Source organism: Malus sylvestris, chromosome 4 (assembly GCF_916048215.2).
Source record: "Malus sylvestris chromosome 4, drMalSylv7.2, whole genome shotgun sequence".
Classification (NCBI taxonomy): Eukaryota; Viridiplantae; Streptophyta; class Magnoliopsida; order Rosales; family Rosaceae; genus Malus; species Malus sylvestris.
Genome location: NC_062263.1, coordinates 22,772,368 through 22,910,746, shown reverse-complemented (window position 1 = coordinate 22,910,746; position 138,379 = coordinate 22,772,368). Strand labels below are relative to the sequence as shown.

The 138,379-nt window shown below is 39.2% G+C and overlaps 15 protein-coding genes, 2 long non-coding RNA genes, 1 other non-coding gene and 1 pseudogene across 26 annotated transcripts; 9 read left to right on the top strand and 10 right to left on the bottom strand.

Moving 5' to 3' along the window:
• Window positions 1-3,654: 3,654 nt before the first annotated feature.
• On the top strand, window positions 3,655-6,060 carry LOC126620114 (jasmonate-induced oxygenase 1-like). The gene is made up of 2 exons (XM_050288593.1): window positions 3,655-4,462; window positions 5,350-6,060. Exons 1-2 carry the CDS (start codon window positions 3,957-3,959, stop codon window positions 5,930-5,932), a joined length of 1,089 nt encoding a protein of 362 aa, XP_050144550.1. The 5' UTR covers window positions 3,655-3,956; the 3' UTR covers window positions 5,933-6,060.
• Window positions 6,061-11,435: 5,375 nt separating this feature from the next.
• On the bottom strand, window positions 11,436-13,669 carry LOC126619827 (myb family transcription factor PHL7-like). The gene is made up of 6 exons (XM_050288240.1): window positions 13,391-13,669; window positions 13,032-13,108; window positions 12,873-12,912; window positions 12,712-12,769; window positions 12,509-12,581; window positions 11,436-12,250 (listed from the first exon to the last, which is right to left on the bottom strand). The coding sequence occupies exons 1-6, from the start codon at window positions 13,500-13,502 to the stop codon at window positions 11,825-11,827; spliced, it is 786 nt and encodes a 261-aa protein (XP_050144197.1). The 5' UTR covers window positions 13,503-13,669; the 3' UTR covers window positions 11,436-11,824.
• A 1,478-nt stretch (window positions 13,670-15,147) lies between these two features.
• On the bottom strand, window positions 15,148-17,796 carry LOC126619702 (PHD finger protein ALFIN-LIKE 1-like). The gene is made up of 5 exons (XM_050288118.1): window positions 17,465-17,796; window positions 17,325-17,357; window positions 16,667-16,889; window positions 16,023-16,143; window positions 15,148-15,723 (listed from the first exon to the last, which is right to left on the bottom strand). Exons 1-5 carry the CDS (start codon window positions 17,553-17,555, stop codon window positions 15,472-15,474), a joined length of 720 nt encoding a protein of 239 aa, XP_050144075.1. The 5' UTR covers window positions 17,556-17,796; the 3' UTR covers window positions 15,148-15,471.
• Window positions 17,797-18,799: 1,003 nt separating this feature from the next.
• On the bottom strand, window positions 18,800-21,996 carry LOC126619616 (uncharacterized). The gene is made up of 2 exons (XM_050288029.1): window positions 21,718-21,996; window positions 18,800-19,458 (listed from the first exon to the last, which is right to left on the bottom strand). Exons 1-2 carry the CDS (start codon window positions 21,894-21,896, stop codon window positions 19,017-19,019), a joined length of 621 nt encoding a protein of 206 aa, XP_050143986.1. The 5' UTR covers window positions 21,897-21,996; the 3' UTR covers window positions 18,800-19,016.
• Window positions 21,997-23,026: 1,030 nt separating this feature from the next.
• LOC126619555 (uncharacterized) lies at window positions 23,027-26,513 on the bottom strand. Of its 2 annotated transcripts, XR_007622101.1 has the most exons (4): window positions 26,188-26,513; window positions 25,656-26,086; window positions 23,839-24,014; window positions 23,715-23,756 (listed from the first exon to the last, which is right to left on the bottom strand). XR_007622101.1 is itself a non-coding variant. In XM_050287963.1 (3 exons), the coding sequence occupies exons 1-3, from the start codon at window positions 26,350-26,352 to the stop codon at window positions 23,318-23,320; spliced, it is 1,035 nt and encodes a 344-aa protein (XP_050143920.1). In that variant the 5' UTR covers window positions 26,353-26,508; the 3' UTR covers window positions 23,027-23,317. The 2 variants fall into 2 exon arrangements, 1 of the variants encoding a protein (XP_050143920.1); XM_050287963.1 differs by lacking the exon at window positions 23,839-24,014 and having other exon boundaries at window positions 23,027-23,756; window positions 26,188-26,508.
• Window positions 26,514-27,738: 1,225 nt separating this feature from the next.
• On the top strand, window positions 27,739-30,144 carry LOC126620029 (uncharacterized). 2 transcript variants are annotated; one of them, XM_050288490.1, is made up of 7 exons: window positions 27,739-28,140; window positions 28,604-28,732; window positions 28,824-28,944; window positions 29,035-29,116; window positions 29,420-29,573; window positions 29,678-29,728; window positions 29,823-30,144. In XM_050288490.1, exons 1-7 carry the CDS (start codon window positions 27,859-27,861, stop codon window positions 29,829-29,831), a joined length of 828 nt encoding a protein of 275 aa, XP_050144447.1. In that variant the 5' UTR covers window positions 27,739-27,858; the 3' UTR covers window positions 29,832-30,144. The 2 variants fall into 2 exon arrangements, with proteins under 2 accessions (XP_050144447.1, XP_050144446.1); XM_050288489.1 differs by having other exon boundaries at window positions 27,740-28,140; window positions 29,678-30,144.
• A 744-nt stretch (window positions 30,145-30,888) lies between these two features.
• Window positions 30,889-36,604, bottom strand: LOC126618217 (uncharacterized; annotated as a pseudogene).
• Window positions 36,605-40,034: 3,430 nt separating this feature from the next.
• On the bottom strand, window positions 40,035-41,298 carry LOC126619810 (pyridoxal 5'-phosphate synthase subunit PDX1.3). The gene has a single exon (XM_050288224.1). The coding sequence runs from the start codon at window positions 41,186-41,188 to the stop codon at window positions 40,259-40,261; it is 930 nt and encodes a 309-aa protein (XP_050144181.1). The 5' UTR covers window positions 41,189-41,298; the 3' UTR covers window positions 40,035-40,258.
• A 3,993-nt stretch (window positions 41,299-45,291) lies between these two features.
• LOC126619815 (E3 ubiquitin-protein ligase APD2-like) lies at window positions 45,292-48,954 on the bottom strand. 3 transcript variants are annotated; one of them, XM_050288232.1, is made up of 11 exons: window positions 48,805-48,954; window positions 48,452-48,705; window positions 48,252-48,358; window positions 48,023-48,148; window positions 47,835-47,928; window positions 47,304-47,378; window positions 47,139-47,221; window positions 46,595-46,741; window positions 46,436-46,508; window positions 46,013-46,361; window positions 45,292-45,746 (listed from the first exon to the last, which is right to left on the bottom strand). In XM_050288232.1, exons 2-11 carry the CDS (start codon window positions 48,558-48,560, stop codon window positions 45,671-45,673), a joined length of 1,239 nt encoding a protein of 412 aa, XP_050144189.1. In that variant the 5' UTR covers window positions 48,561-48,705; window positions 48,805-48,954; the 3' UTR covers window positions 45,292-45,670. The 3 variants fall into 3 exon arrangements, with proteins under 3 accessions (XP_050144189.1, XP_050144187.1, XP_050144188.1); XM_050288230.1 differs by having other exon boundaries at window positions 48,452-48,930; XM_050288231.1 differs by having other exon boundaries at window positions 46,013-46,352; window positions 48,452-48,924.
• A 6,123-nt stretch (window positions 48,955-55,077) lies between these two features.
• Window positions 55,078-56,597, top strand: LOC126617974 (uncharacterized). The gene is made up of 2 exons (XR_007621605.1): window positions 55,078-56,040; window positions 56,216-56,597. It is a non-coding gene; the product is annotated as an uncharacterized LOC126617974 (long non-coding RNA).
• Window positions 56,598-57,957: 1,360 nt separating this feature from the next.
• Window positions 57,958-59,886, top strand: LOC126617972 (uncharacterized). The gene is made up of 4 exons (XM_050286057.1): window positions 57,958-58,161; window positions 58,240-58,395; window positions 58,482-58,957; window positions 59,038-59,886. Exons 1-4 carry the CDS (start codon window positions 57,972-57,974, stop codon window positions 59,689-59,691), a joined length of 1,476 nt encoding a protein of 491 aa, XP_050142014.1. The 5' UTR covers window positions 57,958-57,971; the 3' UTR covers window positions 59,692-59,886.
• A 17,699-nt stretch (window positions 59,887-77,585) lies between these two features.
• On the top strand, window positions 77,586-81,854 carry LOC126619165 (LIMR family protein At5g01460). The gene is made up of 14 exons (XM_050287448.1): window positions 77,586-78,198; window positions 78,320-78,405; window positions 78,598-78,710; window positions 78,813-78,923; window positions 79,312-79,410; window positions 79,500-79,622; window positions 79,750-79,812; window positions 79,892-79,956; window positions 80,400-80,509; window positions 80,611-80,725; window positions 80,834-80,899; window positions 81,021-81,131; window positions 81,236-81,302; window positions 81,403-81,854. Exons 1-14 carry the CDS (start codon window positions 77,849-77,851, stop codon window positions 81,448-81,450), a joined length of 1,527 nt encoding a protein of 508 aa, XP_050143405.1. The 5' UTR covers window positions 77,586-77,848; the 3' UTR covers window positions 81,451-81,854.
• Window positions 81,855-82,823: 969 nt separating this feature from the next.
• Window positions 82,824-86,665, bottom strand: LOC126619167 (GDSL esterase/lipase CPRD49-like). Of its 2 annotated transcripts, none has more exons than XM_050287449.1 (6): window positions 86,430-86,665; window positions 84,358-84,435; window positions 83,930-84,070; window positions 83,725-83,801; window positions 83,482-83,631; window positions 82,824-83,340 (listed from the first exon to the last, which is right to left on the bottom strand). In XM_050287449.1, exons 1-6 carry the CDS (start codon window positions 86,538-86,540, stop codon window positions 83,109-83,111), a joined length of 789 nt encoding a protein of 262 aa, XP_050143406.1. In that variant the 5' UTR covers window positions 86,541-86,665; the 3' UTR covers window positions 82,824-83,108. The 2 variants fall into 2 exon arrangements, with proteins under 2 accessions (XP_050143406.1, XP_050143407.1); XM_050287450.1 differs by lacking the exon at window positions 86,430-86,665 and adding an exon at window positions 85,034-86,411.
• Window positions 86,666-88,247: 1,582 nt separating this feature from the next.
• Window positions 88,248-90,446, bottom strand: LOC126619168 (GDSL esterase/lipase CPRD49-like). Of its 2 annotated transcripts, XM_050287451.1 has the most exons (5): window positions 90,275-90,446; window positions 89,803-89,880; window positions 89,354-89,494; window positions 89,009-89,232; window positions 88,248-88,790 (listed from the first exon to the last, which is right to left on the bottom strand). In XM_050287451.1, the coding sequence occupies exons 1-5, from the start codon at window positions 90,383-90,385 to the stop codon at window positions 88,559-88,561; spliced, it is 786 nt and encodes a 261-aa protein (XP_050143408.1). In that variant the 5' UTR covers window positions 90,386-90,446; the 3' UTR covers window positions 88,248-88,558. The 2 variants fall into 2 exon arrangements, with proteins under 2 accessions (XP_050143408.1, XP_050143410.1); XM_050287453.1 differs by lacking the exon at window positions 89,803-89,880.
• Window positions 90,447-97,576: 7,130 nt separating this feature from the next.
• Window positions 97,577-100,914, bottom strand: LOC126619949 (26S proteasome regulatory subunit S10B homolog B-like). 2 transcript variants are annotated; one of them, XM_050288385.1, is made up of 10 exons: window positions 100,487-100,913; window positions 100,136-100,255; window positions 99,895-100,031; window positions 99,653-99,814; window positions 99,438-99,524; window positions 99,196-99,282; window positions 98,974-99,111; window positions 98,622-98,813; window positions 98,447-98,545; window positions 97,577-97,961 (listed from the first exon to the last, which is right to left on the bottom strand). In XM_050288385.1, the coding sequence occupies exons 1-10, from the start codon at window positions 100,590-100,592 to the stop codon at window positions 97,887-97,889; spliced, it is 1,203 nt and encodes a 400-aa protein (XP_050144342.1). In that variant the 5' UTR covers window positions 100,593-100,913; the 3' UTR covers window positions 97,577-97,886. The 2 variants fall into 2 exon arrangements, with proteins under 2 accessions (XP_050144342.1, XP_050144343.1); XM_050288386.1 differs by lacking the exon at window positions 99,438-99,524 and having other exon boundaries at window positions 100,487-100,914.
• A 1,098-nt stretch (window positions 100,915-102,012) lies between these two features.
• Window positions 102,013-104,410, top strand: LOC126617629 (uncharacterized). The gene is made up of 7 exons (XM_050285650.1): window positions 102,013-102,180; window positions 102,247-102,308; window positions 102,783-102,916; window positions 103,124-103,269; window positions 103,464-103,535; window positions 103,685-103,792; window positions 103,872-104,410. Exons 1-7 carry the CDS (start codon window positions 102,120-102,122, stop codon window positions 104,060-104,062), a joined length of 774 nt encoding a protein of 257 aa, XP_050141607.1. The 5' UTR covers window positions 102,013-102,119; the 3' UTR covers window positions 104,063-104,410.
• Window positions 104,411-104,588: 178 nt separating this feature from the next.
• Window positions 104,589-109,114, top strand: LOC126617808 (vacuolar cation/proton exchanger 3-like). 2 transcript variants are annotated; one of them, XM_050285868.1, is made up of 12 exons: window positions 104,589-104,750; window positions 105,583-105,920; window positions 106,195-106,262; window positions 106,351-106,379; window positions 106,726-106,922; window positions 107,069-107,203; window positions 107,662-107,796; window positions 107,886-108,002; window positions 108,095-108,148; window positions 108,253-108,369; window positions 108,459-108,553; window positions 108,861-109,114. In XM_050285868.1, exons 2-12 carry the CDS (start codon window positions 105,639-105,641, stop codon window positions 108,871-108,873), a joined length of 1,242 nt encoding a protein of 413 aa, XP_050141825.1. In that variant the 5' UTR covers window positions 104,589-104,750; window positions 105,583-105,638; the 3' UTR covers window positions 108,874-109,114. The 2 variants fall into 2 exon arrangements, with proteins under 2 accessions (XP_050141825.1, XP_050141824.1); XM_050285867.1 differs by having other exon boundaries at window positions 104,591-104,750; window positions 107,069-107,278.
• Window positions 109,115-128,450: 19,336 nt separating this feature from the next.
• On the top strand, window positions 128,451-128,925 carry LOC126618041 (uncharacterized). Its single transcript, XR_007621635.1, has 2 exons — window positions 128,451-128,560; window positions 128,793-128,925. It is a non-coding gene; the product is annotated as an uncharacterized LOC126618041 (long non-coding RNA).
• Window positions 128,926-131,123: 2,198 nt separating this feature from the next.
• LOC126620544 (small nucleolar RNA R71) lies at window positions 131,124-131,228 on the top strand. The gene has a single exon (XR_007622562.1). It is a non-coding gene; the product is annotated as a small nucleolar RNA R71 (small nucleolar RNA).
• The last annotated feature ends 7,151 nt before the right edge of the window (window positions 131,229-138,379 follow it).

Genomic DNA, 138,379 nt, shown 5'->3' with positions numbered 1-138,379 from the left:
TTAATTAGGACATGTTTAATAATTGCTTCGGTATTTCTTTTTTTGTGTGCATGTTTTGTGGCTTAAGATATGATGAAAGTGTATACAGAAAGAAGGGTGATGCCGAACTCTTTTACCTTTACATCTTCATAAAAACAAAACAAAAAACAAAAAAAACAAAAAAACGACCAAAAATGAAATTGTTATCAAAGAAGCTCTCAACCTATATAATTGTAGTAAATGATGAGACAGTGTGGATAAATTATGAGTTAAGACCAAGACCAGGATTTAAGGATTTAAGGTTTGTTTTGAGTTGAAGACCAAGGCAACTATAAACGTCTTCCTTATAGTGTTGATGTGTTATGTGGAGGGATTTTAGTTAATTATTTGATCCAAAGTAGGCTAACATATCTATCTAAGAAAAAGGAATTGAGGACAAACTAAGAATTTTTTTTTTTGTTTCATTATGAATACATCACATCCCACATCCCACATCCCACATCCCACCATAAAATTTACGTTTCAGTATTAGGGGAGGTTTCTAGTATAAATCTTAAATTTTAGGGTGTATATCTTAAACTTTTATTATTTTCTTTCAACCTAAAACCAAATATTTAGATTTTACGCTTTAGATCTATGTTTTGAAGATATTCTTAATTAAAAATAAAAAGAATAAAGAATAAAGAGGAAGGAGATATCTCTTTTTTCGTTTGAGGGAAACCCCAATATTAATATTCATATATCTATGTATTTAATTTTGGAGAGCAGTGAAGTTTTGATGACATTTCTCATCTCATTTGTAACGAAATATAAATGCACACGAGTTGTATCACTTTCTATACACGTGCAAGACAGTCCGTGTAATCTAGCAAAAATAATCCAAGAAGGATGTATACGGTTTATGTACAGTGGCGGATTCAGAAAATATTATTATAGGGGTTCATAAGAATAACGAGCACAACGCGCAAAATTTTTTAAACAAATATAGCATGCATATCACCATTTCATCGAGTCTTGGTAAGCCTGAAGTCATTTGCAAAGGCATATTGCACACCTGTTAATGCCTCAATTGCATGGGTAACTAACATGTTTCAAGGCTGCTTTCATATGAATGCATAACAAAAGAACACAAGTATCTTGAACACACTAACAAATTGATTGATATCATTGCATCCCTTTAATATTTTTGTCCAAGAATGATGATGCTTTGTTCATTCTCTGAGATTACCATTTCATTTACTTTGCATTTTTGGATAGTCTTTTACTTGGTTCCTTTGTTTTTCCTACAATTGTAATCACAACCAAAAAATACACCAAAGATAAATTATATTAAGACTAGACTGTAAAAAGGCAACACCTCTCTAACGCATTTTATCAAGCAATTGGAGGCCATATATGAAGGGCAACTCCAACCTTCAAAATGGCAGTACCCAAATCATCCATGAAGATTCACAGGAGTACGGAGGGTCAGTTGACCCCCCCCTTCCCCCTATGTCGGTCCGCCTTTGTTTATGTATATATACTTTAGGATTACGTAGATAATATATTATACAAAAAGTTATTGGGAGATATAAAAAATTATATACATATATATCTTAGCAATGTGAGAGGAAGGAAAAAGGAAAAGGAATTTGGATAACTACATGCCTTGTCTACTTTTATCTAGGGCACCATATTGGTCCACAAATTAGTACCTATCAGTATATGGAGGATATTCATTTGATATTAGCTAAGATTAGCTAGTAGAATACAAGTAGTTGAGGTTTTGAATTGCTTTCAATTTTAGCCAAGAAAGGTGTGACAGAGAGAAGATGAGACTATCTTATAGTTAGAGATAAATGAGGTTTTGAATTAACCTAAACATAAAATATTACTAATACATCAGTTGGAACCTTGCGATTTGTTTCGATGATTTAGATTTTAGAGTGGACCTAAACAACTTAATAAAGCACAATAATAAACAAAAGATTTTACAGAGGTATCAACTTTCATAAAAAATAGTCTCATCAACTATAAAGCACAATAATAAATGAATTTTTACATAGGTTAATCGTTTTGTTTACAACTCAACCCATGTTCATTCATATTGCGTTATTCAAGCGGTATATTGCATATACAACTTAATGGATAATGTGCATGCACATACCAATTAAACTATTCAACTAACTAGTTGAACACATAGGAAAGAAAGAAATGTAGAATTTGCAGAGGGAAACAAAGGAAAGAAAGAAATGTAGAATTTGCAGAGGGAAATGATAATTACACGTCTGTTCTCTTTTTTTTACATTCATTTATATCTAGCCATTAAATTGAAGAAATCAACTAGAACAACATAGAAGATTAAACAGAACTGTGTAAAGACGAGAACAAATATTGGACCGGGAATAAAAAGGGGTAAAGTAAAGTCTAAGCGCATATGGCACGAAAAGGAAATCCGATTTCGGTAAGACCTGATCTTAATCATAGTTCAAATTCAAGATATAGTGTAGTTATAATTTTTTTAGAGGCATTTAGATATGGGTCAAAAAAATCTACATGCTATTAGATTAAGTCTAGTATTACCTTTTCTTCACTTTTATTTTTTTTTTACATTTTTTAATATTAGAGATAATTAAAATCCTCTAATTTCATGCATCTTTTTGTTTGTATTTTTGAATTTTGAATATTTGAAAATTAATTTATTTTTAATCTACTTATTAAAAAAATTATTTTTAATCTACTTATTAAAAAAATTATTTTTAATCTACTTATTATATTCTAACAAAAAAAAATAAGCAAGTGACCCTTTATTACAATAGTGGAAATGAGTTGAGCCGTTGCGCCTGTCGGTGACTAATCTAACATCTAATAATAAAATTTATCGTTTGACAAAAAGAAAAACAAATTTTTTTTAATATACTAACATATATAAACCCACTTGCAGAACATACCTAATTCAAGAAACAAATAAATAAATGGATAATATACCTATAAACGAGATACGAAACCTAACTAAAAGGTACAAAAATATAATATACCTACAAGTAAGACACATTAATATGTGTACAAATTGATTATCCAAAAAGAAGAAGAAGAAGAAATTACCTATATGAATGGTGTTTAGAAGAGGAGGAAGAAGAAGAAAAAGAAATAACAAGAAATAATTAAAAATAATAATTAGGAAGAGATTTAAATCCTATAGTAAATTAAATTATATCATTAAAAAATAATTATTGATAATAAAATAATAAACTAAAAAAATGGGACCTATTTTAATAAAATAGAATATTTCTAATATTATTTTATATCAAGTTTTCTCTCTTTTTTTTTAGGGGTGTGATATCCACACACCCCATTTTCCTTCTCACACCTTTTTAATTTTTAAGCCGTCAGATCGGATGAATTGAAGAAGATCAACGGACAGAAATTATCAAGGGGTGTGTGAGAAGTAAAATGGAATGTGTGGATAGTACATCTCTTTTTTTATTGGATAAAGACCTCTCAGCACAAATCAATAAATGTATTGTGATATATTTCAATCATAGTGGTACACAATAAAAGGCAGATGGAGCGACACAAGCTCAGCCACAAGTAGTCATGCAGTGTAGGCAGCCCATGTCAGCCAGCCCAAGCTAGGACATGCTGTCTTGCTAGCTGCCACTTCTCAAAAGTGAAAGTATGGTTTCAAGTTCAGGCACATAAGAAATGGACCCTCCAAGCAGCTTTAATTTGATTTCTCTCCTTTTCTTCTCCTCTTAATTGTATTTTTGTTGGAATTTTTTTTTTAATTGATATGTATGTCAAATTATTCATAAGTATTATTTTCTTTTATAATTATGGTGATGAGAAAATCAAGTTGCCCACGGCGCCGAAACTATAGCTAGTTCCCCCACCCTCACCCTCCTTCCACTACTTTATATAAACCTCCCATCTCCTCCTCTTACAGTCACACTCTTGCATTGCAGATTTAAACTTATCTCACTAGAAGCATAACCACAATGAGTTGCTTGCAGTCTTGGCCTGAACCTATCGTGAGAGTCCAGTCCTTAGCAGAAAGCGGCATAACCGCTATCCCTGACCTCTACATCAAACCACCATCCAAACGACCATCACCACCAAACACCAACAACCACCGTGATGCTGAGGTCAACATCCCGATCATTGACATCCAAAACCTTTTGAGCGACAACCGGAGCCTCCGCGAGGCAACGATGCGTTCAATCTCGAGCGCCTGCAGGGAGTGGGGTTTTTTTCAGGTGGTAAACCACGGGGTGAGCCACGAGCTGATGAAGCGGGCGAGGGACACATGGCGCGAGTTCTTCAGCCTGCCTCTGGAGGTGAAGCAGGAGTACTCCAACAAGCCGAGTACGTACGAAGGGTACGGAAGTCGGCTGGGAGTTGAGAAGGGGGCTATTCTGGATTGGAGTGATTATTACTTTCTTCATTACATGCCTCCTCAGATCAGAAACCACAACAAATGGCCAGCTGTCCCAACTTCTTGCAGGTACTTTTCATTTTTCATTTTCTGATATCAAAGTATTTCATCATTGAAAACGTGCTTGTTATGACTTTTCTTTTTTCTAATTATATAATGCCTAAATAGAATCGGTCTGTTTGCTTTTTAGACACGTAAATCATGTTATCATATTGTGAAAGAAGCATTGTATGCGATTGTTTTGTTAAGAGTATTTTTTTTGGTGTGTAAAAGTCTCATTAGTCGTGATTCGTGAAGACGTATTATTTATCTTCGTATTATTAAGCATGCTTGAATTAACATCATGTAAGTTGCGCTTTCTTTTTGTTAGGCTTATAAATTGTGTATAGCACAGCTCTTTTTATGTAACCATTAATCAAACGTAATATGTTACTGTACATATAAACAGAAATTGATCAAATTTTCCATAAAGCATATCTATGGTATTACCTTGTGGCATTTTCGCCTTTTCCATGAAGGTCATACCTAAGCACATGGTTCGAACAACAACACGCAAATTGCATTTATTTATTTATTTATAAGAATCCTTATTTAGTACACATGAAACAAGAAAAACACGTATCGATTGATTCTAACTAACTATGAGACATGCGTATACGTGGCGACTAACCTTTTGCATTCTTTATAAATTCATAAACGTATGCTAAAAAACTTAAACAATCTAAATATTTACAAATATATATATATATATATATATATAATAAGTATGTGATTGTTGTTGTACTAAAATAATTAGTAATGTAATTTGCCATAGACTTCGGCAATTAATAGAAGTATTTTGTACTTTTTAGAGAATTACTAGGAAAATTGCATGCGACAAGTCAAATTACTAATTTAACTTTCAATGTGATATTTGTAAATCCACTCCATCCTATAATATTTAGCTTCTGTTGTAGGAAATTGATTGAAGAATACAGCGAAGAAACGATTAAACTGTGTGGGATTCTGATGAAGGTGTTGTCTCTAAACCTTGGCCTTGGGGAAGACCAACTTCTCGATGCTTTCGGAGGAGAAGAAAATATTGGGGCATGTTTACGGGTCAATTTCTACCCAAAATGCCCTCAACCAGATCTAACCCTTGGTCTCTCAGAACACTCTGACCCAGGTGGCCTGACCCTTCTCTTACCTGATGAAAATGTTGCTGGACTTCAAGTTCGTAAAGGTGAAAATTGGGTGACTGTGAAGCCTGTTCCTAATGCCTTCATCGTGAACGTCGGAGATCAAACTCAGGTGCTGAGCAATGCAATTTACAAAAGTGTAGAACATAGAGTGATTGTGAATTCAGTTGAAGACAGAGTTTCACTGGCCTTGTTTTACAACCCAAAAAGTGATTTGATGATTGAACCTGCCAAAGCTCTTGTAACAAATGTTCGACCTGCCCTTTACTCGCCTATGACATTTGATGAGTATCGGCTTTATATTAGGATGAAGGGGCCTTGTGGAAAGGCACAAGTTGAATCTTTAAAATCCTATGAATAGTATTAGTCTCCATGATCTTTTATTAGAACACAATATATTATATATGGTGGTGTTGCTGCACTGAAATAATCTTGTAATTTGTTATAGACTCCACCAATTAATAAAGCTATTCTATATTTTCCAAAGAATTACGTGGAACTATTGCACGGGATAAGTCAAGTACTAGACTTTCAATGTGATATTTGTAAATTCACCTTATGTTTGTTGTAAAATATTAGTATTTTGGTTTATTTGAATGTTTGGTTTTATGGGCTTAGCCCGTTAGAATTAGGTTTTGTTAGAGATTAGGGTTAGTTTATTATAAATAGGGTGTTTTGTTATTCATTAGAGAATAAGTTAGCCACAATGTAGTCTCTTGGGTTTTGTAGCCGTTTTGTCATTCTCAGTTTGTTTAATAATATTCTTATTATTTGTTAGTCTTGTTCGTTGCGCACTCTGATATTCAACTATGTTCTGTGCATATTTATTAATGTTATACTTCCCTCAAGCATTAGCTTCTCACTAGAGATGCACAATCAGCTACTCCGGCATGAATCTGGCACAAATCCGGTCTGGTTAAAGTCGGCGCGGCAATGGCCTGACTCGCCACAAAATCCAAATTAAAATATAATTGACAGGTCGGAAGTTGATCAGTACAAGAATGGATTAACAAAACCACACCTTATTCCACAGCTGGAACTCTCTCTAAGTAGTTTTGTTTTCCTTTCTTCTAAATCCTAATCACCATCAAAGATCTTACTTCTGCTTTGAACTACTTTTCCCAACTGATCAGGAATTTCATCACTCAAAAACAGAAAATCTAATCCCTAAGTCGTTCAAGTACCCTTCACCTCCATTGTTGATCTAATTCTTGCTTTTTGGTATCTAATTGCGGATTTTAAGGAGAAACTCACATTTTTACGATTCCATGTGTTCTCTAAACACAGAGAATGTTAAAAATTGAAATGATTCATATCCGTGTTTTCAGGCGTTGCATAGAATTTGGTCATGGAAGCCTCTGTTTTCCTGTAGTGAACATATTTTAATGAAGATTGGACAATGCAATATTTAAAATCTAAAAATATATATCTTGTTTGAGTGAACATTACTGAAATTTTTAATAGATTAAATTTGAGTTGACTGTTATTGTATGCTATCGGTCCTGAAATTAGTATTTTTCATGCGACATCGTATGACACTGGCCTCACTTCAAGTTCTGCAATGAGTTCTCAAAATCTCAAGGCTGGCCCTAATTGTGCATTGTTACATCTCTAGTCACCGTGCATTATAATTTGTGTAAATTGATTGCACAATATGCTAGTTTGACGATGATAACCAAAAGCTTATCCAGTGAAGGAACAAAATTAATAAAAATTATGCATGATGTGGAAATATCCCATTGCAAATCACTTCTTTCTATTTGTAGTTATTTGCAATATTAGTTGAAAGGATGAAGATTACCCTTTCTCTTCAATATACCTAATCAAGTGTACGTTCTCTCTTTGCCGACTCAAACTCACGAGTCCGAAGACTTGGTAATTCGTATAGTGGTCCAATTCTTTTAATAAAATAAGCATAAGTTTCATGTTGTTTGAACTCTATCAGTCGGCCCCTATAATATACTTGTATACTTGAAACAAACAAGATATCATTATATATGAAATGTTCAATGAAGATGTGTCTGCATGCCTTTGGTGCCAAGGCTTAGTTGTGAAGTTTTAGTTCCGTACGCACTGATTGTAGAACTGTAAATGTGGGTTTTAGGTGGACACCACTTTAAAAAGTGGCCATGTATGTGCACATTGGAGAATGTCAAACAACACCTTTAAGAAAAAGAAAAAAATTAGAGTATTGATCTATATATAAGAGCATCTCTAACAGAAGTTCTAAAATTTTGTTATACTAGCTAGTTAACAGTTTAATTTTTCATCTCTAACAGCACTCTATATTTTAACAAATTCTAAATATTTTATTATTAACAATTCAAACCCACAACTCAATTTCTAAAGCACCCTTCTAAAATTATGTGGTTATTTAATCTTTAAATTGTAATAATGTCGAGCAATGATTTTTTGGGTAATTCCATCAAAATTTATTGTTTCTTATTTGGCCATTTAAACACTTTATTTTGGATGAAAGTTCTATCAGTGCTAATAAAAAGATAATGGCTTCACATTGTGACAAATTCAGAAGATTGGTAGTCAAAGATTTTTAGTTTAGAGATAAAAACTTCAATAAAGCCAAAGTCAATGGTCATTGCTCCAATTTTCTCCTGACAAATTTGCAATGAATCTACTCCAATATCGAGTGAACATATAATAATGGTAGGATGAAGAATCGAAATAGGACTTAAGGAAATTTAAATAAAGATAAGATCGAAATTAGTGTGATTGTAAATGAAGTGTAAAGTACAAACATTAACAAGAAAATTCTCAAAGAAGTCTGAAAGTAAGAGAGAAAATGAAGTGTAAGCAAGCACAAAAGCATTGACAAGACAATGCTCAAAGAAATCCAAACGTAAGAGAGAGTACAACTGTTTCATGCACGTTTATTTTATGTCAAATTGTAAAGTTTGATTTTTACAAAGGGGGTTTTGACTTGCTCACTAAATATCCCACTTTCAAAGGCACTATCATCGACCATCCACTCATCGATCATTCCAGGCATGCAGGTGTTGGCCAACAAAGTTATACACAACGGGAAACGCACTCATGCCCATTAAGGATCATGCATTATATATTTAAAAGTAGGAAAGATGATGTTCAAGTTTACTACTTACTAATAGAGTAAAGATACTTCCTCTATACGTTTATATATTGACTAGTCGACACACTCTTTGCATACTAGAAGTAGGTTTTCTTAGATTATGATTATATTCATTTCTTCCTTCTTTGAGTGGAGTCCACCAGGAATGAATTAACAAGATAGGGCTATCCTAATGACATCTTTACATGAATATGAGGAAGTCTGAAATTAGGAAGAGAAATATTGAGTATGAAATAAATTAGGGATCGGTAACAAATCAAAAAACCAACCAAATCAAATTGTTTGGGTTGATTTGATTTGATTTTTTTTCTTCTGTTGATTCGGTTTATAAACTCGATTAAACAGGAAGAATCAATTTAGTATGTGATTTTGATTTTTACAAACTGTGAGTTAACTGAACCAAACCATTGATGGCAAAAGATATAAAATAATACACACGCATATAGGGTTAAGACTTAAGACTAAGAGTTGAGGCTGGTGTGTTACGATCTAGATATTGGTCATTGCAACTTCTTTTTTAGCAATTATTATTGGTATAGAGTTTGCATATTAGCAAGGTTGGCATTGTCTTTAGTCGGAAAAATAACTCTTCTTGTGTTATTTTTGCTCTCCAATCGACTGTTTTTTAATCCTCCTTAGACTCTTCGTACGCAATGATCTATTTGTTTGGACTGCAATTGGAAGATGACTTTCTACGTCTCTCACATATATCACAAAGGAAACGTTGTTGCAAACAATTTTACTAACATGGAATTGTCTTCTCCAACGTTGGTATGGTATGATTCCCCTCATTTGGCGGTTCATGCTACTTTGCTTTTCGAACTATATGGCTTTCCTGACTTCTGCTTCTTCAATTAATGTGCATCTCAGCATACAGTTTTGTCTCACTTTCTTGTTTTCTTCTTTACCTTGTGATGTTGCTCGTTCTATTATGCCGGTTTAGACCTTTAGGTTCAACTTTAGAGGGGTTAGGGTTTCATGTCCCCCCTCCCCTCTTTCTCTTCTTTCTATCTTTGTTGTTTTCGTTTCTAGAAAGGTAAGTAGGGATGGGCACGAGCCGGGCCCAATTTGGAGGGACCGGACCGGACCCGTATGAAAATACAACGGGGCGGGTCAGGGCAAGTAATGAGATTTCAAATTTTGGAACCGAACCTAACCCGGCCCATTTGAAAAGGGCCGATTCGGGCCGGGTCCACGGGTCCAATTACAATTTTTTTAGGTCAGCACAAAAGGGACGAACTGAAGGTCGTGTTTCCTCGGCACAAAAAGGAAAATACCAAAGTCATCTTCCCCAATGACAAGACCGTCGCTGCAACCAAACAACCAGATTCAAAGACCAATTAATATGCTTAAAAAATAAGAAATTGCATACAGAATTTCAGAACATGGCATGCTATATAAGAACTCGTCCTCTAGCCATAATATGGCAGGCTGAGTAACCTTAGGATTCGCGACGCTGATGGACTTATTGTCGGCCATGGCAGTCCAGTCCTAAATCATGGCGATGAGGTCTTCGATCGAGTCAAGAGCGACGCGAAACCGGCCAAGTTGGACCATATTGGGTCCAATCTGGAGCTTCACAATCTTCGTCTTCTCCGATAGTGAGGTGATTTCGTGAGTCATGACTCATTTGGTGGGCCTAGTGGCTGCTATGATGTCAACGCAGTATAGGGGTGGGAGGGAGAAGAGAACAAGAATGGAGAAAGAAAGTGGGGTAATCTGGGAATAGGGGAAGCAGACTAAACAAGTAAAGCAATTATTATGGTATAACAGGTCGGTTCAGGGCCCCGGGATTCTAAAATTATGGAAACGCCCTGCCCAGTTTTATCTCTACCAAATTTGGCCCCGCCCCAAACCAGCCCCAATCCGTGGATCCTGTACCCATTTGCCCAGCCCTAAAGGTAAGGTTTATTTCCCCCTTCTTTTTCATGTATTTTATTTTATTAATTTTCTTGTATTATGAGGGGTTAAGTTTATGTCCTCCTAGTTAATTGTAACTTTTTTTTTTTTGTTATCAACAAAATTCCTCTTGTAGTTTCGAGATTTTCTATAAATATATATATATATATATATATATATATATATATAGTCGTCATCAAAATGTTAATTTATTATATATAGGAGCAATAGTTTTGTGAAGTCCAACTGCTTTTATGTTGGACCAACTTGACTGAATTAACCAATTTTACAAAACGGCCCAACTTGACCCAAAATTCCTCTCTCTTCTTTTTTGTAACCAATAGTACGCGGGAGGGGAGCATCTACATCGATTAGGAGCTTCTCCATGGCTCCAGAAGAAGTTTCCAGTGTCAAGCCTCAGAGCACGCCACCTGACATTCCCACCTCAATGCTTTTAGGAACCTCATCTTGTGCCACCAATGTTAATAATATATTTTGAAACATAAATTTTTAATTCACCCATATTATAACACGTGAATTAGTTAATTGTAAGTGTTTATTTACTTTTTTCGACCCAAAAAGTTAGACCCAGAAAACCAAATCCTAATTAGAAACTGTTATATGCCTCACAAGACTTGGAAGGATCTGGGCTAATTGAAGCCTGTTTCAAGCCTTTGTCCTGAACATTAGAGATCAAATCCAAGTAATCAGCAACATCATTACCATGAGTGTGGAGCATAGAGATAAGAGTGGTTGTAAACTCGTTCGTTGTATAAGCAGGTACTTCAAGTGTCATAAAATAAGTGGAGGGATACATAATAATATATCATTTTCTTTACTTATATTATAACATGTGGTGTTACGCTTAAATACTCGGTATTTAAAATCTCTCCTCACCACATACAAAAGAAGAATAAGTTCCTCTTGTATGGTCAATCCAAACAAAAGAACACAATAACAATGTAGTATAGTGTGAGTTTATTTCAGAAACAAACCCAGCCTAAACCCCATATCGAATATTTATATTTATACATGTATTCATCCATTTGGCAATAGAGAAAGTGGTGCCAATATCATGCCGATGATCTTATTAGGAAACATCTTCAACTACAAAACTATACTATGATGGTTATTTTGATTGCTTCCAAACTTCCCAGCAAAGCAAAATGGAAGCAACAAAATCAAAATATCCCCTTTATAGTAGCAAACTGTATATATATTAACATATGGCACTCATCAAAATTTAATTTATAGAAAGCAGCTGGGCACTGCTAAAGGAGATGAGCAGGCTGCAAAGTTCCAAGGAAAGCTGATATGGTCCTCCTCATGAGGGAGAAGCAAGCTGTGGCTTTGAGCAGTATACAACTCTGAGTTAAGTGCAAACTGGACATTAGGGTCATTTTGATGATGGTGCAGCCTGAGCTTCTTCAGAGTTTGGAATTGTTCTGCAGATGACTGTGTTTCGCTTCTGTCAGGCTCCGAGTCGGATGCAAAGTCCTTTGCATTTGATTCCGAGTGGTCACAGAGAGAAGGGAGCGATGTCTTCGACAAGGGTGCTTTTCTAGGTTTTGTGATCACGATAGGACGGTTCTTGTTTGTGTTTTGGCGTTCTGCTGAATATCTTTCAAGAAACCTTCCTTGGGATTCAAGTTTATGTTGCAGGTTCTTTTGCACCTTCAAAACAAAACCACGAAAAAGAGAACCATTTTAGTAACTTTTAGCGACCAATGACCATGCAAATTTTGGTATTCATGAGACAGAAATTCTCCGTGTAGGATATTAGTAGGTTCTTTTTGCGACAAAAGATATCGGCACAATAGTGGCATAACAGTATGGTTTTAATAAAGAACGGACATTTGTTCCATAGCCAAACTATTTATATGGACGTATAGGTTTTACATAATTATAATTAATTGGATATTATATATCTACCTCATGTTGATCACTGAGTCTCCTGTGTACCTGTATCTGCATAATTTTGAAGGCTTCATTGAGCTGAGCTGCACTAGAAGTTGTTTAAAAAAACACAGCAGTTACAAAGTAAATTAGTACTAAGCCAGTAATTAATTGATACAAACAGCATAATAATTATCATTTTAATTCAAAAACTAGGGAGAGTGGACATGATTACTCACGATGTTGTACCAAAATTAGGCAGCATTTCCGTAATGTTTTTTCTCTGAAGCTTGCCTTCTGTGCAAATTAAAAACAATGGTACCACAAGATAAGTAAGCATTAGGGTTTAGATGTCATCATATGTACCAAAATTTGTAAGGGAAATTAAAATTGAACTTACTGTTCGTCGACTCTGGAATAAACTTTGAGATTCTGTACTTCTGAAAATCATCACACAAAAAGAAAAATAAAACAATCAGATACTTTATCCTAGAAAAATTATTGAAAATTAAACACAGTATGTCAAGATCGGGGCGTGACAAAGGGAAAGAGAAAGAACCTGCAAATGGCTTTTGATGTGGTAGATGGTCAGTCCGGAAACACTCATAGCTTTCAAGATACCCTTTGGTGTTGCCCCTATAAAACCAAACAGATTACAAAACCTAAATAATACGCACCAGCTATAGGCTATAGCAATAGCACAAGCCAGGCACATCATATCAAATAACCGGGGAACTCTTGTAACCTCCCATGTATACGCATTTCATTATCTCCCACATCACATGACCTCTCGTACATGTGATAAAAAGAGAGGGGCTAAAACATAGGTTACACTCAAAGTGTTTCTCGAGTAACTAGGACAATATTCACGTCACGTTAAACTAATAAACTGCATGAACCAAGATTAATTAGACTTACGATCAGGGCCACCAAGCTTAGTAACTGCCTCCACAAACCTATCATGCAGCTCTTGCGTCCACCGCAGGCGATCCTTGTTTGCCGCAGAGCTCTCTGATCGTCTCGAACCCATCTCAAAATTCGACAAAGATCAGCAGCTGCTCCCAGAGCTCTGCGGAGAGGAGGAACACGATTATAATAGAAGGATCAACATGTACAAGAAGCAGCGGTTGGAGACAAAACAAATGACGATGTGAACTAAGTGGGGAGTGCTGGGTTTGGATATATGCCTTACGCTGTCTCCAACTGTCGGCTTAAACTAAGAAAACGCAGCAGAGTCCACAACATTTCATACTTCAATGTCTTATGTCTTAAAACTTTGTAAGTCAAATTTTACGACTTAGTTTCATTGGTTGCAGTGTTCTGCCCGAAGTCAAATTTTATGTCTTAAACCTTAATCACTACGAAAATAGTAGGGCAGCTTGATAGAAATTGTATATGCCCTGCTGTCATATTATATTTTTTTTAAATATAAATTTTTTAAATAGATTGGTTTTGTACGCGTAATAGAGTTGTGTAATGATTGATAAAAGTAAAATTGCGAATAAACATGTCGACATTCCCAAGCCAGTCAACCCCAACCGATCAGAAATACTATGTTGCAACTTTTATTGAACGGGTCCTGCACTTTACATGTCATAAGTATTTATTGGAAAAAAAATTGTTATTCAGATTATATATTGACAAGTGTTTATCAGGGAGTTTGGATGTTATTCTCATCTCTTCCTATTTATGTGGTCACAGTTAAACCACGTCTTTATATTCTTATTGTTTTTTGTCTTATTATTTCTATAAAAAAAAATTAATATAAAATGTTGAAGTGGCTTAACCGTGACCGCACAAAATAGGAGGGATGGAAAGGGCACCCAATCAAAAGGGCAGACAATTTGCCTCCATTCATTCGATAGATGGCCAAATATATCCAAAAATAGATTGAAACTCATAGGGTGTGTATGGTCGAGTTCGGCCCGGTTTCACCCTCAAATTGGAACCTAAACCGGAAATATCAACAGTTCAGTTTGGTGCAGTTTTGCTTAAATTTATTACTAAAACCGTACGGCTCAATTCATGCCTATTCTAGTTCAATTCATACAAGTTTACAATTCTAACCAAAAATAATAATATATATATATATATATATATATATATATATATATATATTAATCTTCTATTTCCAATACCAAATACATATTTTAACCACAAATTCAAGCAAATTTGATTTCTCACAACTAGATCTACATGATTTGTAACCGGAAGATAGAAAATGTACATATAAATATAAATCAAAAGATAGGAAGCCTCTTCTCAAATCAAAGTGTACATAATGCATAATATACTAGAAAATAATGAAGAGAAATAAAGGAGAGGAAGAGAAGTGAAGAAAAGTGGTCTGATCTGGTTCCAGCAGTTCTTAGTATTTTCAAACCAAAACAAGTACCGGTTTGCGACAGTCCGGTTCGGTTTTTATCACAGTTTTGACTTTTTAGGTCAACACGGTTTTTTATCTTTTTTTATCACGGTTCGACTTGATTTTCCAGTTCGGCGGTTTTTATGCCCACCCCTCAAAACTCAATAAAACAATACATATGACATCAAAGATCTAGGAATTAGATTGATTAGGAGACAGGTAGTCGATCCCTTCCTCATCTCGAACTCCCGACTTTCTCGATTCATGACTTACAATAAAAACTTGTACCCTGCTCCAAGAATACCACACGTACATGCGAATCTGAAGAGTAAATTTCAAATTTGCCAAACCTGGTTTACATAATTTTTTAAGGTTGAAAGATTGGAACAATAACACTAACAAGAAGCAAATATAATTCATACAATTTGTCATAATTAATAACTGGAAGGTGATATAAAAGCCGAAGCAACGTTTGATAGGGAAGAAGAAAAAAAGCATCTATTATGAACAAACATCACAACAACAAATGCAGTACATTAAACAGTGACATTTCCTATACTACTTTGTCAGTCACGGAGACGACGCTATCTGCCCTTTTCTCGTTCGACGGTTTGGGTTGACGGTTGAGTGTCCACTACTGCCTGCCCCTTTTCAAGCTGCAAGACGGGCATTTGTACTGCTTGATGTTCTCGGCCTTCGCAGGTGTTATCTTAACACATTTTCCATGGAACCATTTCTCGCAGATGTCACAGCCGATCCAAAATTCATCTGCATTGTAATTTCCGCCACAGCTACCGCAGAGAGTTTCGCTATGTTCATCCTCCTCCTCCTCGAAGCTCTCGTCAGGTAGCTTAGGAGTGCTTTTCACTAGTCCATCACCGGATCTCTATAGAGAAGACGAACAAGTTAATGGCCACTACGTAACAAACACATATTCCAAATTCCTGCATCAGCAGTACTGAAAAGCAAGCAATTATAAGACATGACATCTTTAAGTACACCAACATCAGCGATTAACTGTAACAAAAAGATTTTTTTTTCCTTTTCTTTTTTCTTGAAATAACAAAAGAATCTTACTGTACATCGTAGCAAAAAGCTTCTGAACTAGGTAAGAACCTTACACAAGAATGGGTATTCTAAGATTCTAAGAGGGAAAACAAAAGAACAAGAAGTGATTCATCTAACCTTTGTGCTGCCTCGAGATTTGCTTCCACTATCCACGCTGGGCTTTTCTTTGACAGGTTTCCGTTCCGTAACAACTTCAAAGACAGTAGGCAGATCATTGATCAAGCTAAATAGGCGTTTCCTGTCATACAGAACCAACTCATGATGAATGAACTCAAGCAAAGGGGCATGGTGCATAAGAACTTGCTACAATGGAATTCCTCTTTGCCAAACAATGGAAGATATTAAAAAGATGAGCCATATAAAAAATTTATCGTTGGTGCTTTGGTGCAAATTGCAGAAAAGGGGATCAAGTGCTAAAACTTCTTCAATGACCGTAAGGGGCTTTTTTAGGTTCATTTCATGTTGATATTATAATCAAGAGGGACATTGGAGAATTGACTGTTAAACTAAAGGATTTCTATCAATCAATGTATGATTTCAGATTATCACTATCATGATATCATCAATGGAGATAAATAACACCACACCAATTGCTCCACTCGTGTTGCTATTCTGCATCTGCTCAAAAACTACTTTTAACTCGGCAGCTAGAGTTTAGACATCTTACACACATGCATCAACAACACAAAACAAGGAACAGTACCAAATATCTATCTATACCACGTACACGGAGTAACTAAAAAAAAAAAAAGCTCACGCACCTCTCATTGCGGTTAAGACGTGCTCCAAAATAGAAGGCTACAGAGAGCAGCCACGAATCACTGTGAACAGCAACCAGAGAAAGCCAGTCCTTGCGGTTCATACCGTCTCGCGCAAAATTGATCCCAAGAGCTGGCTCAGGAAGCTCCGGCGGGACTTCTTCTGCTGGAAGCGTCACCTCCCAGGTTTCATTCGGGTGCCCATACAGACACAAGTTCTCCTTTTCTAAACCAAACAGGGTAATTAGAACACAAAAAAACATGAATTGGGTCAACAAAGAAATTGCAAGTTGGTTTCAGCTTAACTAAAGCGAATTTAAATACAGCTAAGGTCAAAAGGAGTTGCAGTTTTAACAACTCATCCAATTAATTACCACACAATTACAGTAAAATTAAGAGTTTGCAGAATCGAAATAACAGGCAAAGTATACAAATTACGGCAAAGTATACAAATTACTTTCCCTAGATTCTTCAATATTCTTAGTCTCTATGAAACATATACAAATCGATTTTACAAAATACATTAAGCATTTAATCAACATAAATTCACAAATTCATACAAAATTACAAAAGCTAGAGCCCTTAGGGTAAAAAAAATAATTAAAATTTCACAAGGCAAGCAAATTATAATTAGAAGTCTGATCTACAATTAGGCATTTACCTGGATCACAGAGTCCGTAAAATTCATCCACATCTGCGAGAAAACAAAACCACCGAAAAGGTCAGAGATTTACAAAACCGACTCAGAGATTTCCAAAACCAAAAGAAAATTAAGAGAGAGTGAGAGAGAGATTGGACTACCGTAAGTTAAAGCGCGGACGACGGCGGTTCTCCGAGCACTGTAATCCTTGAAGATCTCCTCCACCGTTCGCGGACTCGAGGCCATCTCCATGGGATCTAAAAACGCAGCGTTTTGGGAAAGAAATTGGGAATTTAGTGTTAGGGTTTGAGTGCAGGGGAAGAGTTCGATTTACAGAGAGGGAAGGGGGAGAGCATAAAGAGAGATCGGAGGAGGAGAGAGATGCATGGAAACGTGAGAGAGAGAGAGAGAGAGAGAGAGAGAGCGCAGGGGTGTGTTTAGGTCGCGGATACTTGATGAAATCCACTCCCCCCCCTTCGAGTACCATAGAAGAAACTAAATTACTGACAAATTTTAATTTAGCAAGGACATATATTGTGTCAATTTCACATGGACGCCTCTGTACTAGTTCTTATTTTCAATTTGACCCCAAGTTCTTTTGGTTTTTTTTGTATGGGTGCTTTAGGGGTATTTGTCAACCGGTTTGGTTCCGTTTAGATTTCAAACTAGTAAGCACAAACGAGCCAAACCAAATTATTAGGGACTGATTTGATTGGTTTTGTTCCTTGATAATTACATGTATCAACAGGAGCTTCTTTAGGTCAAATGAACGATTCTTGAAAATGCATTTTATTATTGAAAATGAAAATAATTTGGAGCAAAAGATAACGTAAAATTCAAATGGTCTGAATTTAATTTGTTGTATTACCCTATTAACTGCTTGATTTGGTTTAGTTTAAGAAGTTTTCAAATAAGGCAAATCGAAATGGACCAAATTAATTGCGGTCTGATTCGATTTGGTCTAAGATTACACTTCTTTACCTTAAAAATGAAACCAAAGTGATTGTGATTGGACTGGTTTGATTTGGTTGATTCACTTTGGTTTGATTTGAATGATTTGCGGCTAATCTGGTGAATCGACATCATATGTCAAAAATTGAACAAGAATTTATATGTAGTGCGAACATCCAGGTGACGATATTTCACACTAATCACATGACATTATATAGTAAAGTTAAGCACATGACGATAGATATTAAGTTCGTGACAATGTTACCTATCTAAAAAAAAGGTCAGCATCTCCACTTCTTTTGGACAAAGATATATTTACACTAAGTGATAGGAGGATAAATTCGTGTCAAACTCGTCATTCGTGAGATTATAACCTAAATCCACCACTAAACCATAGTATTAAATAGTTACCTCGTCCCTTAACGTTCTATATCTATTATTATTATTGAGTTAAGTGAGGAGGGCTAGTGCCATAGTGGAAATTAAGCACCATTGTGACCGTCCTCATCCGAATTCAAGGCTCAATTTCTTGTTCAAGCATCAAGTTTTCATCAGAACACAGATTTAGATTGATGACGAAATTAAACACGCTGAAAACATACATACAAAGGATTTATTGTCATTGCCGATAGAGCAGCAATCTACTTGTTGTTACACAAGCAAACACAACAAACACAACAAACACCTTACTTAGTATACACCTGGGAAAGCTTACACTACTTCGGAAGATAATACCGACTTCTACGAATCAACGACCGGCGTTCACAAAGATGTCAGCAACATTCTGATGCCGGTTTTCTGCTCTGAGGTGAGCTTCGGGATCTTGACGCTAAACTTGACAATCAAGTTCCCCTTCTTGGATTGTTCCTTCTGGATAGGCATCCCTTCCCCTCTAACCACTTCTTCATGGGCCTGGCTGATAACGGAATCGATAGAGACTCTCAGATTTCTCCCGTCTAGGGCTGTCAGCTGCGCGGTGTAACCCGCCAGAGCCTCCGCGAGAGAGACCTTCTGAGTGACAATCAGATTGTCCCCGTCCCTCTTGAAAACACTGTGAGGCTTCTCATCGACGATGAAGACAATGTCTGCTGGTATCACACCTCGCCGTGTGTCGGGCCCTTTCTCTTGGAAAGTGATCTTCGTGCCCTTTTTCCATCCCGGCTTGATCTCGATTGTTAGAACTTCCTCCCCTGTGCTTTTTCTTCTGCACCAAATAAAAAAGAACATCATCTTAATTTACTTCAAATTTTCTCGTGACTTAGAACCTTGCAACCAAGTTGATGATGCTAATTCATCGATTCGTATTTGATTATTAATTAAACTCATCTATGGTTTGAAAAAAAAAAAAGAAAAAAAAAAGGAAACTAGATATTAATCCTTGAAAAAGATTTAGAGGGGTGTATTCAATTAGGATTCTGAGAGAGTTTCAGGAAATTATTAATTCCAGGGGTATTCAATTAGGATTTTAAGTGATTCTCTGAAATTCTAGGTGTATTCAATTAGAATTTCAAAATAGTTTATTAAAATCCTTAGAAATCCAGGTGTATTCAATTAAGATTTTAAAGAAGTTTATAACATTCCAGGTGTATTCAATTAGAAATTGATTTTAAAGAATTTGAGAAAGTTAAAGAATTAGAGGGAATTTGAGAGATTTCGTAGTGTATTTTAAGTATCCACAAATCTCACCTCTTCCCATGAGATTTCGAGGGAATTGAATCAAAATTTTATATGGAATCTCTACAAATCAATTAAACTCCATAAAAATCCATGGATTTATAAATCCATTAAAATCTCTCACATTCTCAATTGAATACACCCCCCTTAGTTTAGAATAAACCGTATGCAAGATTAACAATTGAATTAATAAGTCTCTGACCATAATTCCACATTAGGTTGTCATTTATTTCTTTGTTGGTTTTTGTATTATTCTTCCAATTATACCCTTTTGTGAATGTTTGTAACGAAGACCTTTTTTTTTTTTTTTTTTGTTAACAATCGTAGAACGTCACTTATTATAGCTTTTTTTTTTAAGGATGTATAATGTATATGATACTTTGCAGTAGTTTTTTTAATTCTCATTCAAATTTCAAACTGATTTTAGGTCATATCTTAGAAATTAGTAATTCATTTTCTAAAATTAAGAGGGCTATGTATATAGTTTATTGTAATGCCCATCACTTTGTTTTTATCATGGAACCTAAGGTACGAATATTTAAGTGCATGTTCAACTAGATACTATGATTTAGGTGCATTCATCTAAGGACTATGATTTAGGTGCATTCGACTAGATACTGTGACTTTTTTTTTTTACAAGAAACGATAGTGTGGTATTTCATTAATCAACACAAACAAATACAAGAGTGTCATTGGGTACATAGCTCTATTGACCAATAAATTGATCTAGAGTGGATTTGCGCAAACAGACAAATAAGAGTAAACCCCCTAGTAGACTACCACAAGCACGAACACACAATCACCAAGCACACAAGTGCCACTAGTACAGATCTGTCACAATAAATAATAGCCACAACAGAGCAATACCGGCATTCGACTAAATACTGTGACTTAGGTGCATTGTAGTAGGTACCATAGTTTAGGTGCATCTGACTTGGTACTATGATTCACGTGCGTTCGACTACATACTATGATTTAAGCACATTAGGACATGGCACATTAGGACATGATTTAAGTGCATTAGATTAAGTATAATATATGATTTGGATATTTTAATTTCCTCCATGCTTTGGATGATGATAATGAATAATTTGAGTTAGGTATTTGTTTAATTCTTGTAACGTATCACTAATAGTTTTTTGGGCTTCTAGATGAGGTGTGTTTATCGTTTGAGAAAGTCAAACAATAATCAATGCCAAACAATATGGAGCAAAATAAAACCAAATATTTAATATGCGCATTATGGGAACAAAAAAAGGCATTAAATCTTTCAAGAAAATATGAATTTTAATATTTATGATGACATGGAAATATAGTTAATTGACTATAATGAATATATAGTATAACACAAGGTTTTAATTGAATTTCAATATTTATCGAGAATTAAAACGGAGAAACCCCAATAAAAAAACTACAATAGCAAAATTCGATGCAATTAAAAATACATAAACGAAAGTAAAACTTTGTCAAAATTATTTAAGATTCATTTTAAAGTGTTTTTAAAATAATTGAAAACGTTTTTAATGAAATTAAATTTGAGTTCCAAAAAAACATCACATATGTGTTTATTGCATGAAAAACTTAAAAGTGTTTTTTCTTGATACATTTGGATTTTTTATTGATTATTGATTTCAAAAATATTTTCACCTAAACGTTTTCAGTCATTTTAAAATAACTTCTAATCGAATTGTTAGGCTAATAACATGTTTTAGGCTTTTAGCACAAAATTAAACAAAACAAAATATTCATAAAAAAAAATTTTTAAAAAAAAGGGGTACAAGGGGCTTACCCGCTGGCACCAAGAACATCCCTGGAGATCTTCAGCTTCTTGGTGGCGCCATTGTACAGCTCCTCCAAAGTACAAGGCAACGTCCTCACAATGGCCGCTGCTTTCTTCGGCCCATTTCCAGGTCCCCAGTCCTCGAATCCGAAAAACTTCGAGAATATCTCTTCCGGTTGCACGGCCATTCCTCCCTCTCTGTTTTTCTCTGCTCACTCAAAACCGTAGGATCTTCTGTTGATGTAAACTCCCTGCGTTGTTGTGCGTTAAACTTCGGGTGCTACCACATTTATATAGCGAGCTCAATGATTGATCGCACCGAGGAAACAAAGCAGTCACAGTGATGGATGGAATCTGCAAAAGCAGTGGGGCAAAGGGTAATTTCGCAGGACTTCCGAGACAAGGTACTAGTACAGTAGCTTGACTTCTGTAGCAGAAGACTTTTGAACCGATAAAATTTTTAATATGTCGGAAACACAACTCGTTATATTGTGCGGTTGAAAATTTTGTTTTCATGTATCCAACTATTTGTGTACTCATGCTTGGTGTACATGGAACACGACTTGTTACACTGGTTGAAAATTTTCTTTTCATGTATTCAATTATTTGTATCATTATACTTGATGTACAGAGTTGTGTTCTGATACAGTGGAAAATCTCTCATTTAGTTGAGCAGCTGACACGTGGTGTAGCTTTCAGATAAGTTGGATTGTTTGTTCTTGTTTATGAACTTCCTCGAGGGGTTTCGGAGCATCGTCGAGGGTTCGCTTTTGTTTTGGATAAGAGAGGAAAAGTCAGCATATAATAAATATACCGTTTGCCTTTGCTTTGGTGATATTAGATCATGACAGAAAGTGTGATTAGCTTTTGTTTTAGGGAGTATTTTTGCTCTATAAATTATGGTGTATATTCATCATATCCCTCGTCATCTGTTACATATATCTTTATTTAATTCAAATTACTTTAATATGAACACTAACTAGAATTAAATGAAAAGATACGTCAAACATATAATGAGGTGTATGATAAGCATACATTATAATTTAAGCAAAAATATCTATTGTTTTTGGTTGTTTGGTTTGATTGAAGGATAATTGGAAATTTAGGCGAAAACTTTATTCTAGATTGCTTCAACCATGCGACATGTTCGACCATTCAATATCTAACAAGTTTCTCTGTAACACATACAACAAAAAACTTGGGTAATAAACCTCCACACATGATCAAGTTGCAAGTTGCCTGACCAAAATGAGACGCAAACATTTGGTTTGACAAAGCGAGGTTTTGCAATATTCCACAGTACAAGTGCACAACAAAGTTCCTGGAACACTTTAAAATCCACTGTGGTATTTATTAATGTTAAACAGAAGGGGGCAGATTCTATCCAGCATTTCTACATAACCAACAAAAAGATTGGACAACGAAAGAGGAATGTGGAAATCAACATAACCTCCTAGTCAAATGTTGTGATCAAACATCGAACCCCTCATTCGACGAGGCATCAATTTCCAAACCCAAAAACAAAAAGCGCTAAGAAAGCAAACAAATGCAAAACTTTCACAAGTTCGGCGGGATGGATGGGAGAAGGGAGAGCTACCATTGGCCTTTACTAAGATGTTAATAACCGTTTCATGTTGGTTTTTTGGTCCGAGGTAAGCTTGGTCGGGAACTTGATGTTGAACTTGATTCTCAAGTTTCCCTTTTTGGAAGGCTCCTTGGGAATAGGCATCCCCTCCCCTTTAACCACTTCTTCATAGGTGGGACTGATGATATTGGTGATGGAGACTGTAAGATTTCTGCCGTCGAGGGTTGTCAACTGTGCCGTGTAACCTGTCAGAGCTTCCGCAAGAGAGATCTTCTGAGTGATTGTAAGATCATTCCCGTCCCTCTTGAAAAGGGTGTGAGGCTTCTCATCAATGATAAATACAAGGTCTGCTGGTATGATTCCTCTCTGTTCATTCCCTTTCTCAGGGAAAGTGATTTTCGTGCCCTTTTTCCACCCTGGCTTGATCTCAATTGTTAGAATTTCCTCCACTGTGGTAGTTCTCCTGTAAACAAAGGAAACAAGAATAAATAGCATATGGATCCAACACAAACTTGTTAATGTACATCGTTTTTCAATACTTTTACCTCTAGTCGATTAAATTTATCCAAAAGGTGCCAATTTGACACCTGGATGATAAACAATAACATTACTAAGGACAAGAACAGCATGCCAAAGCCACAGGACCTCCCAAAGAGTCTCTTTCCGACGTCAACACGTATTAGATTAAGCAAATATTCATCCTTCCAATCCGCAAATTAATCTAACCAGAACCATAATTCACGTATCAATCACCAAAATTATGATTCCCACTAAACCAAAGAGATATTTCTGTCATCCCAATGCTAAAGTCTAAACATACTAGTACGCCTAGCTAGTAGACACGGATAGAATACATAATCATAGTACACGATATAGGGAACAATGCAAAACTTGACCACATAAGCAGACACAAGAATCCATCATTAATAAAGCAGGAATAAGCATGCACAGTACATGAAAGCATTATGATCAACAATATCTTATAGTTATTTGGACATCTTGAATTCCCTATCTGCTGCCAGATATCCAAATATAGAAAGTTTCATGTGGTACTCTGCGTCATTTTGGATGACTGTCTTGACTGTGAGACAATAAAAGACACCAAATACATAAATATGAGGAAATATACATCCTTAAGTGTTATGAGGTTTACTATTCCACAGTAAAAAATTCCCAAGACTAGTCGATATTGCTTTCCAACAGTTTTGCAATCTCAATTAACTGGAATTAAGTAACAACTAACAATTAAGAAATAATCATAAAATAACGTGATTTATTTGTTTGTATGCATGGCATTACGTCAAACTCGTAGGTTTCAAAAATGAGTTATAAGTGACAGGTAAAGTTGTCTGAGATGATTATCAAGGATATAGTGGAGATTAGATTATATAAACTTGAAACAGAAATAGTAAGGTTAAGGCTTTAGTCCAGTCAGTTCATCTTTAGTTTATTTCTTCATCAGCACTGGCTATCAGGTAAACCATTACTCAACAAGAAACATCTACACAAAGCTCCTATATATAGCCAGATTCCTAAGTAGATGTATCCAAATTTTCTAGTTATCATAGACCAAGAATCACCTTGGTCAAAATGACAGCTAAAGTCTGTGGAAAGAAGAGACTTCGTGGAGGAACTTATAAGGTTGGTACTGGAAATAACCATAATCTAGATTTAGTACATTACGTAGCACTATTAACTAAACTTTGTTAATGAGATCAATAAAAAAAGATGCACATCTGATGATATATCAAGCTCTTGCAACCACTAATACATACTGATGTTTCATGCAATTTGTCAACAAGAACTTTCCTGCTCCATTAATGATACTTTCAATAAAATGAGAAGTGATCTCGTGCGGGAAACAAAACAACAATATAAGTTAAAAACTTAAAACAACCCCAAGATCAAGATAAGACCCTCAAGCAAACAAGTACCCATATCAGTAGTCATATCATCGTCCTTGTATGCTTCAAAAATAAATGCTTTTATCCACGTCTTTCCTGCCTCTGGATAGTAAACAAAATATGATACTGCAATACTTTTCACAAGCAGGGATCATATGTTCGCAAGCAAGGATCGTACTTTTGCATCCAAAGGATAGTAAACAAAGTACGATGCAATACTTACATTAAGAATAACACAAACTAACAGAGATCTGACCTAGAATTCTAAATACCCGAACAAAAAAAAGCCACCTGAAAGATGTGAGAAGACATAGTAACAGGTACCAGTCACCTTACTATGAACAGTAAAGACGGTAATATGAAGCATATTAACAACTAACAATGGCATTGCTAAGACAGATATGTAGGGAGATGATTTGTACAATCAAACAATGCTCACAGAGAACGAAAAATCTTACCCACTAGCATCAGGAACATCCCTAGAAATCTTCATCTTTTTGGTGGTGCCCTTATACAAATCCTCCAAAGTACAAGGCAATGTCCTCTCTATTGGTGCAGCTTTCCGCGGGGCAGCTGCAGAAGGCTCTGCTCCGCCTCTAAACTGCGCAAATATGTCTTCCCCAAACATACTCCTCTGAAACGGGTTCCCGCCAGCCCTCGACCCGCCTGCCCTTGACCCACCCATGTCCGGCATCCCCCCAAAACCCGAAACCCCAAAAAACTCGGAGAAAATATCGTCAGGGCTCCGGGTGTTGAACCGGAACGTCGTCGGACCGCCCTCATGCCCTTGTCCGCCGGACCAGGACGAATCGGGCGGCGGCACCCCTCCCTTCAACCCCTCCTCCCCGTACTGATCGTACACTGCTCGCTTTTGGGGATCACTCAAAACCTAACCAATCAATTCAAAAATTGGGAACAAATCTCAGCCTAAAATTTGGGGAATTTTGGGAAAAATCGAAATCGAATTGAGAGAGATTAACATTAACGTACATCGTAGGCTTCGGAGATTTGCTTGAATTTGGCCTCGGCGGCTTTCTTGTTGTTAGGGTTTTTATCGGGGTGCCACTTCATGGCGAGCTTCCGATACGCTTTCTTCAAGTCATCGTCTTTGGCGCTTCGTTCTACCTGCAGAACCTTGTAGTAGTCGACCCCCATGCTTCTCTCTCCTCTGTTTCTCTCTCCTCCCTCTGTGCTTCTCTCTGGTACAAAAGCCTGGGAAGATTACTTCTAAAAAACGCTGCGTTTAGATGCTAAACCTGGCCTGTTGTGGCCGGAGTTCCGAAAAGGGACTGGGGTGTGACGTGAGTGACGAGTCATCTCGACAACCACCGTTTTACATAAAATGGGCTGATGTGGGCCGTCAGATAGCAGATCTTATTATCTTGGACTTTTTTATTTCTTAAACTATAAGGCCCAACTACCTTTTTTTAACCTCAAGTTAAGTTATATTTTAGTCGAGCGATAGAGTTAGTAAACTAAATAATTAGTTGTTAGATAGAAGAAAAAGCGGTAAAGATCGAACCCATAGTAAAGAGCATTAAGTTGTTTGATTGTATGAAAATATAACAACTAATTTATAAATTTGTTTTTATAAAACCTATGATTTGTTGGTTATTTTCATGCAAAACATTTTACAAAGTAGAAGTTGTGTTAAGACAAAACATTCAGAGTACCATGTTTAAGGATTTCAACATCTAATACTAAATTGTTTAGTGATTAGTTATGGGGTCATACTCCATCGAATTTTACTGATATGAACTGTTTATTTTTCAAGTTGCATCTCATATATCATCCTTGCAAAATATTAACCAAATCAAAAATATTTAAGACATCTAATTGAGTTCAAAGAAATGGACAAACACTTTCTTCTGAGAAAACATCGAAATTTCTTCATGGTAATTGAATAGGCAAACAATTTGGGATTGAATTGAATTTTTGCAAAAATGATCTATGAATTAAAACTTACAAAATCGATTGAATTTGACGTGAAATGAGTCTCACAACTAATCTCTATTTTTTAAATAAAAAAAAGTTTTCCTCCTTTAAATAATAGAGTGGCATATAACTCCCAAATATCTTTTGTTTGCTTTGATGGTAGATTTTCTCATGAGTCATTGACTCATGACCAAACTTCTTCACCAAACCCAAAACTCCTATAGGCTATAACCACGCAATTACCAGCCACAAATTTACGCTACGTCCAACCCACTCAATAGCTACCATTCACGGGATGGTTCAATGGTTGAAGATGAATTACATACCGTATTTCACACTACACGTCTTACGTTTGATTTCTAACGCTATGAACCGTACAATAGTATTAAAAAAAAAAGCTGAAATACTTATGTAAATATTATCGATTGCTGAAAAAATGAAATGACGAAGCCGCCTGCTAGTCTTTAAAAAAAAAAAAACCCCACCCAATAACTCTCTCCCATAAAAAATGGAAAAAATTATTAAAATTGGTCAAAATTTAGAAAAAATAATTAATAAATATACCAAGCACGAGCAGACATAGTTTCTCGAGTTAAAAAGAAAAGGTCCATCACCACCATCCCATATTTTAATTTTTCCCAAAAGTGACGAATCATACCACGTTACAATGATTGCCTCTCTGAGCTAGAATCGCGTCCAGTCACCGATCGGAGTTCGGCTGCTGCTATGGCGCCGATGGGACAGCCTGCCGCCGCCGCCGAAGTGTACGTGCCGATGACCCTTCAAGTGTGGCGAGGTGTCGTGAACTGGGTGGGCTTCTTCTTCCAGATTATTCTTCAGATCCTGAGAGGCGCGCCTTGCCTTCCTCACCTGCTGTCCTGCATTTCTTCCTCTTCTCCTCCTGCTTTCAGGCCTCTGCCCGTCGCCGAAGTCCCTCTCAACGACTTGTCGTCCTCCGCCCACGTCGAAAACGGCGTCGTTGATGGTCGCCCCGTCGAAAAGCTCACGGTGCGCTTCTTCTGTCTTCATCTCCTGGTTTGATTATCGCAGTTGTTAATTTTTACTGTTGGAAGTTAATTTCGTTGCATTATTATTTTCTGGGGTAATACAACTGAAATTTATGATCGGATGCAGTTAATTATGCGAAATAACAATCTGGGTTATTTGCTTAATCAATAAAACTATCTGGGTTAATTGCAAAAACTGGGATTTTTGTTTACTTCAAGTGAAATGAATCACCATGGTGTACTTAATTTTTTTCCTTTCGAAATTTTACGGATAGAATTTAATTCGATTTAGTTAATTAAGCTTAAAATGTTGGAACTTTTAGGATTGTTTAGTAGTTCTGTGAGTTGTTAAAGCTGAAGTTTATGCGTCGCGCAAAATTTTGATTACACTTTGTTCAAATGACATGAATATGCTAGTTTTTCGAGTGATGGGTTTTAATTACTAATTGGATTTTGTAATGTAGGTAGTTCTTGATTTGGATGAGACTCTAGTATGTGCTTATGAAACATGTAGCGTGCCTGCGATTGTTCGTGCTCAAGCAACGGAAGCTGGGCTGAAGTGGTTTGAAATAGAATGTATATCTTCAGGGAAGGTATGTAGACCGCTCTTTCTCTGCAACTTTCATGCTGAAATTTGATTGCCGTCTGATAGTGTGTTTAATATGATAATTCTTTGGGTTGAAGGAGTCTGATGGTAAACCAAAGGTCAATTATGTGACAGTGTTTGAACGTCCTGGTTTGCGAGAGTTCTTGAAGCGGGTTTGTGAGTTTGCTGATCTTGTGCTATTCACTGCTGGTCTTGAAGGTTTGTTGGTATCCCCGTCTTCACAATCTTTTTTTTATTCTATTTAGTTGTTTATTTATTTCGGATTTGTTTTTTGATGACTCCATACAGATTATGCTAGACCACTTGTTGACAGAATTGATGTGGAGAATCTGTTTAAGCTTCGTCTTTATCGGCCTTCTACGGTTAGCACGTAAGTTTGTGATTTCCTTTATGTAACACCTCTTCATGTAAAGCATGCCTGGTGCAAATTCAGAATAAGTGCTGACCATTGTGCGATATATCAACATACACACGCACACACACGCATATGAAAACATAAATATAGCCGAATTTTGTACTGAAAGCTGTCAACAATGTGAACTAGTGCCAGTCTGCAAAGGAAAAGCCTTTTTGATTTATTTTTAAGGACTTTCCAATTTTAGTCATAAGTCTAAGCAATGGAATTTGTTATCCTGTGTGCAAGGAATGATGTTTGAACTTGTGTAAACCATAGGGAATTTCGGGAGCATGTGAAAGATCTATCATGTTTGTCAAAAGATTTCTCTCGAATCGTCATTGTTGACAACAACCCATTCAGTTTTTTGCTGCAACCGTTGAATGGAATTCCATGCGTTCCATTTTCTGCTGGACAGCCATACGATGATCAGGTAATTCACTAATTCGCATTTTGAGTAAAGAGTTTATTGGTTATCTGAAGTATGCTCTGATTACAACCTTCTTTGCCTTTCATTCCGTCATGTCGATTGTATAGCTTTTGGAGGTCCTGCATCCTCTCCTCATGCAGCTCTCCTTGCAAAAAGATGTGAGACCTATGCTTCATGAGAAATTTCAAATGCCTGAATGGTTTCAAATGCATGGATTCCCCGTTTCTGATTGAGAACATGGATGGTAATTAGGTTACCTAATGGATAGCTGCAATTTGTCTCGGGGCAGCCGACCAGATTGTTGTCCGGTGGAAGCATTTCTCGAGGGGTTTTCTGCCCCCGTAAATTAGTATTCCACGGGTGCCGGCAAAATCCAATTCCTTATATTGCTTCCAAGGCCAACAATTTTGTTACGAAGGCTGTCTCATGGTAGGATTAACTCCAATTCTTTTGTAATTAGACGAGATTTCAAATAGGGTGTAATGCATTCGGAAACTTCTGGGAAATTTTTTGGTTTATTCTTTGACAGTGTAATGTTATCATGTCATCTCTGAATTTAATCGTTTTGTTTTCACGAGGCTTTAAGACATGCTGGACCATATACTGCGACTGAACGGAGTATATATGCTTCGATACAAACTTTTAGGGCCTGTTTTTGGACTGCTTCTAGAGTTCTACTGGTGAGTGAAACTTAAAAAGTGCTTCAAGGTCGTGGAACTGCTTTCTGGAGAAGCACTTGTACTTCTAGGAAAAGCACTTGTTAGCAAAAGTACTCATTATATAGCAAAAGCACTTGTTCGCCGAAGTGGAAAAAACAATCGCTAGAACGACGGAAGCAGCAAAGTTTTGATCATAATTGAATTGAATGTTGCCTACCATGCATCTCTCTTTATTGCAACTTTTCTAAGAATGTGGTGAATCGGTTATGCATGGCTCTGCGGTCCGTACTTATTACGGTATTCCCCATTTGATAATAACACGACGGCATCTAATAGATTGACTGATTCGTCCGCTGCACGTGAAACTACAAATAGCACTAGATGACTCCTTTGATTTCTCTGTGACCGCCTACTTTTCCGAGTTGCTTGCATCCCCGACCTGGGACTGACTTTTTTGTGCCTCGGCCTGAGGCTGACTTGTCTGTGTCTCGGCATGAGCGCTGAAGCTGACTTGTTTGTGCCTCGGCCTGAAACTGACTTGTTTGTGCCTCGGCCTGAGATTTACTTGTTTGTGCCTGGGCTTGAGACCAACTTGTTTGTGCCGGAGAATCTGAAACAATTCCCAAAACTACCAACCGTCCTTTCAGAGCTGCACTTTGATTCATCACTTTGACAGATTTCATTACGGAGTGACAGTAGTACAGAAGTTATAGTTTCTTATCCCCAAAAGCAAAATTTGCAGAGTACTACTCAAACTCTGATGACGACATTTCAGTGTCAAACCAATTAGATTTTACGAGGGCAAGATGAATAGGATTGAAAGAATTTCTCAGCAGCATATGCTTTCCCTAGAATTATTGTGATCCAACTTGCCTGGACACTCCTTGTGTCAAGAGTGATTCCTACCTAGCATCACACTAGCGTGATGCTGGTAATTTCTATTCATTTATTGTAATAATTCCAAGCTGTTCCTCGAATTTTCCTATTTTTCCTCAATTCTCAACAATTTACAGCATGCATCTCACATATTAAACAAACATCAGTAATCATAGTCCAGAAAAGTACCAAATGCATGTATTTTCCTTCTTGTCCTACATATGTTTAAAGATTTCTTCAGATCTTACCAGTGCAGGAAAGGCAACTATGGCTTGCAATACCGTACGCATGACCAGTAAAGGAAGACGAATCTGCTCAACCTGCAAATAAGAAGCTTGGTCATCTTTACGTTCCGCTTGAAAGCGGTGTAAAGGAAAGATAAGGAAGTATCCAATTGTACAAACCAACTGATTCAAAACTTTGGCAATAACTTGTTGGGTGAATATCTGCCTCTGCTCAAAGCAGGCTTTGCATGCATCTGTGACCTGCTCATAAAAAAACATTATCCAGCCACTCATTATTGCCACTCAAAGAGATTTTCCAACCAAGAAAAAAAAAGATGACATGCCTTCTTTAGTGGAATTCCATCTTTGTCGAGATCAATTCCGTGGATAGCAATCAAGATTTCAGCTGGAGCCACAAGAGGACCTGATTGGGATGATCCCTGTGCAAGGTGGATTAAAGATCAAGCAACGAATAAGAGAACTTCACAAGCATATTAATAGCAAAACTTCCTTATGAAATCATGTAAAGGTTTAAAAAATGTATGTAGAGAAACATGTGCAAAAAAATGAAAAGAAAGAAAGCATCATGAACACAGCAAAGAATAAAAAAAGGTTGTACCCAGTGCACAAGGCTCCCGCTTTACGTAGGGTCTGAGAGAGATGAATGTCGGCTAGCCTTACCCCCATTTATGGAGAGGCTGCTCATAAGTCTCGAACCTGAGACCTACCGCTCATGGGCGAAGGCACTTGCCATCGCACCAAGTGCGACCTCTGAACACAGCAAAGAATGATGAATAAAAATTGTAACAAAGGAACTTTGAAATATCTGATAGCATGCACATTCATGAGAGGAATTATTAACTGATAATAGGGTCTTACAAATAATTTATCACAAAGTTGGGCATGGGAAGCAATAGTAAAAGAGATCCAATTATTTAGAGGTCGCACTTGTATCCAAAAATGACAAGGATCTTTGAAAGATTATGGCATTATCTTCTCATATTTTCATGACCCATACAAAACAAACCAGTAGAGAAAAAATGCGAACAGTCTTACACTTAGAATGCTTATATTGCCAAGAACTAACAAGGAAACATAGATACCTGTAGTGTGCAAGCTAGTGCTGCTTGGAACTTATCCAGTTGAAGATTCACAAGGTGGGGAAATATAAGCATAACCTAACAAAAAGTAGCTAATTAAATCATTAACACCAAAATAAAAGAGCGCCAACTGAATTAAAATCAATATGTAACTTTTATAATCTAAAGAATCAACTGTAAGTAACTAAGAACTGGAAAGGATTCATCCATAATATACCAAGTACAAGATAGCAAATTAAGTTCAAAGTACTAAGATCTGCTATTATAGCAGTTATTTGGATTGTGGATGGAGAGAAATAAGGTTCTGCAGTGATGAGTAAGTTAATTTCCTACGGGAGAGAAGCATGTTAGTGGCATCTTTATGGGCATCAACGCCAAAGCATTTTATAGTATATTCCTTTAATTTAATGATCTTGATTGACAAGAGCTAAGATTTATGAATAAATTTGTAATCGCTTTCTTGTAGCTTCAGCATTATTTCTATCATAGACAGAAACCTTGTTCGTCTTGTCCACTACATCATTTATCTTTACCAATTAAATTAATTATATTTCTTATCAATATTAACCCAAGTAGAAAAAGCTACAGTATTTCAAAATAGCACAAAATGTTGTTGATGGAATAGTGTAGCACTCCCAATTATAACAGAAAGGCATGTAACAAGTAACACCAACACACACATCACATAGTAGTGCAATTATGAGAAGACATTGAAAGGGATGGAACCTCATCTTTCGGCAGAAAGGGTAATATTAGAATACGAATCTCTACATCCTGCAACCATTCATACCCACAATACATAAGCTAAATTTCCGAAGGAAAAAAACCATATATAAGCTAATAGTGTCATGTATTTTCAACTGTCATACATAAATGATAAATGTACCTTCAGTTTTGAATCATATAGCTTTCTAACAGTAAAAATCAGTTCTTGAGAGGGAACTATTCCATCTGTCAGGGTACGTAAAACCTGATTCCATTAAACAGAAGAGAGGATTACAGATGTTATCAGGGAACTATTCCATCTGTCAAGGTAAATAAGATAGAGTAACACCTTTGTACAAAGAGAAAAATACAATGACAGACACCACTGGGCCTCGGCAATTGAAGGGGATGACACGCTTTGTGAACTGCATGATTGATGATTATCAGAGGAGATATCTTTACTGTTACCACTCACTGATGGAGGTCCATTGGAATGTTTATCTGAATCAGAATCCTGAGGGAAAACGACTTAAATGTTAACTCTCTGATTCAAATCAATAATATAAAACATATTTGAGTTAAACCCCACATCGACAATGCAAAGATTAGAACCTTCTGTAATTCATTTTTCGATCCTTCAGCATCTATCTTTTCAGTTGCATCAACACTTTTTAGAGAAAGCAACATTTCAATAGCATCTATAAAATACAGTAGTTTATTACAGATGGTACTATCTCCAAGAACATGAGATATTTGCAATAACATCTGCTAAGGTTAACAGGTATGTAGTTCTTAAAATTTCTACATCGAAACACATAACTGAAATGGCCGCGCTCCAAATTCCAAAACATCTATTTAAAGTTTAGGTAAATTACATTTTACCACCTTGCGTTTGAGTGCAATTGCAACCTCATACAACATCTTTAAAACATTTCACTCCCATACACAAACTTTTATTCTGTTGCAATTTCATACATCCGTTAGTTAAACCGTTTGTTTGACCGTTAAGTGATGACGTGGCAAATGCATGACCCACATATTTGATGACGTAGCATATAAAAAATAATTGGTTATCAAAAAACAATTTAAACAAAAAATTAAATTAAAACAAAATAAAAAGAGGCCCACCCCTCTTCTCCCACTTGAGACTGTTAACTATTACCACTTATATGAAGATGACGGGGAAAAAGAAATAAAGGGAATTATTAACTCCACTCCTCAAACAATAAAAAAACTTCAAACTTCCATTAAACAGATCATCCTTTTCTACGCAGCAACTGTATGTGCTGCTCACATATAACCACCCATTGTGGTCCAAAGGACTCAAACAGAGTTTTCAATTCTAATAAACGAAAAGTGCATTCTTGTAAATATCAAATTTACACGATCAAATAAAAAAATTACAACTATATCATACAATCATCAAATCCCGTTCACATACCTCATTATTCGTATAATCTACCAAGATGTGCTTCTCCAGCAGTTTCTACTTTCCATGGGTCTAACTCCAAAGGGAACTACAAAGATAAATCAAATTTTTGTTCTGTAAAAAACTACAGCACTAAAATGGTTTTCATCGAAATTAAGAAAATGACATCATCAAGTTAGCCTCCACTAAGAATGCCCAGTTTCAGCCCCTAACCCTAACACCAAAAAGAAATAAAGAAAAAAACTAAAAGGAGCTTAAGAATAAAATAAATAAATATCTGAAAAACAATAACTAGAATTGAAACAAGGAACTACAATCACAGCCGGTGCAAATTACAGTTAGCCATTTAGAAGAAGCTTGAATTACAACCTCAACTCCTAGACTTATAAGGAGAGAACATTGTATTTGGGAAGCTCCAGCAACGGCTATTTGCTTATATGCCTCGATGATGCGAGTAAAAGCCAATTGCTGCAACCAATCCTTCTCTTCATTAGAAAGGATAACAACCAGCTCCGACATCTTGGGCAGGACAAGATGATAGTACAATCCAACTGAAGTTGCTGTCGAAGAAAGCAGGCTGATATCTGCAACAGCTGATCGTGGACTGAGCTCCTCAGACTTATCCGTTGACAGTGATGGAGGTATATTAAGTGGAGCCTTTCGATTCAAACTGGTAACTTGCTCTTGGCTTGCATTTTCTACCTTAAGACTGGTACATTGCTCTAGGCTTGCATCTTCTACATCCATTAAGGCTGATGAGGATGTAACGATAGGTTCTGATCCACTATTCCATATCATGATCAGATGGAATTGATGGGCAACTATGCTCGGTTTCAGATGAAGCTGGTAAACCCATAGGTAAGATAGCAGTATCATATCCAAAAACATAATCCATGCCGGTAGATGCAACACCGCTATCAACTACAGCTGCTACATGTTCTTTCTCCCTTTTAAATTTCTGCAATTACCATAAACATTTCAACTCTAGAATAAAAGAAAAGAAAAAAAAAAGGGGTGAAAACCAAAACGAGAATAGAAAGCTGTACCACTATATCATTGGACACTGACTCACGAGCATCTAGGAGTGCAGCTATCGGAGGGAAAGTACTTGTAAGTGAAAGAACATCAGCAATAAATGATGGTGGATATTTAACTTGAGAATCACCGCCGAATATACCCATGTTCATCAGAGATTCATCTCCTTCAGTTCCAATAAGATTGAGTGGAAGGTTGCACATATTAGCCATCACTACCTCTGCTGACAAGTCAGCAGAGATACTTGAGATAAGAATTTCCAAAGAACCAACAGCTTTTTCACCTTGAGCAACCAGCGCATCAAACATAGCAACAAGTTGCTGTACAGGTCCACTATCACCATCTCCTCTAGAAGTGGTAGTTCCACTTGAAGAAACGTCATCTTGAGACGCAGAAACATTCCTATCTAACTCTTTAGCCGAATCCCCAGAGACACTGGATGTCAATTTGGCACGCTTTCCTGATACATCTTCATCCACTGCAAGATCACTACTATCAAGTGCTCCTAACCGTTTCTTCCCGGAACTACTTTGCACAGCATTAGATATGTTAATAGTGGGCTTCTCTTCCTGCAAAACATAAAGCTCACGCTCAAGAAGCTTCAAGATACATGATGCCCATGGCCCAATGTGTACTTGTGCAAGAGCATCCTTTTTTTTTTTTTAGCCTCTACAGATCTAATATAATATGAAATAGGAAGAAAAGGTGAAGGAATACCTTAGTAACTAGAGAATCATCTAGCCCGTCTTCCACACTTCCATTAATCTTGCATTCTTGCTGGGTGGCTAGCTCTACCAGCCCTCCAGCTTGCATCTTTCTCATATCACCAACCAAACGATCCCGCCACTGCAGAATGCAAACTCCATTATTCAGATTCTTTATACTAAAGTAAATCACACAAAGTAGAAACAAGGTTACATCAATTAAAGAAAACAAACTGTATTGTATTGCAACAGATAATGAGAATGATGAACTATTCCTTTTACAAGAAATCAATGTTTCAAAGCTATTAATGCTTTCAAAGCTATCAGTATTTCCAAAGGTATCAATGTTTTCAAAGCTGAAGACAGGCAATGAAATTCGTGGAATTGTTCAAGCATAAAAAAATCCTCCAAGTGGGTTTCTAATTATATTCTTTGAACCTTTACTGAAAGAGTTTGTCTGACAATTCTTTTGGGTTGGAAATATTTTGGGTAATCACTAATCGACATACACTATCATTGATCCATTGATAGACTAAATAAGATGGTGATAGAAGTTTTCCCCACTTTTGTTATAAAATGTTGAACATACAAGTGCAAACTGTTCATAGAAATCTTTTGAGTAAGGCCCCGTTTGTTACACATCCTAAGAGGGGCAGGCTTAACTAGGATTACAGTCCTATGTTTGGTATGGTCAAGGACTACAATAATGAGACTAACATGGATTAAAAGAGGCTTTGCGCCTCACTAAACCCCATAATCTAATCATGAGCAAAGCCCGGTATTATAAAGTACGTGCTAGAAAGGAGGCCAATGACCTCACCCCCACCCTTCCCCGGGCGCATCTTCCTCCTCTCTCTCTCTCTCTCTCCCCGCCTTTCTCTCCATTCTCTCCCTTTGAACCGACAATAAACCTCTTGGCTCCAAACCTGAATCAACCTTGTGCAGGTCTCCAGCTGTAGACGGGTTGGACTGATCGGAGAGGGAATTTTGGAGAGGTGGAAATCTGGGTGGACGATTTGGAGAAGGTGATTTTAGTTTGGTGTTACCGTGTTACAATAGACTTTGGTTATGGTTGATTGAACAAAGGAAACAAATTAAACAGAAATTGTCGCAGATTGAGATGCTGCAGTGTGCCACGGTAGTTGTTCTGGTATATTTCTTATCTTCAGGAAGCTCTGCACTTCCACCCAAATACCATCAAGAATTTCAACTTGGCTGAAACTCGAGCACCCAGATCCTCTCTCTATCTCTCTCGCGGATATGGAATCTCCCAACCCAAATCAACCACCACCAACCCACCACCGCAAATACCTACAGAGGTCGATGGAGAAGACAAATGTCAAACCAAATCTACCAGATAGGTCATCACAATCTACTCTCGTTCCAAGATATTTTGTCCTCAAAACTTGCATAACCCTACTGGTGCCACTATTATCTCACCCTATATATGATCCTAAAATACAGTCCTCTAGTACATAACAATCAACCACCTAACTCCTTAATAAGTTGACATTTACCCAAAACATAGGTCATCATGCCACTCAAAGAACAATTCTTTATAAATTTAAACATCATCATTCGGGGTAACTGTTTGATATCAGGAGACATAGTTATCACTTATCAACACCCATGACCTAGGTTCATACATATGTTATGTTTAAACTTTTTTCTTACCAAACCCAGTGACTAAAGAGAGGAAACGAAAAGAAAATTCTCTTATAACATGCACTTCCTCCTATTATTGAGAGGCAGTGTTTGTAAAGTGAGAACAATTTTTACACCTTTTACTTTTCGGGTGATGTTAGAGAGAGACTATCTTTTTAGACCATATTTCGTAGATTACATGGTGTAGCAGTTGATGGTTGGTCTAAATCATTAAAAATGAAATCCAACCATCAACCACCACATCATGTGGTTTACAAAATAATGGTCTAAAACGATGGTCTCCCTAGCATTTCCCTTACTTTTCTCATGGAGAACAGCTCCTTTGGAGCTCCAGATATGGTTTACAAATGTTTAATCTTCAAAACTAGTTTTAAATTGCAGAGGGTCATCTACACCTTATCAGCATTAAAATTTAGGACACAAGGCCAGTATGGAGTAATGCATAACAGTGGTAGAAAATTGAATATGGCCCAAGAAAACCAAGATACCTGTTAATAAGCACAACGATCACTAAGCTACCAAGCGATTTCACAGTTGGGAACCTGAGTTGATCAAGCAATAAACCCAAACTTTTACTAGCCTCAATTGACAAATCTCCAACATTGAGTAGGGGATGACCACCACGAAGCCAGGATACATTAAAATCCACCAAGTCCCCTACAAAGCGGACAAGTATCCTTCATAAGCAAAAACAAGCCAGTTCAGTTCTGAGCCTAAATAACAGAGTCAATTTTAATTACCTTCATGAGCAGGGGACGCCGGGGAGCCATTAGGGTCAGGAGTATAAAGAAGAATGAAAGACGGGCGGGTGTGGCGGGGGGCGGGTTGGGAAGGGAAAAGGGTGGGAAGTATGAAAGACGGGAAAATTTTTGAATTTCATAATTAAGTGAAACACGAGTGGCAAATGTGGATTATGTCAGTTGGTTAGGTTAATATGCCACACTTTGTATTTGAGTTTGAATTCTTATTCTTGCAATTTAGAACTTGTTCGAATGTTCGTTAAAAATGATTGAAAAAGTTTTTGGTGAAAATGTTTTTAAAACTATTCTTTAATAAAAATGCAAGTGAATCCTAAAAAAACACTTAAATTACTTCTTGGAAGAAGCACATAACTGGTGCTTCTTTCAGAAAGCACTTTAAGTGCTTTTGGAACCCAAAAACATATTCTCTAAAAGCGATTTTAGTAATTTTAAAAACACATTTAAACGAGCCCTTAATAAAGTTACGTAGACCATATATGTACGGATTTTCCTATAATCATTCACTTACGTACCTAGTTAAACATTAATCCACAATATTTCATCCATATTTCCTTTTATGAGAGGAAAATGATTGTTTCTCTATCTTCTAGTTGATATTCTACACATTAAAATTATATTACGCTTGTGAAAAACATTTCAAACGCAATATTCTATAAAATCCTTCTTACTTTGCCATGGTTGAAGGGCTTTTTCCCCTTCTTCAATTGAATTCGTGAAGTGTCTATTTATAAATATCAATGATCTACAATTGCTAATGCTATTGACGTTGGGCCATAAGTGTGTTACCATGGTAACTAAACAACTCCTGACCCGATATTATGGTAGTGAAGAATTCTATGGGATAATGTCTAATAACTAATATTTTGATTTTCAATACTCTAATTTATGAGAAACCTTTTAATATGACAGTTAAACCGACATATAACATTATCCAACTAATTAGTAACACCACAACTATTGAAAACTTCTCATAACTCAAACTTGGATTGTTGACCCCAAACTCAAACGGACTAGGATTCTCTTCTCTCATCTTTCTATCCCCTCTTCTCAAACTCTTTATTTTATCTCTCTTTCTATAAAAAAAAATTAATATAAAAATCCTGACCGTTCAAATAGAAAAATAAAAAAAAGAAAAAAAAAACGACGAGAGAGGATCTCCAACTCAAACTTGGGCCGATGACCCAAACTCAAACCCGAATCTTACCGGGACTTTCTTGGGTACTTGGAGAGTACTGATACTAAAAAATGTTAAATCTTTGTTGAAAATGTAAAAATTAGAATCTAACAGTTAAAAAAAACATCCAAGTACCCCAAATGTCAAATTACGCTTAATTAATAAGCCAAAAGCGGAAAACATAACTTAATTAAGCAAACAAAATCAATACTACAACCAAGTTTCCAACAACAAAGAAACCCAAAACCCCGGTCACCCACCACATTATCTTAATTTTTTACATGTAAAAACCCCACTAAAACCATCCAAACAGTGCCTTAAACCCACCAATCCACCCAAACAGTCCCTTAACTCCATCACTCAGACCGATTCGCAAACCTCTCCACCTTCTCATCCTTCAGATTCAACCCCACCATCGCCTCCCCCAACCCGCAGCTCACCTCCGCCAGCACATCCGGGTCACGGTAGTGCGTCACCGCTTGCACAATCGCCCTCGCCCGCTTTGCCGGGTCACCGCTCTTGAACACGCCCGACCCGACAAACACCCCGTCGCACCCCAGCTGCATCATCAGCGCCGCGTCCGCCGGCGTCGCCACCCCTCCCGCCGCAAAGTGCACCACCGGAAGCCTCCCCAGCTGCTTCGTCTGCATCACCAGATCGTACGGCGCCGCGATCTTCTTCGCGAAGGTGAACACCTCGTCGTCGTCCATGTTCCGCAAAACCCTAATGTCCCCCATCACGGACCGCACGTGCCGCACCGCCTCGATGATGTTTCCGGTTCCGGCCTCGCCTTTTGTCCGGATCATCGCCGCGCCCTCCCGGACACGGCGGAGGGCCTCGCCAAGGTTCCTGCACCCGCAGACGAACGGCACCCGGAAATTGTGCTTGTTGATGTGGTGTTCCTCGTCGGCGAGGGTCAAAACCTCGCTCTCGTCGACGTAATCGACGCCGATAGCTTCGAGGATTTGGGCCTCGACGAAGTGCCCGATTCTGGCCTTTGCCATGACGGGGATTGTCACGGCCTGCTTGATTTCTTTGATGAGTTGGGGATCGGACATCCGGGCGACGCCGCCTTGGGCGCGGATGTCGGCGGGGACGCGCTCCAGGGCCATGACGGCGCACGCACCTGCCTCCTCAGCGACCCGAGCCTGCTCGGCGTTCACGACGTCCATAATCACGCCGCCGCGGAGCATTTGGGCGAGGCCGACTTTGACGGAGAAAGGCGACTGCTTGCTCTCGGAAATTGCGCCGTTTCCGTACACCGCGACCACCCCTGAACCTGCCATTTCTACAGAGAAAGAGTGAAGGTTCTAGGGAGAGAAAGAGTGAAGGTTGTAGAGAGAGAAACGGGAGTGAGGAAAGAGGGTGGCGACCGGCGAGGGTTTTGGGAGGGGAAAGGATTGGGGGGGTTTATATAGGGTTGCGTTTGAATGGTTCTAAGAAAAAGGGAGGTGGGTACCACGCGAAATGGAGTCGCGTGGGGTTACAAGGTGGGGTTGGGGAGTGTGATTAATTTTGAGCGTTGGATTTGTTTTTGTTTCGGAGTCGTCGGTTGAATGATGGGAAGTATGTTGATCGGACGGTTAGGATCATGGGAGCTGACACTTGATGTTGTGGAGAAGCCCGCATGGTAGTTTGTTTGAGTAGAGGCCACGCAATTTAATGAGTCGAATCCGTTTGCTACGTGGGAAGTGGGGGCTCCAGTCGTTGGTGATAAAAATGTAAAGACTCTGACTGTCCAGCCTCGAATCTTAGAATATGTTTATTTTTTCGAATTATTAATTCTCTTTATCAATTCATAAATAAATATGCAATTAACATTTTTAATCTCAACCGTTCAAGTTCCAAAGATTTCCTTACAATCGTAGAGCGTAAGGACTTGTAGTTTGAATAGTTACAAATGTTTATTTTATGAACTCGAGCCAAACATTCTTTATCTTTTGTATTTCTCATTCATTTGGTACGTAACTCATGTGTAAGATTTGCTTTATATAATGAGTAAATGCGAGATATTGGATTAGTATGTGACAATAATAGCATGTTTACTTGTTTGAAATAAGTTTGGATGATTTTCTCGTGTTTACCAACCTATAGAAGTAAAACTATAGATTTTTTTTGTTTTACAAAAAGTTTAGGGACCTCATCTCTCAGGGCCATGACATATCACAACTTTTTTTAAGGACTTATAGAAGAGGTTTTAGCCCTTTTTAGTTTTTACAAAACATCCACCAAAAAAGATTGATGGCAGTGGGACTCGAATATTAGGCTTATTGATACCTGATTTCAAACACATCCATAATAAATAAATAAAAAGATATATAGCTGTCACATTATAATTCATGGTTCAAACCTAAAGAACAAAATGATTAATTCACTATTTGTCTTATTTTCATGATTTTTGTTGCTTTGTTTCCAAGTAAGTAGATAAATATAAGACTAGTGAAAGAGCATAAATTGCAATTTTCTTTCTCAACCTCACTCTTTAACATATACCCCATTTCTCTTAAACAAGTCGAAAAAAGTGATGAAAATGGAACTAAACAATGGATTTATTGAAGAAATTAGCCATCAGTTTAAAGGCACCTTTTGACCAACACATGCTTTCACCATATTTTTTGTCGTCGTCGCAGACTCACAGACTCGCACTAGTAAGAGGATAAAGGCGTCTTCAACTTGGCCTTCTAAAATTTCTTTATTTAGTGTTATCTTTCAGTTGGGAATTTATTTTATTTTATTTTATTTTATTTTATTTATAACGAAACTATCTTTCATCACATTAAAAACTAGTAAAAGGTCCAAAAAGAACCAATTAAACAACTACACAGAAAGTACAAAACCCAAGCAAAATGAAAGAGGTAACCCAAGATACAACGGGAGACCCACACAAACTTAAGCCCCAAAGGCTGCAAAAAATAAACAATAAAGATCCTAATCTCCAACAAAGACCATCGATCCGAGCAAAATGCCGGATGTGATGGGGATCTAGCATGCTGGTTGGGGAAGGAAAGTGAAGGAGGGAAGTGGATTTGATATCCAATTTCTAATCGGAGCCCACCGATCCGAGCACATGGTGGGATGGGATGGTATCATAACTAGGGAGGGGGATGAAGGAAACTTTAAAGACAAAAAACAATAAAAGCAAGCGAAAAATGCCAGGCATGAAGTCCGGGTGTCACATCCCAAACCGGCTCTGCCATAACACAATATTGTCCGCTTTGGGCCACACCCTCACGGTTTTGTTTATGGAAACTCAAGCAAGAACTTCCCAGTGAGTCACCTATCCTAGGATTGCTCTCACCCAAACTCGCTTAACTTCGAAGTTCCAATGAAATTCGAAGCCAGTAAGTTCTCAAAATGTCTCGTGCTATAGGAGGTAGGCATGTACATATAAAGCACATCATCCCTTCTCCATTGGTCGATGTGGGATGTTACAATTCACCTTCCTTAGGGGCCCGACGTCCTTGTTGGTACACTCGCACCACACGGCAGAGTGACTCTGATACCATTCTGTCACATCCCAGTCTCGACTTTGTCGTAGCATGATATTGTTCACTTTGGGCCTTAGCCACGCCCTCACGGTTTTGTTTCTAGTAACTCACACAAGAACTTCCCAGTGGGTCACCCATCATGGGAATGCTCTTACCTGAACTCGCTTAGCTTCGGAGTTCCAATGGAATCCGAAGCCAGTGAGTCCCCAAAAGGCCTCGTGCTATAGGAGGTGGGCATGTACATATAAGGCACATCCCCCCTCTCCGTTGGTCGATGCGGGATGTTACACCGGGATAATTGAGATTTGGCTCAAGGAAAAATGAGATTCAACTCAAGGGAGAACTGAGAATTAAAAAGGAAGGGAGAAAACTGGTAGAGGTGAAGGAAGAGGAGGATGGAAGCTGGGAGGGGAAGGAAGATGAGAGGGGAGGAAAAAAGGGGGAGGGCAAAGGAGAAAGAAATTGAGAAAAACTCAAGAGGAAATAGAGAAGAGAGAGGAAAAGAAGAAAGGAAGGAAGGAAGGCGGGGTGGATGCCTCCGGCACCTAAGCCAAAGGCTAGGGCTGACGGCGAAAGTTTCTGAAATTGTGTTTCACAGAGAGCATTTTAGAGAGAGAAAATGGGAGATTTTTAGAGAGAGAGCCGAAACTACTTCATTTTGGATTTTTGGGAGGGGCAGCTTTGGAGGACTACGTTTATTGGACAGTCTCTTTCGCCATCACACAGACAAAGGACAAAACCAAATCTTTGTTCCACTTTTAAGCCTTTTAGGTCATCTCCAACCGAAATGGGTAAACATAACCCTGCAAAAAATATTTTTAATTTAACATTGTCATACCCATATTCATATACCATCTCTAACCGAATTGGCTAAACATAGCTGCCTCAATAATTTATTAGTTTTAAGTTTATACTTTACTTATTGGTTAATTTAATTAAACTACCGTTGAATATTTTCAAATCTAGTCGGTCAATTTGAATTAATTATTGCAACTGAAGAGTTGAGGGACTTGGATTGTCTGCCCTCCTAATTGTGGTGCCCTTCCATGCCCTCCTATTTTGTGCGGTCACGGTTAAGCCACGTCAATATTTTATATTAAAATATTGACGTGACTTAACCGTGACCGCACAAAATAGGAGGGCATGGAAGGGCACCACAACTAGGAGGGCAGACAATCCTTGTCCAGAGTTGAGCCCCAAAAAAGGGCTAAGAGAAAGGCTACATTTGGCCAACCTAATGCCCATTTGACCAAATAATAGTCTGGTGAGCTTTATAAAATTATAGTCTAGTCATCGGTTGGAAATGAATTTTTGGACAAATCATGTCATTTTTTGACCTTTAGACCTTTAGCTCTCCCCATTGAAGATGACCTGACTTTCATCAATGCAATTCATCTTAGATATTTCTAACTGTTTACCAATTCGCAATGAATATATTCCGTTACTAATGGGCCATTGTGCGTACGTTTTGCGAATGTATCCATCCAATATAATGATGATACACTATTTTTTTTTTGGTCAATAAGTGGAGATACATTGTCAATACACCGTGCACACAATCCAGGTGCACGGGTGAGCAAACCTCGAAAAGTAAGATGCCCGTGTTGCTTGTGATTTTGTTTGAGCAGGCTGCTCTAGTTCTAATTTATGAGAGAGGGTCTCACTCAGAAACGAAACATAAGCACATTATTCCGACCAACTGTCCAAACCCTACATATACACGTAGACAGGAAACGATCAAACTTGGGTACAAACAGACGAGCAACATTGTCCCGGCCAACACATCAGCCTTCTCAAACACCTAAACAGGAGGAGATTAAACTGGGGAACAAACATTCATGAACCCGGTTTTACAACCAGTTCTTTTTCCCTACCTTAACAAGGTCTAGTGACAAATTGAGTTCAATCACACAAAATAAGATGCATAAATTTGTAGAGCAGTCTGAAAAGGGGTTGAACAAACAATATACATCAACAACATTATTATCGTTGAAGATTACAGCTCAAAATCAAATAACTTAACCCAACCTACAACGTGGGAAAGAAAAGAATCGAGAAATTTGAATTCTTTATCCTATTTAGGCGTATCGAGGCTATCTATACCCGGAAATAATAATACATATGGGTAAGCCGTTGTAAAACGACAGGGCATGGCCTTTTTTAATCCGCACTCAGAAACTACCCAGGTAAGTAGGTAACCATCTAAATTTAGCTCTGATCAGTTATATTGACAAGTAGTAAAGAATGGCGCACACCAGCATTACAAGGAGGTTGAATTACTTAAACTGTAAAGATCTTCCTCACCTTCTTTATGTTCCTCCGACAAACTGGACAAGTAGCAGCTGCCTCCGCAATCCTGTGAAAAATTGAAAAATGTAATCAATCACTAAATTGGATCTGAAACAGATAAACAGGACAAATATGACGCGTGGAACACAGTTCACTAGCATTCTAGAAGCTTACTGGATGAACCTTGTATGAAATCAGAACCTTTGATAGCCTAATGGGCATTGGCCTCGCCAACTGACATAACTAGTTTGTGAAATTGTTGCAGGGTATAGCACAGAGCAACTTCGCAGTTAGATATGACTATAGAAAGTTATAAACGATTGAGAAAAATACCTTGTTGCACACTCAAAACAAGCCACACAATGCCCGCAGGGAAGGAAAAAGCAGTCCCTGGGAGCATCAAAGCAGATTGCGCAAAGACGACGAGTGTTATTACTTTCACCATCTCTTGACAACTTCCCTTCTCCAGCCAGAAAGTCTTCAAGATCCCCCTCATCGTTTGAGGCAGAATCATAAGATGAGCCCCAACTTGATTGATCATCATCTTTATAGGAAAGCAATGGGGCTCTCTCAGATCTGAACTCATCATGTTGTACTCTTATTCCATCTTCATTGGTAAATCGGTACTTGTTTAAGAAGTTGAAGGCCAACAACATGAGCACAGTCATCCCACCTACACAGGCTAAAATAATTAAATATGATACAGATTAATAGACAAAGGTTACATTATGAAAAGAAATAAGAAAATGAGCCTACCTATACCAACGATATATGTGGTCCATCTTGGCCCATATGATAGTTTGACATACTGGTTTGCCATAGGAGTATCCTGAGGAAACCAAAAAAACGTAAGAAGAAAGAGTACCAACTTCCAGCATGACCTATTTATTTGATAATCCGCTAGATTAGTTTTACCTGCTCTGTACCAGGAGTGGTCAACACAGCCACATTTCCCTCCGGAAACAAAATTTTCAAAGTACAGGATTCATCCATGAAAGTACATTTGGAATAAGCCGTAGTTGTATTATACACTAAAGCATTCATTGTGAAGTTTAATTGCACCTGTTCAACGTCAAGAGGAACACAAGTGAATAGCGTGAATGGGTAACAAATCAACATCAGACCAGCAACAATATTCTTTAATGTGAGCTATAACAGCATTAGGAAAAGGGGAAAATAGAGACCCTTGTGAGGGATACTCTCAAGACCAACAAATCAGGATCTATGTCTAGCGCAAAATAAGGTTTTGCATTCTTACTCTCACTCAACCTGTTACTCACTGTAGCAGTATGCTGCAGTTAATGCCAATAACCACTGTAACAGCCCATGGTTACAGCAACAAGGATTGTATTAATCTCATAAGTACCATTTCCCAATATTTTAATCGGATGAGTACAGACCATAATAACATCTGCATTAATTCCTAGGTTATAATTTATTCTACATGTTCCACAATTACCTCCACAACATCTGCGTTCATGTTACCCACAGAAACATAGTAGGTAGAAGACTTTGATAGGTCCTGCTCAATCATACCACTACCTGTGAGGAAGCAATTCCTGACATTAGTATAGTACAATTCTGTTGAGAAGACAATAAGATCATATTCCACACTTCGTCTCACCATGAATGAGGTTCCACGATAAAGTAGTATTAGGGTATGTCGGTTCTTCGAGCCACTGAGCAAGGCCTTCTTGACCTACAACGTTCTAGCTTCAGAATGCTATGGAGGTCGAATAAACTTTGCAATAAAGAAAAATGCATGGACAACTGCAGAAATTCTTATTTTTCAAATAATGCACAAAGACACCACAGAAAAAGAAATCGGAGAAATGTAGTAAGAATAATAGGTCCAGTAAGTGGCTAATTATGACTTCAGTTAAAAAGTTGGTCTGCAGTCTTCACTCACTAATGTGGCTTGCTATCTATAAAACAGTATTTCTAGGTATATACCCAGGAATTTGAGTGAAGGGTCGATGACTGCATAGCAGCCATCACGAAACTAATCAATTGGTATTCCACTTTCCTCAGCAGCCCGTTACACTAACCAAAACATACTCAAACTTACTATAAAGTATAGATACAAACAAGCATGAATATTTCTAAAATGAGGAGCATTTTGCATGGGAGAGAAAAGGAAATGTAGGTTATATACCTTGAGCAATAATAAGAAAAACAGATGAGCTCGGAGAGTTCACGCTGTATGATATACTTATTTGAGACCCTGCATTTAGGTAATATATCCAGTCCTGAAGAAGAAGCACAACGAATTATCATCCTAATCAACAACTAACACATGATCAAAAAGATTTTAAAAATTCTTGCGACAGAATGCAAACTTGCCGTATGAGAATCAGCTGGAACCGAGACAGTACGCATTTCGGACCAAATGGTGGCAGTATCAAGAGGTGGAGTACTGTAGAAACCATATAGTACAGGCCCGGGATTTGATGCATTCAGCTCTTGTACCTAAGAAAGACCAAACAAAAACCGACCCAGATTGCCAAACAGCACAAAAAAGCAGGCATTTCAGTAAAAAATGGAAAATGGTAAAGTTTGTGCAAAAATCTACCTTTATAGACTGCACAAAAAATGGGTTAGGTTGCAGAAGAATCGAAGTATTAGGGCCAAGTTCCAAACTCGAAGACCCGTAAACTCCCAAAATCAAAGTCATCGACACTGAAACATCCAATTACCATCAAATTATGGATAATCAAATAATTAATTAACCATAAAAACTTGAGACAGATAATTTGACAAATGGATACAAACCGAAGAACCAGAAGGTGAGGAGGACGATGATGCAGGACCACGTGTCATCCGTAATCACCATCGACACCTCATCTAACGCGGGCACATTTCCACCGTACAAAGTGCCCATTTCGTGGTTTTGCTCCAGCTCCGGATGCCGGAAATGGTTGTGTTGCTGGTACCGATTGTCATCGTCCTCCTCTTCCCGCACCTGTGAAGCGTTCGAAGACGACGTCGTAGCGACAGAAGCAGCAGCACCGCCCGAAGTGTCCCTACTGGTCGAAGCAGCAGCAGAAGAAGAAGATGAGGAGGCGGAGGAGGATGAAGACGACGGTTGGTCTTCCATTGCAAAGAGAGAGGGAAAGGTAACGCACCTGTGGAGGTCTGAGGAAGAAGGTCCATGGAGGGGAGGAGGCGCGGGTGAGTAACTGGTCCACTCACCAATCAGTCTTTCTTCTTCTCCGAAGGACTGGTAGCTGCGAAGGGTGACGGTTTTTTCTGGTGTTTTAGTGAATTGGATCCGCTACCGACCTTGTCCTAGCCAAGGGAAAATCCATCTGGACCATTGATTGATGTGCAAAAGAAATCAGAGCTGTTGGTTTATGTGTGGTAGGCTAAAAAAATGAATTAATATAGACCGCTGGATTCAATTTGTGTTGTCGAGATTAGTTTTTCCTTAGACTTTGGACACCAAGATCCAATTCGGTGTTTTAGAGCATTTCCAAAGTAATAAATAATTTTTTATTTGAAGTCAACTTTTACAGCAACCACTTTGCTGCTAATCCATGTCATGTCACATAAAAATTGACATTTCATTTGAAAATATTAATATTATCATTTGTATTGTTATTGCTGATATTGACTTCGTGATGTTTCTTTTGAAAATGCTCTTAAGCTTGTGTTTCTACCAGCCAATCACTTGGCGCCAAATAAGGTCAGTTCCCACCCTCACACACCTCCAACTCCAACTCCGACGACTACTACAATTTGACGTTAAAAGTTGAATTGTAGTAGTCGTCGAATGCTGAATTGGATAGTGCGCTCAAATGTAGATTTCTCTTTTGTTTTGAAAGTATGCTACACTTACAACCTATTTTTAGAGGTATAGGTCCGTCGACGCATCTGAGTCTTATCTCTATTAGAAGATGATACAATGCCGGTACAAATATATGGTAAAAGTAGTATTTATGTTATTTTTATAGAAAAGAGACATGTGAGAGTTGATTAGTCATAGTCAATGAAAGAGATGAGACCCACATGCAAGGATTATACAAATTATATTATTATATTTTCTTTATAAAATAAATGTGACAGACTTTGCGTATTAGTTTCTCTAAAATGAACTTTCATTGTAAGTGAAATGAGTTAGTGTTTTGTTGAATAAAGCAAAAGGTCCCATTTTGGCAATCTTACGAAATAACCCATAACTTATATTAAATGTTTTCATTTCTAATTGCATTGAGTCTTTTGCATAAAAATTACACACCTATTGATTGCACGGATGATTAAGTACTGACAATATCAATGCTATTAATAATGGAAACCCGTCTCTTCAAAACTTTAACAGTTTTACCATCAAAGTTAATTTTCTTTAAAATGACTAAACACATTTCGAAGTTAGTGTCTAGAAACACGCTAAATTACTTCGCCTAAAAAAGAGTACTGTAATTTGTATTAGTGGATAAAAAATGGTTTTACCTATTAAATCAATGAAACAAGTTGGAGCTATGATGCCCAACTAAATTGTTTGTTAAGGAATTTTCAGTAAAATAAGAGCCTCCATTCTCCAAGCCACCTAACCAAACGGAGAAAACGGCTCGAACCTTCTCCTCTAAATACTAAATGAGCAAACCAGTGAACGAGCTTCCAACAAAACTGAATCTACTAATTAGGGCAAGGAAAGTTCTACCATCCACATATATAGCCATAGGCAAATTAAAGCGAAATCATAAGTGAAGGGAGCAAAGAAATTCGCCATTTAAATCGATTCGATTCGAGAATTGTAGTTTTCAGTACGGAAGAACGACGTAAACAAATGAGGGAAAGGAGTCGAGATCTTCGGTCCTTCTTCGAGCAACAAGGATGGAAGGTCGTTGGCGTCTGGAAAAAAGGGTGGTACCGAGTCCGAACCAACCTCAAGATATAGCTTGGAGGACAAAGAAACCAGATTCGCGGATGCCGTCTTCTTTTTCAATTGGCTTATTCCATAACAACTTGTACTTTTAAGTTGCAATAATTCGAGTAACATGATTTTAGAATCTTAGTTTGTAGATGGTCCTAGGATCGAAAACCTCCCATCATTTCATTGTTCAGTATCTATCTCTGATTAATTTATAATGAGTGAGGTTGCAGTTGCAGTATACATTTATAATTTATCCAGCATTCTATTCACATCTTCATTTTGGAACCTCAAGTTTTCGGCGTCTACCAATTTTATGGGGTGTGTTTGAAACCATGGCTCTTGAATGATACAAAACATACTACGGGATGTGCTTAATTTGCGGCTGTCAGATTTACTGAATTAAAGAATATCAAATGACAAAAATTAACAAGGGGTATGAGAGAAGCAAAAAGAGGTGTGTAGATAACACACCTCAAATATTATTGTCATCTCTATTGATAATATGTACCATAAAAGTTTGTAACATATGAGGAGGAGTTAGATGAAGTCGTATACAACTATAGTGGCGTGCTGGTTTGATAACACAATATAATATGAAATGATATTGCACATACTATTGTGTTATTAGATTGAGGTGTTACTGTAAAAGTGTGTCCGGTCTATTTAAGTTGCTCACACATATAAAAATTTATCGTTAATGGATTTTAAAACGTCAACGTTGGGAGATAGAAATTTATTGAAGGAAGCATAAATCAGCAATAATGCTGCTGACAATCCTTGTCAAAATGTTCTGTGTTGCACATGGAAATGTTGTATTTCTGAATTATTGATCTTATTTTTTGTTGCTGTTTAGACTAAAGAAGTATCCTAACATTTTTACTTTTCCTCTTTTGGCCTACCATTTCAAAAGCAAGAGAACACACATAAGTTTCGTTATAGAAACACTTTTTAACATTTTTTTTTTAATACCGTTTTAGTTATAACTTATGTTGATGCACAAAATCAGGGAAGACTTTGGTACAACAGAAAGTGTCAGGACTTTGGGACCTTCGCTTGGTTGCTTGGTTGCTTCAGTCACTAGTGAGGATAAGTACGTAAATGAATAGAGACAGAGAAGCAAACACAGGATGTGCGTGGTTCACCCAGATTGGCTACGTCCACGGAGTAGAGGAGTTCTTATTAGTAGTGAAGGGCTTACACAAGTACAAAGGATCAAGCTCTCAATTTAGTGAGTTCTTGTGAATAATTTAACACAAAATGGCATTAGGCAATATTGTGGGGGAATGACCCCTATTTATAGAAAAACTTGTAGCTTTGTCACATTGACATGTGTCATGTTATGATTGGTTCTTGATGTCGACACGTGCTGCGCTCTGATTGGCTTCTAATCTTGACACGTGTCGAGTAGTGATTGGCCTCCTGGTCGGAGGGGAACTCTTCTGGGTCCTTGACAGTATAGCGTTGGCCGGTGCTCGGTAGTTTCGGGATTGGTCAAGTATGGTACAAACAGTGCTCCCCTAAGTTCCCGAGTGAGGGAAACTCCTCGGTTGGGGACTTGCAAGATCCAATCCCTTGAGTAATCACGAAACTTCTAAGTACCGAAGTGTGGTCTGATCTTCATCTGCCCTTCTCTGGAAGTACCTTTCCTCCATCCGGGAATGGTGTACTTAGCTGATGTTGACGCACAAGGTAATGTATCAATTTCACTTGAAGCTTAGTTGTAGTTTCGGGCTTAGTCAAGTGTGATACAAACCCTATAGTAGGAGTCCCCCAAGTCGCCGAGCTAGGAGATCTGCCGAAAGAGGTGACAGACAAGGTAAGCAGTCAAACTTCCAAGTAAGCAACCCAGGATCAGAGGTTTGACTTCGGCTTCCGGTTGATTGTTCTCCTTCTCCTTGTCTCTCATTCAACTGCCAGGATAAGGAGAAGCAAATGGATAAGAGATGATATGAGATACTTTTTCTTTTGAAGAAGTAACTTTCCACAGGCTTATTCTTGAACTGTGCTGGAGGGTTTTCTGGTGCCCTTCAGAGTATAAGGCCGACTCAAAAATTTGAGGGTCAAAACAAGTCCATCAAATCTAGAGTACGTTCGACCTTGATGATATGGGATACTTTTGTTGTTGACGGAATAATGAATGTGGTATGGAAAGGTGTCGTGCTGTAGTGATCTGTTTCAGCTCACCGTTGAACCTTCTGCTTCAATCTTTTGCATGGCAGAAGTGGTGTACAACATTTGCATTTAAATGGTCCTTCAGAACATTCCTTCATAGTGACTCATCCACGCTTGGCAGCTTCAGTGTAAAGAGCTAATATCTGATCAACTGTCATGAGGTATTTGCCGGTGGAATTCGTGACCTTGACAGCAGTTGAGGATGAGTACTCGAGAGCAATGCTAAGTAAGCAACCAGGCAAAGGCTCCAGGCAGTCAGTTCCAAATTGGAGGTTTGATTTCAGGTTCCGACTGACTGCTCTCTTTCTCCTTGTCCTGCAGGTGTGGACAATGACAAAGACAAAGACAGGGAGAAAGCATGATATGGGATACTCTTGCTTTCGACCCTGATGATATGAGATACTCTTGTTCTTGGTGTGGCTTATTTGCTGAGGTATTATCGGGGGGAAATAAAGCTGAGTATTTCGAGAGGTTATGTTGAGGGTGCCTTTTCGAACGCGAGAAAGGGTTGAGCATTTTTGCAGGTTTGCCTTTCCGTTGAGGAGGGAGGTCAATGTATATAGGGATTTCCCAATAACAAGTAGTAATGCTATTCCTTTACCCTTCTTGGTCACAGCAATGTAGTGGGAGCTGCCAGCTTCACGTGTTTTAATTTTGTCAGAGCACTTTGAAAAAGTGGTATGTGGTATCTGGAAAGCTGATGTTACGTGTGAAGATTACAGACAAGCTTTATCTAAGGAAATCTGGCTCTCGAAGTTCTGAGAGTTGTGCCTCTTCGGTTTTCGAACAAGCAATCCCGTCGAGGATCTGACTCTCGAGATTCGGAAAGCGGTGCTACTCCGGTTTTTTAGAAAGTAATTATGTTGGGAGTCTTTTCTCGAATGTGAGTAAAGGTTGGACGTTCTTGCCAACTTGTCTTGCCGCAAAACCCGGAGGTCGACACACATAGGGACTTTCCAGTTGTCAAGCAGTGGTGCTGTTCCTTTACCCTTATGGGTAATAGTAGGGTAGCTGGAACTTCGAAATTCTCGTGCCTAAACTTTGTCAGAGATCTTTGACAAAGTTATATGTGGTACCCGAGGAGTTGATGGTGCATATGGAGAGCGGTGATTGAACAGTAAGATTCACGTGCTTTCTACTTCACCAGAAATCTTCGACAGATTGCCCGTAATTTCCGCAAAGCTGAGTGTGCATGTGACAGGTGCTGACGAGGCTGAAAAAGCAGGTGCTTCTTCGATTTCTGAGATCGGCCCTCGTGGTCTCTGAGCAGCCCAGCTTTTGAGAAAGCAAACGCCTCTTCGATTTCTGAGATCGGCCCTCGTGGTCTCTGAGCAGCCCAGCTTTTGAGAAAGCAAACGCCTCTTCGATTTCTGAGATCGGCCCTCGTGGTCTCTGAGCAGCCCAGCTTTTGAGAAAGCAAACGCCTCTTCGATTTCTGAAGCTCCGTCGAGTGCAGATTTTTATAGAGGCTGGCATTAAGTTCCACAGCACACTTGAATCTCTACCAGTAGAAGCTCATTTCTTGCACTTCTAAGATCTTGATTTGTCTGACCTCTTCCTTCTTCAACACATTTGAAAATGTCTGGACCCTCCGACCGTCGTTTTGACTTGAACCTTGGAGAAGAGACAGCCACGCCTTCTCCAGACAACATATGGCGCCCATCCTTCATATCCCCTACTGGTCCTCTTACCGTTGGGGATTCTGTGATGAAGAATGATATGACCGCTGCAGTGGTGGCCAGGAACCTTCTCACTCCCAAAGATAATAGACTACTTTCCAAACGGTCTGATGAGTTGGCTGTTAAGGACTCTCTGGCTCTTAGTGTTCAGTGTGCAGGTTCTGTGTCTAATATGGCCCAACGCCTATTTGCTAGAACCCGCCAAGTTGAATCGTTGGCTGCTGAAGTGATGAGTCTCAAACAGGAGATTAGAGGGCTCAAGCATGAGAATAAGCAGTTGCACCGGCTCGCCCATGACTATGCTACAAACATGAAGAGGAAGCTTGACCAGATGAAGGAATCTGATGGTAAGGTTTTACTTGATCATCAGCGGTTTGTGGGTTTGTTCCAAAGGCATTTATTGCCTTCGTCCTCTAGGGTTGTACCTGGTAATGAAGCTTCAAATGATGAACCTCCAATGCCTCCTCCTTCTGGGGTTTTGTCAAGTACTGAGGCTCCGGATAACCACCCTCCGGTGCTTTCTCTTTCTGGGGCTCTACCGACTGCTGAGACTTCCCCTAAGCAACCTTTGTGAAGGCTCCCTTTTGTTTGTTTATTTTGACTCATGTATATGTACATATTTGTGGCTTATCGAAAATATTAATAAATAAGCTTTGCTTCATTTCAACATATTGTGTTAAATACACCAAAGCCTTCTTCATAAAGTTCTTTGAATTTTTGCTTTTGTTGAAACCTGTATTGTTGAAGCTTTGTGAGTGAAGCATGTAGTTTGAGGTAGTGTTCCCTTAATTTCCCGAGTGAGGAAAACTTCTCGGTTGGAGACTTGAAAAATCCAAGTCACTGAGTAGTCACGAACTTTTGAGTACCAAGGCGTAGTAGCATATGGTGGGAGTCCCCCAAATCTCTAGTCGAGGGAGTTGACGAATGAGGTGTCTTGCTAATAGTCCATGTCGTAAGTACCAAAACTTCATTCTTTTGTTTTCTAAGTGGTAGCCCCGGACTTTTTCTTCATATATTTTGTTTATGAAGGTTGCTAGGCCCGAATAAGTGGAATTGCAGAAGGTGTAACGGTTGGTAGCTGTTTTATGGAAAGCCATCTGACTACGATAGTCTTGCACAGGATGACTATAGGGAGATACACACACATACTGCTATGATAGAGGGTGTAACCGTTGGTGCATTACAATCATAATGGAAGCATCACAATGATGGAAGCATCACAATGATGAAAGCATCATAATGATGAAAACACCATAATGATGAAACATCATAATGATGTTTCTTTGGTGGAATTGTTTTTCATTTCCCCTAACACCCGGAATTGGTTTTCAATATAAGACCATCATCTGTAGCTCGAATCACAAAGTTGGCTGCATGAAAGTTGTTCTTTAATTCCTTAACTACAACATATCCAAATTTGAGAGCCATCAGATCAGTACAACTCTAGAAATTCAGGTACGACGAGTGATTGTTCATCATTTGTCTGTCAACACGTCAGACCTGTTGTGAGCTTCAAAAACTCCATTTTCTATTGCTTAGATCAACAAACTTTCTGCAGCGAAGTTGTTCCTTAACTTGTGAACTACAACATATCCAAAATTGAGATCCCTCGGAGCTGTATAACTCAAGAAATTCAGGTATGATGAATGACTGGTTATTATTTTTCTGTCAACCCGTCAGATTTGTTGTGAGCTTCGAAACTCCATTTTCTATTGTTCAGATCAGCATGCCTTCTTCATTGAAGTTGTTCCTCATCGTCTCTTTCATAACATATCAAAAATTCAGAATGAACTAATGGTTAAATATTTCCAGATCTTCGAAACATCACAGCAGCTTCGAAATCTGCAAGAATCCGACTGTCATGCTTGGAGCTTCAACACTTTAATTTCCGTGGCTCAAACAGAAATGGTTCCTTCTTGAAAGTTGTTCATCTGCTCAAGAACTAGAGGGTGTCCAAAATTCAGCTCCATTGGAGAGAAGCAGCAGCTGCAAAAATTTGATAGAGAAAAGGAGGCGAAGCTTTGTTGGATTTCTAGGCTGGGGAAGATTCCAGTTTTTGTAGCAACTTCAGTACTGGTGAATTGCTTGTATTTTTGTCCATAACTAAATTTTGGACTTTGAATTATTATTTGATCTATCATAATATGTTTGGGAACATATATAAGTGAATAAATAAGAAGGAAGATTTTGGGCCCTTGTGGGTGTAAAACAAAAAATGTTTAGGTTTTGTGAACAAAATTTGTTTATTTGGAGCAAGGTTTTGTGTTGAAGCTTTGTAGGTCAAGCTTTGGTGTTGAAGCTTTCTAGGTGAAGCTTTGATGGTGAAGCTTTGTAGATGAAGCTTTGTAGATGAAGCTTTCTAGGTGAAGCTTTGATGGTGAAGCTTTGATGGTGAAAGTATGTAGATGAAGCTTTCTAGGTGAAGCTTTTTTAGGTGAAGCTTTGTAGGTGAAGCTTTTTTAAGTGAAGCTTTGGGCCCTTGTGAAGCTTTGGAGGTGAAGCTTTTCGGGTGAAGCTTTTTTGGGTGAAGCTTTGTGGGTGAAGCTTTTTAGGGGAAGCTTTGTGGGTGAAGCTTTGGAGGTGAAGCTTTTCGGGTGAAGCTTTTTTTGGGTGAAGCTTTGTGGGTGAAGCTTTTTAGGGGAAGCTTGGTGGGTGAAGCTTTGGAGGTGAAGCTTTTCGGGTGAAGCTTTTTAGGGGAAGCTTTGTGGGTGAAGCTTTTTAGGTGAAGCTTTGTGGGTGAAGCTTTGGAGGTGAAGCTTTTCGGGTGAAGCTTTTCGGGTGAAGCTTTTTGGATGAAGCTTTTTTTTTTTTTTTTTTTTTTTTTTTTGGCGCTTGACACGGTCTTCATTTGCTTGTTTTGTAGTGACTGTGGAAGACTGATTGCTTTCTGATTGAGAAGGGTTCCGGCATCGCTTTGCACCATCTTCATGTGGGTAATATAGGAACTTCCTTATGTTTTGATCATGCATGTAGTGATAGAATTTGTTTCTTCTTATTGTAGATGTCAGAGCCTGGAAGTTCTAGTGATGAGGGCTCTTCTAGCTTTAGCTCTAAGTCTGAGTCTGCAATGTCGGAGTCTTCAGGGTCTTTGTTAGAGTCCGGTACTAGAGAAACATTGGATGATCTTCCCAACCGTCAAACTTTAGCTATTGCTAGTTCTTCCTCCATGGCGTTGGGTGAGGGGGTTGTTTTTGATGCCATACCCATAGTTCGCTCTGAGTTCACAGCAGACCATCTAAAGAATAACTTGTTAGATAATGAGAAGCAGGTTGAGGCGCTAAGGCAGTCATGTAATATCCCTCGTAGTGTAGGGATACGTTTGGTACATGATGAAGAATGGCCTTCTGAGCCTCCCCAGGGTCATGTTATGTTCTACACCCAGATATTACTGACTTTAGGGGTGAGACTACCTTTACATCCGTGGTTGCAAAAGATGTTATCTTTGATCGGATATGCACCTGGGCAACTCAATCCTGGTTTCTGGGATACTTTGATTGGATTTTATATCATTTGGATGGAGTGTGGGTTGTGTGAGCCTTCCTTCCATTAGTGGCGTTACTGTTACAAGATGCGCCCAGCAAAATCATGCACTGGTTATGCCGAGTGTGCATGTCGGAGTGAGAGAGAGCGTATTGTGTATGGTAAGAAAAAGGCATACTACACATGGAAAAACCGTTGGTGCTTTCTGTATAATGATTGGGAGTATGATAAGGGTGTCACGCCTGAGCGACGTGTGCTTACTCACTTCCAGACTGTAGGTTGTAACGTATCAACCGTTCGTACTATTTGCTATTTGTTGTGGTCTTTTCTTGCTTCTAACACTTTGCTTCATGTAGTGACGCGGGGCACCATCCAACTGTTTGGGCAGGAGCTATCTGACATAGAGAAGGTGTTGAGGGTGCCCAAAGAGGATAGACACTTAAGCAAGCTACGACCCTTATTTCGTCGGTACGGTTTCCAACCCTTAGTTTCCGAGAGCCAGGGACGATCGAGTAAGTTGTATCCTTCATGTAAACTTAGCTCAATTCCTTACTTTATTTGGAAAGTTGTATTTCTTATTTTGATTTTCCTTATGCAGTGGAGAAGGTAAGCAAGAAAACAGGGACTAGCACCCATAAAAGGAAAGCACCAGTGTTAGTTCCTTCGGAAGACATCCTACCGCATAAGAAAATTCATAAGTTCCGAGGGGAACCATCTGTTAAACCTAAGTCCCAAGATGGGGTCCTTAAGGGGCCTGCCTTTAGGAAGACTGGAGTCAAGGCCGTTGATAATGCTGCTGCCGTAGTTGCAGGAGAAGGGAGCCGACTGTTGCCTCATCCTCTTACTATGGAGCACACTGTCCAGGAAAGTGATCCTGGTTCCCGCCATGAGGGGAAAGGCAAGGAAAGAGCTGGCAGTGTCCCGTGGAAGGACTTGAGGGTTGCCACGCGGCCAAAGGATTTTGGGGATATCAACAATTGCTTGGCAGGGCGTCGATTCGCCTTCGATGAGCTCGGAGAGCCCTTAGCTAAGGATGAATCGGATTGCGACCGGATGTTGAAGCTGTCTTCATATGTGAGTGTTACTTTGTCATTTCCTTACTTTTTCCTCTTTATTATCATTATTTAGGTAGTGATGATCGTCTTGCCATGCAGGTCATGGCCGAGTATCACGACAGACTGCAAGAGGTTGAGCGGTACAAGGCAAAACTGAAGGAGAATAAACAGCTTGTGGACGAGGCCCGGAGGAATAAGGGACTTTTGACTCAGGCTCTCCAACTGAAGGACGAAACCATGGAGAGCTTGAAAAGGCAAAATGGTGAGAACCTAAGGCTTAAGAAATTGTTTGAGGCAACTAAAAAACAGTTGGAGGTGGCTACCGTGGAAGTATCCAAGGTTAGGGGAGAATTGGATGGTGCCTTAGTTGAGATTTCTGAACTGGAGAAGAGCATTCCAACTGAAAGGGAGGCTGCTGTGCAAGAATACTTAAGTTCTTCGACCTTTCATCTTGCTATTAAACCCTACTGTGCTCAAGAAGCTCGCTTTGAAAAAAGGAAATGGATGGCCGTCCTTGATCGTTATGATGATGGGAGCATTCTTCGAAAATACCACGAAGATATAGATGAGCATCATCGAAAGGGCGAGACATTTGTCCTTGCTGTTGATCCTAGCAGCGAAGATGAGTCTGATAATGAAGGTAGTGCTGATGCACAGACTCAGCATGGTGAAGAGGATCTTGGGGATGCAGAGGATGATGGTAGGACGCGGAGTGATACTGCCAGGGGTTCGGCTTCAGATGAGAATGAATAGCAGTGTCTTTACTATCTGCATGTATTCTGGATGTAGTAGTCTGATGTGTGTATAACATGTGCCCATGTTATAAGCTTGAGAGTTTTGGATTTTAGGTGTTTATGAGTGTTTGCACTATTATTAATGCATGTTTGGCTATGTATGAATAGATCTATTGTTTGGATATAAGCCATTGTTTGGTTGTTCCTTTCTTTGTATAGTCTTGTCGACACATACTTAGATTTTGCTTCGTGTTGGATATATCTGCTTTGAGGTTTCAACACTTGAGTGTTCCCTTGCTAGGAATGTAAAAGAGTGAGGGCTGAGTTGGCTAAATTACCTCTTTATTGAATTCATTGCCAAATGGCCTTCATTACATAGGATGCCGAACGGCTATAGCTCAACACTTGTACATCGTGAGTCTATTTGTAGTAGTATTTCAAGTGATCAGCGTTCCATGGATGGCCAAGGGTCTTGCCATCGGAGCTTTTAAGTGTGTAAGAGCCAGGGCGACTGATGCCAATGACTTCATACGGTCCATCCCAGTTTGGACTAAGTGTGCCTTCACTCGGGACTCTGTCGCAGAGTAATCTTTTCTTTAAGACCCAGTCTCCTATTTTGAAAGAACGAAGCTTGACCCTAGAGTCATAATAGTTGGAGATGCGCTGCTTGTAGGCGACATTCCTCAAGTGAGCTTGGTTTCTGTGTTCCTCGACTAAATCCAAGTTGAGGGTGAGTTGTTTGTCATTTTCACTTTGAATGTAGTTCTGGACTCGGAATGTTGCTTGCTCGAGCTCAACAGGGACAACCGCCTCTGTGCCAAAGGCAAGTGAGAATGGAGTTTCTCCTGTTGAAGTCCGATATGAAGTGCGATATGACCAAAGAACTTGGGGTACAAATTCTGGCCAACAACCTTTAGCTTTGTCCAAGCTGGTTTTCAAAGTGCGCTTGATTATTTTGTTGATGGCCTCAACTTGTCCATTAGACTGGGGATGAGCTGGAGAGGCAAAGCATAAGCTGATGTTGAACTTAGAGCAGAACAACCTGAACTTCTTGTTGTCAAACTGTCGCCCATTGTCAGTGACTATCGCATTGGGAATGCCGAATCTACAAAGGATGTTCTTCCACACGAAGTCTTCTATCTTTGCCTCAGTAATGGTTGCCAAGGGTTCTACTTCGGCCCACTTTGTGAAGTAGTCCACTGCAACGACTGCGTAACAGACTTTGCCCTTCCCTGCCGGCATTGGGCCGATCAAATCAAGTCCCTACTGGGCGAAGGGCCAAGGGCTGATCATAGGAGTAAGAGGCTCTGGAGGGGAATGAGGAATAGTTGCATATCGTTGACATTTGTCACATGAGCGGGATACTTTGATGGCATCCTGGTGGAGTGTTGGCCAGTAATATCCTTGGCGAAAAGTCTTGTGTGCTAGGGACCGAGATCCAGCATGATCTCCACAGACTCCCTCATGTATTTCCCGAAGGACGATTTCCGCCTCGGCAGGCGTAAGACACCTTAAGTATGGCAGGCTAAAACCTCGCTTATAGAGTTGATCATTGATGATCAGGTAGCGGGTAGACTTGTATCGAATTTGCTTAGCCTGGACTTTATCATTTGGGAGGGTGCCATGAGCAAGGAAATTATAGATCGGGGTGATCCAACTATCCCCCTGTTGTAAGTTGCATACTTCTGCGGCCATGGTGCTTGGTGTTGCCAACAGTTCGACATGAATTTTTCTTCCAATCTTGTCTTCCACAGCTGAGGCGAGGCGAGCCAGGGCGTCTGCATGACTGTTTGCCGCTCGAGGAACTTGGGTGATCTGGTAGTGGAAGTGCTTGAGCAAAAGTTGTGTTTGCGCAAGATATGCTGCCATGGAGCTGTCCTTAGCATCAAAGTTGTTGGTAACCTGGTTGACCACTAATTGGGAGTCACTGAAAATATCAATTTGTTTAACCCCGAGGTGTTTGGCCAAACGTAATCCTGCTAGAAGGGCTTCATACTCGGCCTCATTGTTTGATGCCTTGAATTTGAAACGAAGAGCATACTCCATTGCTACTTTGTCGGGCGTAGTCAAGACTAGTCCCGCTCCACAGCCCTGTTGGTTGGATGAGCCATCAACATACAGACTCCATGCTGAGGTCGTTGATTCTACCTTCTGAGCTTCCGGGGGTAATGAAGCCACTGCTTCAGGTGTAGAAGCAATGTCAACCGGATATGTGAAGTCGGCAATGAAATCTGCTACTGCTTGACATTTTTCGGCTGGTTTTGGTTGGTAGGAGATGTCAAACTCACCCAATGCTATCGCCCATTTGATCATTCGCCCAGACGTGTCAGGACTCTGGAGTATCTGTCGAAGAGGGTGATTGGTAAGCACGATGATGGCGTGTGCTTGGAAATAAGGGCGAAGTTTCCGAGCAGACATGACCAATGCTAGAGCTAATTTCTCAATGTTGGAGTATCGTGTCTCCGCATCTTGTAGGGCTTTGCTAGCGTAGTAGACAGGTCGCTCAATATTCCCATCATTTCGAATGAGAACGGAACTTACGGCTGAAGCTGATACCGATAGGTAGATAATGAGAATGTCTCCTACCTCGGGCTTGGAGAGTAGAGGGGCTTTACTCATGTACTCCTTGAGGTTTTTGAATGCCTCGGCACATTCATCAGTCCATGTAATGTACTTCCTACTTCCCTTAAGTGCTTTAAAAAAGGGAGCACATTTGTCTGTGGCCTTAGAAATGAACCTGGTTAAGGCTGCCACCTTGCCAGTAAGGCTCTGGATGTCCTTTGAAGTTACCGGTTCCTTCATGTCGAGGATTGCTTTGATCTTCTCGGGATTAGCTTCAATGCCTCGTTGGCTAATCATGAAACCTAAGAATTTGCCAGAGCCTACGCCGAAGGCACATTTGTTGGGGTTTAACCTCATTCGATACCTCTTCAAAATAGTGAAAGTTTCAGATAGGTTGGTGATGTGTTGGTCAGCATGTTTGCTCTTGACTAACATATCATCAACGTAAACTTCCATGCTCTTCCCAATCTGCTCGGCGAACATTGAGTTGACTAGTCTCTGATAAGTCGCTCCTGCATTCTTTAGGCCGAAAGGCATGACTTTATAGCAGTATAGTCCTCTGTCGGTAGTGAAGGCTGTGTGTTCTTGATCCGAAGGGTTCATGAGGATTTGGTTGTATCCTGAGTAAGCATCCATGAAGCTCAGGAGTTCACACCCGGCCGTAGAGTCTATAAGTCTGTCAATAAGAGGAAGAGGGAAGCTATCTTTCGGACACCCTTTGTTTAGGTCGGTGTAGTCAACACACATTCTCCACAAGACCTTTTGAAGCAAAAGACTTTCTTTGGTCGGATTTTTCTTAACAAGGACCACATTTGCTACCCATGTCGGGTAATTGACTTCGCGGACAAAGCCTATGCCTTTGAGTTTTTCAACTTCTGCTTTCATTGCCTCGTATCGTTCAGCGTCATAAGATCTTCGCTTCTGTCTCACCGGCTTGATCTTGGGGTCAATACTCAAACGATGACAGATGACATCGGGAGAGATGCCTGGCATGTCCTCGTATGACCAGGCGAAGACTTCAGTGTTCTCTTTCAAAAAAGATATCAATGCTAACCGAATGGGTGGTGACAATGTGGTGCCAATCTTCACCATGCGATCTGGATAATCTCTTGAGATAGGTACCTTCTCCAACTCTTCAGCAGGTTGGGCTTGCTGGGTGAAAGAGTCATCTCGAGGATCATCGGGTTGATTGTTGCTATCAGGAAGATCCAAGTTCGCTTCATCTAAGCTGGTCTTTGTGACTTGGTCATGTACAGACAGGGTTTCCTTGGGTCCGGGCAAGTGTTGTTGCTTAACTGAAGTGTTGTAACATGATCGTGCACTAAGCTGATCTCCTCTGATGTAGCCGTTGCCATGGGGGGTTGGAAATTTCATCAACAGCATATGCGTGGATACCATAGCCTTGAGATCATTGATGCCTGTGCGCCCAAAGATGACATTGTATGCCGTTGGGCAGTCAACCACTAGGAAGTTAGTGGTAATGGTAGCCGTGTAAGGGCCTGTACCAATAGTAAAGGGTAAATGTATGCTCCCTAAGGGTTGCACGATATCACCGGAGAAGCTTATCAGAGGAGAAATCGAGCGATCGAGCAAGTGTTCAGCTACACTGAGCGCCCTGAAAGCTTCGGCAAACATGATATTGACCGAAGCCCCTGTGTCTACGAGGATTCGTCGAACATCAAAGTTGGCTATGTGAGCCTCCACAATCAATGGGTCGTTATGAGGGTAGATGATGCCTCTTTCTTCCTCAGGGTAGAAACATATCGGATCCCAGTTAGGTTTTTGATACTTCCCTCCCCTGATGTCTTCCACGTGAAACACTTGGTGACCAGGCCTCAGACTTCGTTCACTGTTTTTCATGGCCCTATTGGAAGATTCAGATATGGGTGTGCCGCCGCTTATGGAATATATGACATTCACCTGGCGTTGGTTACGGTTATCCCTTTGAGGGTGAAGAAGGAATTGATCAATTTTTCCTTCTCGTGCCAAAGCTTCAATACGATCACGGAGGATGATACATTTCTCGCTATCATGGCCGTTATGCTCATGGTAGCAACAAAACGTGCCCGCGTTATTCGGGGGCGTGTAATCTGGGTGCCTCGGCTTTGGTTTTGGTATCAGGTGAGCTATGCTGGGGTAAATGGCCGCGCATGTGGCATTCAAGGGCGTGTATGTCTCATACCTTGGGGTAGGGGGTATCTTGACGCGGGTTTGACCCACTGCATTGACTGCCTGGGGGCGAGCGTTATTGTGGCGATACCCTTGGTTATCGGGATAGTGTCCCTTACTCTTTTTACTGAAAGGAGAGTGGTGAGGATGGAAATCCTTCCTCTTGCCTTGAAATTGATATGTCTGTTGATTCGGTGAAGCATTATGCAAGGCATGGGGAGGTGCCACTGTTGTTTGGGAAGTTGAGGTCTTCTCATTTAGGTGAGTCTGGCTTCCACCTCCCACTTGTTGATAAAGGATGGTTGTAGGGGGTTTCTCCTGATATGTCTTTGCCTCGGCGGAGGCATGGTTATAAGCCTGCGCCATCACCTCAGAGTAAGTCTTCCAAGTATTGGCATTGATCATGTATTTAAAGAAACAATCACGTAGGCCTGCCGTGAAGGCTTTGAGGGCAGTCTTGTCATCTGCTTCGGCACACCGGGAGTATTCATGGCTGAAGCGGCCAGCATACATACGTAATGACTCGTCTGGCTTCTGGCGGATAGTGTACAAGTCATCTGCAGAGTGCAAGCGATCGGTTTGGAAAATGTGTTGGGAAACAAATAGTTTCCTCAATTCCTCAAATGAGTCTACCGTCTCAGGTGTAAGACGACAATACCAATTTAGAGCTCCACCAGAGAGGGTGGAGGGGAAGAGAAGACATCGCTCTTCGTCGGTGTGCATCCGGTATGCCATGGTGGACTCAAAGAGGTTAAGGTGCTCAATCGGGTCCTCTTTTCCAGTATAAAGTTGCAAGCCAAGCTTTTGCTTTGTCTTTGCTTGAAGGGGGGTGTTGAGGATCCTCCTTGTAAGAGGGCCAGGCCTGGGTTGGTTCCAGTCAGGTATTTCAGCCTGACGTTCAGCCTTCAACTTGTTTACTTCCTCAAGAAGTTGTAGGACAAGGGGGTCCTGAGCGGAGTTATGTGTCACTGGAGCTTTCTTTCGTAAATCTCCATCTCCTCTTGGAATTAGGAAGGTTTGATCAAGGGCATGTGATTTTTCCCTGGACTCGCTGTACTGGCTTCCAGGGTATGTCTGTCGGAACACCTCTGAGTCCCCTGTACCCTCATGTCTCTCTGGGACTTGTTGCCCCTTCCCCAAATTGGTGGCCGGCTTGGGCCGTGGCAGGGGACCGAGTCTCTCAGAAATCCTTGGGTCATTAATCTTTGAGCTTATATGGATGGAATTCTCTCGACGTTGCTTCAGGAAATCCCGACAATCGCGAAAGACGGCTTTCGATCCTTCTGCCCCTTCAGTAAAGAGGTGTCTCCCTCCACTTCTCATGGTTCGGGTCGAAGCAACTGGGTTAAGAGAAGCCTCATGTTGATTATCAAGTCGAGGGGTAATCTGTTCCCTATCAGGGATATCTATGTCGAATGCATGTGACCCTCCATGTTGGAGGGCACCCAGTTGATGGTTGACTTCCACGGGGGCAACAAGCTCGCGTGTCTGAGCTTGCCTAGCTTCGTGGAGTGTCTCGAAGAGCTTCTCATATTGCTCCTGGAGGACCTCATTCCTTATTGCTATCTTGTTGTTCTGAGCTTCCAACTCATCGACTTTAGCTTGAAGAAGAACTCGTTTTCCTTCCTTCTTTCGTTGTTTCGCACTATGTGCAAGGGGGGTGTCATTCTGTGTGCTGTGGCTTCCTTCGCTTCCCATGTTGGAGAGGGATGCCTGGTCAAAAGAAAGTGTACGAATGATAGAAACCAGCTTGACACAGCTGAAGAGAGTAGGAATAAGTGTCGTTTCCCACAGACGGCGCCAAATGTTGATGCACAAAATCAGGGAAGACTTTGGTACAACAGAAAGTGTCAGGACTTTGGGACCTTCGCTTGGTTGCTTGGTTGCTTCAGTCACTAGTGAGGATAAGTACGTAAATGAATAGAGACAGAGAAGCAAACACAGGATGTACGTGGTTCACCCAGATTGGCTACGTCCACGGAGTAGAGGAGTTCTTATTAGTAGTGAAGGGCTTACACAAGTACAAAGGATCAAGCTCTCAATTTAGTGAGTTCTTGTGAATAATTTAACACAAAATGGCATTAGGCAATATTGTGGGGGAATGACCCCTATTTATAGAAAAACTTGTAGCTTTGTCACATTGACATGTGTCATGTTATGATTGGTTCTTGATGTCGACACGTGCTGCGCTCTGATTGGCTTCTAATCTTGACACGTGTCGAGTAGTGATTGGCCTCCTGGTCGGAGGGGAACTCTTCTGGGTCCTTGACAGTATAGCGTTGGCCGGTGCTCGGTAGTTTCGGGATTGGTCAAGTATGGTACAAACAACTTATATTAGCGTTTTGAAGCAATGACACTTATGCAAAGTAGTCAACCAAAAGTCAACACATATTGGTTTAGTTAGTAAGGTCCCTGCCTTGTGCGTCGCCCACTAAGGTTCGCATTTCGCTACCAGCAGTCTTGTGTTGGTAGGCAATTTGAAAAACCAACAAAGGGGGCACAAAACCCTCTGTAAGTCCTAAAAAAGGATTGTGGTATGCCTGGTCTTGGGATGTAGTAGCCTCCCCTCCCATTAAACTTTCTGGCATGTAAAAAACGTAGTCAACAAAAAAAAAAAAAACAACCCAACCGTCCAGGACATCAACTAATTTCCCATGTCAACTATTTTAAGAAAACTCGGTTTGCTAATTTAGAAAGGTTAAGGTGGCAAGTAGCAAGCTATATATGTTCTCAAAAAGCTGCGATTAATATCATATATTTTGGTAAAAAAAGATTGCCTACTTTCCCGTCGATCTCATTCAATACTTGTTTTGAATTAGATGGCAGAACTGACGGAGCAGGTTAAGCAAAAAACTAAGAAAATGAAGAAGGTGTTCATCACACAAGGAGGGAAGGTCGTCACAGTATGCAAGAAAGGATGGTACACTCTTCGAATCCGTGTCTTCGAATCCATCTCAAAATATAAGAAGTGATCGATATACCAAATGATGCCTTTGAGAATCTCAACGTAAAAATTTAGAATGTATGCAACATTGATACTTTGATATACAAAAACCAATTGTTCTTTAGACAGAAAAAATGGACGGGTTGAGAAAAAGTCATTTCTTGCTTGATCTCCATGGTCGATTTCATGGTGTAAGTGTTGGTGTATATCATTATAATTATATATACATGTCTAGATTATAGAGAATTATCAAATATGAAGGGTTCAATTATTTAATTAGGATTTCAAGAATTCAAGGCTTGACGCCTTGTATTTCTCACCTTCAATTATCTTTATTTTCTTGTACAACAAGTGAAATTAATTTGGTTATTTGAAAAATCAACAGCTTTTATCCAATATATTACAGCACTGTTAATTGAATCAGCACATTTCAACGCTTCAGCAAAACAGCGTTCTCCAAACATGAACTGATTATTTGTATAGTAAACACAAACAGAATCGAACATGCATATGCATGTTTACCAGGCCATTAATAATTTAATATCAAGCATGCATGGGGTAGGGTTTAATTTCTACAAGCTATAATTTAGGGTTTAGGGTTCAACCCATTACATATGCACTTTCTTGGTGCGCCCTATAGCTCTCAGTCACACAGCTGCAACTACTAGCACATTCGATGAAGGAGCTCTTGCCAGCATCAGGTCCTTCAGGTTCAACCTTGGAGATGACACATTTCTAGCCTTCGCCTGCTGATAGCGATTTTACCACTTGTAAAACAAAGGGTTAAACCATAGAAAATTCTTGCAAGAGAACAAGTGTTTGTAGTATAGAATGGCTCAAGCAAGGTCGATCTCCTCAGGGACTGATATAAACAATTTACGAGTTTTTGTGTATTTAACTTATTTAACTCTAAGAATTACACTAATTTGACGAAACTAAATATTACTGGATGTGACTTAAACAAATATCTAAAATGAGAATTGATTTATAAGAATAATGATTCAACTTAAACAAAACAAGTAAATAAGGAAATTCAAGATAAAATAAATGACTGAAGAAAAATAGATTGACAATAAGCTAGAGTTCAACCTTTACCAACAACAATCCTACGTAGCTATCCCAATTGCTTAAATAATTGAAAACACACATACTTCGAAGGTTGGATTTTCCTTGTGTATGTTTTACTTGTGACATTCAAGCTAAAACGCATACCACTACATGCAACTTATCCATGACATTTGGATTAAATATAAACATGAGTGATTCATTAATCTTGGTGAAAATCCTTTTGTTAAACCATATAATCCCTAAGAGCATGATATTTACCTTAGGAGAGTATAATTCTTAATCACAAGAAGCACAACCAATTTTAACGTGACATTCGTTCAAAATTGCATCCGATAACTTTTCTAAGCATCCTAATGGTGATCAAGCATCAAGGTACATAGATAGTTTAATTCAGTGATTGAAAATATCAAAGCAAGCATATAACAACACTTAAACAATTGAAAAATAAAACTACGTATTCATGTTGCGGCTCATGGCCTCACTCTAGCATAATAAATTAGTTACATATAATTATGTTCATACATAAGAAATTATCCATAAAAAATAACAAGAAAGAAAAACACCCGTTTTTGGTTCCTCTGCTTGCTGCGCAGTCTCCTCTGTGCGTTTATTTTCTGTTTTCTGCTCCTGACTTCTTCTTTGCAGTCTGTCAGTCCCGCTGTGCTCTTCCTCCTCTTCTCTGCGCCTCCTGCGCACTGCCTTTTCTGCTTCTGCTCTCCGACGCTCCCGCCTTCTCTCTCTCTCTTTATTTTTCTGTTTTTCTCTTCTGTTTCTGCGCAGTCCTGCGCTTATTCTTTTCTGCTTGCTGTCTGCCTCTCTCTATTTCTGCTCCCCCGTGCGCCCTCTCTGTCTGCCAGCGTCTTTCCCCTTTCTTCCTTTTAATTCTTTCTTTTCCGCCAGCCCATGTACCTTTTTCTTCTTTTATTCCTTCCGCACTGCCTCAGTGCTCTCTCCCTTCTGCCTATTTTATTTATTTTCTTTTCTTTCCGCCAGTCTCCCACTCCTCTCTGTCAGTGTTTCCACTTTTCTTCCTTTTAATTGAAATTGATCATAAAACACATTTAACTGCACAATAACACAAGGTAAGGTAAAATACCACAATTTTAACACAAAAACATCACAAAGACTTTAGAAATAGATGGTATAAATGCATGAAATATATGAGTGATCACCTGCACACTCGCAGTGCGCTTCGTTTGCACCAAAATTTTCTACCTCCTCCTTCACCGTCATGGCCTCCTCTGTCACCATCCCGTCTTCATAACTGTCAAAGAATTAGGCATTAATATATCGTCACGACCATAGATGAACTAATTTACGGACACTGCTTGGCTCCTTACATAGGAGTCATTCCTCTTTCAGTAACAACAGGACATCAGTATTTAAGGTCATAAAAAGAATGAAGAGTTCCGATTATAACGATTGTACAATAAATTGTTGTCATGTCGTCATTGAAAGGAATCCTGAGCCAAGTATTGTTCCTTGTACTTGTAAACTGTAAATAATTTAGATTAGTTTGGCCCTACGCTGATTGACATACATAACACAGGTGCAATTTACACCACAGCTGAAGAAGGCCTTGCCAGCATCCGGTCCTTCGGTCCTAGTGATGACACATTCCCACCCACACCGACAAAACGCTTTGCTGATGCCTGAGTTGCCTCCCGCTGCGACAGACGTGCACAAATTAGAGGCAGCTAATGACATGGTGCGTCTGACAAAACCCTTGAACTAGAAATACAATATAAACACAAATATTTTGCATCTTCTTATTCTCTTACTATAAATATGTAACAAATTCGTACATCCCATCCAAACAAGACGAACATCCCATCAAAAATATAAGTAGAAATAGTTGACCTTATAATCTGGTAATTAAAAACAAGTCCTAATTAAAGGGGAAAACAAACCAGGTAGAGATTTCAAATCATCGTCGGCCTCTTGAGCAGCTGTTGGCCCTTCCCCAATCCTCATAGGTAAGCTTCTTAAGGTTGTACAGCACAAAGCAGAAGCAACCCAGCAGTGGAGCGTGAGCGGTCAATTCATCATTCACGAGTCCATGGATGGCACTCGCTCTCTAAGGTTGGCTTGGCTATCAGAAAGCAACCAACCATTTGGGCAATGGAGGTACGGCAAGGCAATTCCATAGAGAAATCGTATTCAAAGATGCGAGACGCCAGGATGTCGACAGAGATACTACTAGTCGACCTCGAAACGGAAAAGTGAAATCTTATGACAAGAAAATGTTAGAATATGAGCATGAGTATGAATCCGTCGATTAAGTTATTTGATTCAAGTTTGGATAGGAAGTCTTATTGAGAACGGATTTGTAATCCATGTTATGTTGAAACACTATTTTGGTTGTCTATATGGATTTTAATAGGGGAATCCTTATAGAACTTGGCTAGGATTATGTTGTATATATAGTGGCCTCTGCTCTCACAGTATAAACGCTCTATTCTTCTGGACTAAGACCGATTATTAGTTAAGAGCAAATTGATTACTGAAGAGAGGAGAAGGTGCACTTCGGATCTGCTGCAGGAACAAGTCATGGCAGGTTCTTCGAATTCATCTGCAGGTAAGTAATCTTGCTATATGTTTGAAGGTTATGAACATGGTTTTGTGTTTGAGGTCTGTGGTTCATATTACATGTATATAGGAATATGTTCTTGCTAACAGAAAACGCATCTTGGAGCGCTGCCTTCTATACTTGTGCGATTCATAACTGCGAAATTGAAAAGGCAACTAATCAGGGGATCAGATTAGAGCCAAGGAGCTCAACAGATTCATTGTCTTCCATCATGTTGAAGTTGTCAAAGATTCTAGTTGATAGGTTTCCTTTATTCTAGGGCTTATACCCTGGACGTGCTAATAACCCTCATATACTTGAGGGACAAGTTTGTTATTTGTTTTTGAATTAGTCAATTACCACGATTCTAGGGTTGTTATCGTGGGTTGTTATTTCATTTTTCTTGTCGATGTAAGGCTATTTAATAGCTGATTGATGTCTTTCAGTTTAATAAGAATGCTTCTGAGTTATCCAGTGCAATATACTTTGTGTTCATATTCTCAAAACTTCACGTAAACCTAGTTCAGTTTCAACATCTGGTATCAGAGCCCCATCATAGGGGCCTGACCAAAAACCAGCAAACACAGTTGCTTGCGTGAAAGAACAAGAATATGACGTCCGAGAACAGTTTTGTGCAACCTGCCATCCCGAGGCTCGATGGGCACTACGATCACTGGAGCATGCTTATGGAAAACTTTCTGCGTTCCAAGGAGTATTGGAACCTGGTGGAGACGGGGATCACTGCAGTCACAGGAGGAGCGGACTCTAGTGATTCACAGAAGAAGGCACAGGAGGAGCTGAAGCTGAAAGACCTGAAAGCCAAGAACTACTTGTTTCAGGCCATTGATCGTTCAATCCTTGAAACGATCTTGAAGAAGGACACAGCGAAAGACATATGGGATTCCTTGAAGCAGAAGTACCAAGGAACTGCACGTGTGAAGCGTGCTAAGTTGTAAGCACTTCGAAATGAGTTCGAAGTATTGCATATGAAGGCTGGAGAAACTGTTAATGATTATTTTGGGAGGACACTCACCATAGCTAATAAGATGAGGGTGCATGGAGAAAGAATGGGGGATATAGTGATCATTGATAAAGTTTTGAGGTCTATGACGTCAAAATTTGACTATGTGGTCTGTTCGATTGAGGAGTCGAATGACTTGGATACTCTATCCATTGATGAACTTCAGAGCAGTCTGCTTGTGCATGAGCAAAGGATGGGTCAACATGTGATGGACGAACAAGCTCTTCAAGTTACCACTGGAGTCCAACAAGGAGGAAGAAGTGGTGGCTGAGGCTTCTATCGAGGAAGAGGTAGAGAAAGGGGTAGATTTGGGTTTGACAAATCTATCATAGAATGCTACAACTGTCACGAACTAGGGCACTTTCAGTGGGAATGTCCTAAGAAAACTAGGGACTCCAAGGCTAACTTTGCAGAAACAAATGAGGAGATGTTGCTAATGGCGCTGGTGGATGCCAAGGAAGCTGAGACGGAGGCGCTGGTGGATACAAAGGAAGCTGAGACGGAGCATATTTGGGTTCTTGACTCAGGATGTAGCAACCACATGTGTGGTAGAAAGGAAGCGTTTGTCGAAATAGATGCAAATTTCAGAAAGTCAGTCAAGCTGGGAAACAACTTCAGTCTCAGTGTGCAAGGCAAGGGCAAAGTACGAATGGAGGTGCATGGGATCGTACATGTGATTACAGACGTCTTCTTTGTACCTAAATTAAAGAATAACTTGTTGAGTATTGGTCAACTGCAAGAGAGGGGACTCGCAGTGCTCATGTAACATGGAAAGTGTAAGATCTTTCACCTTGAGAAAGGTCTCATTCTCGAAACTGAGATGACATACAACAGGATGTTTACCTTGTGTGCTCGCTGTCCGGTAAAGGAACAAAGTTGTGTCTCCATGACAACCACAGATCAAGCTGATCACTAGCATTGTCGATATGGACACTTAAGTTGGAGCGGTCTGAAGGTGCTACAACAAAAGAACATGGTTAAGGGGCTGCCAAAGCTCAAAGCTTCTTAGAACGTGTGTGAATGCTGCCTTGTGGGGAAGCAGCATCGTGACTCTTTTCCTAGGGAAAGTGTGTGGAGAGCGTCAAAGATCCTGCAGTTGATACACGTTGACATCTGTGGTCCCATAAATCCAATCTCAAACAGTAAGAAGAGATATTTTATCACTTTTACTGATGACTATAGTAGAAGAACTTGGGTTTACTTTTTGGTGGAGAAATCAGAAGCCTTCACCGTATTCAAAACATACAAAGCTAAAGTGGAGAAGGAAACTGGATCATTCATAAGGGGTTTGAGGACGGATCGAGGAGGTGAGTTCACATCACATGAATTCACAGATTTCTGCAATGAGAATGGCGTTCAAAGGCAGTTGACAGCTACCTATACGCCTCAACAGAACGGGGTTGCTGAACGGAAGAATCGAACTATCATGAATATGGTTCGATGTATGCTATCAGAGAAACGGATTCCAAAGACCTTCTGGCCTGAAGCAGTGAACTGGGCTGTCCACGTGCTGAATCGAAGTCCGACCCTTGCAGTAAAGAGCAAAACACCTGAGGAAGCATGGAGTGGGCGCAAACCCTCGGTAGAGCACTTTAGGGTTTTTGGTTGCATCTCTCATGTGCACGTACCAGATAGCAAAAGATTGAAGCTTGATGACAAAAGCCTCAAATGTATACTGTTGGGGGTAAGTGAGGAGTCCAAAGCTTATAGATTGTTTGATCCTATTTCAAATAAAATCATCATAAGTCGAGATGTAGTATTTGAAGAAGATCAACAGTGGAATTGGGATGACAGTCATGAGCAAAATATTTTAGCTGATCTTGATTCTGGAGATGAAGGAAATGAAGAAGAAGATGAAGAAGAAACTGACGTTCATGGGTCAGATGGCAATAATTCATTTGAATCAGAAGATGCCATAAATGAAGGCAGTGCACCTCAAGAGGGACGAGCTCGAAGGCCACCAATTTGGATGAGAGATTATGATGCTGGTGAAGGTCTCTCTGATGAAGAAGGTATGAACTTGGCTCATCTAGCTTTGTTTACGAATGGCGATCCTACTAGCTATTGTGAAGCTGTGAAAAGTGAAAAGTGGAAACAAGCAATAGATAGAGAGATAGAAGCAATAGAGAAGAACCATACGTGGGAATTGACTGACCGACCAACAGGGGGAAAAACCATTGGAGTCAAATGGGTTTTCAAGACAAAATTGAATGAAAATGGGGAGGTAGACAAGTATAAGGCTCGGCTTGTTGCGAAGGGATATTGCCAACGATATGGAGTGGATTTTTCTGAAGTATTTGCACCAGTGGCACGAATGGATACAATTCGGATGGTAATATCCATTGCTGCACAAAAGAGCTGGAAGATTTACCAACTCGACGTCAAAGCAGCTTTCTTGCATGGAGAGATCAATGAAGAGGTTTTCATTGAACAACCACCTGGATATGAACAGAAAGGAAGCGAAGGCAAGGTCTATCGTTTCAAGAAGGCACTATACGGGCTCAAGCAGGCTTCACGAGCATGGTACAGTCGAATAGAGGCTTATTTTATCAAAGAGGGATTCAGCAAATGTCCTTTTGAGCACCATTGTTTATCAAGACAGCCAATGAAGGTAAAATTTTGATCGTATGCTTATATGTTGATGATCTCATTTTTACTGGAAATGATAGGGTGTTGTTTGAGAAATTTAAGTGATCCATGATGACAGAATTCGATATGACTGATCTTGGAAGTATGAGATTCTTTCTTGGCATTGAAGTACTACAGAAACCAAATGGCATTTTTATAAGTCAGCGTAAGTATGCACAGGAAGTGTTAGACAGGTTCAACATGGGTCAGTGCAACTCAGTGCACAACCCTGTGGTTCCTGGATTCAAACTCACTCATGATGAAGGGGGAGCAAAAGTAGACAGCACGCACTATAAGCAAATGGTTGGGAGTCTTATGTATTTAACAGCTACACAACCTGATCTTATGTACGCTGTAAGTCTAATTAGCAGGTATATGTAGAATCCTACAGAGACTCATTTGTTGGCAGTCAAAAGGATCTTAAGATACGTGAAGGGAACTGGTGATTTTGGGGTATTTTACAAGAAGGGAGGAGATGAAGAGCTCATTGGCTATACGAACAGTGACTATGCCGGTGATCAAGATGACAAGAAAAGTACTTTAGGTTATGTATTTATGATGAATTCAGGTGCAGTATCATGGTCATCGAAGAAGCAACCAGTCGTCACTCTTTCTACTACTGAAGCAGAATTCATTGCTGCCGCTTCAAGTACGTGTCAAGTGGTGTGGATAAGAAGAATTTTGAGTTGCTTGAATCTAAGGCAAAACGGTCCAACAAAGGTTTACTGTGATAATATCTCAACCATTAAGCTGTCAAAGAATCCAGTAATGCATGGTCGCAGTAAACATATAGATGTAAGGTTTCACTTCCTTCGAGATCTTGTTATGGATGAAGTAGTGGAGCTGCTGCAGTGTTCTACTCAGGAGCAGATTGCAGACGTGATGACGAAGCCACTGAAACTTGAAGTATTTCAGAAACTGCGAGACCTAATGGGTGTATGCAAATGGCCTGGAATAAACTGAATCAATAGTATTCAGTTTAAGGGAGGATGTTGAAGTTGTCAAAGATTCTAGTTGATAGATTTCCTTTATTCTAGGGCTTATACCCTGGACGTGCTAATAACCCTCCTATACTTGAGGGAAAAGTTTGTTATCTGTTTTTGAATTAGTCGATTACCACGATTCTAGGGTTGTTGTTATCGTGGGTTGTTATTTCATTTTTCTTGTTGATGTAAGGCTATTTAATAGCTGATTGATGTCTTTCAGTTTAATAAGAATGCTTCTGAGTTATCCAGTGCAATATACTTTGTGTTCGTATTCTCAAAACTTCACGTAAACCTAGTTCAGTTTCAACACATCATGCACTTACGGTAAGCAGCTAGGCCTCAAAGAGAATGTTCTTGGTCGGTCTCTTGATACGCAAACATTAGCTTCTCATCGTCACTATCATCCAAGTCGAGGACTAAAGCCGTGCCCACGAAGGGAAAGTCCATACCATTAAAGAGCATGGAAGACAGTTGTCTCCAGTGTTGCCGTTCGGGATCCTTCTCAGCCACGTCAAAGCAGAACACAGGAGTTTCGAGGCTGGAGACCAATACCTTAGTGCCCACAACAGCATAAGAAAAATAAGGACCACAACGAAGGTGGAAAAATGGAATTTCCGGCAGAGTAACCTATTCCTTGCATGTCCCGTAAAGTACCTCAAAAGTGGGAGGGAAACACAAATAAAAGGGAGAACCGGAGGGAGCATAGAGATCATTCTTCCCATCGTCCCTGTTGAAATCAACCATAAATGGTTGGGTTTTTTCGCCTATGAATTCATCGGTTATAATGCCTGCGGCTGCTTTCAGAAAGGGGCCTAATGGAAGGATTCGATTAGACACTAGAATCTGTCTCAAACACATAAATCTTCTTACTTGCAGTCAATGAGGGTCCTGACCGTATCCTATCGGGTTCCAAGCCGCCGGCAAAAGTGATTTGGGAGCCGAAGATGCCACAAGCAGGCGAGTAGCAAAGATTATCGTCATGTATGGAGGCCAAATTCCGCTGGAAGGGCAATTCACCAGAACCGGAGGAACAGAAGTCGCATACTTGGTTGTCACGAGCTCATCGCCGTCAACAGTAGGAGGTTGAGCGTGAATCTTACAGGAGCATGATAACAAAATCTACGAAATTGATGGCGTGGACAATGTAACGAGGGTGATCCCCCACATACTGGACCATGCAAATATACAAAGACCTACTCTCATTCTCAGACTCCACCCTCCCTCGTTTCACGTTCTGAGTCTGCGGCTCATCCATCTCTCTCTCTCCTCTTGACTCCCTCAAACCCTAATTTTCTTTGTTTCTCATTTTATGATAAGAAGAATTTAGGTTGCGTATATTGTTGAAAATTTGAATCATCTTAAAATACTACCTTACTCTAAATTCGAGATGGTTGTTTCACTATTTTTTGGGTTCCAAACTAGCAATTAAACTCTTAAATATGTGTTAAATCATAATAATAGTGACAAAAACAAAAAGATTTAAAATGAGTGCAGTTCAAATCGGTTGATTTACTCGTTTGAATTTCAGTTGGGGGGAAAATTTTGCCATAAACCGATTTACTCGTTTGAACTTTGAACATACCAGCACCACGGTGTTTAACTATTATTTTTTTTTTGTCGAACACGGTGTTTAACTATTTAACAAGGAAGTTTTTTGCACTAACACCAAAGAAGTTGAAGGATCAAAGTGAACAATCCTCAAGAGTATAGCGAGCAAATATGAAAGTAACCTTAAAATATAAAAAAATAAATTGAAGAGGGTCCCACGTTTTAGTTTGAACACTCTCCCGCATAAAGGGGTGACGTCAGTCACGTCACACGCTTTCCGCCGCGGAGCTTTCGAGCGATTTATGCATGTCTCGAACCAGCCTCCAGCCTCAATGTTTGACAGCCTGTTGCTGTTTGTCGCGGACACCCCCTCATTTTACAATAAAACCCCCGAACCACCTCCCTAGCCGCGCTTCTTCAAGGACAGAACCGTAATTATAACTCCAACGGCAAAACAGACCTACAGGTCCTACACCACGTCACTGGAACCGAGCCCTCAACCTTTCCCGGTTTCCCCTTTCTCTCCCTCAACGGCTCTGCTTCTTTTCGAACCAGCGACAGAGATCTGCGATCACTCGAACGCGCAATTTCACATCCCTAACCCTAATTTCTGATTCCCCTTCTCGATCTCTCCGATTCGATTCGATTCGAATCGAGAGCAGCTGAAACGACGCCGCCGCGATGGGCGATTTCAACCTCGCGCTCGTCATCGTCGCCATTGTTCTCTGCATCATCGTCTTCGTCTTCAATGTCTACCTGCTCGTCAATTACCAGCACCCCGACGATAAGAACCAGGCATACTTCCCCAAATTTGTCGTCGTTTTGGGGCTCTCCGTCGCCGCGATTTCAATACTAATGCTGCCGGCCGACGTGGCCAACCGCCAGGCGTGTCGCCACGCGATATATAATGGCGCGTGCAATCTCACTCTCCCGATGAAGGATCTGTGGCTCGCAATCTATATCCTTGACGCCGTGCTCGTGTTCTTCATCATCCCCTTCGCTATGTTCTACTACGAAGGAGACCAGGACAAGTAGGTACTTCTAGGGTTTTTGATCGAAATTATCATTTTTATATAAATGAACGTCAGATTTTTGCGCGTATTCAGCTTTCTATTGTTGGTTTATGAATTGGGTTTTTGTTTTTGTGTTCAGGAGTGTTGGAAAACGGATTGGAAGCGCTTTGTTGTGGGTAGGGGTGACTGCCATTGTCTGCGCTCTTGTACTCGGAATCTTATACGGTTAGTTTCCTTCACTTGTCATTTTCATCTGAACATTTATTGCTTTGCACTGAAAGAATTGTTCTTTTTTGGACAACTGTGCGTCACGAGTTGTAAGTATTTTTTTGGTTAAATTTTGATTCTTTATTGTACATGTTTTGTTAGAAGACTCTGGATTGTGTATCGTTTGTTTACTCTTTGATTGTTTATCAGGGCTAGTTGGGAAGGTGGACTTTACTATTAGGCACCTCTCTTCTTCCACAGCTTCCTTTCCCAGTTCATTTGACTTTTCTAGCAACAATGAATGCATAAATGGCGCAAAGACGGTATGAGCTTGTCACATGTGTTTTATTGGCCTATGATTGCACCATCTTGGTCCTCTTACTCATATTGGTTTTATTTGTGTCCTGCTTCTCTTGTCCTTACAGTGCTCTGCATATCTTACAAGTGATACATCAGAGAAAACATGGACAATGCGTACTACCTTTCCAGAATATGTCGTTGCTCTTGCTACCATTGTTGGATCCGTGCTTTTTACCGTAAGTTTGTTCCCAGAAATCGTCACATATTTGTGTTGTTATTGAATATGCATGTGATAACTGGGGAGTCTTTACCCATTTTTAGATAAATGAGTGTGGATGATGAAAAGAGATCAGCTTCTTCTGTTTAAATCTTGAGAACTATTGTTTGGATAACTTGGCTACAGTCCAGCGGAGCAACATGCCTCTCATGAGTTCATTAGACTACCTTTCTTCTTTTGCAAGATACTATGTATGTATATACAGATATGTATGTCTGTGTGGAAATATGTTAATTTTTATGTGTGTGTGTATAGTCAACAAAAATATTATAGTGACATTGCATTTTCCCATCTACTTTTTATATAGTATAAAATATATTAAATCTACATCCTTCTATATCATCCAGATATTTGGTGGTATTGGCATTGCTTGTCTACCGCTGGGACTCATATTTTCATTCATCCGGCGTCCAAAGGCTGTTATTACTCGGTCACAGTATATCAAGGTACTACTTTATTTTCTATCAAGCGTAAAGTTTAAGACGATGAAGATAGTTTTGATTGCTTATGGGTAGTTTTCCTTGTTATATTCTAGGAAGCTACTGAACTGGGCAAGAAAGCGAAAGAGTTGAAGAAAGCAGCTGATGCGCTTCATCAAGAAGAAAGAGGCGGCTCTAAGGGTAGAAAATGGCGTAAAAATGTAAAGGCAGTGGAAAAGGTATATCCAATTTCTGCATATAGTGTAAATTTTATTTCACAGTTAGGCATCAGTTTTTTTTTTTTTTTGGTTTTGTCTTGTTGTAACAACTTAAGTCATCAAAAGTTTTCTTTGCTTAATTTTGCAGGAGCTGCTTCAATTAGAAGAAGATGTAAAACTTCTAGAAGAGGTGTATCCTCAAGGAGAGAAAGTAAGGGGAATTACACATGTGACTTGTACATTTGATATATATAGCTCTCTTCTATTCTAATTGTCCTGCGTCAATCCAGGCTGAGACTACTTGGGCTATGACGATTCTTGGGTACTTGGCAAAACTTGTGTTGGGAATTTTAGGGTGAGTGCTGATGTTGTCCATTTAATCATTGTAATATCTAATTATGCTTAATGATTTAAACAGCTCTGGCTTCCTGAGATGATTGAGATGAGATAGATATTTGAGTGCAGAAAGTCTTAGACAAGGAAGAAGAAAGATTATGTTTTGGAAGAGAAATTCAAGCATTTGATATAACTTATAATTATAATATATGCATTTCACTATGGTATATTTTTGTTCGTGCTCACCGTAGGCAGTGATGTTTGAATATAGCTTGATTATGCTGTAACATTTATTAGCTTGGGTGGTTAGGAATACTTTATTCTCTGTAAGGATATGACGTGTTATCATTCATGATTTTTGTCATAGCATCTACTGCCATAGTTCTTGTTTTCTTGTGTGCCACGCTTTCTTTAATGACTATGATGATTTATTCATACTGAAACCTTTTGTCTGTTTTTCAGATTGATTGTTTCAGTGGCTTGGATTGCTCATATCGTCATATATCTATTGATTAGCCCTCCATTTTCTCCTTTCTTGAATGAAGTTTTCATCAAGCTGGATGATGTTTGGGGTACTTTCATAATATATTCCTCTTGCCTCTACATTATATAGTTTCTTCTGAATGAATGAGTTTGATATGAATGAGTTTGATCTGCTTATCTTCTTCATCAGGTCTTTTAGGCACTGTTGCGTTTGCATTCTTCTGCTTCTACCTCCTGCTTGCAGTCATTGCCGGGGCCATGATGCTTGGGATGAAATTAGTTTTCATTACAATTCATCCGATGAAGTAATGATATTTCTGTTTCCAGCCTTATTTAATAGTTTTTTGTGTGCACCTTCGTAGTTTAATCACCAAAAGGCTTGGTTGCTCATAAATTTAATTTACTTGTTTCAGGTGGGGTGCTACTCTAATGAATTCATTTTTATTTAACGTGGGACTTATACTGCTTAGCTCCATCAGGTTAGTATCTTTGTGATTCTCATTTACATATTAGATGAAGACTGCATGTTCATGGTTCCCTAAATTTCTGAAGATTTCTATAAATCACGATTGTAATTATTATTGGTTTCCACTGTTTCAGTGTGATTCAGTTCTGCTCCACAGCATTTGCATACTATGCTCAAGCAACTGCAGCACAAGAAATATTTGGTCACACCTTGCAATCTCTTCGTGGAATTAGATATCTGTACAAGTGAGTTGTTCTCTTTTCTCCGATTGAATCTAATTAGACCTGTATGTATGTATGTATGTATGTTCCTACTGATATGGTTATACATTTTGGTATTTGCATTACAGGTACAATGTGTTCCAAATTGCATTTGTTGCCCTGGCGGGACTGACGTTTGTGTACTATGCTGCTTTTGTATGTTTTCTAACTGTATATTCTTTTTTTCTTTCTTTTCAGTTTATTAGTCTTTTCTATTGGCTTTCAAGAGTAAAGTATTATTGGTTTAAAATTTCAGGGATGGAGAAGAAAAAAACCTAGCGGCAGGTTCCAACTTTCGTCCTAATTTACGTTTTCCCTAGAACAGCATGCACCCACTTGTAGCTGTTGGAATTCCTGGATTCATCATCTCTTTACGGAGTGATTTTCACATTCGGATGCGTATGCCTAGTTTTGATCTAACGTTGAAAGGTTTTGGAGGAGTAGGCGGAAATATCCGAGTTTGCATTGGGTTAGTGCAGGGGGAGTGGCATGTTCAGTGTTCTGCTGCTGCCACCGCGGTTTGTTTTCCCCCGTTTGTATGTAAATTTCCTTTATTTGACTTCTTTTGTTACAAATTGGTCTGGTCTTGTAATCGTGTTAATCCTTTGCAGACGTGGAAACTAGGTCCCTGGAACTGCCCTTGATGTAACATAACCACTGGGAACAAATTATTGTACGAGCAACCAATTTTAGTTTCGTATTTGCTCACATTTACGGGTAGCAATTTTAGACACGACACTTTGTGACTCAAAATCCGCACGAATATAGACTCTACTTGCCCGTGACGCTGTGTTCAGCAGTGCCATCGGCCCTGGGCGGGTCATAAGGCGAATCCTCTGCGAATTTCTGTTGGTAACGATATCCAGTGTAGGCTGGGCTTCCAGTCTGCTTATCTAACCACCTTCAGTATGTCCTCCTCCACAACTGCGTTCCCTTAAGACGAAAAATGGATTCCATCCGTCCCAGTTCAAGTGTAAATCCAACGATTAATCTTCCATTAATATCTGATTAAGTGGAAAGACAAATTACTATGTGGAAACTGCACGTACTTAAAGCAGACAATAGGCCAGTCTTTTGTCTTCTGAATTGAAGTCCATAGATCAACAGCCATGACATCGTACTCCCTTCACGCCTCTAAACAAGCATCTGAATACATTTTGCAGCACTCGTTTGTTCGAACCTGCTCCAGAATTCTGCCACTGATTTTGGTTTGAAACCAAGCTGTTACGGTTCATCGCCATAGACCCATAAGCACCTATAACTTAGACGTATTTGTTCCTCGTTGAGAGGAGGAGCAGTAAGAGAGATGATACGAACCAAATGTTTCTCTTCTGCATATTTTCATGTACAGCTGGATCCAGACTTAGAGCAGTGCTGGAGCTCAGTCAATAATCTGTAGTTAGTGTCTGAATGGAGGGAAACCAAGATAAAACTTGGACTGCAAGTATCAGAAACCTTGGTACGGATGTCTGCAGTTTGATTTTTTCTGCAGACATATAGAACTTTTGAGAGATGACAAGGACAAGCTATACGATGACCTGGACTCGGTTCGCTTTGCTGACTTGGATCCTTATGTGTCTCAATAGTAACAGCCTTAACGTGAAGGTTGGGGGCCAATCATTGTGTAACCTCAACATTATACATATATATATATATATAAATAGTAAACTTTGACGATTATAATATAATCCATCTTAAGAAGGGTACCAATACCCTTAATAATAGACGGGCGGCATAAAATTTTCCATGGATTATAATTCTCCTTTTGGTACAAAGGAGGCCTTAGGCCGAAGACGTGAGAGTTAAACTCTTGCCGTGGACTTGAATGCTCTCTACTATTGGATCTACATCAAGTGCTTAATTATTATCACTTATGCAAAGTGCTCTTAGTATCAGGCTTAAATATCAATATCCGTTGCCTTCGGCCATATGATTCAGCTAGGTTTCTGCTAATCATATATCTTAAGTCTCATTGCTAAGCCCCCACTTCATGGGACTCGCCGCAACGCTCTGCTCAGCAATGTTCACAGTTGTGGTTCCATCAGCACCTGGCGGGTCATAAGGTGAATCTTCCGAAAATTCTGTTGGCAACGACTTCCAGTGTAGGCAGGGCTCCCAGTCTGCTTCCCTAAGAACCTTCAGTATCTCCTCCGCCACAATCTTGCTCCCTTCGGATGAAAAATGGATTCCATCCCTGGACAGAACAGTACCAAACACACACACCCACCCATCCCACAAATGGTAAGTCCAACGATTAGCTTAATTAAGTGGAGTTGATAAACAATATAATGCCTGATTAATTGGAAAGATAATTTACATATGAAATTATACGTACCTAAAGCAAGTAGTAGACCAATCTTTTCTTTTCTGAATTGAAGTCCACAAATCAACACCCTTGACATCAAACTCCCGGCACACCTCTAAACAAGCATCCGAATATATTTTGCAGGACTCATTTGTTCGCTTCTGCGGCGAAGTTTGGTCACTGATTTTGTGTTTAGAAAGAACGAGATAAAGAAAACAAAGCTCTTAGAACAGATCAGAAAAAGGAAAGATAGAACTCATCACTACAAAGCACCTCAAATTTTCACGTATTTGTTCCTCGTTGACAGGAGGAGCAGTAAGAAAGATGACCCGAGTTTTTTCTGAAAGGCTCTGGCAAAAAATATGTATCCGTTAGTACTGTTAGATTTATATGCATTACACACCAAGAAGTTGCTTATATAAATGTCATGATCCATGATTCCGGATCTGTATATTTTCACTGTTCTACAGATCATTACCTTTAAATGTTTAGCAATCTTCCGCATATTTTCTACATATTCATTAAGTGGTACATGAGCGCCTAGGCCCGACGGATGAGGATGCATTGAATCATTACCTCCGAAATAAACTATCACCAAAGACGGCTGAGTTGTAGCATCCTGTATATGTCAAATTTAATCTCACACATCAGCATCAAAACTACTACGTATTAGGAAGAAGTATCTCGTGTGCAATTTTCAGACACCAATCGTACGAGCTATGTTCTATATGTTCTTGCACCTAAGTTTGAATTCAGTATATGCAAGCATAAACGTGCAGACATGCTATACTGATGGTTGGATTTGACAAAAATGTTGAAGTCAGTGCGTCGTTGATGTGAATTTATACAGCCCTTTGAATGCATTGCCCATAAAGTCCCTAAGGCGAGATGTTAATGAACATATACCTTAGGAAAAACTTGCTCCAAAACCTGCAGAGCACGCCTCGAGTTCCAACCAGCATATCCTCGCAGCAGTACGTCCGCCTATGCTCGAAAATATTAAGATCAGTGATGTTATAATTAACATGAAACTTTATAAACATTTCATCTTTAGCAGTTCTCATTTTTTGTGACAGAGATAGATGAGAAGTATGCGAGAGAAATGACGGAAATAAAGAATGGAGGAAAGATGATAGAGATGTAGAAGAAATTTAATAGAAAGGCACACAAATTGGTCTTTAGAAAAAAGAGAGAAATATTACTTGTACATGACTCCTCATTTCAATGCGTAATAATTTTGAAATAATACGTATATGAAAAGACTAATCGTGCACAGCCTTCCTTCTTGCACCAATATATTTGACAAAGATGCACAAACAAATATATATATATGGAGAACCGCAATCTTGTCCGTTCATTTTATATCGTGCGGTCAGTTTTCGTTAAGTACTATTCATATTTGAATTTTAAAATTTAAATTTTAAATGATTTCTGACCGCACGATATATGATGAACGGACATGATTGCAGGATCCCTATGATCCCTAGGGAATTGCTCAGGAGAGGATCCCGGTTCATATATGGAAATCAAAACTACTTTCACTTTGGAAAAGTAACGATCAGATAAATCCAATATTTCGTACCTCATTCATCGAATCTTCCTTTCTTGATTGGTCGTTTAAAAGAAGAGGGCGGAAAGTAAAGTATGAGGTCAGGTCCCCATTGTCAAAAATTCAAATTTCATCCTAATGGTGGTCCAAACATTGCTTTAACAACTAGTTCTAATTAGCTACCATAATTAATTCCATAATAATTACTTGGGTTAACATCATTTCACACTCTTTATGTTTAAGCTGATTTTCGAAATATACCACAAAATTTTTAATTTTCTCATATTGTACTAGTTCTGAAATTGATGGTGTGATGAGTGTAAGACCATTTTTTAGGTTGACATATAAGCCACACTGCACCACGCGGACGAACAAATGAATCATCATCAGCTTTTGCTTCCCTTAAATCAATGTTGTAATATATAACAACCCAAGAACAGGTCCCATACATGACAGTTCGTCTATTTACACATGACAGGTCCCATATATATTATATGCAATATAAATAGAGTCAGATTATACTTTTCCCAGAGTAAAATATCCCAATAAACATCAGACTCAGTTGCTGGTGGTCGAGATAATGGGAATAGGATCCTTTTTGTAGGGATCCAGATGATCAATCAATCGTGTTCATTCATCGTACATCGTACGATTATAAATTATTTTAAATTAAATATAAATAGTACCTAACGAAAATTGACCGTACGATGTACGATGAACGAACACGATTAATTAAATCCCAGATCCCCACAAAGAGAATTCAGAAAGGATCTTTGTCCGAGATAATGATAATTATACACTAATGGAACATCAAAGAAAAATTAAGTAACATAAATTATTGATGGAAACTGACAGTTAAAAGAAAGCTTTTTCTAGCTAGTTCATGAATGTGTGAACTAGAAGAGTTCAAATAAAGATAACAAGATCATGCATATAAGGACATCTAAAAAGATAAGAATGAAAAATGCAAACATTGTCAAGGTGATTTGCTAAGTTGACGGTGGGGTTTACCTACTAACCCGAAAGTTTAGGGCGTGTTTAATTTGTGTTTAGCAACATAAGATGGTAACGAATCTCACCAGCTTTATTTACTCTCTACACAACAAATCATTTTAATTCATGCTTATTAGTTAATTACACGTCAACGGAAATACATGCATTAATCTATATATATATGTATATGTATGTATATATGTATAAACTTAGAGAGATTAATAAAAAGCGTGATGACTCACCCACGACTAAGAATAAAGATTGCCCAACAATCAACAGGAAAAGTTCATCAGACATCAATTCATGTCTTTGAAAATTTGATAAAGAAAATCGCTATAAATTTTGTTTATAAGCAATTATAAAACTGAAATTAATTAACCATATATAAAAATTCGTGAGGAAAAGAGATGATGAGAAGAAATTTGATGAAGAACACCTTACGAGCATATAGGTCAGCGAGAATGGCACCCCATCCTCCATGGCTGTAACTGAACTGGACGATGGACGAACCAAATATCACAAACTGAGGTCTTACTGGTCCGACCATCTCTCTCTCTCTCTCTCTAGAACACAGTCTCCCGCTAACTCTGTAATTCTCTCTGGCCTGGATACCTTCTTTGCTGCAAATACTACCACGTAATGCCAGAGGTAGGTAGCTTTTATAAACACACTCTTACTTTTCTCTATTTTATTTTTGGAATTCGGAACGCAATTAGGAAACATACTATTCATCACTTGGTTGCGTACACAAGCTGACCACATCACGTGTCAATCACACAAGAACATGGAGATAAACTAACACATATTTTTTTATTTCTTGATACAAAACATTGTAACCATGTTATATGTCTTTTTCGTAGATATTGGGGATGAAATTTTAACTAATTCAAATGGGAGGGGATTGGAACAAGTTGTGAATAGTGTTCAAGGCCAATGGTCATCTTAAAGATTTTGACAAAGTGACAAGGAGAAGGAATTCGAACTGCATAGGGGCAAGGACAGAGTCAGAAATTTCTTCTAGTGGGGGCAACAGAAAATAACTAAGAAAACATTATTATAGTATGGTTATACGCAATATGATATTAAGGATGATTTCAAATGATGATGTATTACAATTCCAATGTTACAAAAATTTCAATATAGTAGTGGAAAGTGACAAAGTAATGAGAAAAATATAAGTACATGATAGGCAGGAGAGGGTTTTTCGGTTTGAATGACAGAACAAGAGCACTATTGCTCATAAAATATTTGATATGGAGTATAAGTAGAATGAATGTATGTTGGATATTAGATACATATATTTTCTTTAAAGATAACCCATGTATATTATATAATTGTAGTCTACAACTAAATAAACGAATTGCTTGAGTGGTGGCATCTGCCCCCAGTGAGCCTTCATTGGCTCCGTCCATGCATAGGGGAACAGGTACAACTCAAACCAACTAGTAAAATCTAACATTTTTATAATTAATTGAGGACAAGGATTATTCACCTCTTTACTACCATAAATAAATGCATTCTTTATAGGGATAACAACAATTCACACGCATAAAGAAATCCCTACACTTTCTCCCCTCTCTTCCCTTGTCAAATAAGTTGGCCCAACACTAATATAAAATTTTCTCATTGAAAAAAACAAAACTGCCTTTATTTTTGTTAGAAGTCAGTTCTCTCCAAATCAAAAAATTACTTTTTTTTTTGGAACTGTTATTGGCAGTCTAAAAATATCATTTTGCACTCTTCACAATTGTATTTTCATTATAAATATATAAATTTTGGAGTGCAAAATAAAATTTTGAAATGATAGTAACAATTCTATATTTTTTTAATGGGGAGAGTGTGGCAAACTTTATAATTTTGGTATACGAAATATGAGACATATATCACTAAAATTGTAGAAAAAGAATTTAATCAAATCTCTAAAAGCAACAAGTGTTTAGTATTAAGATGCGTTACGTGGATATTATATAGGGTGTTGCCATTGACACCTTAAAAAGGGTCATTGTGCAATTCAATAATTTATTTAGAGTGTCAATAATATCTCTTATTATGTAATATTTTAACATCTCCGATTAAGTTATAATTTATTTTGTTTCACATGTTAAAATTCATTTTTGCCGTGAAAGAAGCATTTGTACCAGTGATCTCACTTACAAGAAGATGCGTGTTCATCTGACGAGCACGTAGTGATGAGTGCTTGGATTCTGGGGAGGGTTATAATAACCATTTGTCTCAAAACATTTAAGGCAGAATCTTTATCAAATGTAAATTCAGAATATGATTCACTTATAATTTTCCTTTAGCATCGGTACAAAGGAGGCCTTAGGCCAAGGTTGAGGAAGAGCGAGAGTTAAAACTCTTGTCTTGAGCTTGAATACTCTCTGCTATTGTATGTACAAGTCCTCAATTATTATCACTCGTGCAAAGTACTCTTAGTAATTAACAGGCCTAATTCTATACAGCCATTATCTACCTTTGGCTGTATGATTCAGCTAGGGTTCTGCTATTGAATTATATATACATGTGTGTGTGTGGGGGAAAAGCAAATCAAACGTGCACTATATCTTAAATCTCATTGCTTAGTCCCCAGTGCTTGACACTCTCATTAACGCTGATCTCAGCGATGTTTATAGTTGTTTTTCCATCAGCAGCAGGCGGATCATAAGGCGAATCCTCCGAAAATTCCGTTGGCAATGATTTCCAGTGTAGGCGAGGCTCCCAGTCTGCTTCCCTAAGCACCTTCAGTATCTCCTCTCCCACAATCTTGCTCCCTTCGGATGAAAAATGGACTCCATCCCTGGACAGATCAGCATCATACACACACCAAATCGTTAGATAGGTGGAATTGTTAAACGCTTGGGAGCTGTTATTGACACTCCAAAAAGGTCATCATGCACTTTGCATTTGTGAAATAAATAATAAAGTAGAAATGCAAGATGATATTTTCAAAGTGCCAATAACAACTCCTTATCTGATTAAGTGGAAAGACAATTTATAATATGAAATTGAACATACGTAAAGCACGTAGTAGACCAGTCTTTTCTTTTTTGAATTGAAGTCCATAAATCAACACCTTTGATATCTAACTCCCGGCACACCTCTAAACAAGCATGTGAATATTTTTTGCAGGACTCGTTTGTTCGCTTCTCTGGTGGAACATAGTCACTGGCTTCATGAATTTGTTCCTCGTTGACAGGAGGAGCAGTAAGAAAGATAACGCGAGTTTTTTCTGAAAGACTCTGGCAACCAGATGAATCTGTTAGTTATACTGTTAGAATTATATGCATTACGCGCCAAAAAAGTTGTTTATACAAATGTCATCCATATCTTGCAGATTTTCACCTCTCTACAGATTATTACCTTTAAATGTTTAGCAATCTTTCTCATATTTTCGATATATTCAGGAAGTGGTACATGAGCGCCTAGCCCTGACGGATGAGGATCCATCGAATCATTACCACCGAAATAAACTATCACCAAAGATGGCTGAATTTTGGCATCCTGTATATGTCAATTATAATCACACAACATTAGCATCAAAACTACATGTATAAGTACGTATTAGGAAGAAGCATCTCCTATGCAGTTTCCGGACACCGATTGTATGAGCTATATTCTATATGTTCTTGAACCTGAGTTCTGATTCAGTACACACACCCGCAAACGCACAGACATACAATTAGACGTACTGCTCATATGGCGTTGACACAGATATCAAACATGTCACTCGTTAAAGTGAATTAATAAACTCCTTGAATGCATTATCCCTCAGTTAAAGACCCTCAGGTAAGATCTCCATATACACGTACCTTGGGAAATACTTGATCCAAAACCAGCAAAGCACGCCTCGAGTTCCAACCAGCGTATCCTCGCACCAGTACGTCGGCCTATATTCCCGAAGAGATTAAGGTCGGTAATGCCATTAACATGAACTTTATCTAGGACATGAAAATGTAGGGCCTATTTGATAAGCATTTCATCTTTAGTTTTTAGTTTTCATATTCGTGTTACAAATGGAGGAGAAATTGTACCAGAAATTCAGATTTCATCGGCATGCTGGTTCACACATTGTTTTCCAATTAGTATTATGCAATATTGTATCACAAAGTAAAAGAGAATTAAGAGACGGTTTTTAATAAAGAGTGCACGAAATTTATGTCTTCGAAAAAGAAAATCACACTAGTTTTTTTATAAGCAATTATAAAAGTGAAATTAATTGATCATATGTATATAAACATTCTTGAGGAAAAGAGATGACGATAAAGAAATTTGATGAAGTACCTTACGAGCATAGAGGTCAGCGAGAATGGCACTCCATCCTCCATTGCCGAAGCTGAACTGGACAATGGACGAGCCAAATATCACAAACTGAGGTCTTGTTGGTCCGACCATCTCTCTCTCTCTCTCTCTCTCTCTCTCTCTCTTTCTCCTTTTTCTTACGTTATGGTTGGAGTAGGTTTAGGCTTCTATATATATAGTTGATTTTTTATTTACAACGCAAGTAGAAAAATCAGAAACAATTTTTGGCACCAAGTTGATTACCCTAGATATAGGGGGAGGGGATTCAAACTCGGATTTAAAGGGAAGGAGATCCAAACAAGTTGCGAAAGTGTGCAAGGGTGCAAGGCCAACGGACATTTTAAAGAATTTTTTTTTTGGATAAAGTGATGTCCAAACTTCCAAGGAACGGCCGCGATCCTAATCAACTAGTCAACTCATGTCTTACATATTTGTGTTCAATTGAATTAAAAAAAAATAAAAAAACAATTTAGAAATGAACGCTCTGGAAATACTAGAGGTGTACAATATGTAAACAAATAATTCACTCGACACAATTTCATCCTCGTTCATTTTTCCGAAGAGGGTTTTATTAATTTGAGTTCGACCCTTCTAGGCTACGTGCCTATTAATTGCAACTCTTCTTTTGGAAAAGGAATACCCTTTGATTCCAATTTGAATAAATAGTAATTTGGGGATTTTGGTGTTTATTTGATTTTGTGACTGCACCTAGGTAGAGCCCTAGATTGCCTACGTACCCTCGTTGAGGGATCAAGTCACTCGTAGTTCTTTATGTATTTGTTGGGGTTTGATGCCTTATGCATTTTCAACTCATGCAGGCAATGAGCATTTGATGCCTTATGCAGTTTTAGCTCATTCGCGCGAAGACTTTGAGCCATTGGAGCGTTTGATGCCTTGTGTAGTTTTAGCTCTTGCGGGCGAGGACTTTAAACCATTGGAGCGGAATACGGCTTAGTGCCATTTGACCACTTTGGTAATTAAAGGGAATTTGATCCATGGCGTGAGTTTCACTAATTTGAAGTGGTGAGTCCATCAAGTTTTGTACTTTGAGATGGTTCGCATCCATAGTATTGAAGTGGTTTGAAGTTGTCTATATTTGTATTGCTTTTGTCCTCCACTTTGCTCCGTGTCTTGATTTGATCTTGGCCCAACGATTAACAATGACCACCCAAAAGATTTTGAAGACAAGCGTTAATTCAATCATGCCCATGAATTAATTTAAGCCATAAGTTGCGTGGGTTTGTCCTTGTGGGATCAAACCAACCTTCACTAAAGTCATGACAAACTTTGTCTCTTCACCTACTTAATTGCTTGCTGGAGATCTTTATTCCAATTCCTAACTTAGGAATTTGAATGAAACTTGGTCAGCAACTACACTAATTTTGGTGCACCTTGAGCTTGAGCGTGCCCTTCAACGCTAGCAACAAGCTTCTTTTCCGGACAATCATTTGGTCAACTTTGTGCGTTAGTGCAATGGTGGGCTTTGAGCTTGGCTTTCGAGACTTCCATCATGATTTGGAGAGGACCATGAAATTAATCCATTGTGTTCCTCGTTTACATTTTTCTATGCATGTGATTGGGTATAAACGAGGGAATATGTGTGTGGAATTTAGCGGTTTTATACCATTTGATATTTGATACAGCTTTGTGCCATTTGGGATTTGAATAATTAATAGGTAAATGACCCATTAATTAGAATCTGAGTATGACAACCTAGAAGGGTTTTAGAGCCACGTCGCATTCACTTGATTTTTAAAAGGGAACTTGATGGTGCCTTGACTTGTTTTGTTGCACTTATTTTTCTCCCCCTTTTTTTGTTTGGTGTCGATGAGACGGGGTTGCCCACTTTTTCTTCCTTGGTTTTCTTTGTCTTGGGACCCCTATTAGTTTGTCTCTATCTCATATTTTCTTCGTTCTTCATATGAGCAACATTCCCTATAAAATTAGGAACTTTGTTGCGTGAGCAGCATCCATTAAATGGAAATCTAGGAACTGTGCTTTGCAGACTCCTCTTTTACTCTTTGTAGAATTTCTAATTACTTGGTCAAAGTAGCAGGAGTGAATTTAGTTTATATAAACCAGGGATTTGTTCCGGTTTCATGGTTGCGTCTAAAATTTGATATCAAACTGCCTATGTATCCTTAACGGAATCAAACCGGCGTAGTTTGTGAAATATTTGATTTGGATTTGTAGACTTGTGTTTAGACTTGACAAAATGAGAAGCCAATTGGATTGATTTAAAACCCATATATATGACCTTCGGTAATCGCCTAATAGGCTTTGTAAAATAGGACATTGATTTGTCTTTTCCTTAAGTAGCTTAGGACTTGAAGACATAAAGTGGGACTCCAAAGTCCCACATGAGGTACATTCTACACATTAGAGAAGCTCATATTTTCCTCCCTTGCTGCAGCCTTTGGTGTATTTGAAACTCCACAAATTTGACTTATGAATCATACATAATGATGACTAAAATTGATAACTTAGTTGTAGTCATGATTGATATTTAAGTCACATGAGTTGCCGATGCAGTAAGCCTTTTTTGGATGGTTTTTTTTTTTGGTTTACATCCACTTGTTGTCCACTTGCTCTCCATGTGATGCCTTCGATGCTCAGTAGAAGCAAAGAGGATAAAGAAAGGCTTTGAATCAAAGAGAGAGAACAAGGCCCTTTTTTATTTGGACTTTTCAACTTCAAACTTCCAATGCCACGTGAATGGCTTTCCTTATGGTGATGCATGATCAGGATTTGCCATCCTTTCACCATTTTCTAATAATATTTTGTCCCCTTTTCTAGGGAATCACATGCATGGCATCCCCATTTGTTTGCTCTTCATCACGTGCTATTTGCATTTCCTTTCTTCATGGAACTTATGAAAGCTTTGGAGACTTTTAAGAAAATTGCAGTGACATGTCTTAATATTTAGAGTAGCGATCATTATATGAGGAAGGAAACAATGCTCTTTGTTCTCACTACTAACTCCATAGAAACGATAGGAAAACAGGAAGCCCTTTGTGCAGTAGATTTTTGGGAGCCTCATTTTGACCTTTAAATAGACTTTTAGAACCCCATGTTATACTGGTTTCCTTCAATTAATCCTTATACCGTCATCGCATTGAGGGTGATTAACAAAAGAAAGAGTACATTCATTTCCAGCAATCCTTCTATGCATCCATGCGCATTGTCCATTTTTCTACAACTCCTGGCTGCCTTGTTTAGTCCCAAAATGAACTGTTATGTGGCCTCTTCTTTCTCGTTGTCCGTGACTACCGACAACAATAATTGTCCGTACGAATCTATGAGCTTGCCACCTGGATCATCATGCTCAGATTTGTGTGGTGGTTGTGTAATGGTGGCGTTGAAGTCGTTGGTGCTGTCCTTGGCTTTGTCTTCTGTTTGACATGAGAAGTGGTGATGCAAATGTTGCATTCTTTAACTTCTTCACACTGACCACTGTTGCCATCTTCTTCTTTGAACCTCTGTCGAATTTGTTGATAGTCTGGATTCGTGTGCCCAACTACATCACTTGGTTTATTGCCCTCAAATTGTGGATTCCACTGCCTTTGGGCTTCTTCTAGAAGATTGCTGGAGACGACAGTTGAAGAGCGATGGTATTGTGGTGTTTGGTTGATGCAGTGCTTGAAATCTTTAATTTTGAGAAGATAGAGCATGGTGCCGGGACTCCCACGGAGCTTTTGGGGAGCATGGATCACTTGGTTGGAACTTCAAGGGTGGTTTAGACCACCCACAAGAAATTCATGGAGTTGACGGCAGTGGCAGGAGCAAAGCTCTTGTGTGTTTTTGTTCTATTCAGATTTAGGCAGAAAGAAAACATGTGGCTGCTACCATTTTTGGACTGCTTCATGTTGTTGTTGCAGGTATAGAGGAAGGTAAGGGTTGCTAGCGTATAGGGTTCTTTGCTAACAAAAGTTTATTCAAGAAGACACCTACTTGCAAAACAAAATTACTGGAAACAAAGAATGAAGAGAAGAGAAACGTAGGTTTTATACTGTCTGATTGTTGTTTGTGGTTTGTTCCCTTTCCCTGCAAGACTCAATTCGGAATCGCTAGTAATGGGATTGGTGCTTCGTTGCTTATTTGCTCTCTAAATTTCTGCAGAGTCCTTCCTGTTGGAATATATTAGTATTTTAGGTATTATTTTGTTTGAGTTTTCTTATAAGTTTAGTTTGGGTCTAGCCTGTTAGCATTAGGGTTATGGTTAGTTTATTATAAATAGAGTGCTTTGTTATTCATTAGAAAACAAGTTAGTCACAATGTAGCCTTCTAGGGTTTTGTAGCCGTTCTGGCATTTTCGTTATTCAACTTGGTATCAGAGCATGTTTGATCATTCATGATTTAATCTGTTCTTTATTGGTATCAATTAGTTGTTTGTTTGAGATTAGTTTTCAGTATTAGTTTTGAAAAAAAAAAATAGAAATAAAAATTGCTGAAGCTTTGTCGTGCCTCACCACCTGCTGCTTGAATCGATTTTGTGGCTATCAATTGAACTCGTTGTTCGCACCACCACCTGTTGAACCAGCTGCTTCCCTTGCCGTACTCGCATTCCCTGCTGTCACTACACTAGAACTAACCCACCAAGTATGCTGTCTTGATCAGATCCCGAAGAACTTGCACCGCCAACTGCTGCCGCATGAACCCACCTTCAACCTCGATTCATCATTGTCTTCCTCACTGTCCACCATTTGTTTTGACGAAGCCCAGATCCGAGAACCCAAACTCGGATCGAGTTCGTTTTTGCCCTGCACTTTGCCATAGCCTCATAGCCGCACCACTGCACCTACAGCTTGATGCGCTTCCGCAATCCGTCGTCCCTCGTTGTCATGTGCATAAGCCCTGAAAACCTTGCACCCACACCCCTTGAATCTGCATCTTTGTACCCGTATCTGTCTGCATCAAAACTTGTTTTTGCGTTGTCATCCCAAGAAAGAGGAAGAAGGAGATAAAAATAAAAATAAATAAAAAAGACGAACGCACAGAAAAAAGAAAGAGCATGAAGGAGAAAAGAGGAAAAACATGAATTAAAAAGGAGAAGAAATGGAAGAAACAAGAAAAGGAAAGAGAAAAGGTTGGAGGTTTTAACTCCCACATGGGCATAAGAAAAAATGGGTTGTTTGGTCATTTTTGGTTTAAAGTTCGAGGCCCACTAGTTGTTGGCCTGTTTGGGATTGTTATGTGATCATTCGAGTACTTGGACCTATGACCACTCAAGTGATAGTTGTGTTTGTTTGTTCGTTGCTACAATTGAGATATGGAAATCTCGTTCGTTTAGTGACGGGTTCTTTCCATACTTTCAACTCTAGCCAGTTTGCCAACCAGAATCAAGAATCAAGAATCAAGAACCAATTTGCTAGTTTGCTAGTCAAGTCAAGTCAAGAATCAAGTCAAGTTTGCCAGTCAAGTCAAGTCAAGTTTGCATGCCTGCCAGTCCGCCTAACAAAACCAGTCCGCATCTGCTTGTTTGCAAACTCATGTCGTATATCGCCATGAGTTTGACAGGGGGTGTTGGAATATATTAGTATTTTAGGTATTATTTTGTTTGATTTTTCTTATAAGTTTAGTTTGGGCCTAGCTTGTTAGTATTAGGGTTAGTGTTAGTTTATTATAAATAGAGTGCTTTGTTATTCATTAGAAAACCAGTTAGTCACAATGTAGCCTTATAAGGTTTTGTAGCCGTTCCGGCATTCTCGTTATTCCTCGTTTTTTTTTGTCTCCCCGTTTTCTTTGGTTCGATGCCTTTTTATAGGCGAATGGTGGACATGGCAGTTGAAGTTAGTAGGATGCTATTTTCCTATGGTGTGGAGATGTTGAGAGAAAGCCATCACTTGAGTGGAGAATGTGGGAGTTTTGGAGAGTTCTAGACACACATGACCTCTATATTTGGTTGCCATGTAGATGACAAACTCCATCAGACTTGTCATACATTGCGGTCCACATGTGTGCGGGTGTAGAGGTTTTATTTTTATTTTTATTTTTGCTTTTAAGTCTCCCTGTTTTTAATAAGACTTGCTAATATATTTTGTTTGTGAAAATGTATAGCTCAACAGGATGGAGATTAGATTGTATCTAGATTTTCGAACTATGTTGGGAAACTCCGAGATAGCATCGACTCTGAGAATTCCTTTATTGTAACTACCAAGTATCGACCATATGTTGAGGTCTATGTTTACAACGTATCAATCAAAGTTTCCAACATGTCCACCCAACATTTTCTTGAGGTCTATGTTAAAATATACTTCAATAAAAATATAGCGTCAGCGACTCTTGTTTTATTTTATGAGTACCCTAATCTTGCAGGGATTGAGACATCAAGTGATGCGGCTAAAGACGTTGCCACCCACATCTGCAAAGTTACCAGAGTTGAGCAAGAGTAGCAGAATGTTGTCCTCCAATACAAAAGGAAAGACATCCCGGACGTCTCTCCGATTGCGAACCTCTCGTCAGTTCAAAAGATCAAAGAGATCGTCTTCATCATCAATTGATGATCTTCCTGACGGTGTGTAGGTTGAAATCTTTTACCGCCTTACCTGCACTAAATTTGTTTTACAATGTAAGTGTGTGTCCAAGCGTTGGAGCTCGATCATCAGAGATTCTTATTTTATTGGCCGCTTTGTAAATGTCGAAAGTGCTAAGAGAACTCCGAAGATACGCACGCTGATAAGCGGTAGAGCGGTAGAGCGGAGGGTTTCCCCTTACAGTTATAGTCGTCACCCAATGTACTAACTAACGGTGCTCAGACGAATCATGAGGAGGGTTTCCCCTTACAGTAAAAAGTCGTCGCTCAATGTACCAACGGTTCTCAGACAAATCATGAGTTGCCAACCATTGTAGCGACATATAACGACTTAGTTTTGTGTTGCGAAAGCTTGTATCATCAATGCAGTTACTACATTTGTAATGCATACGGTCCCAAGATGTCTTGCCGACGAGGAGTTGGATTCATCAGCAGCATTCCTTGACTGTAACGGTGAGAAAGACGATTTGGAAGGAGACAGAGCATCCAGCTTAATGCCGATGAATCATAGCAGTATCTGCTCCTGTTCTCATGAAAGAAGCAAACTTGTGAAAATAATTAATCTTTGAACCCCAAATTGGACATTGACTTACATTCTTTATGTTTGCTTCAATGTCTCAGACTTTTAAATCTTACGGACATTTGTTTATTCGCAAAAGGAAACGACAATATTTATTAACAATAAGCTACTAATGCTATTATTATCTATTAATAAGAAAAATCAGGGTTTATTTAGCATAAAACGTACAAGATTATACAAGAAATTTGATTGAATGTGGACAACCCCAAATATCAGCTGTACAGAAAACACCTTGAATCTGAACTAGCAATTAAACATTCGAGAATCGTAATACCAAAATAAGACTCAAACGAGTAAATGGCGCCTTCGAAATGCAATTCAAAATGCGAGTCTGGTGGTAAACACATTCTTAGAAGCTATGTTGCAGTACCACCGGGTACCAGCCACATCTCGTAAAGAAAATACAGCACAACCGCCCGAACATGATCGGAGTTTTAACTTTTACATAACTCTTCATGTAGGTTCAACATTCAAATTTGGTTTCATTCCTTCCCAAAATCTGCGTTGTAGTGGGAACTAGATTCAAGTTTCTTTGCTTCGTTCAGTTTCCGTACAGCCTGAGACATAAAAAACACACTTAGAATCAAGATATAAAAAATCGATTGTTTGCATGCACAGTGCCAAACGAGCAAGACAAACACCAAATATTTGACGACACTTGACTTTAGTAGCACACTCTTGTTCTGTTCCTTGAGGTCTTGGGTTCGACAACCTTTAAGATAGTAGGTAGTTGAACCCCATAGGTGTCAAACCCAACAAAGCAATCAAAAGAGAAAGTTAAAGATTGTGACCTAGAACAACATGAAATAGCTCCGCAAACACCGCCAAAGACATTCTTGGGTTCCATCTCTAACTGTTAGAACAAGGTATGGGAGTAGCTCCAAATGAAGCATTGGGACTTCCATAATTTTCAGGAATGGACATTATCGATTTTCATGCCACATCACTGAGACCATGGCCCATGTAGTTTTTAAGGCTCATTTCATCTCATTACTCATCATTTTTAATAGAGTAAAACATCAGTACTATATTTAACGAGTACCTTCATGAAATCTTCATGGATGACATAATCCCTCTCTGCACGGATTGCAGACATCCCAGCTTCAGTGCAGACATTACGGAGATCAGCTCCATTAAAACCCTGAATGAAGACAATGCATCGAATCATTGAGGTAAAGCATGTAACAGACTCTTTTGAAATAGATAATCATGCTTACCTCAGCAAGCTTCACAACTGCCTCATAATCAATTTCCCCATGTTTGGCAATCCCGGCGGCATGGATTTTGAGAATTTCCATTCTTGATTGCTCATTAGGTAATGGGATCTCTATCTTGCGGTCGAGTCGCCCAGGACGCAGAAGTGCAGGATCCAGGACATCAGGCCTATTAGTTGCCATGATCATTTTCACCTGCGAAATGAAATTAATCAACTTCCATCATCCATGCCAAGCTATGATCTACTTTTACGCCATTAAAGGTTTATACAAGCATGACCAGTAAGCAAGTTTCATCTGTTTGTTGTGACCAAACCAAAAAAATTAATCTTGATTTAAATCAAAATATACTTACCTTTCCAAGCTGTTCAAATCCATCTAACTGGTTCAGCAACTCCATGAGAGTTCGCTGAATTTCTCGGTCTGCACTAGTCCCTTCACTAAAACGTCGTCCACCAATAGCATCGATCTCATCCATAAAAATGATACAAGGCTAGACACAAAGTCAACAAAATTAAGCATGCTTTCAAATAGGAATATTTAATGTTATAATGCTAAAACAATTTCAAGCTCATACCTGGTGATCACGGGCATAACCAAACATTTCCCTTATCAATCTTGCACTTTCACCAATATATTTATCAATAATGGCACTTGATACAACCTAGGCCAGGGATAGCAGTAGCCAGTAGCCAATATCAAAGATAAGTTGAAACAATTAAAAACATTCTAGTCTTGTTCAAAGAAACACTTAACAACATATGCAGCAATACAACTTATAACGTCATAAACAAGCTGCTATCTAGAAGAATGAATAACCTTTAAAAAGTTAGCATCTATGTTACTAGCAATTGCTCTGGCTAGTAATGTCTTCCCTGTTCCCGGAGGACCATACAGAAGAACACCCTGAAAAAATTTGAAAGGTAAATACAATAAGAAAAAAAAAAAAAAGCTCTATTTGAAAATTCCAAGTTCCTAGGTTTCTGAAAATATTGCTAAGAATATGAAGAACACCAACAACAGTTTAAAATTACCTTGGGAGGTTTGATCCCCACTCTAAGAAAAAGTTCAGGATTCATTAGCGGCAGTTCTATGGATTCTCTAAGTTCTCGGATCTGATCTGATAGTCCTCCCACAGCCGAGTAACTAACATTACCAGGATCTTCATGAAGCATATTATATACAACGGGATCAACCTGCCAACAATATGAAAGAATGCTCATGAATAGATGAGTAAAGTGTCAAACTTTATAATAAATAATCAGATAATAATTACTTCTCTGGGAAGAGCCCGCATGATCGTCAAAGTCGTCATATCCAAAACAACGCGAGTGCCAGTTACTAGTTTTTCTTTGTCAACCTTACTGCGACACCCAACGACATATCTAGGACCACTACTGGCCTTCACAATCACTGAGGCAACAAACACAAAGGCCATTAGATTGGCAGTTCTAACAGGGTTTCCAACAATTAAACTTTAAACAATGAAACAAGCATTAAGCAAACAATCTGCTTACGGCGTTCATTATCGAGAGGCCGAAGAACTTCACCAATAATCTGTCCCACGCTTTGAAGGGACTTCAAATCATCTTCAGTTTTCCCAAATTCTTTCCTTGCAGTCCGCAAGTTCTCTCTCACTGCAAACCGTCCCACCATTGCAAAACAAATCAATTGTGTTTCTTCAAAATATCTAAATTTCCCAATTCACAACAGAAAGCCCCAAACAAACCTAAACCAGAACAGAATCGCTCAAGTGAAATGTGAATCGAAACCCTAAAAGGGAGAGCAGAGCATACTAAAAGCTTACTAATTTGAACAATTAATTTGATAACTGAAAAAGGGGTAGGGTTTGGGGGTGCGGAATTGACCTGCGCGAACTCGGGAGTCGAGCTCCTTGTGCTGGAGTAACTTTTTGCGGTAGTCGAAAACCGCAGTGCGACGGCGTACGGCGTCCTCTGATGTCTCTGTCGTCATCGCAGCGCAGCGCTTCTTTGGTGAAGAGAAGTAAATAGTAACTCTTTGAATTAGAGAGAGTGGCGGGCAAATTTATTTATAGTGGCGGTCCTTGTGTTCATAACAAAGAAGTAATCGGAAACTATGGAATCCTGATGGACTCGGGCTTTAAGTCTAGCGGCTGGGTTTGTGGTGGTGGTGGACCCTAGAAGCGATGGATTCGGTGGCTCCGGCGAAGCCGATATGAGAGAAAGAGAGGGGCGAGAGGGAGGGAGGCTGACCTGTTTCAGTGGTTTATTGGTCTTTCAAACTCTATGCGGGAGGTTGGCGGTTCGAATCCTCCTTCGTTCCCTTTTGCCAAACATTGCAATCCTTCCTTCCCATTTGATATATGAAAATTGTTATTGGCACTCCAAAAATCTCATTCTACACTTGCGAGGAGTGTAGAATAAGATTTTTGGAGTGCCAATAACACTTCCGTTGATATATATATATATATATATATAATTTTGCACTCTCAAAATAACACTTCCATTTATATGTTTAAATGGTCCTGTTATTTGCACTCTCAAAATATAATTTTGCACTTCTTTTTAGTATATTTTTAATTTCCATTTAGTGTTATGGTATTTCTATCTTTACTTATAAGTGAAAGGTGATTTAATTCTCGCAAAAGCCGCATTTAAACCACATTATTATGGCTAACTCAATGTGAGACTTTGCCCACTTTCACTATAAATATTATCGTTTGTTAAAAAAAGTGTATTTTAATTTTAAATATAAAAAATTTGGAGAGCAAAATTAGAAGTGTTCCTAAGTTACAAATTTAGTGGATGATGAGGTTTATTCTTTCAAATCTTAATATAAAAAATCGTTCTATAAAAAGTAAAATAAAAAAATCAAACTTTGAAGTATTGGATGTTTAATTTGTGGCCGGATCCTTTCAACCTAATCATTCTCATCGTATAATTTGGATCCTTAAAATTTGATCCAACGACTAAAGTTATTATAACTTATTAGAGTGGGCTTCTGTTTGTAGCCGTTTGATCAAATTTCAAGATCTCGAATTGTTTAATGAGAATTATTAGATGGCAGAGATTCGAAGACGATTCATTTCCTAATTTGTGAACGCATGCTTATTTGCATTTGGAAACCAAATGATAAAATTTTAAGGAAAACTAATGAAAATGGTTTGAAAACTTTGAGTTTTATTGATAAGGATAAAATAAAGGGTAAAATGAATAGTACCAAGATTGATTTTTTAGTATAAAAATGTGATTTTTCGTTAAATTAAATAGTATCAGGAGCTTTTCGTTAAAGTTCCCAATAAAAGTTGGGTAAACCGGAAGAGTTTCTCAAATATAAGGGGGGAATTAACAATATTTTCCCTAAAATACAAGAAGAAAATAAGAATACTCAAAATATTGAGACTGATTTCTGAAATTTTACTGTTTTGGGGGCAGGATTTTAATTTCGAATCCTTGTTTTCTTCTCCGGGTAGGTTTTGCCTCCTCGCAGCTTCTGTTTCTGAGCAGAAGAAGGACGACGATGGACATTGCTCTCTTTTCCCCATCTTCGCTTTTTCATGACGACGATGACTCTTCCAGTGGTATATTCTCTCTCTCTCTCTCTCTCTCTCTCTCTCTCTCTCTAACTTAGTGGGTCTAAATTGCAGGTGAGGAAAACACAGAGAGCCAGCAAAACTTCGTAGAGAGGAGGCACGAGTTTCCTGGGATGGTATGTCTATTCCTTCATTTGGGTAACACCCAGAAACGTGAATTTGTCTTTCACTTCTTCTAACTGTAAGTTTTCGTATTTTTTCTTTTCTGTTCTGATTTGTTGAATTTGTGTTTTTTTAATCTCTTTCCCATTTGAAATCACTTAATGAAATGAAATTTCGTAAACAGGCTAGAGTTTAATTTTACGCGTTCGATTATAGTTTAGAAACAACATTTACATTCATATGTAGCATTTGTTCCATGGATAAATCAAAACTCAAAAGCAGATGTATGAGTTCAATTCCGTGGAATTGAGTGCTTAAGTGCATTCATTTCAGGGGGTATTCGGCCTTTCGTTGAACGCGAAAAGAGTTATTTCGAGTTCTAGTTTTAGTTTATATTTCAGCTTGGTTCTTGATTGCTTCTTTGTAGAGTTTGATAGTATAGAACTTTTAGTACTATAAACTAAGATAAGTGATTCGGATTGGTACAGGAGTTGGTTGTCCGAGAATTTTCGTTTCATCAGTTGAATGCCAATTTACTCTGGCCTGGGACATTTGCATTTGCAGAATGGTTAGTTGAACACAGGCCATCAATTGAAGGAAGGCATTGTCTTGAACTGGGCAGGTATTTCTCGACTGTTTCACTTCCATATGTGTATGCAATCATCTACTCCTGCATGGAAGGATTGCTTGAATCCTTTTCTTTTTCTTGTTCCTCGCACTTTTTAGTGTTGATCATAGGTACTGACTGCATCACATAGATGCTTTTTTCACATAGGGGAAACCCTTATGTTGCTTGTAAGCTGATGTTGGTTTGTCTACTGATTGGCAGTGGCACGGGTGCTTTGGCAATTTTTCTACGAAGATTGTTTAATCTTGACATTACGACATCAGACTATAATGATCAGGAAATTGAAGATAATATAGCTCATAACTGCAGGGTAAATGGAATTACACCTGTCCTTCCTCATATAAAGCGTATGTCATCCTTTTCTGGACTGAGTTGTCCTTCAGTTTCTTCACTCTTGAGCATTTTATTTTACTTTTGTTTTTTATCTCGGGTTTCTTTTACTGCCTAAAAACATAGTGTGTTGAAATTCTAATTGACTGACTGTTTCTTAAATTTGTATCGGGATTCTATTAAATTCATAAGATGGATACTAATTTTTCAGATACATGGGGTGACAGTTTCCCTACTGCTGATCCAGACTGGGACCTAATCATTGCTAGTGATATCTTATTGTGTAAGTTTCTCCTCTTGTGATTTCACTCAAGTATCTTTCTTCAAACCTTGGAGAGTCGGAATCTTTATTCCGATGTCTGTGGTACTGAATATTCGTGGAGCTGCACATAAACGGTATGCTAATGGTTCCTTTTTCTTGACTACTTGCAGATGTGAAGCAGTATCCAAATTTGATAAAAACCCTTTTGTTTCTCCTCAAATCTTACAAGCCGAAGGATGGTAAAGCACAGCCTCAAGCAAAGGATGAACAGAGTGGTGGTACTATGCTGACAAATTCATCCAGTATAAGTAGTATCTGGTGAAACTATTCTCATTCTTATTCACCTCTTGCTCACAGGAGACTCTTTTAGTTTTCCCCGGCCAGCATTTCTGATGAGTTGGAGACGCAGAATCGGAAAAGAGGATGAATCACTTTTCTTCACTGGTTGCGAGGATGCTGGCCTTGAAGTAAAGCATCTGGGATCTCGTGTATACTGCATCAAACCAAGAGAAGCAACTTCCCACGGCGACCAAATAGAGAAGGTTTAGAAGCTATATTTGTTTGAGAAGTAGCCATTCAAAGTCCCAAATTGGCAAGGGGATCCCCTTTTTTGGGTGGCTGATATCAAGATTTGATCTTTCTGCAATTGCATATGGGATGTAGGAAGTAGCAGAATAACTTTTGAAGATATTTAAACAATCCTTAGTTTGTTTTAATTATTATTGATGTTGTTTAAAGATAATTAAGTACACATAAAGACTTGGACACGAAGGATTGACATTTTTTTTTTTTTTTTTTGAAAAAATGATATTCTGAGCTACTAACTTGTAAGGATGCGGGAACATTTTCTTGATTGACTGGCCAAACCCAGATCTGTGAATTCTAATTCTTGTTTAGTGTGGTGGTTTTTAGATTTTACAAGAATATCCATCATAATACTAATTGGATGGATGGTTAATAATATTTACCAAAATTGGTTAATGTTAATCCACCAAATTAAGCCAAAAGTATGCAAGGTTATGGTTGAGGTAATTTGAACAAATATAGGCCCCAAAAGAAGCCTGGCTTCTCTCTTCATGGGAGGTGGAGATAGCCGTTGCCAATGCTTCCAAATAACATGGTTATTCCGAATGGGATTTTTTATATTTTTTTAATTTCTTCAGAGGAGAAACTCAAGCAACTGCCAAAATTGCCTAAAACATTAGTCGAGGATTGCTGGCTTCTGGAACTTGGGAGGTCAGTGAATCAAATTCTTCTTTTCCTACGAATATTTGAGCAATTTATGTAGTTCGTAATATGATGCGCCAGATAGATGTGGGTTAGGCAAATTTGCCCATTCTCTTATACGGCAATCTGAATCATCTTTCTCTTAAAAAAGGTCGTACCCAGTGCACAAGGCTCCCGCTTTACGCAGGGTCTAGCGGCAATCTGAATCATCTTTCTCTTAAATTAGAAAAATGTAAAGAAGATCGTATTATATCTCAATCTAAATCATCGTTCTTGTATATTAGAATAATATAGAGAATATCGTATTGTACTTCAATTTAAATAATCTTTCTCGTAAATTAGAATATCATATTGAAAAAAATGATATGCACAAAAGGAAAACTCATGACACTCGTATTGAAAAAAATGATATGCACAAGGGAAGGTATTCTCTCCGCATCCCTTTCATCTAATCCTCCTCATCAAACAATTCAGGTCCTTGAAATTTGATCAACGGCTAAAGTTATTATAACTTTTAGAATGGGTCTGTGTTTGTAGCCGTTGGATCAAATTTCAAGAATCCGGATTGTTTGATGAGGAGGATTAGGTGGAAAAGATCAGGAGTGGATCCCTTTCAATGCACAAAGGGAAACAATATGAATGGGCCTTGTAACTCATGGCACACCTCAACAATAAACTGATGGAGTTAATGTTTTACTTGCTCTGTGACTGACATGTATTTGTGACCGTCTCCACATCTGGCCACCATGCATGCCAATACAATATGTGTCCCTTCATTACTCAGATGGCATAATAATTTCTCTCTCTCTCTCTCTCTCTCTCTCTCTCTACTCTCAACCAGAGTGTTTATGTCCGTCCCCTTGCACCGGAGTTAGATTTCTAACTCTCAAACCAAATATGGCTTCCAACCAAGAATGCCTCTTGGAAAACGGCAACCTTGTCAATGACACAAGGGAGGAGGAGGAGGAGGTGAACCACCACCATGGCAAGACAGCCAGGCAAATGTCAGCGTCTTCGCTGCGCAGAAAGTCGGATCCTTCACTAGCAGCTGGTGTTCAGAACCGCCACCTTAGGCAGTTGCTTGTAAATCTGCAAGTTGTTCTTTTTGGGACTAAGCTTTCAGTTCTCCTTCCCACTATTCCTCTATCCATTATTGCTGTGTGCTATGGCTTTGGAAAGGTGAGCGCTTTCACTTAATTATCAATAAATATTCTACACAATTTGGTGATGAATTTCGTACTCCTTTTTTTATCAGTTGGTCTCTAAATTGAATATTTTATAATATTTTTTTCACGCAGCATTTTTGGTGATTTTCGCACCCTTTTTCTCTGCATGCATTCCTGCCTTCTTTCTAGTTTTTAATCAAAAGAGAATCAAGTGACATAACAGGAGTACGAAAATCACTACGGGCTATAAAAAGGCGTGTTTAAAACGACTTACCTTCTTTTGACAGCCCTGGATTTTCGCTCTGAGCTTACTTGCAATAACCTTACTTGCTGAGCGGATCAGTTTCCTTACAGAGTAAGGCGTTTTACACAACAGTTAGACTTTCTTCAAAATTATGCTTGGATTAATCTTTGCCACTATGATTTTGTACTTCAAATTGCAGACAAATATCATACTACACTGGTCCAACAGGTAAACTGTTCTCATTTATTTTTTATTTTTTTATATTGTTACTTATGAAAGTTCGTTTGGTGCCTAGGATTTGATGGTATTGGATAAAACATACAATTCAAGGTTATGTTGAACGCACTTAGAGCTGAATAATTTTTCGTTTTGAATGGATTAGAAGGGATTAGACACTAATGAATTTTATGCCTTCTAATCTCTTCATTACTTCTTTAAACGTATCTTGAATATAGTGAGTTATCTAATCTAATCCAATCCTTGACAAGACGAACCCTTGGAGAACGAGACTGAAGTATGAAATTGACATTAACAGAATTTGACTCTCACAATACTTTGTGGTTTTGGTTTGCAGTTGGGGGGCTTCTGAATGCAACATTTGGTAATGCCACAGAGCTGATCATAGCAATATCTGCTCTAAGCCAAAATAACATAGCTTTGCTCAAGTATTCTCTCTTGGGTTCAGTTCTTTCCAACCTTCTCTTGGTCCTTGGCACCTCCCTTTTCTGCGGTGGCCTTGCCAACCTCAGAGGGGAGCAAAAATTTGAAAGAGTATGAACCCTAAGAATAATTTTCGGATTTTAACTTCCATAATTCTTCGGTTTGAACTTTCTATTTAAATTATCCGAATCATATGTTGCTGCATATACCTGACTTGTTTTTTCTTATAAACTTTATATGCATATTGTTTCCATCAGAGACAGGCGAACGTGAACTCTCTTCTTCTACTGCTAGGCACATTCTGCCACATGCTACCGATGTTGCTTCGATATGCTGGGGACTCTGCAGTAGCAGAGGACCAAACACTCCAAATCTCAAGGGCCTTTAGTATCGTAATGCTACTTTCTTATACTGCATTCTTATTCTTCCAACTGTGGACTCACCGTGGATATTTCGAATCTCAGCAAGTAATTATCCTAATTTTTTTGCTGCAATCATGATTTTATTTTCATGATTCCACCCTCTGGCTGATGAGTACTGCATAGGAAATAGATGATATAATAAAAGCATCAATCTAATTATATAATGCAGGAGAATCGTTACGTGAAAATTCATGCTACTATTGACGAAAATTTTCATCTGTTTTTTTTTTTTTTTTTTTTTGGCATACTTGTGATGCAAGTCTTCATTCCGAACTAAGAGAGTGAAGATCCCAAAACAAAGAGTATTTATGTTAAAGAAATTGATGATATGTGCATTAAACTTGCATTTTCAGTGCTTCCTTTCACAAAAACAAGTCGTTGAAATGTTAGAGCTCAGCTAAGTAATTAGGAAAAATGCGACTTAGCAGGTATCGGAAGTTGATGGCGACGAGGATGTTCAAGAAGATGTGGCTGAGGTCGGTTTCTGGAGTGGATTTGCTTGGTTGTTTGTTGTCACTACCATCACAGCTTTGCTGTCTGAGTATGTGGTGGGCACAATTGAGGTAATTAATTAGTACACTATGTTGTTTAGTGGGTTTGTAAACCTTCTCATCAAGACATGCACATTCACTGAATTCGTGTATTATATTAGGATGCGTCAAGATCCTGGGGTTTGTCAGTCAGCTTCCTCAGCCTCATCCTTGTACCGATTCTTGGAAACGCAGCTGAGCACGCAGGATCGATCATATTTGCTCTCAAGAACAAGTTGGTGAGTAATCCTAATATCTTTGATCAATTGATCTCCTCTTCTTGCAGGAAGTTATAATTAAGTTTACATTTTTCTATTTTGCACAATGGCAGGATATATCTTTAGCAGTCTCTTTGGGGTCTGCAACTCAGATCGCGATGTTCGTGGTTTGTGTTCATAACCTAAGCTCAATTACTGTAGTCTCTTTCCAAACCAGAAGAACAAAAGTTCCATTAACAAAAACTCTTTTTTTTCTATACGCGTGACGCAGGTTCCGTGCTGCGCTGTTGTTGGTTGGATAATGGGAGTTAACATGGATGTGAACTTCAATCTGATTGAGACAGTGTCATTTGCTCTAGCAGTGATCACAGCAGCCCTTGCTCTACAAGTAATACTCACATGATTAATCATACATAACTTCATATGTATTAAGTATATCATACTTTCTCATATGTTTTTAACCTTGATTTTTTTTAGGATGGGACTTCACATTATGTGAAAGGATTGGTTCTTATTCTCTGCTACATTGTCATTGGAATCTGCTTCTTCGTATACGAAACACCCCTCGATCGGTGAGTCGTTAAAAGAGAAATGACTTCTGCATACACTTTTTCACATCCTGTACACCACTATTCTTTTTTGGTCTTTGGTTTAAATCAAGGGTGGTCAACTTTAATAGGCGTGAACGTAATGTAAAAAAAGGCGTGTAGAAATCACTCCCGGTAGTTAAAAATGCCATAAACACCAACCCTTTTCAATTCTCAAAGCTCTCTACACACACACACACATATATATATATATATATATATATATATATATATATATATATATATATATATATATAAACCATATTTGAATCATGTTGATTTGTTTCCGCAGAACAAACAAATAGCTAGCATCAACTTGATGACACCAGTTATGAATTAAAGGCAGTATTCACATCCTTTGATTGACGTCGGAGAAACTTGAGGGCAGGATTGGTTCAAGGTCACTCCCAAAAGTGGAAATATGCTTCCTTCCTTAGCCTGCGATGAGATAAATTATTTGGGCCCAATTGATTTCGTTAACATTGGCCAGATTGATTTGTTATTCAAATAAATGGCTTCCCAGCCCTGGCTACGGTTTTTCTTTTATTCTTTTATTTTTCTTTCAATATGACTATATATTTATATTAAGAGGTAGGAAATTTGAATTAGGCTACATAATGGGTCAGTCATATATATTAGTTCGAACTCACCATCCATGAGAATTAAATCTAATACTTCCTACTATAGTTTAGTAGTTAAAAGCTCGTTTGGAAGTGCTTTTAAAATGACTGAAAACGCTTTTATTAAAAATGTTTTTAGAACAAGTGAATCATAAAAAACACTTAAATGTTTCCTGCAAGTACCAGTTATGTGCTTCTTACATAAAACATTTTAATTGTTTTTAGAATCCAAAAATATTTTCGCTAAAAACGCTTTCAGTCATTTAAAAAAAAAAACTTCCAAACGAGCTCTAAAGGACCCTTGAGAATAAATTAACATCAAACTCGCCAATCACAAGATTCTAATATAAGACATTTCACTTATAAATTAAGATGAACATTATTAGACTGTAGTACTAAATGGTTTTACTTTTATTCTTTTCATCTCATTTCACATTTCCAAGAAATGAGCATGTGGTCCACTATCTTAGTGAATAGTGTCTGGGTTTCATCCATGTGTCTCGGTTTCGAAACTCTTCTTCCTAAATTATTGTAAAAGTTTTGAACCCTTCCTCCTCCCTTAATAATAATATCATAAAATTACATTACATCATAATGGTTTTACTACAGCATGACGTTCACATCGAATGTTTGAGATACAACATGAAGTTCACATCAAATGTATGAGATAAGGTTACACTATAATTTTCAAAATTACACTCTTAAGTTACATAATTATCTAATAATATAATTAATTACACGTAAAAATACTAAATAACAAAGTTACCATTTATGGTGTAGTAGTCAAATTGCATTGTCAAAATAGGAAATTATACTTAAACGTTATTATTTACAGTTTCTGGGTCGAATGTGGGCGGTGTAGGAGGGGTATTTCGTGACGAAGCCGGTAGCTATGCTGGAGGTTTTGTTCGCCAAATACCTTCTGCATCGTGCTCTACTATGGTAGAGTTTCTGGCAGTCCATGAGGAAATTTGCTGGGCAATGGAAATGAATTTGGATCGCATTATTGTGGAATGTGACTCATTGCAGGTAGGGCTGGGCACGGGCCTGGTAGAGAGATTTTGAGTTTGGGAATCGGACCTAACCCGGCCCATTTCAAATGGGCCGGTTTAGTACGGGTCCAATTACCTTTTTTTTTCTTTCGATTTTGGGCATACTGCCACTGCCAGTGTCTTTTTTTCTTTTTCATTCTCCTCTTCACATCATCTTCATCGTCTTCACATCATCTTCACATCTCCAACAAAACTCACACAATCAATTTGCTATTTAAATGCTAATTCACGGTAACAAACTATTTACTTTAGCAACGGAAACCATCTCGCAACCTCAAAGTTAATCATATACGCAAAAAATCCTTTTGCAAATGGCGGTAATACATCAAAATAGATGTGTCATTGAAGTTCTAAAAATGAATAGAAATCCATGCCAAGATGCAAAAAATACTAATTAAATCCTTTTTGCAAACAGCATGATTTTCCAAAGCTAAACTAAAATAAAAACCAAAACCAATTAAATCCATAAAATTTAGAAATTATACCCCTAAATTCAGTAACCCAGAAATTTCAAAAATCCTAATTCAAAAGTCCTAAATCCCTAAACTCAGAAACCTAGATCTATATATTTTACCATAAACTACAGCAGAGTCCGATTGAGATCCACCGAGTGTAACACCACCACCACCTGCGATAGCGAAATCGAGCGCATACGACTAGGAGCTTCGACGGGCCTGCGAGGTTGCCATCAAAGGCACCAAGCAAAGCATCGTCATGTCGATTTGCGTGGCCAAGAGCCTTGCAATCTGGGGCATAACATACATGCTCGGCTGGGATGGGACTGTGGGAGCAAGTTAGGTTTTGGGGGCTTGTGTAGAGAAAGGTTTTGGGAGAAAGTTAGGCTCTGAGTGAAATGAAATGAGCCCTTGAGCTCAAACCCAAATAAGAGGAGATCGAGGCCTAATTTTTCATGCTAGAAACGGGCCGGGACGGGGGTCCGTTCCCTCATATTTTAGGATCTGCCCCGCCCCCCTAATTTAGTATACCCAAACCGCCCCGCCCCGTTTTGTGTTTAGAAATTTTGGACCCACCCAGAACCTGAATTACCCGCCCCTACCCGCGGTTCCTATACCTGTTTCCCCACCCCTAGTTGCAGGTGGTTCAAGCATCGATTCCAAGAGTCTTCTTCTATGGATCTTATGGTGGATGACATTTGTGCTAGTTTGCGAACCTTTGTGGATTCTCAGGTTTGTTATGTGCACCGTTCTACGAATGTTGCGGCACATGGTATGGCCAAATTGGCTATGTCTTTTCCTAATGATTTTTGTTGGTTTGAGGAGCCTCCGAATCAGATTGTGGAGGCCCTCGTTGATGTTGTTTGAATTCTGTTGATTCAATAAAAGCTATCGTCTCTCTTTAAAAAAAAAATTACAACGTAACCTTTTATTTGTTTATTTTCATTTTATCAACCAACCTTTTATTTCTTCTGGGATAATTCGACTCCCAATCTTACCGATTCTTTCAATTATTTGATAATTAGGAAATCCAAATATATGAAACCCTCTCTAAGTTCTCTCTTTCTTTCTCTCTCTCTCTCTCTGTTTTTGCATTCTCTGCTGCACTCATCTCCTTTACTACAACAGATCAATCTTGGTTAACATGGTATCAATCGCCATTAAAGCTTCATCAGCTTTCTCATTGGTACAAGCGTAAAGACTTGACGGTTCTTCGATCTTGGAATTTTTGCTTCTGGTACTACTACCATCTTCTCGTGCTACCTTCTTGTTCTTCAATCACAGGTTCTTTCTTTCTGATTTAGGGTTCTGCGTCTCTAATTTTGGGACAATTTCTTCAATTCAAGTTGTGCACACCAACTGTTTGTGTTTTGTTCTCTGTACATCATTTTCTTGAAGATTCAACAATGGTGACCGCCAATCAGTTATAGATATTGCAATCTCCTATTACTTCTCTAATTTCATCGGTTTCAACCTCTGTAACCATGAAATTGGATGATACAAATTACTTGACTTGGCATTTCCAAATGCAGCTTTTACTGGAAGGTCATGGAATTATGGGGTTTGTCGATGGTTCTACACCATGCCCATCTCGGTTTCTTACTCCAAATTTTGATGATTCCGAACTTTCTTCTGGACAACAGTCTAATCAGTCTCTTGCTTGCAATGAATTTGATGAATATTTGGTTTGAATGATGCATGATAGAGCATTGATGCAACTTATCACAGCTACTTTATCACCACCGGCCATTTCCTGTGCGATTAGAAGCACAAGTGTTCAGGACCTGTGGACTCGTCTCAGGGAACAATTTTCTACTGTTACTCGAACAAGCATATTTCAGATGAAATCTGAGTTGCAAACTATCAAGAAAGGTACTGATTCCATTAATGTGTATCTTCAAAGAATCAAATAAGCTAGGGATTATTTGTCTACTGCTGGTGTCTATTTTAAAGATGATGATATTGTGATCCTTACAGTTAATGGCTTACCATCTGAGTATAATAAAATCAGGTCTGTGATAAGGGGGCGTGAATCTGTTATTTCTCTGAAAGATCTTCGGTCACAATTGCTTGCTGAAGAAGTAATAATTGAGACTCTTCATACTACTCCAATGCTTAATGCATTAGTGGCTCAATCACCTAATTTTACTCAGAGACCTTCAAATTTTCAGTCTTAGATGCAATATGGTCGGCCATACACTTCCTATAACTCCAACTCTAGTTACAAATCTTTCAACAATACGAACAAGGGCAGATTTAATTCGAATAACAAGTTCAATAACTCAAAGCAAGCTTTCAATAAAGGTAATCCTGGTTCTAGAATCCTTGGTTCTGCTCCACAGTTTGGCAATCCTCCTGTCATCCCTTGTCAAATATTTGGGAAAACAAATCATTTGGCTGATACTTGTAGATTTAGAAATGCATCTCAAAGGTGTCAAATTTGTGGCAAGAACAATCATATGGCTGCTACTTGCAGATTCAGAAATGCATCTCAATGTTATCAAATCTATGAGAATTCAAATCATAGTGTTGAGTTCTGTTTTCAGAAATGATCCTCATCTCCAATTACTACAATGTATGTCAACAATGCTTCTGGGAATTCAATATCAACTTAACTGCCCTCTGCACCACCTCAACAAGTTTGGATTATTGATACGGGTGCTACAAATCATATGACCACCAATTTGAATAATCTTTCTCTTACTACATCATATCCATCTCATGAGTCTATTCAAACAGCCAATGGTGAAGGTTTATCCATCTCTCACATTGGCTCTTCAACTCTTCAAACTCCACTGCAGTCATTTCAATTAAAATATGTTCTTTATGTTCCAAAGTTGACACAAAATATGCTATCTGTCTATCGAATATGTTTGGATAATAATTGCTGGTTAATTTTTTATGCTTTTTATTTCTGGATTCAGGAAAAAACCACAGTGAGGATTTTGTACAAAGGGCAGTGCCGTAATGGGTTATATCTGATCATTTCTCCAACACATCCAGTTTCAACACAGAAGGCTTATATGGCTGCATATCTTGGACAACAAGTTACATCAAGACTTTGGCATCACAAATTAGGTCATCTCTATAATACCATTGTATCTCAGATTCTTAGAAAATCAAATGTCTCTCATACCTCTGATTCTTTACCTATTGTTTGTTCTCCATGTCTCGAAGGAAAATTTAGTAAACTTCCCTTTCCCGTGTCTTCATCCAAATCTGTAAAACCTTTTGAGATAATACATAGTGATGTTTGGGGCCCGGCTCCTTGTATTTCTATTGAAGGCTTCAAATACTATGTTACTTACATTGATGAGTGTACTAGGTTTTGTTGGATTTTCCCAATATGCAATAAAAGTGAAGTTGGTACCACATTTGTCTCTTCCTATCACTTTATTGTCAACCAATTCAATGCTTCTATTAAAATGTTTCAAAGTGATGGTGGAGGGGAATATATAGGCAAACCATTTCAAAATTTTCTGGTGGACAAAGGCATTATTCACCACATGTCTTGTCCACATACCCCAAAACAAAACGGGCTTGCCGAGAGGAAACATAGACACATTATCGAGACATCCATTACCTTATTACAAACAGCCTCTTTACCACCTTCATTTTGGTCATTTGCTTGTCAAGCTTCGGTCTATCTCATTAATAGGATGCCTTCATCAACATTGGAAAATAATTCACCTTTTGAGGTCTTGTTTAACTCCATTCCTGAGATTAATCACCTTAGAGTATTTGGTTGTTCATGCTATCCTTTGCTTAGACCTTATAATTATTCTAAACTGCAACCTAGAACTACAAAATGTATTTTCTTGGGGTATGCCTCAAAGTATAAGGGCTATATCTGTTTTGAGGTTCACAAAAGAAGAGTGTTTATATCTTGTCATGTACTATTTGATGAGACAAAATTTCCATACATCACTGTAGTTTCTCAATACTCCAAAGTACCTACTTTATTGCCCATAGTTTCCACATCCACACCTGTGTTAACCCCCAATCTTAATAATGTTATTGTCACACCTCAGTCTAACTCTATACCTACTATACCATCAATCTCTCATACACCAAGCCTAGAATATGTGCCTCTGCCAGCTACAATTAGTCCTACAGATTTGCATGATCACAATTCTGCAACTTTAAGCGATTCAGCTCCAATTTCTCTACTGACACTCCACCCATTACTGGCATTGCACAACAATCCTCTCATTCACTCTCTGTGGTTCCTGAATTTTAGGGAGAACTTAAAGTGGTTTTGTCCATACCATCATTAAATATTCATCCTATGCAGACTCGGTCCAAGAATGGAGTTTCTAAAAAGATTGCTCTACTAGTTTTTGTTCATGAAAATGGTGGTGCTGATCTTACCAAAGTTGAACCTGCAACATACAAATATGCACTTAAATCTCCAGTATGGTTGGCTGCAATGTAAGATAAGTTGAGTGCTCTTCATACTCAAGAAACCTGGTCTCTTGTACCTCTTCATCCTCACAGAAACTTGGTAGGCTGCAAATGGGTGTTCAAGATTAAAAAGAATGCAGATGGTTCTATAGGGAGGTATAAGGCTTGTTTGGTTGCAAAGGGGTTCAATCAAGAGGAAGGTACAGACTATGGCGAGACATTTAGTCCTGTGGTTAAACCAACCACTGTGCGGTTAATGCTTGCTTTGGCTGCTCATTTTAATTGGAATCTTCGACAACTTGATGTGAAAAACGCTTTTCTACATGGTGTACTACAAAAGGAAGTCTATATGGCTCAACCTCCTGGTTTTCTTGATTCCATTCATAGTGACTATGTTTGTAAGTTACATAAGTCCCTATATGGTTTTAAACAAGCCCCAAGGGCTTGGAATGACAGATTCACTAGTTTCTTGCCAACTTTGGGTTTTAAATCCACCTACAGTGATTCCTCTTTATTTGTTAAAGTTGTGAATGGTACAGTTGTGATTCTCCTTTTATATGTGGATGACATTATCATCACGGGGAATGCATCTCAAGCAATATTAGATGTTATACATGCTCTTACTCAAGAGTTTGATATCAAAGACCTTGGGCCATTGCATTACTTCCTTGGTATTCAGGTTGTTCATAAGAAGGATGGTTTATTCCCTTCTCAGGACAAATATGTTAATGATTTGCTCATTAAGTCTGGAATGGAATTGTCTAAACCGTGTGCTACTCTTTTCCTACCTTACAATAGATTGTTGAAGGATGATGGGAAACGTTACAATAATCTAGCATTATATAGAAGCCATGTATGAACACTTCAATACCTTACCTTTACTCGACCTAATATTGCATTCGATGTGCATCAGGTTTGTTAGTTCATGCAGTGTCCTATGGAAGCTCATTTTGTGGCAGTTAAATGAATTCTAAGGTATCTCAAGGCTACTAAAGGCTGTGGACTTCATTACTCCAAAGGAGGATTGGATTTACAAGCATTCAGTGATGCTGATTGGGCAGGGGATCCCAATGATAGGAGATCCACTACAGGGCTGGTTGTTTTTATTGGCTCAAACCCCATCTCATGGTCCTTCAAGAAACAAAATACTATCTCTTGTTCTTCCACTGAAGCTGAATATCGAGCACTGTCTACAACGGCTGCGGAGATCGATTGGATTAAACAACAAACTAGTACATCCAGAGTACATGGCACATACCACACAAACAACAAACTCGTACATCCAGAGTACATGCAGAAAAAGGGCATTATGAGTCATCCTCATCTGAGGCCGAACCCCTAACAGTATCACTCTGCGTTTCAACCTCATTGCCATCACCACCATCTTCAGCATATCCAGGACCATTCTCACTATCTTGAGACTGCTCACCGATACTAGCCTCATTATCAGAGTCATCCTCACTACTAGGATCAACTACGAGGATGATGGTTTCACATTTTTATCGGTACTCGTCCATCTCATCACGGTACTTTCGGATAATGCTTCCATTGTCGTAACACCTAAGGACGGCCATCCATTTCCTTTTCTCAAAATTAGCCGCCCAGATGCAGTGAGGTCTAAAGGCATCATGAAAGGCCTGAGAACTTAAGAACTCCTGCACGGCAGCGTTCCTCTCAGTTGGGACACTTATCTTCAGCCTAGAAGCCTCAACTAAGGCACTATCCAACTCCCTTTAAACCTTGGAAACCTCAAGGATAGTTGTCTCCAACTGTTTCGCAGTCGCTTCCAACTGTTTCTTGAGCCTCACGTTCTCACCATTCCGCCTCTTCAAACTCTCAAAGTTTTGATCCTTGAGGTGGATGGCCTCAGCCAAAGCTTTGCTCGTTTTTTATGGCCCTGTTTATTCTCTTTAAACTTTGCCTTGTACCGCTCGACCTCTTGTAATATGTCGTCGTACTCGGTCATGACCTACATGATAAGATGATCGTCACTACTAGGAAAAAGATGGGAGAAAGTAAAGAAATGACACTTACATAAGAAGATAGCCTCATCATCTGGTCACGATCTGATTCGTCCTCATCTAGCGGCTCGCCAAGCTTGTCAACAGTGGATCGACGTCCTGCCAGGCAATTATTGACATACCTAAAACTACTTGGTTGCATGGCAACCTTTAAGTCCTTCCAATGGATGTTGCCAACCTCTTCCTTGTACTTCCTTTTACGGCTGAAGCTAGGGTCACCTTCTTGGTCAGTAGACTCCATGGTTGGAGGAAAGATGGGATTGATGGTAGGAAGATGAGGCAACAGTCGTCTCTCCTCCCCTACAACTATGGCAGCAGCACGCCCGATGGCCTCATCTTCAGCCTTCTTTGAGGCAGTATTCTTGAGGACCTCCTCTTGCGACTTAAGTCTAGGGGCTAGCCTTACCCAGTGCTTACAAGCTCCCTTGTGAAACAAAATGTCATCTACGGGAACTAACATGGGTGCTTTCCCTTTCTTGGCGTTAATCCCCCCATTTCTTACGCACTTTCTCCACTGAACAAGAAAAATCAAAGTAAAGAATGCAACTTTGTAAAAGAAAGAGGGGGCGAAATGAAAGATACAACTTACTTGCTCGTCTCTGGCACTCCAACACTAGGGGCTGGAAATCTTACTTTCGAAATAAGGGTCGTAGCTTGCCCAAATGTCTATCCTCTTTGGGCACTCTCAACACATTCTCTACGTTAGCTAGCTTCCGTCTGGACAGCTTGATGGTCCCTCGCGTCACTGCACAAAGAAAAATGTTAGAAACAAGAGAAAATCACAACAAATAGCAAATAATGCAAACAATGGATACATTAGAACCTACAATCTGGAAGTGAGTAGGAACACGTCGTTCATGCGTGACACCCTTAGCATACTCCCAATCATTATAAAGAAAGCACCAACGGTTTTTCCAAGTGCAGTACGTTTTTTTCTTACCAAAAATAATACGTTTTCTCTCACTCCGACATGCACACTCGGAATGCCCAATGCATACTTTCACCAAGCGCATCTTATAGCAGTAGCGCAATTGATGAAATGAATGCTCACCTAACCCACATTCCATCCAAATAATATAAAACCAGATCAAGGTATCCCAAAAACTAGGGTAGAGTTGCCCAGACGTATATCCAAGGAAAGATAGCATCTGTTGCGACCACGGGTGCAAAGGCAGCTTCACCCCTAAGGTCAATAATATTTGGGTATAAAACATAACATGACCCTTGGGCGGTTCAGAGGACAATTCTTCATGATGCACCAAGCGCATTCCTACACTACAAGGGATACTACATGACTGCCTTAGGGCCTCAAGCTGCTTTTCGCTATCTAACAAGTTTTTCTCTAAATGGTCCGCTGTGAACTCGGAGCGAAATATGGGTATGGCATCACAAACAACCCTCTCACCCACTGACATGAAGGAGGAAGAACCAATATTGGCTAAGGTTTGACAGTTGTGAAGATCACCAAACGTTTCTTTTGTACAAGACTCCAACAAAGGCCCTGAAGACTCCAACATCGCAAGCTCAAACCTAGAGCCAGAATTAGGGGAGCCCTCATCACTAAGACTTTTAGACTCTAACATCTACAACAAACAGAAACAAACTCTATCAGCACATGAAAGATCGAAACATAAGGAAGTTCCTAGGGCATGAAGAAAAGCTCAACCAGTTCATTATGTTCTCAACCAAATACATGAACACTCAAACAATTCAACAAAAATGAAAGCATGCGATCTAGTGGAGAAGACTTACCAACCTGAAGATGGTGCAAAGTAATGCCAGAATCCCTCTCAACTAGAGAGCACTCTGTCTCCAAAAATCACTACAAAATGAGCAAATAAAGACAATGAAAATAGTGGAAACTTATCATTCTTATATGGTTCAACATGGCCAAAGAAATTCAAAATTTAAAATTCAAATCATGAAAAAACCCCACATGGAAAGTCTTCAAACTTCCACACAAGCTAGGGAGTTTTCAAATTTCAAACTTACAGCTTTCCCTCTCACCCTAAAAAAAAAAAAAAAAAGGAAGGGGGGATGAGGTGAACACATTAGCTTCATTAAAGGAGTTCTACCACAATTCCCAAAAGCTTCATACACTCTTGATCAAGATAGTGTAAAGCAAAACAAATTTATGGTGCCAACAAAAGCTTCATCAATGGAGTTCAACCACAATTCTCAAAAGCTTCACACACTCTTGATCAAGATAGTGTGAAGCAAAACTAATTTATGGTGCCAACAAAAGCTTCATCAATGGAGGGTAACTACAATTCTAAAAAGCTTCACTCTTGATCAAGACAGTGTGAAGCAAAACCAATTTATGGTGCCAACAAAAGCTTCAACATATAAGCTTCACCTACAAAGCTTCAACATCAAACAAAGCTTCATCAATGGAGAGCAACTACAATTTTCAAAAGCTTCACACACTCTTGATCAAGATAGTGTGAAGCAAATTCAATTTATGGTGCCAACAAACTTCAACACAAAAGCTTCACCTACAAAGTTTCAACACAAAAGCGCTTCACCTACAAAGCTTCAATACAAAAGCTTCACCTACAAAGTTTCAACACAAAAGCGTCACCAACAAAGCTTCAACACCAAGGCTTCACCTATAAAGCCTCACCTACAGAGCTTCAACACAAAAACTTCACCTACAAAGCTTCAACACAAAAGCTTCACCTACAAAGCTTCAACACAAAAGCTTCACCTACAAAGCTTCACCTACAAAGCTTCACCTACAAAGTTTCAACAAAAAAAAAGGCCTAGGCCTCCCCTTCTTTGGGCCTAACAACTTTTATACCAAATATATATGAAGAAGGAGTTTTGGGCTACCACTTAGAAAGGAAAATGGTGAAGTTTTGTTACTTTGGAAAATTGGCTAGTAGCAAGAAACCTCATTCGTCAACTCCCTCGACCGGAAACTTGGGGGACTCCTACCATATACTATTACACCTCGGTACTTGGAAGTTTCACGACTACTTAATGACTTGGATCTTTCAAGTCTCCAACAGAGAAGTTTTCCTCACTTGGGAAATTAAGGGAGCACTACCTCAACTTACAGGATCCACCCACAAAGTTTCAACATGCAAACTTCAACAAAAGAAAAAATTCAAAAAACTTAGTGAATGATGCCTTAGTGTATTTAACACAATACGATGAATGAAGTAAAACTTATTTATTGATATCTCCGATAAATTACAGACACGTGCATACATATGAATCAAAATAAAAAAAAAAACAGAAGGGGGCCTTCAGAAAGGTTGTTCATGAGAAGTCTCAGCACTCGGCAAAGCCTCATAAATAGGAGGCACCGGAGGGTGATCATTTGGATCCTCAGTACAAGGCAGAACCCCAAAAAGATGAGGCACCAAAGGTTGATCATTTGGAGCATCAGTGAGTGGTACAACCCTAGAAGACGAAGGCAATAAATGTCTTTCGAACAAACCCACAAACCTCTGATGATTAATTAAAATATGACAATCAGATTCCTGCAGCTGGTCAAGCTTCCTCTTCATGCTTTTAGAGTAGTTATGTGCGAGCCTGTGTAACTGTTTATTCTCGTCATTGAGCCCTCTGATCTCCTGTTTGAGACTTACCACTTCAGCCGCCAATGATTCCACTTGGCGGGTTCAAGCAAAGAGGCGTTAAACCATATTAGACACAGAACCCGCACACTGAACACTGAGAGCCAGAAAATCCTTAATAGCCAACTCATCGGACCGTTTGGAAAGTAGTCTGTTATCTTTGAGAGTGAGAAGGTTCCTAGCCACTACCGTAGTAGTCATATCATTCTTTATCATAGAGTCCCCAATGGTAAGAGGACCAGTAGGGGATAAGAAGGATGGGCGCCATATGTTATCTTGAGGAGACATGGCTGCCTCTTCACCAAAGTTCAAGTCAAAACGACGGTCGGATGGGCTAGACATTTTCATAAATGATGAAGGAAAAATGAGTCCAATAAATCTTTGAAGTACAAAAATAAGGGGAAAATTCCTACAAGTAATAACTCTTTGAACGTACTTCTTGCATACAATTGGTGCCCCTATAAAAGAAAGGGCAACAATGCCGTTTGTTCAAAAATCGAAGAGGCACCACTCTCCGGATTTCGAGAAGCGGATTTTCATGAGTAAAATCTATTGACAATCTCCACACGCAACATCAGCTCCTCGGGTACCACATATAACATTGCCAAAGATCTCTGACAAAGTTTAGACACATAAAATTTAAAGGTCCAACTACCTTAATATTACCCACAAGGGTAAAGGAATAGCATTATTGCTTGATAATTGGAAAGTCCCTATGTGTGTTAACCTCTGTGCTTCGTGGCAAGACAGACTGGCAAAAATGCACAACCTTTACTCACATCCAAGAAAACACTCCTAACAGGATTGCTTGCTCAAAAATTAAAAAGGCACCGCTTTACGAATCTTGAAAGCCAGACTCCCAACAAGATTGTTTCCTTAAAATCGAAGAGGCACCGCTCTTCGAATCTCAAAAGCCAGACTCCTAACAAGAGGCACCGCTCTTCAAATCTCGAGAGCCAGATCCTCAATAGGATTGCTTGTTCAAAAATCGAAGAGGCAACGCTCTCCAAATTTCGAGAGCCAGATCTTTAACATATCTTCTTGCTCGAAAATTGAAGAGGCACCACTCTCCAAACTTCGAGAGCCATATTTCCTTGGATAAAATTGTCTGCAATCTTCACACACAACATCAACTTTCCAGATACCACGAACCACTTTTTCAAAGTGCTCTGACAAAGTTAAAACACGTGAATCTTGCAACTCCCACTACATTGCCATGACCGAGAAGGGTAAAGGAACAACATTACTACTCGCTGTTAGGACAATTCTTATATATGTCAACCTCCATCCTCCACAGCCAGGCAGACCTACAAATAAAAAAAATGCTCAACTCTTCTTCACATCCGAGAGGGCACTCCCAGCAGAGTCTCTCGAAATACTCAGTTTCCTTTCCCCCGATACCTCTGTAAACAAGCCACACCAGAGCAATAGTATCTCATATCATCAGGGTTAAAAGCAAGAGTATCCCATATCATATTTTTTCCATGTCTTTTCCTTTGCCATTGCTCTTACCTGCAAGACAAGAAGAAAGAACGCAATCAGTCGAAACCTAAAATCAAACTTCTGATCTGGAACTGATTGCTTGGAACCTTTGCATGGTTGCTTGCCTAACATTGCTCTCGAGTACTCATCCTCAACTGTTGTCAAAGTCGCGAATTCTTTCAGTAAATACCTCAGAATAGTTGATACAATATTGGCTCTTTACACTGAAGCTACCAAGCATGGATGAGTCGCTGAGATGTAATGCTCTGAATGACCATTCAAATGCAAAGGTTGCACACCACTTCTGCGATACAAAAGATTGAAGCAGAAGGTTCAACGATGAGCTAGAACAGATACTATAGCACAACGCCCTTCCTGCAGAACCACATAATCCAGACAGAGGAGTCTAAGTCAAATCAAAGCTCGACATCATTGCCCTATCTGAATAGCTTGAAAAGCTTCAACAACCTGTCGCTAACATCGTCGCCAAATAGCAAAGCCTCGCCATGCCACATCCATTACTTTGTCAACAGCAAAAGTATCCCATATCATCAGGGTCGAACGTACTCTAGATTTGATGGACTTGTTTTGACCCTCAAATTCTTGAGTTGACCTTATACTCGGGAGGAAACCAGAAAACCCTTCAGCCCAGTTCAAGAATAAGCTTGTGGAAAGTTACTTCTTCAAAAACAAAAGTATCTTATATCATGTTTTTTCCCTATCTTTTCCTTTGCCCTTACTCTTACCTGCAAGACAAAAAGAAAGAGAGCAATCAGCCAGCATTTGGAATAAAGCGTCCAGTCAGGAACTGACTGCCTGGAATCCCTTGCCTGATTGCTTACCTAACATTGCTCCCGAGTACTCATCTTTAACATCTTGTGCTTCCAGAAAAGATACAACATCTGCCTGAAGAACAGATAGGGCAAGTGAAAAGGATACAAGGAAGCATGTGGAAACAAGTGCAACAGAAGACGTGCCGATTCATCTATTACTTCTTCAAAACCAAAAGTATCTCATATCATCTTTTCTCCATGTCTTTTTCTTTGTCCTTGTTGCGGTCTACAAGACAATGAGAAAAAGAACAATAAGCCAGACCCCGAGATCAAACTTCTAATCTGAAACTGATTGCTTGGAACTTTGATTGCTTACCTTGTCTGTCACCTCTTTCGGCAGATCTCCTCGCTTAGAGACTTGGGGGACTCCTATTATAGGGTTTGTATCGTGCTTTACCAAGCCCGAAACTACAAGTAAGCTTCAAGTGAAATTGATACATTACCTTGTGCATCTCCATCGGTTAAAGATATCACCCCTGGATAGAGGAAAAGTACTTCTAGAGAAGATGCCACATATACCTATAAGATAGATAAGACAAGTGAAAATGATACCACACTTCGGTACTTAGATGTTTCATGATTACTTAGCGGCTTGGATCTTGCAAGTCCCCAACCGATGAGCTTCCCTCACTAGTGAACTTAAGGGAGAACAATTTGTACCATACTTGACTAATCCCAAAACTACTGAGCACCGGTCCAAGTTATACCATCAAAGGATCCACAAGAGTTTCCCTCCAACCAGGAGGCCAATCACAGCGCGACACGTGTCGACATCAAAGGCCAATCATAACGCGACACGTGTCGATATCAGAGGCCAATCACAGCACGACATGTGTCAAAGTTAGAACAAAGCTAGAGACTCTCTTCTATTAAAGGAGATCATTCTCTCATAATATTTCCTAATGTCATTTGTACTAAATTATTCACTAGTACTCACTAAAGGAGAGCTTGAACCTAAGTACTTATGTAAACCCTTCACAATTAATGAGAACTCTTCTACCTCGTGGACGTAACCAATCTGGGTGAACCACATACATTTTGTGTTAGCTTCCCTGTTTCTATCCATTTACATATCGATCCATGCTAGTGACCGGAGCAATCTAGCGAATGTCACAAACTTAACACTTTATGTTGTACCAAAGTCCTCACTGATTTTGTGCATCAACATTTGGCGCCGTCTGTGGGAATCCCATTTATTCTTACTCTCTTCAGCTTTGTCAAGCTGGTTTCCACTATCCGTACACTCTCTTTTGACCAAGCATCATTCTCCAACATGGGGAGTGAAGGAAGCCATAGCACACAAAACGACACCCCCCCATCGCGCCTAGTGTAGGCTGCGAAAGAAGGAATAAAAGAAGCTTGCTCTTCAAGCTAAAGTCGATGAGTTGGAGGCTAAGAACAACAAGATAGCAATAAAGAATAAGATCCTCCAGGAACAATATGAGAAGCTCTTCGAGATGTTCCACGAAACTAGGCGTACTCAAACACGCGAGCTTGTCGCTCCTGTGGACATCAACCATCATTTGGATGCCCCCCAACACAGAGGGTCATTTTCTTTTGACATGGGTATCCCTGATGAGGAGCGAGCTAATCATCAAAACATTGATCAACATGAGACTTCTCTCAACCCAGCTGCTTGGACCCGAAGTAGGAGAAGTGAAGTAGTATAAACGGATCTTGCAAGGTCATTCTCCACAGGGATTATTAAATAATTCAAGGCAAACCAAATTCCAATTAGTTATTGTAAAGTAGAAATTTAGGTGATTGATGTTATAACCTACTTAAAATAAAAACGAAATTAATTAACAATCTGCAATATTAGAACTGGGAGGAAAAGAAAACAGTTTTGGGAGAAATCAAATTAAGAAAGCACTAGGGTTCCACCACCACCTAGCAATCCTATGAACTTTTACCAATTACTCATGATCTACACATGCCACTTTGAAGGTTAGATTTTCCTAATTCATATTCTACTTGGAACCTCCAACATAGAACGTATATCTAACATGCAACCCGTCCGGACGTTCGGATCAAATCTGAACATGAAAGATTCATTATGCTTTATGAAAATCCTTTGAAAAACCATGCAACCCTTAAGACGTGGTGTTCATCCTAAGTGAAATTACAATTATTAATCACAAGAAGCCAGCGTCAATTTCAGGGAACCTTCCGACCAAAATTGCATCAAATTACTTTTCTAAAAATCCTAATGGTGATCAGGCATTAAGACAATTAGATAGTTTTTATCCCGGTGATTAACAATTTAAAGTATGCAAGCAATCAATCATAAGCAATTAAATAAAAATAACATATTCATGCTAAGGCTCAAGGCTTCGCCCTAGCAAAAGAAATTAGTTACGCATATTCATAATTGAAATCATAGAAAATATTATTAAGAAAAGGATTGAAAACACCTTCAAGTAGAAAATCTCCAAAACCCTAGCACTTCTCTCTGTCTCCAAAATTACATAAAATAAAGCGTTCCGAAAAACTGTGGACGGCCAAGCAATATATTTGCTAAGCAACCACTCAAACCCTAATCCAAATATAAAAAAAAAAAACATAACCCTAAATTAAATGGTAAAATTCGCCTAAAATCTGAACAGCCACATTTTGGACCCATAAGCTGCTCCAAAACTGGCCCAATATAGCTGGATTTAATGTTTGGAATATTCTGAACACTTCTCCACGAACCCATCCGATGTCATCTTGGGCTCCAAAAACGCAATTTAAGCCCAAAAACGTTATTTTCCAACACTGCGCATCGCTCTTTTATTTTATCGCCAGAAAATAACCGCTTGGTGGAAAAATCCCAGATTTTGATACAATCAAGCTAAGTGACTCACGAACATCCTCCAACTGGAATTACTCCAAAATTCGTCCATTTGGTTCTGTTTTGCTCCAGAGGAAGTTGAAAGTCCTATATTGAAAATACAATTCAAAGTATCAAAATTCTTTCAAAATATTAACCAAAATATACTAACATTAGGGTAAAATATATAATAAAAAATCTACTCATCAAAATACCCCCAAACTTAGCTTTTTGCTTGTCCTCAAGCAAAACAAAACTAGAAAACAAAAAATAAAAACTAACAAACTAAAGACTTAACTGAAACTAACTAACAAAAAATTTCACCTTCAAAGTTGCAATCCATAGCAAATTTTAAAAACAAGAACATCTTTTCAAAAGTTCCAACCAATCCCACCACAGAGTCTAAGCCATTTAGAATCAATTAGAAAAGAATTCACAAACTTTGGTGTAAAATGAACCACATAGTTAAGGAGACTCAACTAAAACCCTTACCTCTCGTCCTTCTTTATTTCACACATACTAACTTTAAATATAACTATTTTTCTTTTTCTTTTTCTTTTTAATTTTTTTTTTCGCTCTTTTTTTTTTTTTTTTAGTAATAGTAGTGGTCGTGCAATGTCGGTTCACTTAAGCTTTCGATCCAACCCATGTAGCGAGCTTTAGGTCAATGACTCCCAAACCACTAGGGCTTTAAGGCACTAGGTGTAGAACACCCCTAAGGACTTATTAACCCGAGCTGAAAAGGCTATGAAACCAATTAACCACCATGCCCCATGCCAAAACTCTACCGTTTGATGCGAGAATCACTGCTAATTAGGCAAGACTAGCCCGGTTACTAGGCAAAACCTCGGGTGAGACAATTATTACTTTATTCACAATAATAACTGACTTTACTTAAAACAAAAATTAAAAATAAACTTAGACTAACAACAAGTGTTTCAATCTCACTCCCCACAAACCATGTTGGTGTGATGTGCAAAGTTCAAAGTATAATTCATGAATTAGTGTCTAAGCAACGATAAATAGAAAAGACTCTATTGTGGGATTAATCTTCATCATGTCTATTTGTTCTAACGTTTAAAATAATCTATGGATGTTAACTTAAAAAGAATGAAAATTCTTAAACTGACACAATAATAAAAAAAACTAAAATTTACTTTTCCACCGCCAAACTTATATCACACTTTGTCCTCAAGGTGTGGAAAATAAAACAAAAGCACAATAAATTAAAAAAATAAAAAAAATTAACACAAGCAACCTAACATCGAAATCTAACAAACTCCCCTAAAAAAACGAAATTATAAGAAAGCAAACATAAAGTAAAATTAAAAAAAAACTCAAAAGAAACCAAAAACGGAAATAAAAGAAAGTGACACACCTGGGTTGGAATTTAAATCCATTGGGTAAGACAAACCTTGACCTGGTCAAGAGGACACACGAGGCCAATTATGTATTAATCGGAATTGAGCCCATCCCGCAAAACAAAACTCTAGGAGAAACATAGGATTCCCATGAGAATGGCATGCAGTTGGCATGCGAATTTGAAACTGGCGTCAGGCATCAATTTGCAGTGTGTCAGTCATGGAGCCCAGAGCCGAACGGCTCCATACCTTGCCAATGCAAAACCATCCCTCGCGTGAAGCTGAAAATGGGCACACGTGTCGCGCATCAGTTTCACTTCTCCTTAGGATTCCAAATAAAAGGTAAAAGATCTCTCATTTCTGATTTGCTTAGTATGAGAAATCCTAAGTCCCTCTCTTGGTATCAGAAAACACGCTCACTCTCTCTCTTGCTCTCAGACCCCATATCTCTTGAAAATGAAAAATAGCCCTCATTCCCTCACATTTTTCTCTCATTTCCCCACATCTCGTCACTGCGCTCTCTCTCTTCTTCGTTGCTCTCAGAAACGTAAGATCAGTCTCTTTCTTTAGACAAACCGAAGAGACTCTCTCGGATCTCTTCCCATTTTCAAAACTCCCAAGCTCAGCCATCCATTCAAACCTCCAGTTCATAGTTATTCCCTCATCCTCGCTAGGTGTGGCATTCATGCTGTAACCAATAGCTCAACTATCTACACACCGCCGTGTCTCTCTAACGCAACCATAGTGGCGTGAGGTGAAAAGCTGAGATGCAGGAAGGTAAATCCCTCGCAAATCTTTTGGGTTCAGTTTTGGAGTTATGTGTATGAGTGAAATGCAGCGAGATCTAACACATGCATGTCGTTTCATCTGTGTGAGGACCCCCAAGAGTTGCAAATCCGAGCTGATCTACACCACGCGCTTGTCTTTGCGGAAACCCGAAACCCTTCAGCTTCTGCCATGGAAATGTGAAGGTAAGATATGTGCATCTATTCAACGTTACTCGAGCAGCTCCATATGGTTTGTTTTATGTCTCAGATACTCCATACTGCATGTGTATACTTATGTTTATTTCGTTTGTTGATCTGGAAGCTTAACAATGACAAGAAAAATGAAAACCAGCTACAATGCAAATCCGGTTCCCACTCAGACTTCACAAATCCGCCTCTCATCCGAAGGTAAAACGAATCCTAGGTTGTGATGTGTCTTGATCTGTAAAGATGAGGTTTATGTCCCAGCATGGTTTCATTATGGTGCTCTGTGTACAGGGTATGCGGATCCATGATAGAGCCAAGGAAACAGAAGTAAACACACAAGCTCAACGGACGAAAACAGCACAGGCCGCATGACCCAGATCGGTGCATCTGAGAGGTAAAACTTGAATCTCTGCAAGTGTAGTTGTTGTAGATCTGGTAATAATAGTTGTACTCAGTTCTGTGGTGTATGGATCTATGATTTAACTGTGCTTCTCCTCCATGCATCGCAAAACTGAACTGCAGAAAATTAACTGCTCAAAATTATGTCTCTGTGCTGGATCTGCAACAATCTCCCCCAAACTTGCATCTGTGTATGACTTTTTATGTTGACTGCTTTAAATTTCCAGCATAGTGTAGATGTGGTTGATGTGAAGGTAGACTTGCTACTGGGTGCAGGATTCCAGCATAAGACGCGCTTTATTTTCCACGTTCCCAACCTGCAATTAACCAATATGCATTAAAAAATAAAATAAAATAAAATCAACCTGCAATTTTCCATTTTTGAATTATTATTTTTTTAAGTGAAAATCAAACGAAAAATAAAATAAGGAAAGAGTTTAGAAAAATTGGGTTGCCTCCCAACAAGCGCTTTATTTTAAGTCTGTAGCTAGACGTTGCAGAAGTCCGGTGGCTAGATCACTGGTGCCTTCAGAGTCAAAGACTCACTTTCACCAAATTTCCCTATGCATGGTTTTAGTTGATATTTCTTGACCTTGAGCAAACAACCCCTGCCTTCTGGTTCAATGTCCACGTTACCGTTTTGAAAAACCTGCTTAACCATATAAGGGCCTTTCCACCGAGATTCTTGTCTCCTTAGAACTAACTTGAAACTGGTATTCAACAGCCACACCTTTTTACCAGGCTATATTTTCTTAACATCTGGGCTGTCTGGCAAATTTTCATGTTTTTTCGTAGTGTTAATTGGTTGGTCATCATGCAGCACCCTTTGCTGCTGTGGTTTAGGACTTATGCAATCATGAGTCAAATTCGGAGGCTTTATGGACAGATGGTCAGTTGATGATCTGCTCATAAACTCGGCACTTGGGAAACCATCCAATGCATCAACACGCATGCATTCTTGCTTATCCCCTGAATGTATGCTTGCTTCAAACAACCTAAAAACAACTGTTTGATCTTCGACCCGAAATGTTAGTGTTTCGACTTTAACATCAATAAGAGTGCGGGCTGTTGCTAGGAATGGGCGGCCCAAAATGATGGGTGTTGTCAAATCCCCATCCATGTCCAACACCATAAAATCAGCTAGTAAATATAAATTGTCAACCTTCACAATAACATCTTCAATGATCCCTCGAGGATAGATAATTGAACTGTCAGCCAATTGAATAATGTTGGAGGTTGGTTTCAGCTCACCTTCACCTAAACATTTAAAACCAGAATAAGGCATTAAATTTACACTAGCACCTAAATCAATTAAAGCACTTTAAAAATCAGAATTGCCAATAGTACAAGAGATAGTAAAACTCCCTGGATCTTTTTTCTTTAGAGGCAACTTATGTAGTAGAACTACGCTACATTGTTCTGTAAGAATCACTTTTTCAAAACCAACGAACTTCTGTTTTTTTTTTTTTTGTGCAAACATCCTTCAAAAGCTTGGCATAAGATGGAATGTTCTTGATTGCATCAATTAATGGAAGATTAATCTGAACTTTAGACAAAGTCTTCATAAAATCTGTTAACTGTTGATCTTTAGCTTTAGGTTTCAACCTTTCTGGATAAGGCATTGGAGGCACATAAACGCGTTTTGCAGTTTTTGTGGTAGCTTCTGCAGTATTTTCGGATCTGTCTTGTGGCTGCCCAGAATCTGCTGAAATTGCAGATTTAGTTTGGGGCATATCTGCTGCCCGCAAATTTCCAGCAGAATTTTCATGTTTGTTGTCATAACTTTTGCTAGACCGTAAAGTCCATACAGCATTGCATTCTTCTCGTCCTCTTGGATTAGGTACTGTTTGACTAGGAAATGTACCCGGTGCTCATTCTGAAACGTGCAAAGCAATCTGCCCAATTTGTTTTTTCATGTTTTTCATTGCTGCTTGTAGATTTTGGATTTCTTGAGTGGTAGTATTTGCTAATTTTTCAATTGCAACCTCTCAAGCAGCCTTTGGTGCAGCAGGTTGTTGTACCAGCTGTTGAAATTGAGGCCTAGAGTGCTGATCTTTGTCCCATTTTAAATTAGGATGATCTCTCCAACCTGGGTTGTAGAAATTTGAATACGGGTCATATCTGCGACGCTGGAAATTGTTAAATGCATTAACCCGCTCTGCTGTAAAATCTGGACAAACATCTTTATGTGGGCAGCTCATAAAATCATGAGTTATCATGTTGCAAATGCTGCAGGCAGCTTGTAAGGGCTGATGTACTGCAACCTGTGAACCTGGAATTCTTTGTAATAACATGTCAAATTTTGCTTCAAGCATTTTCTCCATTTTTTCAATTTGTGCTGTAACATACGGAGAACTGTTAGACATCTCAAAAACAGACCTAGATTGTGGCTGCTCAACTGTCTACTGTTGTGTATCTGCTGCCATTTTTTCAAATAACAAGCAAGCCTCTTGTGCATTTTTATCTTTGTACGAACCTCTGCATGAAGCGTTGACAAGAGTTTTTGTAGTCATATTCAACCCTCTGAAAAATATATGCATTTGATCAGTAGTGTTAATACCCGAATGTGGACATTTTCTAATCAACTCTTTGAACTGCTCCCACGCATCATGAAACTCCTCATTTGGCTTTTGGGCGAAAGATAAAATCTGAGTTCTCATGTCAAGAGTCTTTGAAGCAGGATAATACTTGTTTAAAAAATTTTCACTAAGTTGGGCCCAAGTACTAATGCTACCAGATAGGAGTGTGAGGAGCCATCTTCTTGCTTGATCTTTTAGAGTGTATGGAAACAAACGCAGCTTAATAGATTCGGCTGAGAATCCCCTCACCAAAATATTTTTGCATCCCATTAAAAATTCTGCAATATGCATGTTTGGATCGTCAGATGATAACCCATGAAATGTAGGTAGAATATTCAACATGTGCTGCTTTATTTCAAATGTAGACCCTTCCTCCACTGCCGGATAAGTAATGCAACTTGGTATATTTGTGGTATGGGCTATTAAAGATTCACCCAAAGGCTGACCCGCCTCTGGAATTACAAATGCCATTTTTTCTTTACTGTGCAGGTCCCCAGAAAATGAAGGTTGCAGAAAAGTCTCCTGTAATGACGGAACCCACTGCAAATTTTGCTCCCGGCATCCTCTCCGTACTGTTTGCTCAAGTTCTGGATCAAATGGAATCAATTTCTGCACTGTTGAACGGGTGCTGACCATGCACAGATTGTTGAAATCTACACTGCTGTACTGTTGTAATCTGTAAAAATAAAATAAAAACGAAAATTAAATAATATTTTTTTTATATGTATAAACAGCAATAATTAATTGAAAATCTGATTAGTATGAATTATTTTAAATATTCCCCGGCAACGCCGTCATTTTCTTGATAGGGATTTTACTACTCATGTGAATGGGATAAAAACTCTTATTATACTTGCAAGAATCACAAGGTTGTTGTAGTATAAACGGATCTTGCAAGGTCATTCTCCACAGGGATTATTAAATAATTCAAGGCAAACCAAATTCCAATTAGTTATTGTAAAGTAGAAATTTAGGTGATTGATTTTATAACCTACTTAAAATAAAAACGAAATTAATTAACAATCTGCAATATTAGAACTGGGAGGAAAAGAGAGAAATCAAATTAAGAAAGCACTAGGGTTCCACCATCACCTAGCAATCCTATGAACTTTTACCAATTACTCATGATCTACACATGCCACTTTGAAGGTTAGATTTTCCTAATTCATATTCTACTTGGAACCTCCAACATAGAACGTTTATCTAACATGCAACCCGTCCGGACGTTCGGATCAAATATGAACATGAAAGACTCATTATGCTTTATGAAAAACCTTTGAAAAACCATACAACTCTTAAGACGTGGTGTTCATCATAAGTGAAATTACAATTATTAATCACAAGAAGCCAGCGTCAATTTCATGGAACCTTCCGACCAAAATTGCATCAAATTACTTTTCTAAAGATCCTAATGGTGATCAGGCATTAAGACAATTAGATAGTTTTTATCCCGGTGATTAACAATTCAAAGTATGCATGCAATCAATCATAAGCAATTAAATAAAAATAACCTATTCATGCTAAGGCTCAAGGCTTCGCCCTAGCAAAAGAAATTAGTTACGCATATTCATAATTGAAATCATAGAAAATATTATTAAGAAAAGGATTGAAAACACCTTCAAGTAGAAAATCTCCAAAACCCTAGCACTTCTCTCTGTCTCCAAAATTGCATAAAATAAAGCGTTCCGAAAAACTGTGGACGGCCAAGCAATATATTTGCTAAGCCACCACTCAAACCCTAATCCAAATTTAAAAAAAAAACATAACCCTAAATTAAATGGTAAAATTCGCCTAAAATCTGAACAGCCACGTTTTGGACCCATAAGCTGCTCCAAAACTGGCCCAATATAGCTGGATTTAATGTTTGAAATATTCTGAACACTTCTCTAGAAGGCCACGAACCCATCCGATGTCATCTTGGGCTCCAAAAACGCAATTCAAGCTCAAAAACGTTATTTTCCAGCACTGCGCATCGCTCCTTTATTTTATCGCCAAAAAATAACCGCTAGGTGGAAAAATCCCAGATTTTGATACGATCAAGCTGAGTGACTCATGAACATCCTCCAATTAGAATTACTCCAAAATTCGTCCATTTGGTCCTGTTTTGCTCCAGAGGAAGTCGAAAGTTCTATATTGAAAATACATTCAAAGTATCAAAATTCTTTCAAAATATTAACCAAAATATACTAAGATTAGGGTAAAATATATAATATAAAATCTACTCATCATGGAGGAAGACACCTCATTGCAGAAGGGTTGGAAGGATCGAAAGCCGTTTATCGTGACTGTCGAGACTTCCTAAAGCAACGTCGACATAAGCTCAAAGATCAATGACCCAAGGGTTTCTGAAAGACTCGGTCCTCTCCCACTACCCATGCCAGCTGCCAATCTAGGGAAGGAACGACAGATCCCAGAGGAACATGAAGGTACAGGAGACTCGAAGGTATTCTGACAAACTCACCCTAGAAGTCAGTACGGCGAGTCCAAGGAAAAATCACACGCTCTTGCTCAAAATTTCCTACTTCCAAAAGGCGATGGAGACTTACGGAAGAAAATTCCTTTGTTACATGATTCCGCTCAGGACCCCCTCGTCTTACAGCTCCTTGAGGAAGTAAACAAGTTGAAGGCCGAACATCAAGCCGAAATACCTGACTGGAACCAACCCAGGCATGGATTTCTCACAAAGAGGATCTTCGACACCCCTTTTCAAGCGAAGACAAAACAAAAGCTTGGTTTACAACTCTATACTGGAAGTGAAGACCCGATTAAACACCTTAACCTCTTTGAGTCCACCATGGGTATCAGATGCACACTGACGAAGATCGATATCTTCTCTTCCCTTTCACCTTCTCTGGCAGAGCTCTAAACTGGTATTGTCGTCTTTCACCTAAGACAGTAGACTCATTTGAGGAATTGAGGAAACTGTTTGTCTCTCAACACATCTTCCAAACCGATCGCTTGCATTCTGCAAATGACTTGTACACTATTCGCCAGAAGCTAGACGAGTCACTACGAGAGTATGTCGGTCGCTTCAGCCATGAGTATTCTTGCTGCGCTGAGGCATATGACAATACCACCCTCAAGGCCTCCACGGCAGGCCTACGTGACTGTTACTTCAAGTACATGATCAATGCCAATACTTGGAAGACTTACCCTAAGGTGATGGCACATGTTTACAACCACGCATCCGCCGAAACAAGGATATATCAAGGGAAACCCCCTACAACCACCCCTTATCAGCAAGTAGGGAGTGGAAGCCAGATACAACCAAATGAGAAGACGTTAACCTTCCAAACGGAAGTGGCGCCTCCCCCTGCCTTACTTAATACTTTGCCAAGTCAACATACATATCAATCACAGGGAAAAAGGAAAAATTTCCATCCTCACCAGTCTCATTTTAGTAAAAGAAGTAAGAGACACTATCGCGATGACCAAGGATATCGCCACATTAATCCCCGCCCCCAGGCAGTCAACACAGTAGGTCAAGCACGTGTCAGGACAAGCCCTACCTCGAGGTATAATGCATACACACCTTTGAACGCCACATGTGTGGCCATTTACCCTAGCATAGCACACCTGATACCGAAGCCAAAGCCGAGGCAGCCGGATTACAAGCCCACGAAGAACACATGCACGTTTTGCTGCTACCACGAGCATAACGGCTATGACGGTGAAAAGTGTATCACCTTTCGTGATCATATTGAAGCTTTGGCACGTGAAGGAAAAATTGATCAATTCCTCATTCACCCTCCAAGGGATAACCGTAACCAAAGCCAAGTGAATATGATATATTCCATAAGTGGCGGCATACCCATATCTAAATCTTCCAACAGGGCCATGAAAAATAGTGAACGAACTTTGAGGCCTGGCCACCAAGTGTTTCACGTGGAAGACATCAGGGGAGGCAAGTATCAAAAGCCTAACTGGGATCTAATATGTTTCTACCTGAGGAAGAAAGAGGTATCATCTACCCTCACAATGACCCACTGATCGTGGAAGCTCACATAGCTAACTTTGAAGTACGACAAATCCTGGTAGACACGGGGGCTTCGGTCAATATTATGTTTGCTGAAGCTTTTAGGGCACTTAATGTAGCTGAACACTTGCTCGATCACTCAGTTTCTCCTCTAATAAGCTTATCTGGTGATATCGTGCAACCTAAAGGTAGCATACACTTAACTTTCACCATTGGTACATGCCCTTACACAGATACCATTACCACTAACTTCCTAGTGGTTGACTGCCCGACAGCATACAATGTCATCCTTGGGCGCACCGGCGTCAATGATCTCAAAGTCATGGTATCCACACATATGTTGTTGATGAAATTTCCAACCCCCTATGGCAACGGTTACATCAGAGGAGATCAACTTAGTGCACGATCATGTTACAACACTTTAGTCGAGCAACAACACCTGCCTGTGCCCAAGGAAACCCTTTCTATACATGATTAAGTGATAGAGATCAGCCCGAACGAAGCTAACTTGGATATTCATGGCGGCAACAGTCAACTCGATGATCCTCGAGATGACTCTTTCACCCCGCAAGCACAACCTGTTGAAGAGTTAGATAAGGTCTCTATCTCAAAAGATTACCCGGATCACATGGTGAAGATTGGCACCACCTTGTCACCACCCATTTGGCTAGCATTGATCTCTTTTTTGCAAGAGAACAAATGAGGTCTTCGCCTGGTTATACGAGGACATGCCAGGAATCTCTCCAGATATCATCTGTCATCGCTTGAGTATTGACCCCAAGACCAAGCCAGTGAGACAGAAGCGAAGATATTATGACGCTGAACGATAAGAAGCAATGAAGGTAGAAGTTAAAAAACTCAAAGGCATAGGCTTCGTCCGCGAAGTCAATTACCCAACATGGGTAGCAAATGTGGTCCTTGTTAAGAAAAATCCAACCAAAGAAAGTCTCTTGCTTCAAAAGATCTTGTGGAGAATGTGTGTCGACTACACCGACCTAAACAAAGGATGCTTGAATGATAGCTTTCCCTTTCCTCTCATTCATAGACTTGTGGACTTTACAACAGGGTGTGAACTCTTGAGCTTCATGGATGCTTACTCGGGGTACAACCAAATCCTCATGAACCCCCCAGACCAAGAACACACGGCCTTCACTACTGATAAAGGACTATATTGCTATAAAGTCATGTCGTTTGGCCTAAAAAATGCAGGGACAACTTATCAGAGACTAGTCAATTCAATGTTCGTTGAATAGATTGAGAAGAGCATGAAAGTTTATGTTGATGATATACTAGTCAAGAGCAAACATGCTGACCAGCACATCACCAACCTGTCTGAAACCTTCACCATCCTGAAGAAGTATCGAATGAAGTTGAACCTCAACAAATGCGCATTCGGCGTGGGCTCTAGAAAATTGTTGGGTTTCATGATTAGCCAACAAGGCATTGAAGCCAACCCCGAGAAAATGAAGGCAATCATTGACATGAAAGAGCCAATAACTTCAAAGAACATCCAGAGCCTTACTGGCAAGGTGGCAGCCTCGACCAGGTTCATCTCTAAGGCCACAGACAACTGCGTTCATTTTTTCAAAGCACTTAAGGGAAGTAAGAAGTACATTACATGGATTGATGAATGTGCCGAAGCGTTCAAGAACCTCAAAGAGTATATGGGTAAAGCCCTTTTGCTTTCCAAACCTGAAATTGGTGACGCCCTCATTGTCTATCTGTCTGTTTCGGCTTTAGCGGTTAGCTTCGTTCTCATTCGAAGTGAGGGTAATGTCGAATGACCTGTCTACTACGCTAGCAGGGCTCTACAAGATGCAGAGACACGATACTCCAACATTGAGAAATTAACTCTAGCATTGGTCATGACTGCTCGGAAGCTTCGCCCCTACCTCCAAGCACACTTCATCATTGTACTTACTAATCACCCCCTTCGACAGATACTTCAGAGTCTTGACACTTTGGGGCGAATGATCAAATAGGCGATAACATATCCTGTTGACATTGCTTCTACGCCTAATGCAGTGGCTTCATTACCCTCAGAAGCTCAGAAAATAGAACCAATAGCCCCAGCATGGAGTCTATATGTTGATGGCTCGTCCAACCAATAGGGTTGTGGAGCAGGACTAGTCCTTACTACCCCCAACAAAGTGGCGATGAAGTATGCTCTTCATTTCAAATTCAAGGTGTCGAACAACGAGGCTGAATATGAAGCCCTCCTAGCAGGCTTACGTTTAGCCAAACACCTCGGGGTTAAACAAATTGATATCTTCAGTGACTCCTAATTGGTGGTTAACCAGGTCACCAACAACTTTGACGCTAAGGATGGCTCCATGGCAGCATATCTTGCACAAACACAACTGTTGCTCAAGCACTTCCACTACCAGATCACCCAAGTTCCTAGAGCTGCAAACAGTCATGCAGACTCCTAGAAAAATTCAGGTTGAATTGTTGGAAGCACCATGGCCGCGGAAGTGTGCAACTTACAAAAGGGGATAGTTGGATTACCCCGATTTATAAATTCCTTGCTCATGGCACCCTTCCAAATGACAAAGTCCAAGCTAAGCAGATTCGATACAAGTCTACCCATTACTTGATAATTAATGACCAACTCTACAAGCGGGGTTTTAACCTACCATACCTAAGATGCCTTACGCCCATAGAGGCAGAAATTGTCTTTCGGGATATACATGAAGGAGTCTGCGGAGATCATGCTGGATCTTGATCCCTAGCACACAAGGCTTTTCGCCAAGGATATTACTGGCCAACACTCCACCAAGATGTCATCAGAATATCCCGCTCATGTGGTAAGTGTCAATGCTACGCAACTATTCCTCACTCCCCTCCCGAGCCGCTTACTCCTATGATCAGCCCTTGGCCCTTCGCCCAATGGGGACTTGATTTGATCGGCCCAATGCCTGCAGGGAAGGGCAAGGTCCACTATGCAATCATTACAGTTGACTACTTCACAAAGTGGGCCGAAGTAGAACCCTTGGCAACCATCCTTTACAGATTCGGCATTCCCAATGTGATAGTCACTAACAACGGGCTACAGTTCGGCAACAATAAGTTCAAGATGTTATGCTCTAAGTTCAACATCAACTTATGTTTCGCCTCCCCAGCTTATCCCCAGTCTAATGGACAAGTTGAAGTCATCAACAAAATAATCAAACGCACTTTGAAAACCAACTTGGACAAGGCTAAAGGTTGTTGACCATAATTTATACCCCAAGTTCTTTGGTCATACCGCACTTTGTAT

Excerpts from the sequence above, each read along its gene's own strand:
- LOC126619815 (XM_050288230.1), bottom strand. The coding sequence starts at position 48,776 with ATGGAAGACCAACCGTCGTCTTCATCCTCCTCCGCCTCCTCATCTTCT. Across the intron at positions 48,359-48,451 it reads CCTCACCTTCTGGTTCTTCG|TGTCGATGACTTTGATTTTG; the intron begins GTTTGTATCCAT and ends TGGATGTTTCAG. Across the intron at positions 46,509-46,594 it reads CCACTCCTGGTACAGAGCAG|GATACTCCTATGGCAAACCA; the intron begins GTAAAACTAATC and ends TGGTTTCCTCAG.
- LOC126617808 (XM_050285867.1), top strand. The coding sequence starts at position 105,639 with ATGGCTTCCAACCAAGAATGCCTCTTGGAAAACGGCAACCTTGTCAAT. Across the intron at positions 107,797-107,885 it reads ATGTGGTGGGCACAATTGAG|GATGCGTCAAGATCCTGGGG; the intron begins GTAATTAATTAG and ends GTATTATATTAG. Across the intron at positions 108,370-108,458 it reads CAGCAGCCCTTGCTCTACAA|GATGGGACTTCACATTATGT; the intron begins GTAATACTCACA and ends GATTTTTTTTAG.
- LOC126617629 (XM_050285650.1), top strand. The coding sequence starts at position 102,120 with ATGGACATTGCTCTCTTTTCCCCATCTTCGCTTTTTCATGACGACGAT. Across the intron at positions 102,181-102,246 it reads CGACGATGACTCTTCCAGTG|GTGAGGAAAACACAGAGAGC; the intron begins GTATATTCTCTC and ends TCTAAATTGCAG. Across the intron at positions 103,793-103,871 it reads AAAGGATGAACAGAGTGGTG|GAGACTCTTTTAGTTTTCCC; the intron begins GTACTATGCTGA and ends TCTTGCTCACAG.
- LOC126620029 (XM_050288489.1), top strand. The coding sequence starts at position 27,859 with ATGGCGCCGATGGGACAGCCTGCCGCCGCCGCCGAAGTGTACGTGCCG. Across the intron at positions 28,945-29,034 it reads ATTCACTGCTGGTCTTGAAG|ATTATGCTAGACCACTTGTT; the intron begins GTTTGTTGGTAT and ends GACTCCATACAG. Across the intron at positions 29,574-29,677 it reads GACAGCCATACGATGATCAG|CTTTTGGAGGTCCTGCATCC; the intron begins GTAATTCACTAA and ends TCGATTGTATAG.
- LOC126619702 (XM_050288118.1), bottom strand. The coding sequence starts at position 17,555 with ATGGAGATGGCCTCGAGTCCGCGAACGGTGGAGGAGATCTTCAAGGAT. Across the intron at positions 16,890-17,324 it reads TTACGGACTCTGTGATCCAG|AAAAGGAGAACTTGTGTCTG; the intron begins GTAAATGCCTAA and ends TGTTTGGTTTAG. Across the intron at positions 15,724-16,022 it reads AATCTCGAGGCAGCACAAAG|AGATCCGGTGATGGACTAGT; the intron begins GTTAGATGAATC and ends TCTTCTCTATAG.
- LOC126619165 (XM_050287448.1), top strand. The coding sequence starts at position 77,849 with ATGGGCGATTTCAACCTCGCGCTCGTCATCGTCGCCATTGTTCTCTGC. Across the intron at positions 79,411-79,499 it reads CTCGGTCACAGTATATCAAG|GAAGCTACTGAACTGGGCAA; the intron begins GTACTACTTTAT and ends GTTATATTCTAG. Across the intron at positions 79,623-79,749 it reads ATGTAAAGGCAGTGGAAAAG|GAGCTGCTTCAATTAGAAGA; the intron begins GTATATCCAATT and ends TTAATTTTGCAG.
- LOC126619827 (XM_050288240.1), bottom strand. The coding sequence starts at position 13,502 with ATGGGTTCGAGACGATCAGAGAGCTCTGCGGCAAACAAGGATCGCCTG. Across the intron at positions 12,770-12,872 it reads TATTCCAGAGTCGACGAACA|AAGGCAAGCTTCAGAGAAAA; the intron begins GTAAGTTCAATT and ends TAATTTGCACAG. Across the intron at positions 12,582-12,711 it reads CCTAATTTTGGTACAACATC|TGCAGCTCAGCTCAATGAAG; the intron begins GTGAGTAATCAT and ends AACAACTTCTAG.
- LOC126619167 (XM_050287449.1), bottom strand. The coding sequence starts at position 86,540 with ATGGTCGGACCAGTAAGACCTCAGTTTGTGATATTTGGTTCGTCCATC. Across the intron at positions 84,436-86,429 it reads CTGACCTATATGCTCGTAAG|GCGGACGTACTGCTGCGAGG; the intron begins GTGTTCTTCATC and ends TTTCGAGCATAG. Across the intron at positions 83,802-83,929 it reads AGATTGCTAAACATTTAAAG|AGCCTTTCAGAAAAAACTCG; the intron begins GTAATGATCTGT and ends ATTTTTTGCCAG.
- LOC126619555 (XM_050287963.1), bottom strand. The coding sequence starts at position 26,352 with ATGGGGGTCGACTACTACAAGGTTCTGCAGGTAGAACGAAGCGCCAAA. Across the intron at positions 26,087-26,187 it reads AAATCTCCGAAGCCTACGAT|GTTTTGAGTGATCCCCAAAA; the intron begins GTACGTTAATGT and ends TTGATTGGTTAG. Across the intron at positions 23,757-25,655 it reads GATGTTCCTGATGCTAGTGG|GAGAACTACCACAGTGGAGG; the intron begins GTAAGATTTTTC and ends CTTTGTTTACAG.
- LOC126619616 (XM_050288029.1), bottom strand. The coding sequence starts at position 21,896 with ATGGCCGTGCAACCGGAAGAGATATTCTCGAAGTTTTTCGGATTCGAG. Across the intron at positions 19,459-21,717 it reads GATGTTCTTGGTGCCAGCGG|AAGAAAAAGCACAGGGGAGG; the intron begins GTAAGCCCCTTG and ends TATTTGGTGCAG.
- LOC126617972 (XM_050286057.1), top strand. The coding sequence starts at position 57,972 with ATGCGCCCAGCAAAATCATGCACTGGTTATGCCGAGTGTGCATGTCGG. Across the intron at positions 58,396-58,481 it reads CGAGAGCCAGGGACGATCGA|TGGAGAAGGTAAGCAAGAAA; the intron begins GTAAGTTGTATC and ends TTCCTTATGCAG. Across the intron at positions 58,958-59,037 it reads TGTTGAAGCTGTCTTCATAT|GTCATGGCCGAGTATCACGA; the intron begins GTGAGTGTTACT and ends CTTGCCATGCAG.
- LOC126619168 (XM_050287451.1), bottom strand. The coding sequence starts at position 90,385 with ATGGTCGGACCAACAAGACCTCAGTTTGTGATATTTGGCTCGTCCATT. Across the intron at positions 89,881-90,274 it reads CTGACCTCTATGCTCGTAAG|GCCGACGTACTGGTGCGAGG; the intron begins GTACTTCATCAA and ends TCGGGAATATAG. Across the intron at positions 89,233-89,353 it reads AGATTGCTAAACATTTAAAG|AGTCTTTCAGAAAAAACTCG; the intron begins GTAATAATCTGT and ends TCTGGTTGCCAG.
- LOC126620114 (XM_050288593.1), top strand. The coding sequence starts at position 3,957 with ATGAGTTGCTTGCAGTCTTGGCCTGAACCTATCGTGAGAGTCCAGTCC. Across the intron at positions 4,463-5,349 it reads GCTGTCCCAACTTCTTGCAG|GAAATTGATTGAAGAATACA; the intron begins GTACTTTTCATT and ends CTTCTGTTGTAG.
- LOC126619810 (XM_050288224.1), bottom strand. The coding sequence starts at position 41,188 with ATGGCAGGTTCAGGGGTGGTCGCGGTGTACGGAAACGGCGCAATTTCC.
- LOC126619949 (XM_050288385.1), bottom strand. The coding sequence starts at position 100,592 with ATGACGACAGAGACATCAGAGGACGCCGTACGCCGTCGCACTGCGGTT. Across the intron at positions 99,815-99,894 it reads TGCGGGCTCTTCCCAGAGAA|GTTGATCCCGTTGTATATAA; the intron begins GTAATTATTATC and ends TATTGTTGGCAG. Across the intron at positions 99,283-99,437 it reads TAGATGCTAACTTTTTAAAG|GTTGTATCAAGTGCCATTAT; the intron begins GTTATTCATTCT and ends TCCCTGGCCTAG.